This window comes from Lissotriton vulgaris, chromosome 1_1, assembly GCF_964263255.1.
Source record: "Lissotriton vulgaris chromosome 1_1, aLisVul1.2, whole genome shotgun sequence".
Taxonomy (NCBI): domain Eukaryota; kingdom Metazoa; phylum Chordata; class Amphibia; order Caudata; family Salamandridae; genus Lissotriton; species Lissotriton vulgaris.
In genome coordinates, this window is record NC_141685.1 from 1,836,055,258 (window position 1) to 1,836,199,436 (window position 144,179).

Sequence of the window (144,179 nt, forward strand, 5' to 3'; positions counted from 1 at the left end):
CCTATTTTTAAAAAGGGGGACCGTGCAGATCCAGCAAATTATAGTCCGATTAGCCTAATTTCTTGTATCCAAAAAGTAGCGGCCAGGATGATACTCCTTAGGATCCAGAACTGGATAGAGGAATCGGGGGTCATGTCTACCTTACAGGCTGGCTTCCGACCCTCTACTAGTACAGTAGACCAAGTTTTTAGGTTTTCCACACTATACTGGAAATGGGTGATCCTAGGGGGCGGTACACTCTATGCAGCCTTCGTCGACCTGAAGGCAGCGTTAAACCTTGTCCCTCGTGACAGGTTGTGGCAAGCGCTCCATGAACAAGGTATGCCCCCTGAACTGCTCGCAGTTTTGATCAAACTCCATGATAATAACTACGCGCAGGTGAGATGGGGCAACCAGAGTCAGGTGACCGACAGATTCCCAACAGAAAGAGGCGTCCGTCAAGGATGTGTGTTGGCAGCTACACTATTCACTCTATAAATTAATCGGGTCACAGATTATTACAGGGACTCTCATACAGATGCACCCAAACAGAACAGTATCTCGGTCCCCCTGTTAATGTTCTCTGACGATACCCTTTTAATATCCAAAACCCAGGAAGGGCTTCAAAAAGCAATCGGCTGCTTCGAAAAATTCTGTAATGACTATGGCTTATCCTTTAACGTTTCAAAGACTAAATTTATGGTAATGCACAAGCAGAGGAACATCAGGGGCAGAGTCTATATGAACGGGGAACCCCTAGAGCAGACGGACAGCTTCAGCTACCTGGGCCTAACATTAGGTTCCAGGCTTCAGTGGAAGCCACATATGTCTCATCTAATTTCCAAGCATGCACAGTTGGCTGGTGTTCTAAGAGTGTTTAGGACCTCAGCTACCAAACCAACGGCCCCAGTACTCAAAATTTATGACACTAAGGTGAAATCATCCATGTTGTATGGAGCAGAACTATGGGGGGTCTCCGATACAACGGGCTTAAAAAATGCACACAATAAATTTCTCAGCAGCATAACAGGGCTCCCACTTTCAACACCGCTAGTACCTCTACGCATGGATTTGGGGAGCCATGGTATACAGGATACCTGTAGGTTTAGACCAATCGCATACTGGAGGAGATTGTGGGTCACGCCTGAGCTCAATCACTACGCGCTAGCACTTTTGGAGGTGCGAAACATGGATTCTGGAGGAAAAATCCAATGGTTCAGGAAGGTCCGATCCCTACTTAAGGCCCTGGGTATGGATAATCATTGGGAAAACCCCCAGGAGAGCATCTTCCCCTGAAAACAAAAGTTAAAAGAAGCATACTGGGCACTGGTATCCCAAGAGGAGTTTCAGTCACACATTGCTCCATCGTATACCAAGGCTTTCTTGGAGCTAAAACATACTCCCTCGTATGAGAGGTGTTGGGATCTTATTACACTGCCACATGACAGGAAATTGTTCCATCAATTTAGGGTAGGAACCCTTCCCCTTAACTCGGTTACATGTAAATGATCAACAGGTAATAATGATCAAATGTGCCCCCTTTGTTTAATACACCCAGAAAGTATAGCTCATGTCCTCTTTGCATGCCCAGAGTATAATGCTCCTCGCCGTAAATGAATCAGGACGATCTGTATCCAAAAGGGGATTCTGACTGGGACAATAGCATTAAGGATATTTCAAACTGATTGTTCAGACATTATGGCGATGGCGATTGCTAAATTTTTAAAATGGATGTGGACAATCCGTAGTGGTAAACTGAAAGCATTGCAGCCCCTATACATTTACAGCGGTACTTTTGCGGATTATCAATTTTATTAATTTTAAATGTTTTTATTATAACATAGTACTTTTTTTTTTTTAACAGGTCGAGTTGGTATATCAAGAATGTATGCAGCAATTTTAACTTGAACATTCTAAAAATGTATTTCCCTGCCAATATCAATTATAATGTAATGTTAATGAATTGTGCTTTTTAATATGTTAATGTTTGTCTTTTATGACTAAATAGTCGAAATAAAGACTAATTTGAATTGCTACAGACAGGTACAAAAGAGGGTCAGACAGGTGGGAATGAGAGATGATAGGCACATAAGTGATAAAGAGACAGCTGAAAGTCAGGGGGGATGACCAGTAAAAGGGAATGACACTATGAAAGAAGTGGTACAAAGACTAATAAGAAAGAAAGAGCTAGGTTAATCAGAAAGAAACAGGGAGACAGGTGTGGGAGACGTAATAGAGGACCACCTGGTGATAGATCACAGGGTGGTAGAAGGGAGTAGGTCAGACTCGTAGGAAATATCAGTTCAGAGATGACCAGGTAAGATATGTAAAAACAAGGCAGCTCAGAGAGAGTGGGACGAAGGTGAGAGAGGTGACAAACTACAGTGAAAGAGTCTGTTCAGAGAGAAGGAAAGCCAGGGAAGACAGTTAAGAGAGTTATTAAAGAACAGTGACGAGAGGCAACTCAGTGAGAAGGGAAGGCAGTTGAGAAAGTGAAAGCTGAAAGTGGGGAGACAATTTATAGAGTGAAGATAACGTGATAGAGCTAAATGGTAGACAGAGCGGTTAGACATTTTGAAGAGAAACACAAAGACAGGTTAGAAAAAACAGCTGAGAGAGAGGTGGGAAGGAAGAAAGATGAGAGATAGGGAAGCGATATTGCCACTAACAGTTAAGAAAGAGACAGGAGTAAGAGGTGTAGAAGACATATAAAAGAGTGAGCAGACGTGTCTCCAGAGCGCTCCAGAGTGCTCTGCCACAACTGCCAAGTATCCTGCGTCTGGCTGTGAAAAGACTGCCAGCGGCCCACGGGAGACTTCTGGAATCCCCCAGGGGTGTGCTGCAAGCTCGCAGAGCCCGATGGGGAGAACCTTAACTACAGGTTAGGAAGCGGATCTGAACAGCGAAGATTCAGGCTCTGACCCCTCCCCCACCTGACCTGTGCTGTGGGTGTTCCCGACTGGGAGCGACTGTCCGGCGGCATGCGGTCCTCACTGCTAGCAATCTGGAAGTGACCCAGTGTTCCCCCGGTACCTGCGGACGCTTCTCGGCACCTAAGCACCACCGGGGGGACTCCTGTTGTTGGCATAATGGGGGTACACTGGGCAGAGGATGGAGGCTCTCACCCACCCCATGCCCCAAGAGATCACTCCTCATCAGAGTGGCCTGTCCCACCACAGATCAGGGGCGCAGACGTTCCTGCTGAGGTGCCCCCACCCAGGAGTCCAAGCACACAGCCCCTGCTTCTGGGACTGGAGGCGCAAGGACAGCTGAGCCCGGCCTTCTCTCAGCCCTTCTACCCCCTTTTCCCCCCTCTCCAACAACTTCTGCTGCAGTCAAACAAAGTGCTGCTGCAGCCGGGCAAGAGCGAGAAACCAGTGAACTTTTCCCAGGTATGGGGGCGCGGGAGCCACGACCGGCTGATTCTGAATGTCATCGACGTTACTCCAGTGGACCCAAGCCTACACACCTCCTCTCCCTTCCTGACATTGATTTTTGAATTATGTACCCCCCTGACTTCTTTTGGCACTCATTCATACTCACTGGGTCACTCTCATGGACTTCTTTACTTTTGCCCTGCCCGCCATTTTGCTGCTGTTCTCTGCTGCTTTTCTCTGGACCCTGACCCGCCATCTTGTCCATTCCCTTGTCCTTTACCCTTTTCTCTCGTTTCCCCCTTGACGATTCTCTGATTTGCCTTTTCTCCATACCCTTGTATTCCTCCCACCCTCCCTTGGTGCTGTGACTGCGTGCCCCCTCCGACCCCACTTAATGGAACTCTGCTCTCCTGGTTTTTTGGGTCTTGACCTGAGAAAATCTTCTATATGTATATAGTAACGTCTATGGAATTCCAATTGAAGCCCATGTTAGATGTCTTTCACATCTAACATGGCCTTCAATTGGAATTCCATAGAGCATATAATCAAGCCCATTATTGTTGTTTTAGCGGCTGTTTTCTGCCGCTAAAATGGCAATATTTGTATCTCCTGTCTTGATAATATGCCCCTTAGTATCCACTAATCTCTCTCCCTCTCTCTTTTCCCTGTTACCTCTACCTCACCTTTCTCAAATCTCTACCTTTCTCAATACCTTTCCTTTTCCCCAACCCATCTCTCTCCATGTCTAGCTCTCCCTCCCACCCTTTTTGTTCTCTCATCCACCGTCTCCCTTTTCTCTCAACTCTTCTCTCTCCCAGCACTATTTCGCTCAGCCTCTGTCTCCCTTGCATTCTCTCGCACACACTCTCATTCTACTTCTCTTCTATCCTGCATTTTCTTCCCATTTTCTACCTTCTCTTTTTCTTTCTCTTCTTCTTACACCGCCACAGCCTCTTTTTATGTTCTGCTACATCATGCAAGCATGCTTGTAAAGGGAAATATTTATTTTTCACTGATAATATTTACAGTATCTTCAGAGATATTGTGCGTTGTCTACATATGCATACAACTTAGTGCATTGTCTACATGCACATTAACAAATATGTGAATGCCTGCCTGAAAGTGTCCATTGCTGGGTATCATCCCCTTTCCTGTTTTGTACTGTGAAACATGCTTTTGTTTTAACATTGTAAACCCCACATTTAACAAGTGAACAAAAAAATGAAATATGGGTGTATTGGACTGGTATCCTTGGGCCGGGTGGAGACCTTGCACTGAGGCCGCTCCACTGAATGGTCCCCACAGCTGTGATGGTATTTGTTTGCTACTGCTGCTCCTCCTCTGGATGGAACTAATTAGTGGTGCAAATCACTTGTGTGGCTTGGCTATCTCTCCTGCACCTTAAATCCTGTCTGCACTATTCAAAAGCGGAGTGTCTTGCCTCCATATCCCTTGTGACCAGCACGATCATAACTATCCATGCAGATGAGAAAAGCCTCAACCTGTTCTAGCAGTGACAAAGGTGTCTGCAGGTGCCAGACAAAAATATCAGTGGCCTGCATATTAGTATGAGGGCCAAACATTGGACCAGCATGTTTTAACATAAAAAAGGTAGTAATGTCGTTTAAGAAGGAATACAACAATAAAAAAGCTAGGGGTCAGGTATACTAATATTTAATTGAATGCACCATAAATTGCGATTGATAAGAAATAGACATTTGGACATCAGTTAATAAAATGTACTATAGAGTACATGTTTTAAATAGTGATTACTTGTGATTTGCTTTAAACAAAATATCAAATCATAAAAAGCTATTCATTTTCATTTGCAAATTGCAAATCTCCAAAAGGCACACAGAGATGATATCAGAGACAGGAAATACAATTTTACAACCACATTGAAAAGCACAGGGGCTACCAGAAAGCAAGTGTTGGGCATACAATCCTTTGAAATCTTAAAGCATGGAAAGTCGGGGAGGTCAGCAAGAGGAGTCATGAAAGAATAAAAAGTAGAAATTGTTGCATAAGGAAATTGAGAAACTGGTGGAGGAATGCATCTAAGACTGTGAGCAGCTTTTTGGAAAGGATTTATTTTATCTATTCCAGAAGTCACAAATATAAGCTGAATCAGAATACAAGAGTACATTACTGCAGTGTGATTAACATCACGCAGTGTAGCAGAAATTAGAATAAAGTACCATGACCTTTGCTCCAGGACTAAAGGAGGAGCACACAAGTCAAAGGAACAAAGGTACTGGAACTGGAGAAGGGCAAGCCTCAAAGAAACCACCCACATCTTTGGATAAGGCAATTGATAGCACTTTGACATCAGCAGCTACATCAGGAGTGACACGTCTCAACCTCCTCAGCCCCCTCAGGTTAGTTACCTATATATACAAGCAATACATTATGTTGTCTTAAAAATATTGTTTACCTTTAAGACTATTATTGTGTTCAAATACGTTATTGTATTTGGATTAAAAGAAATACAGTTTCAAAGCAACAGCGATACATAAATATCAGAAATTGATGCATGCAAGTAGGAAGTTAAAAAGTTAAAAGAGTTACATGACAAGCAGTACCTGAACTGGGATAAAAATTATCATGTTAATATCATGACACAGAACAGGTATTTCAAATTCATCAAGTATTAATTATAATCCCAAGTAAGATGGGTTAGATGAAAGATCCAATCCAACTAGTGGTTAGACACACGCACTCAGTTGCAAGCTTGTGAGTAAAGTTAAACTTTTTCCGTGGCGCTGATTGGGTGTTCCTACTGAGTATGAGGATGAGGAGATTTGCTTGATGCACTGTCCCCAATTCTGGGGGGCATTTCCAACTCCCACTCAAATAACATTTTAAGTAAAAATCTTCATGAGGTGTACAGTTTCTTTATGAAAATTCTTTTTATTTCAATTGTTTGTTTGATCGTCATTAATTGTTTGCAATCTCACGTAATAACTTCCATTGGAATAATTACAAACTAGTATTCATAAATTTAAATACGCCCAATGCATTTCGGGCTGCACCCTTAATCCGGGTATTAACACATTTAACAAGTGAACAAAAATGAAATATGGGTGTATTGGACTGGTATCCTTGGGCCGGGTGGAGACCTTGTGTCGTAATTTGACAATGACTGGGTTAGCGTTAAGCTTCTGCTACACATTATTTTCCTTATCTTGGCCTTAGTTGTTAAACGCCATTTTGTATGTTACGGCGGCCATTTTAGAGAATGAGTCGCCCCGTGGTCAGCATGCCCTTTAGTCCTTTCTCCGTACCACTGACCCCTTGAGTTTGCCCAGCAACAGGCTATTTTTAGTAACGGTCAAGCCCGCACATGCGCAATTCCGACTGACCAGTTATCACTTAGGAATGTTCCGCCAAACTGACCAGTGGTATTGTAACCCCTCCCATGAGTTGGCTGTGTTCCAAAAATGACCATATATGTACCTAAACTCTGTAACCATGTACCGCCCATCTTTTAATGTCTGTAAAATTGTATAAAAGAAGGACTTACACCGATGTTCGGTGTGATACTTCTTGCATTGCCGAAGGGTGCTGTAGGAATGTACCACCACCCCATGGGGTCTTAATAAACTTGTCTTTTACATTTTCTAGTTTCCGTGCCAACAGTTCTTATGGTGTTGAGGGTATTCTGCGGAGTATGTAGGCATGGAGAACCCAATACCACAAATTGGCGACCACGAAGGGACTCATCAGAGACTCGGATGCCCGAAGGAGAGGTCGTGACGAAGGATTGGAAACTCACCATGGATGCGTACGCTGCCACTGAGTGACCCGAGTCTTGGCACCCACGGTGTTTTCTTCCCTTCCTTCTGATCTGACCTTCCAGGTGGCGCCGGTCCCCGACTGAGATCCTGCTCGTCTGCGTTGCTGTACAGTGCCGGTTTGGCTGATTTGATCAAAGACCTTGGCAGTTGGAACCTGGATACTTGAGTTTTGGGTAAGAATTGTGATTGGTAAGGTAGTCTGCAGACGCTTACCGTGGTTCTATGAATATGAATATGTTTTGAGTTAGCTAACATTTGAGTTTGTGAATTTGAACACATATGTGTAGTGCACTTCACATAGGCAGGCATGTAGAGATGTTTCTCTAACTTTGTTTGTACTTTGAGCGGCACATTTGTGTGAAGTATAGTAAGTGCCATTTTTACAGTATCACGCTTTCGTGGTACTTTTTGAACATGCCTGTTTTAAGCACACTCCGAGGGATGTGCTGTTTTGGGAATGGTACCACATACAGATTAAACGAATCTCAGCCGGCTCCCCCAGAGGGGACCCCTAACCATGAAATGTACATCAAATTCGGCCTTCCCCCTATATTGTACAGTAAATTATGGAATAAATACACTAAGTCTGATCCCGAATTGCAATGGCCACTACATGGGTTGTTTGATTTACAAAAGGTTCAGTTTGTGGAGCAATGTTTGTTTCAACGTAGGTCTAGACAGGATATGTTTGATTGTGTGCGAATGTGGGAGAAAGCAGTGCGTGAACGTATGAAGCGTGAGATTGCCTTGGCGGAAAAAGAGCAGCGCAAGGCTGCTCGAGATAAAGCTTTACAGCTGGAGGAGAAGGAGTTGCAGGAGAAGAAAGAGAGGGAGGCACGGGAACGTAATTTGCAAATGACCGGTCAATTTCCTATTCGACGTCCGCTTTATCCTGTCCTTACTAATGAGGTTGATGATTTTTCGTTATTAGATCGGTCTCCGCCTCCGTATGTTCAGCCTACGGCCCCGGACGAGGACTTCGGAGATGAAGATCGAACTAGTGCGAGTACGAGGTTAACTGCTGAAAGAGCCGCGGAATTACGTGGCCTCGCCAGAAAACTGAATTTGAATAGAATAACTATGTCAGAAATGAATGCTGAAAGGAGTAAGTGGTCGGAACGGGAACAGTTTTGTTTTTTAAATACTTTTGCAGATGAAGGTATTGAGCGATTTCGTAAGAATTCAGAGGATTTAGAACCTAAGGAGGTATCAGTCCATCATGAGATTATGCGTAAAGGTTTATTTGTTCTTTCAGATGCGGATGCCTTTTTCTTACGATTGGTCCAGCTACGGGATGAGGCGTCCAGCTTGCGGGAAAAACTAAAAGGATCAGAGAAGTCCTTGCCGGGGTTGACGGAGTTTACCAGAGAGTGTTCTATCTTTGGAGCAGATAAGAGCTCTAAAGTGCATGTTATGCCTATGCGTGAAGCTGCACCTTTGTATGTTCCTCCCAAAGGGCAGGGTACTAGTGATGATAAAACGTCCGGGGATGCAAAAGGGTATTTTATCTATAATTGGGTATATACGCCTTGGAATAGAGCGGATGTTATGGCATAGAAAAATGCTTTACCTGATCCCTGTAAAAATCCAGCAGCTTTCTATGAAGGAGTGGAGGGGGCTATTTCTTCCTGTGTTATGACGCTTGTTGATATAGATCTTTTCTTTGGATTAATACTTCCCCCTGATATGTGGAGAGCGATTCGTAAGCTCGATGATCAAACAATGTTCGGAGCAACTTGGAAAGATATAAGCCAAGCTGATTTAGACAGGGAGCCTGCATGCAAACCTTGTCAGTTGATTTTAGACCTTCCAACAGCTATTTTGAATAAATTGAAAACGCTTGTTCCCCCTAAAAAGATAGATTGGACTATGCTAGCATCGTGTAAACAAAAACAAGACGAGTCGGTATCTGACTTCTTCACACGTTTTGAAGAAGCGTTTCATGATTACAGTGGACAATTGTTAACAGATGATACGGGTAGGCATCTGTTTGTCGACAAGTATGTGGCTAATCTCCTACCGGAGATTGCAAAGCGGTTGAAAACTAGTGAAAGTTCCTGGACCACGGCGACCCCTGCGTCTTTGTTAACTATGGCTCAGTATTATGAGCGGCAGGAATTAGAGGCTAAAGAAAGTGTTGATAAGAAAGCGAAGGAGTTGAAGATGAAAGTGATGTTGGCACAGGTTCACGGTGCGCAATCTAGAGGGAATGACAGAGGTAGGCGAGGAGGGGGTAATGCGTTGTATGGTCGTACTGATATTGCTGAGGACCAATGTGCATATTGTAAGGAGTTTGGACGTTGGGCCGAAGACTGTCCGGTGCTCCGTGAGCAACGTAGTCAGCGTGGTCGAGGTGGTGAAAGGTCACGGAATAGTTATTCGGGAGCGAGGGGTGGTGAAGGTGATAGTGGTAGGTTTGAGGCGAGGGGTCGTGGTCAGGATGAACGAAATACTTTTGATCGACGAAATCAGTATCAGATATCAGAGGGTGAGAATGTGGAGAGTCAGGATTATGTGCATGCATAGGATTGCGTAGGATGGGGTGTGGAATCGGTTGAAGTGCCAGTAGATCAAAGAGGTCCATATGTATCAGCGGGCGTTTTGGGTTCTACTGATCAGTTTTTAGTTGACACAGGAGCTACTCGTAGTGCTTTGTCTAAAAACTTGGTTCTAAGGGCTCCCCTGTCTGGCGAAATGATAACATGTATAGGGTTCGATGGCACACCCTCTCCAAGCCCATTATCACAACTTCTTGCATTTTGCATTGATACATTTTTTGGCTTTTGTCTATTTTTGTTGTCGCCCCACACTCCAGACAATATTATGGGCATAGATTTGCTCAAATATTTTCGAGCAACGATACGCTGCGCTCCTGAAGGAGTGCGGGTTATTTTGAATGACAATTATCCAGATGCAGACAGACTGTGTACTATGCAAGAAATCGAAGTGTTAGCCTCTCTCCCACACACGTTATGGGCAACATCAGATACGGATGTGGGACAGATGCTTATTCCGCCTATTCGAATTACCGTCAAGGAGGGAGTATCTTTTCCACGTGTACCGCAGTATAAGATATCCAGGGAAGGTGAAATTGCCCTGACGCATATCGTTCAAGATTTGATTCTAGCAGGAGTAGTGGAAGAAGTTCCTTACAATGTCTGTAACAGCCCTATTCTTCCGATCCTTAAGAAAGACACTGATGACAAAGTCTATCGATTTATTATTGACTTGAGAGAAATAAACAAGATTGTCATTCCCCAGTACCCGATGGTGTCTGACATCACCACCCTACTTACTTTGGTCCCCCCCACAGCTACGACTTTCTCTGTTATTGATCTTAAAAATGGTTCTTCTCCATTCCCATTCATCCCGACAGCAGATACCTATTTGGCTTCACGTTAAATAATAGATCGTATAGATTTTGTCGTGTTCCTCAAGGTTACACGGAAAGCCCTAGCATTTATAGCCAGGCTTTAAAAAGACAGCTCGATTCATTTGAATTGCGATCTGGAGTGGCTCTTATTCAATACGTTGATGACCTCTTATTGGCAGCAGACACCTATGCACAATGTGAGGAGAGTACTCTTGCTTTGCTCTCCTTTTTGGCTCAGAATAATCACAAAGTTTCTAGGAAAAAGTTACAATATTGTAGACCAAAGGTGACCTACCTCGGTCATCTTTTGTCTAAGGAGGGACGTGCATTAACATCTGATCGAATTCAAGCGATTTTAGATACACCAGTCCCCCGCACTCAGAGAGATGTACGTGCCTTCATAGGATTAACGTCCTTTTGTAGACAGTGGATAATGGGATTTTCACACATTATAAAACCTTTGTTAGCGTTACTGTCCAAAACTACACCAATGCCCCTTGAATGGACAGATGAATGTCAAAATGCTTTTGAGCAATTTAGACAGGCCCTTTGCTCTGCACCCGTGTTAGGTACACCAGATTATACAAAGATTTTCACGTTGTATGTGCACGAGAAAGATGGGTTCGCATTATCAGTGTTAGTGCAGACACACGGGGATAAGCAGAGTCCATGTGCGTACTTTTCAGCCATTCTTGATCCTGTAGCACAAGGGTTACCTGGGTGTTTCCGAGCAGTTGCAGCAACAGTAGTAGCTATACGGCAGAGTGAAGGAATAGTTTTGTCACACAAACTGTTGGTGCTAGTTCCCCATGCAGTGGACGCTCTGCTAAATCAAACAAAAACCCAGTATCTTACGAGCGCACGTTTAACAGGATATGAGCTTACACTTCTGGCGCCGCATATTACACTAAAAAGATGTGCTACCCTGAACCCTGCCACTTTATTGCCGTATCCGGTTGCTGAGGGCCAGGAGGAAGAACACCATGATTGTGTTTTCCTGACCGAAGAACAAACAAAGGGTCGTGTCGACTTACAGGATACGCCACTTCCAGATGTGGATGGGGAACTGTGGGTTGATGGATCGTGTTTGAGGCTGCCAGATGGCACAACTTCTGCAGCATATGCGATCACAACACTTAAGACAGTGGTAGAAACAGCACGAATACCACAGAAATTGGCCCAAGCAGCGGAGTTAATAGCTTTGACAAGAGCCTGCGAATTGAGTGCTGGCTTATGTGTGAACATCTACACAGACAGCCGGTACGCCTTCGGAGTAGCACATGACTTCAGCCTACTCTGGAGAGAGCGTGGGTTTTTGACTTCGCATGGAGTACACATTATGGACGGAGAGCTAGTGCGTGATCTCCTTAATGCGTTACTTTGTCCAAAGAAAGTGGCGATAATTAAATGCAGTGCACATAAAAAAGTCACTGACAAAGTGGGACAAGGTAATGCTTTTGCAGACAGTATAGCCAGACAAACTGCTATGTCACGAAATGACTGCCCAATGTATGTAGTGAAGTCGTAGGCCGAGCGATGGCATGATGCTAGAGCGGAGATATTAGATATTCAAAAATCAGCGACTGAAGCAGAACTTGCAACTTGGACAGTAGAGGGAGTACTGGATGATGAGGGTTGTTGGAGGAGCAAAGATATGGAACGATGGAAATTGCCTGCAGCTTACTTGCAAGCGATGGTCCAGATGACACATGGGTTGGCACATGTTGGAGCTCTTGCAATTACTCGATTGCTAACGCGAGTTTGGGAGCATCCTGAGATTGCCAATACGGCCAAGAGAGTAGTGCAGACCTGTTTGATATGTTTACAGCACAATCCTGCAAAAGGGACGCATACTCCGAAAGGGGGGTTCGTTCCACCTTCTGCACCGTTTGAGGTATTACAAATGGATTACATCCAGCTTGAGTGTTGCAATAACCTTAAGTATGTCTTAGTGGTGGTGTTTGCCTTTAGCAAATGGGTTGAGGCCTTCCCCATGAAGGATAATACAGCTTTGACAACAGCTAAGGTTTTGCTCAAAGAGTACTTCCCTCGATATGGCGTTTGCAAATTTTTGTGGAGCGACAATGGTCCCCATTTTGTTGGGAAAATTGTGAAGTACGTGTTGAAGGGATTGGGAATCCAGCAGAAGTTTCATGCTGTGTTCTATCCTCAGTCAGCAGGTCTTGTTGAACGGTACAATGCTACTTTGAAACTAAAGTTGGCTAAGATTGTGGCATCCACGTCTTTGAAGTGGCCGGATGCCTTGCCTTTAGCATTACTCTCTATTAGATCAGTGCCCCATTCTCGAACTGGCCTCACACCTTATGAAGTGGTGTTTGGAAGGCGGATGAACATATGGGGAGTTCCTAAGCCTTGATTGTTACATGATGTGCCTTGTATAATGATGAACGCTTATTTGGCACGATTAACAAATGATTTACTTTCTATTCATCAACAGGTTCGAGAAGCGCTCCCTGATAACTCCATTGGAGAGGCTCACAATCTTCATCCTGGTGACTATGTTATGGTCCGCTCGTTTGAGAGAACGAACAACTTGGAACCGAGGTGGCATGGCCCCGAGCAGGTATTGCTCGCAACTCGAACGGCTGTGCGAGTTACCAACAGGAAGCGGTGGGTGCACTCTACTCACTGCCGCCGTGTCTCTCCGGATCTGGTGAATCCTACTGTGCTGTCTGACTACAGAGACATCTTGGACGAGGAAAAGAGCCCAGCTGTAACGTCTGCCGAATCGGAGGGGGGCCTTCCCGGACCACACTGTTTCTGGACGACAAAGATACAATCTGCGACCACGATAAGAAGATATTTTTTTGGTGTGAGACTGGTTGAGTTACCGCTCAGGTGTTTGTGAAACAGAAGCCGGGAATCTCAAGTGGGGGGGATCAGTTCTGCCAAGAGTAGCGACACCCGTCTTGACCCCGGAGAAGATAACAATGGCTACCTCGGAGCTCAGCACTCACATTTTTATTTTTTTAGTTGTACATTTGAGACATTGTGAAATTTTGGACTATGGCGTCTTCTGCGGCGAGAGACAAAAGAATACTGGGTGCTGTATTATTTGTGTTGACAATTGTGGTAATAGCTGTGATAGCCTGGGTAGTAGAACTTGTGATACCTGTGCGAGAACATTTGCTGCCGACTACCCCGGCTCCATCTGAACATTTTCATTTCACCCTACCATATCATGAAGAACGGCACCGACAGACTTACTTGAATAATAGCTTCATTCAAATCTTGCATCACACCCACAATATGACGAACACTTCTAACTGTTGGGTATGTGGGATGTTGCCTGGGCATCAGAAGAAAGGAGGCACACCGCTTATCCCACTCCCGTTTTCTCACAATGGGTCTTGCAATGCCTGGTACACTCTCCTGTTTACTCTGCGATGGCCAACAAAAGGGGGGCTGCTTTTCCATTTAAATAAGATTTGTTTTAATGATCGAGACGGCTATCCACAAGCTGAAGGTACTAAGTTCGAATGGGAAGAGTACCGCCCGGATAATGTATCTGCACCAAGAGTTTACAGTAATCAACGAAATGTTAACATGTCCAATTCTCATGTTATTAATGTCATTGATACAAAGGCCGATCTCTGTATACGTAATAAAGGTACAATCCCAGTTGGCAGAAGCGAATGTAACACAACTCTTACATTTGATACCCCGAAAGGCATCTCATTTGTGGCCTCTCGAAATACGTACTTCATATGTGGTAATAAAGGTTATCATCGTCTCCCTTTAGGATGGTTAGGCACATGTTACATCTCTTTTGTATTTCCCCCTGTATTCATTGCTCCGCCCATGTACCATAATGATTATGTGTTATATCATGATTTTGTATTGAATAGAGTTAAAAGAGCAGTAGTCCTTGACGATATTGATCAGACAGATACTGCACTGCAACAATATGTAGATTTCAATTTGGGTTTGTTTTCTTTTGTGGGAGCTGCTCTGAATAGTCGGAAAATACGACGACTAACTCGTGTTGTTGAAGCTGTTGCCAATGATACTGCTTTTGCCTTGGGGAATATAACTGAGGAGCTTCAGATCTCTAGAATTGTAAGGCTTCAGAACCGAATGGTTCTAGATGTAGTTCTAGCTGATCGGGGGGGGGGGGCATGCCGCATTATCGGAAGTAGTTGCTGTGTTTATGTGCCAGATAATTCACCATCTGTATATGATGCCATATCTAAATTACATAAAATTGCTGCTGAGATACATCCGGACAATAGTCAAGTCAAGTCAATAAACTTTATTCGGTTGTTCGTTTTGACAACCATAAAAGTATTTACATTACAATTAATAAAACACATATTCATTTAAAAGAGAGTGTTCAATTGTAATTAAAAATCACAAGATTACGAGTACTAGACTATATCAGACATTGAAGACCGTTTAAAAATAGAATTCCTTTAACAACAAATATAAATAACAATTCATATATCAGTATTATTATCCTTCCATACTGTTTCTGAATTTAACTGCCAACTTTAAAAAACTACATATAAACAAAGTGTATTCACAGTTTAGCAGCTGTAAAAAATGTTGTGCAGGGCGAAATTGTACAAAAATTTTTCAAACAGGGTTTCAAGTATAGCTTCCTTGGTATGGCATAAAAAGGACAAAAGAACAGAAAGTGTGCCAGGTCCTGCGGAGACTTATCGTCGCAGCCGCAAGCCGGCAACACTTGACCTCGATGAGAGCCCCTAGGAACAGCCAACAAAAAATGAAACAGGTTGAACCTGAACCTTGTCAGCAGGAAACGGTCATAACTCGACATTTGCCATGTCAGGTAGGGTTCCGTAAATAAAGTGCTTTTAATTAATATATGATTACGTACACTTTCTTTTTTTAGTTCACATGATTCCCTTTCCTGTTGTCTAGAGTCAATAAAAGCATTTTTGACCGTAATAAGATCCATTTTAGTGATGGATTCCGGAAATAGAAAAAGTTCAGAGCGGCCTAGATCAGTAAAGCACTTAAATAAGTACTTAAGCCAAGGAACCTCCTTCCTGTTATCCCATGTTAGTGCTTCTCTTAGAATAAGCTTGGTAAGTGGGATATTGTCATTTAGCCAACAATTCATCCAGCATAACAGGGGATTCACTGCAATTTTATCACATACGTACGGAACCCCCAGTTCTTCATGCACAGAAAAATTTGCTGTACCCCTGGGGACCCTTAAAATCTGTTTAAAAAAATTATTTTCTACTATCTGTAGTGCATCCAGGGGAACATATCCCCATATTTCACTGCCATAACATGCTGTGGTAACGCTTTTGGCCTTGTAAAGTTGGAGTAGAGCGGCAACTGGGCTATTTCCCATTTTTCTGGAGAAATCCAATATGGCCGCATTTACCCTAGTGACATCTCCCTTCTTTTTTTGGATCACGGGTCCCCAATTTAGTTGACTATCAAAGAGGACCCCGAGGTAGGAGAATGTGTGAGTTACAGGGATTTCTACTCCAGCTACATTTAAGCGATTTGATTTTTTAAAGCCTTGACCAACCTTCATTATGTAGGATTTGGTGTTGTTAATACTTAAATCTCTTGTCTTCATAAAAGAATAAAAGGAATCTAATAAAATTTGGAGTCCATTGGCCGTTCTAGATAAAAGGACTGCGTCGTCCGCATATAATAGAACCGGCAGTCCTTTTCGACCAATATACGGATAATCTGTGTTGGTGCTTAAAAGGTGCTCTTCCAAGTCATTAATGTATAGGTTAAAAAGGAACGGGGCCAAAATGCACCCTTGTCGGACGCCCCGATACACTCCAAAGTCTTTAGTCACTTTTAGGTCCTGGGTGTATCTGACATTCGCTTTGGTATCTGAGTGCATATCTTCTAAAAAATTTACTAGGTTTTTATCCACGCCCATTTTTTCCATGGCACCCCAGAGCTTCTCCCGACTCACGCAATCGAAAGCCGAGGAAAGGTCCATGAATGCCATGTGAATCATTCCTCTTCTGGCCTTGGTGTACTTCCCAATGATAAGATACAAATTTAGACATTGAGAGATAGTAGAATGTCCAGGCCTGAAGCCATACTGGATTGGAGATATTATATTATTTTCCTCTGACCAACTAATCAATCTATTTAAGATGACTCCTCCAACAACTTTTGCCACGGAGTTTATTAGTGATATTGGTCTGTAGCAGGCCGGGCTGCTACGGTCTCCTTTCTTGAATATAGGCACAATTGTAGATACCCCCCATGATTTTGGGCATCCACATAACACAGCAGCATTAAGTACTGCTGTAAGTACCGGCGCCCATAGTGCTACACATGATTTAAAGAGGTCAGGCGGAAGTCCGTCAGGACCTGGGGCCTTGTTATTTGATAGGCCTTTAATTCCTGTTGTTATTTCATCATTTGAGAAGCATAGTGAAATTTCTCTACTTTTATTTAAGCTATGTTCTGCCTGTGACTCATTGTTTTTAAAAATAGAGCTGAAGTGGTTTATCCATTCTTCCTCTGGGATGTTTGTGCCCACAATTGAAATACTAGGACAATCAAATATTGGTTTATTGATAATCTCCCAGAACTTCGAGCTGTTTTTTAGTGTCTCGGGGTCTAACAGTGACTCCCATACACTTTTTTTAACTGCTCGCTTGCGGGCGGCCAGTGACTTCTTATATTCAACCGAATGGTTCTAGATGTAGTTCTAGCTGATCGGGGGGGGGCATGCCGCATTATCGGAAGTAGTTGCTGTGTTTATGTGCCAGATAATTCACCATCTGTATATGATGCTATATCTAAATTACATAAAATTGCTGCTGAGATACATCCGGACAATAGTACATGGACCTTTTCGGGGTGGTTCTGGTCAATGCTTAGTATATGGGGCTGGAAGTTACTGACAATCTTATGTATAATAATTGGGATATTATTCTTCTTATGCTTATGTATCCAGTGTGGCCCTGCATTATGTTCTATGTGTCTATCAGCTTGCATTCCATCCAGACGAGCTTTTGCCCAAAATGAACAAATAATTTGTAAAAAATTGGCCCAAATTATGTCTATTGATATAGAAGATGAGTATCCTGATTATGTCCAATATGAGGTAGCTTCAGCTAAACGCTAAAAGGGTCGTCTGTCGTAATTTGACAATGACTGGGTTAGCGTTAAGCTTCTGCTACACATTATTTTCCTTATCTTGGCCTTAGTTGTTAAACGCCATTTTGTATGTTATCGCGGCCATTTTAGAGAATGAGTCGCCTCGTGGTCAGCATGCCCTTTAGTCCTTTCTCCGTACCACTGACCCCTTGAGTTTGCCCAGCAACAGGCTATTTTTAGTAACGGTCAAGCCCGCACATGCGCAGTTCCGACTGACCAGTTATCACTTAGGAATGTTCCGCCAAACTGACCAGTGGTATTGTAACCCCTCCCATGAGTTGGCTGTGTTCCAAAAATGACCATATATGTACCTAAACTCTGTAACCATGTACCGCCCATCTTTTAATGTCTGTAAAATTGTATAAAAGAAGGACTTACACCGATGTTCGGTGTCATACTTCTTGCATTGCCGAAGGGTGCTGTAGGAATGTACCACCACCCCATGGGGTCTTAATAAACTTGTCTTTTACATTTTCAAGTTTCCGTGCCAACAGTTCTTATGGTGTAGAGGGTATACTGCGGAGTATGTAGGCCTGGAGAACCCAATACCACACTTGCACTGAGGCCGCTCCACTGAATGGTCCCCACAGCTGTGATGGTATTTGTTTGCTACTGCTGCTCCTCCTCTGGATGGAACTAATTAGTGGTGCAAATCACTTGTGTGGCTTGGCTATCTCTCCTGCACCTTAAATCCTGGCTGCCCTATTCAAAAGTGGAGTGTCTTGCCTCCAATTCTGGGGGGCATTTCCAACTCCCACTCAAATAACATTTTAAGTAAAAATCTTCACGAGGTGTACAGTTTCTTAAAGAAAATTCTTTTTGTTTCAATTGTTTGTTTGTTCTTCATTAATTGTTTGCAATCTTCACGTAATAACTTCCATTGGAATAATTACAAACTAGTATTCATAAATTTAAATAGGCCCAATGCATTTCGGGCTGCGCCCTTCATCCGGGTATTAACACATTTTACAAGTGAACAAAAATTAATCCTACAAAAGTAGAAAAAACTTGAGCTCAGTTTTTTGATTAAGTAACATTAAACCATTTAACTGTAGATGTTGAGAAAGATCCGTACTAAGATCTCAATGATTCCTGCAAGGTGTTCAACTACATGAACAGTGTAGAATAGCATCTATCACAACAGATGAACTCTGATTATCTGCTTGTTTTTACCGTGTTAGAGGGTTACAAAAACATTTAGTCAAAGACCCATTGCTTCCCGCTAAATGTTTTAAGAAAAATAACTTTACAACTGTTGTGATAAAGTATTAAACAAGGTTTAGTCATGCCAGTGCTTTAAGCCTCATGCTGGTAAGCATGTGTGAATGGAAATGAGAACGGAAACGCAAGTGAAGCTTTACCAAAATAAAACAAATTGAAAATACATTGGGTGAGTCACGCAATCATTACTGCATAATAGATGTTCCCATGCTTAGAGGCTCATGCTGGTGACCGTAAAAATTGTAAAGCAAATGCATGAGGAGATTAGCTTGATCATATCTTCAAGATTATTGTTCACATGCTTAAAGACTGGTGAGTACTTTACCCTTCACGAATTGTGGAAGCTGCAATTCCATCATCAAAGGGAATACCACATTACACCCCACTTAAGGTACCACTATCAGATTAAAAGTGACAGCTACGTGCAATAGTAGTAACGTAGTTTACATGTTGAAATGTCCATGTGGATATGCACATGTTTGAAAAAAAGAGAGGAAAATCAAAATATGATTCAACAAACACAAGAGTTATATCCGCAGGAAGAATCAAAAATCAACTGTTGCTACACATATCAACCTTCAACAGTCATAATATAAGCCAACTCAGGTTTTTGATTTTGGAACTGATTGCCGTCATACCATGGAGAGACAATACACAATTCTTGCTACAAAGGGAAACCTTTTGGATTCATTATTTGGACATTGTCAACCCAAAAGTTTTCAAAGAACAAATGGATTTAAGTTGCTTTCTTTAACATTCTAGGAACAGCCTAATGGACATCAACATACCTAACGTAATTATACACTTGTGAATTTTAGTGCAAAGTTTTACTACTCTGTGGATATTTATGTTACTATCAAAATTCGTCACACAACCCACTACATAGTATATGTCATAGGAAGGTTATAACGATAGTACATCACAGTTCGTAAAGTAGAAGTCTTGATAAAATTTAATACAAAAAAAGCAGATGAATTTTGAACAGCATGTAATGCTCTATTGTTGAAATACATATGTATCTCTACTACTTTTTTAACAGTAACAGATAATCAAATTGTCATGTTCCATGGTTCTTAAACCATCAGTCTATTTACTAAATACAGGCTCTTTTAACCATATTTACAACACTGAAAGTGTTTATTCACACAGACTTTTTTCTATTTTTATGCACTGCATCAGTCACGACACTACACGCACGTTTTTATACTTCTAGGTTAAGCGCGCATGCACATCCAGTGCACCGCACAGACGCGAGTATTCTAACTATGGAATTGTGGAAATAGGCTCACGGACTCAAACGTTTCTGAACGGGTACGTTTGACTACGGTCATACGTGCTCCTAATTAGTGTTACCACCATTCAGGTTTATCGTGGAAAGACCTTACATAGACACTGGTGTATTTTTCGTTTCAGTAAGTAATTACTGGCACTTGTATCACAACTACCTCCATGAATCTTTAAGCACATAAAGAATAACCATGTAGATATGATCAAGTGAATCTCCTGACACATTTGCTTTACACATTTCATGGTCACCGGCATGAGCCTCTAAGCATGGAAACATCTATTACGCAGTAATGATAGCATGAATCACCTTACGTATTTTCAATTTCTTTCATTTTGGTAAAGCTTCACTTGCGTTTCCATTCTCGTTTCCGTTCACACATGCTTACCAGCATGAGGCTTAAAGCACTGGCACGACTAAACCTTGTTTAATACTTTATCACAACAGTTGTAAAGTTAATTTTCTTACAACATTCTCTGGGAAAGAATGGGTCTTTGACTACATGTTTTTGTAACCCTCTAACACGGTAACAACAAGCAGATAAACAGAGTTCATTCATCACTTGTAAAAGATGCTATACTACACTATTCGTTGTAGTTGAACATCTTGCATGAATCATTGGAGATCTTAGTACTGATCTTTTCTCAACATCGACAGTTAATTAGTATAATGTTACCATTTTTGTAGGATTAAGGCCCTGATGAAGTGTGCAGCCTGTAATGCATTGGGCATATCTAAGTTTTTGAATACAAGTTTGTAATTATTCCAATGGAAGTCACTACATGAAAATAGCGAATAATTCATGAAGAAGAAACAAATTAGATGACACATCATCATATGGCGCAGTAAAGGCAACTATGACAGAATGTGTATCGCTTGCTAAATAGAATATATCAGCAAGGGGAAAAAAATGAGAATGGAAAGGAAAAGAATAGGAGAGGTGGAGGAAAGGCTATTCGGATGGAGGAGGGTGCAATGGGACATCTACCACACATATAATGGCTAAATCAAGAGAGGGACTCGAAAGGATGTTGAGCTACCAAGCCCTGAGTACACTAATCTATATAATTATCCAAAGAATGAAATACATTGCTAGCGATTGGAGGCAAATGTTGTTTTCTTTCAATAAGTGTATGAGCTCCACGAAAATATGACACCCAATTCTACCAAGTATGTTATGATAAAAGATGAGAAGATTTTCATTCTGTGACTGTAATTTTGACTGCAATGGATGAGAGCAAATCTAATAGCTCCAAATCTGTATTATCAAATGGTAAAGGGGTATCTACAGCCCATGGACCCAGGATAATCATAGGAAGGGAAAGAGTTATAGTTGTATTAAAGTTTATAGACCAATGTTTCTGTATAGGCCCTCAAAAGGAGTCTAATAGTGTGCATTCAAAGAACATATGTTGATGGGTGCCTGATTCTGAATTACAATTCCAACATAGATCACTATCTCATAATTTCAGTTTGTGCAAGGGAGCAGGAGTCCAATGTGGGAGATTAATTTTGAAGAATTTAGATTGAATCAGTGAATGAGCAATTTTGTTACACAGGGATAATTTTCCAATCAAATGACTGTTATCCTGAGAAATATGTTTAAAAATATAGTCTTCAAAATGGTGAGACCATTTAAACCAAGTAAGTGTGGATTGTGAAGACAGTGGAACAGATAAAATTGTATAAATGTTGGAAGCAATTTGACTTGAGCGTAGCCACATAGCAAGAAGTGAGACAATAAACAAATCTGTAGAAAGGGTTACCTTAGGAGGCTTGACATTGAGTTTTTAAAAAGGTATAGAAATCCATGTTACTGAGACTATATTTTTTTGGCTAGGGAAGAGGGTCATGATTAGTATCATAGAGGTCCTTTACTAATCTGATATGCTAAGAGGCCCACTGAGAAGCGGTATTAAGTTCAATGTCTGTAGCGTGTTTAGGATTAAACCATAAAGATGTCAATCTTGATTTAGGAATGGGTTTCTAAAGTTTCCTATCAAGGTTTTTCAAAGGACTAACCATATATGACATAATATGTTGAGAGTGTGCTATTGTAAATTTTGAAGCTGTGAGACCGAAAGGATATATGGTATAGATTCCAGTCCGGAAGGTTACAACCTTCCAATGGAGTGGGTTTTCTAAGGTATTTATAGGAAATTCTAGCTCTCTTATCATTCCATAAATATCTTGACGTGAGTACATCAATCTCATGAAAGAAAGATGATGAAAGTTTTAAAGGGAGCGTAGAATACAGGAAGTTAATAACTGGGGTTATCATCATTTTAAGAGTTTATAACCGACCCCACCAAGAAATATATCTAGGAGACCAAGAAGACAAGAGATCTCTAACTTAATTTAATATGTGGGATTCATTATCGAGAACAGTACCTGTAAATTCCCTACAAAAACAGATCCCCAGAAATGCAATGCATGTGGATTGCCATTTAAAACCTGCATCTCCTAAGTGTGAAGGAAGGCACAAAGGATTGATAAGGAACACTTCTGTCTTCTCTTTACTGAAGGCCACATGCATCATCATAAGGAAATGCAATTCCTAAATAGCGATTTTTAAGGAATTGCTATTTACGAATCGCAATTCTCTATGCATGTAGGAATCGCAAAATAAATGCCATCCCTAAATATTACCTAACAGCGATTGGCAAATCGCAAATTGCTATTAGGTAATGTCACTCGATTCAGAATGGGAATTGCACTTGCAAATTGCTATTACCAAATTGGTAATCGCAAACTGTGAATGCAATTCCAAGGGTGCCAGGGGGCCTAATACCCCCTGATGCACCCCCCAAAAAGGTAAGTGTGCACATGGGATGCACAAACATGCCCAAAGGGCATGTGTTTGTGCCAAATGTCACTTTGAAAAATGCACTTTTGTGCATTTTTCAAACAAATTTGCAAATTACAATCAACTTGAAATTGATGGTAATGAGCGTTTTATAAATGCACAGTTTGAATTAAGGAAAGGTTTGATGCATCGCCTTTAAGAATCAGCCAGTTTGGATGCATCCGATCGGGGCAAGATGGCCGCTGAGGGAGGCAGTGAGTAAGTTGCATCTCCTACTACTCCCCACTGCCGGATTTTGATGGCTCAATGGTGGAGCCTCGCCTGAAGAGAGCTGCCTTTGGACAATTCGTGCCTTGTCGGAGCGATACCACTGTTACATTTCCCTCCGGAGAACAACGCAGTAGTATTATAATACGAGCAGTTTGCACATCAGGAGGAGACTAACCGAAGCTACCAGGCTGATTTTAAGATCCTGGTTCAGGATGCCTCCATGTGTGCAACACGGTAATGATGTTAAGGACGGCAAAGGGGGAAAAGTTACAGAAACAGACGCTACAAGAGGCCTGACAACGAAAAACAAAATTAAAGCGGACCTGAAAGTTTCCTCAACTACCGCTCAGAAGAATACATCTAGCCTTAAGAAGCCAACCATAAAGGGAACTGGCCTGGACAACGCGGCTCCTTTGAAAGAGCCGGGGAACGTTACCAAGTTAAAGGTGAAAGAAAACATGCTGCGCCAGCCTTCTGTGACGGAAAGCTTTGCAAACATACCGGTATCAAGTGGCAGCGGGAACTCTGGAGGCAAACCTGGCGTCCTCAGCGGTTTCACCCCGGGCGCCGGTGTCGGTGCAGGAGCGGGGGCTGGAGCCGGCATCATCAGCGTGGATGCTGGAGCGGGAGCCAGAGCTGGAGCCGGGGTTGCTAGGCAACCTGAAAGACCTGAAGCAGGGAAGCCGCCCGGGACATTGCCTGTTGCTGGTCTGGATGAGAGCGGAGTTAGAGCAGCTACAGGCTTGGAGGAGCAATACGATTCCAGGCATGCAGAGCAGTCAAAAGTGAGTAATGAGCCTGAGATTACAATAGATAGCCGGGCCTTGTGCGTCCAGTTGCCAGATGAAGTGGGGAGTTTTGACATATCGGCTCCAGGGCTGGAGATAGAGTCAGACCCTTATCCTGGTGCTCAAATGGCTAATAATGAAGGAGTGGAAGGTGCAGAAAGTATGGTGCCTAATTCTTTAACCTGGGCAGAAGTCATGGACCTGGACATGGAAAGTGGGGGAATTAAATCAGGAGGTGAATCCTCTGCCTCTAACTCAGTTGATATGGTTGTCACTAACGGAGCTGCTTCTGCAGAGAGATTTTATTCTGTGGATGAAGTCTCACACTCTCAATCACAGTCATTACCTTCAGACGAAATTAGTACAGATGAATCAACTGATATAGATTCTGCCAGCAGTTCTCCTGCTCAGAAAATTGCACAGAAAAAACGCCTTTCTAAAAGAAAGCCCTCCACAGCAAGCAGTACCACAGACCCTACAAAAAAGTTAGCGTGGGACTATTCTACTACTACTTATTCTTTCCTGGAACAAGATAGCCCGGCCACATTGATTGGTGATCAAGGTTCTTCGCAGCCCCCTCAACCCCTGGTTACACTGGATCTATTATTTAATACTTTGAAGCTAATGCAATCTGAGGCTAGAGGGGAAAGTAGGAGGGCAAGGCAGGAATCAAGGAAGTTACAGAACAAACTCAGAAATATAAGTAAAAGGCAGGATGAGATGGTTGAAAGGGTTGCCCATGTGGAGGAAAGAACTGGCAAAGTAGAGGACGACATGAGAGAGTTAAAAATGTACAAAGATGAGCATCAAAAGGTGGCTGAAGACGTCAATTGGAAACTGGAGGACTTTGAGAATAGGCAGCACCGTAACAATATTAGACTGCTAGGAGTGTAAGAAGGTCTTGAAGGGGAGGACCCCAGAATGTTTGTAGTAAAGTTGCTAAAGGGGGCTTTTCCAGAACTAACTACATGGCAGTGGGAACATGAAATACAAAGAGCCCATCGCTTTCCATTTTTTAAAAGGGGCCAGGCTGGAGCTCAGGGCGGGCGCCCGAGGGCTCTGTTAATTTTTGTAGGGAACTTCCTCCTGCGGCAGTTGATATTGGATAAGGCTAAACCTGAGACTAGACGTACATTTAACAATGTCACTTTCTTTGCAAGACCCGATTTCTGCCATGCCACAGTTGAGCGCAGATGGAGGTTGAGGCAGATGATACCGCTTATTCAGGCCTTGGGTTCGGAAGCTTATTTGCTATACCCCGCTAAACTGAAAATAGTAACTAAAGGCCAGTTTAAATTCTTCTTCTCTGAGATTAAGGCAAAGGCTTATATGACGGAAGTTTTGGGTTATAAGGAGAAATAAATAAAATGATTTTTTGGGTATTTGGTACGGTGGTGGGGAGGAGTGGCGACTGCTGCTTCCCTGACGTTCACGCATAGGTCATGATTGACCTATTTGCCTGTAGGGGGGGAGGGGGTGGGAAAGCGCGGGGGGTTAGGGGAGGGGGAGGGGGGAGAAGGGGGGGAGAAAATGGCACACATCATATGCACAGAGGCACATTCTGCGGCAGTTACAGATCCTACACAAATGGTGGAAGAAGGGAGTAAAGGTTGAGAATGAGAGTTAGAATAGGGAGTTGGTACCGATTTTTGATGTTTTTTAATGGCTTGTCGTATTATGTCAATGAATGTTTGTGGTCTTAACGATCCCTTAGAAAAGATTACGAGTGTCAGCATTTTGTAAGTCAATGTACCCAGATTTGATTTGTCTGCAGGAAACTCATGTGGAGGGAGGTAAGGGATATCTGTTAGAACAATTGGGTTTTAAAGTATTAGCATTTACTAAACAAGCCTCAAAAACATGTGGGGTAGCAATTTTGGAGAGAGGGATGGATTGTATCGCGGTTAGGAGTAAAGAAGACACATGGGGAAGATGGGTTATTGTAGAAGTAGACTTCAGAGGAACTAGATTTACATTGGTTTCTGTTTACGGTTCAACGTGTGATGAGCCGGATATATTTCAATTTCTGGATCAAGAACTATCGACCTGGGTGGAGCCTATTGTTTGCTGTGGGGATTTTAACATCAATCGCCCTGCTAATGTTGAGCTGCAATTGGGCAATTCCTATATTGGGCGTAAGAAGAGGGTCCATAGGGCCATAGCAGACATGGCCGTGCATAATGCTTTATTGGATGTTTGGGCTAATCTACACCCGCAGATCGATGGTGATACTTTTTTCTCTGCACCACATAGAATAACGGTTAGGTTGGATTATTTTCTAATCTCCAATGCCCTGCTTTCCAATACACAGATTAAGAAGTTGCCCCGCTTGGTATCAGATCACAACCCACTGTTATTGACAGTTAGTTTAAATGGTATCGCAAGAAAAATATATAAATGGACATTCGAGAGAGCCTTGTTAAAAGATGAGGGCTATTGTAAGCATATGGAAAAATGGAATAGTGAGTTTTGGCTTAACAATAAGGGAAGTGCTAGTAGTGGCTGCATTTGAATAAGGGGTGAGACAATTAGCTTTTCAACATTCAGACAGAAAAGAGAAAGAGAAAGGATAGAACAGCAAATTAACTCGCTCCTGACTGCAGAGGCAGAACTGAGTAGGTTAATCACGAGTGGTCGCCCCTTGGATCAACAACTTTTGGAAATCATGGTGCTAAAGGCTGAAATTGCTGAAAGGATCACTAATAAAACTGCAGCAAACTATCTTGCAAAGAAGGAACTGGCGTATGAGTATAGCGAGAGGGTGGGACATATTCTTGCTGTCAGGACCAGACAAAAAGTTACTGCAGGGGATATCAAATACATGGTAGATGACTCAGGCAATCTGATTTCGGACTCCGCAGGTATAAGAAATGAATTCTGGAAATATTATACAGGACTGTATGATGCAGAAGCTGGGGTGGGTAGGGATAAAATCAGAGATTATTTAGGAAATATCCAATCTAACGAGTTGGAATTGGAGGACCAAGTAAAATTAGACTCTATTTTAACGTTAGAAGAATTGACGTTAGCCTTATCAGAACTCCCGTCTTCCAAGGCTGCAGGACCAGATCTTATTCCGATTGAATTTTATAAAACATTCTTTTCAGTTCTAAGATCGGAGCTATTGGATACCCTCATACAAGCTCAGAGTGAAGCTTCAGTTCCAAACTCATGGGGGGGGCACTGAAATCATAGTTATCCTGAAGAAAGGTAAACCTCCTACAGCCCCTGGGTCTTATAGACCTATTGCTTTAATGAATGCGGATGTGAAGCTGTATTCAAAAATCTTGGCAACAAGGTTGTCCAGCGTTATAGATAAATTAGTTTCCCCAGTCCAACATGGTTTTATCCCGGCGGCCCTGTCGCAGCTCTATTTCTTGATGCTGAGAAGGCTTTCGACAGGGTCGCATGGGAATATTTGTGGGAGGTAATGAAATTGTATGGTTTTGGTGTTAATTATATTAGAGCAATTCAGGTACTATACAAGGCACCAACGGCTAGAATCAAAATTAATCGGGATTTAACTGCGGCAGTACAGATAAAAAGAGGAACAAGGCAAGGCTGTCCCAGTTCCCCTCTTCTTTTATATGGATTTGTATTTACATTACCTTAATTTTAATCCTAGTATTCCCCCCCTTTGCTCAAATGGGATAGAAGTTAATGTGTATGCAGATGACGTTGCTATAATCACCCCAGACCCATCTAATGCAATTGGTGAGATTGAGCTAGAGGCCCTTAAATTTGGCATAATCTCTGGATATAAATTAAACAGTGCAAAAACACAGATTATAAAAAATGCAATGGTTCAATGCAATGATTGACGTGTGGTTTCTGCAGCAGTTTATTTAGGGGTTGAAATCTCGCCTAATCTTGATACAGTGGTAGAACGAAACATCTCCCCTCTAATGAGGAAAGTAAGTCTAGATCTGGCCAGGATAAACAATCTTAGACTCACGCTAGTGGGCCGTACTAACGTCATCAAAATGCTTATACTCCCCAAATTCCTTTATTTTTTTCGAACGATACCTCTTATGTTTGAGTCGATTTGGTTCAATAAGCTGGAGTTGATTCTAAATAAATTTATCTGGTCATATGGGAAGACCAGAAGGGCTTACAAATTTATGACTTTACCAAGGGCTAGCGAAGGATGGGGGGTCCCTGACTTTAGGTTATACTATTGGGCCTCTGTACTTCAATATACCCAGGGTCTGATCGGAGCTAGCGAAGTAGATTTGAATGTTAAAGCTTTTTCAACTATGATATATTCTATTGTGATGGGTTCAGATACTGCAAATGCTTTTTTAAACTGCGCTGATTTTTCCTATTATAAACGCACGCGCTTTAAGACAGTTATTGCTGCTCATAACATCTGGTCAGTGGTAGCAAAAAAATGCGGATTGGGAAGATATAATAGATATACCAGATTATATAGGAATAAGTCTCTACCATCCTTAATTTTTGCCGATGCTACTATGGCAGAATGGGATAGAAACGGAATTAAAAAATAGGAGATCTGTTGGGCTTAGATGAAAAAATAATGCAATTTTCAGATTTGATGGCAAGATTCAACATAGCAAGACAAAGCTTTTATAAGTATTTGCAGATCAGGAGTTTTTTCAATAAGAAAAAAGGAGGCGAAGGTGGATTCGGTAAAAATAATATTATGGAATCCATAGAGCAAGGTGGGGTGTGTACCATTCGCCATTTTTATGCCAATTTAGCGGAATTAAAGAAGGATGATACTGTAAAATTTGGTGATAAATGGGCTGGGAAATTAGGGATACAGAGCCAGTTTTTCTTGGACTCGTTGGAACTAGGATGCTCTGTTTTTCGCTCTGCCTCGCTCCAATCCCAACATTTCAAAACCTTATACCAACTCTACCATGCACCGGATCGCATTGCACAGTGGGGTGGGACTACAGGGATTACTTGTTCTCACTGTAGTGCACCGGCAGCTGATAGAATCCACATCTCTGCGTTATGCCCGCAGTTAAGAATGTTATTGAAGGGTATTGAAGAATTTATGGGGCGCACACTTGGTTTGAATGTGATTTTAACACCAACTGTAATTATGTTAGGGGTTAGGGGATTTGATGGTGACCATTATGAATTTTTATTTGTAGCAATGGCGGTGTATAGATTACTAATTGCTAGAGCTTGGCGGGATCCCTTACCTCCTGCAACACAACAATGGATTGCCTTGTTATTAGGGACTTTCAACCTCGAAAAGGGCATATACGCTAGGAAAGGTAAAAGGGCAAGAAGATTGGGTATGAACATATGGGAACCAGTTTATCGCTGGAAAGAAAGACTAAATGAAAATCTTGGATGATTTAACAATATTTTTTTTCCCTATATATGCTTTGACGGTTGTATGGAAGAAAAAAGATCTGTTTACCGATATATAGCATCTATTGATAGTAGTTTTTTGTTTAATATCTGTATTATTATGATGTATTTTGTGAGATATGTGTGCCAAAAAATTTATTTTACAATAAAAATATTAAAAAAAAAAAAATAAAAAAAAAACTACCATGCATCCATGGCAAAAAAAAAAAAAGAATCAGCCAGTTTGGGACTGGAAAAAGCTTGAAGCATGTGGCCCTAAGAGTATAGTTAGAAACGACAGACAAATCACAAATAATGTGAAAAATAGAAGGGATCACTGATTCAATGTCTTCTGAAAAATAAGGACATCGTCAGCATAAGCAGCCATTTTAAGTTTGTGTGTTCCAAATTGGAATCCTTTAAACTCAGAATTGAGATTAAGCAAGCAGAGAAGTGGATCAATGAGTAAAATAAAGAGAAGGGGTGAAAGTGGGCACCCTTATCTTGTTCCTTGGTGGAGATGAAAAAAGGAGGACATTATGCCATTAATTCTAGCCTTAGGTTGCACGTAAAGAGCCATGACCATATTAATAAAAGAGTTGCCATGGTTGTGACACTATAAAACTGAATGTAAAAAAGGGCAAGAAACCTTATAAAATTGTCATTTTGGCATCAAGGTCAATCGCCACAGATGGTAGTGAGGAAAGTTTTGCAATTTCTAAAATGTGACACAACGTACAAATGTTGTCCCTAGCAAGACTACCCTTAACAAAACCTGTTTGAGAGCCATGAATGAGATTAGGAAAGTGACATTCTAGTTGAGTTGCCAAAATCTCAGCAATTTTTTTTGCTTCCATATTTAATAAGGAGATGGGATGGATGTTTTTTGGGTCGGAATGGTCTATACCTTCTTTTGGTATAACTACTACAGTAGCCTCTGCGGCCGTACCAGAGACTTTGCCAGATAGAACATAATGGTCAAAAATCTTTTTAAGATATTTAATGATTGAAGGAGTGAACATTTTATAGAAGGCAATGCGATACCCGTCCGGGCTTGGAGATTTCCCAAAATGAGTAGCCTTAATTGTCTGAATAATCTCTTCAATTTCAATTGGCTTTCCCAACTTGACTTTATCATCATCCAAAATAGTAGTAATAGGGAGGGAATTAAGGAATTGTTAGCAATTAAACTTAGTCCACTGCCATTGAGGGGTATATCATTTTTCATTAAAATCCCTAAAGTCTTCAAGAATTTCTTGGGTATGAACATTTTTTGAACTGTTTTTATCAGCAATATTGGTAATTTGTGTTGTATTAGTATTATGATATTTGGGGGTAGTAGCTAATAATTTGCCATCTCTAATACGTACCAATAATTGATGAGATTTCTGAGCTTGCACTCCAAGATAAGCTCTTTTTGTAACTATAGAATTCAAGGAATATTTTAATTGTTTAATGTCCTGCAAGAGAGATTTGTCACCAGTCTATATAATTCCTCTTTTTGTTTAATATTATCTCCCAGAGACTAGGAAGATCTTTTAATATTACCATTTCTTTTAGTCATTTTTCAATAATGTGACCTCTTATAGTACACTTAAACACATCCCATAGGATTATAGCAGAATCCATTGATAGTTCATTTTCTTTGAAGAAACCCACAATCTCATCATTAATTTCTTTGACTTCAGCATCATTCTCCAAAACTTCTGTGTTTGGACGACAATTATTGGGTCCTTTTATTTCGTAAGTCTAAGGATGGATAACAAAACTGCAGCTTGATCAGAAACAACTATTGAATGGATCATGACATTTTTTGTATTTTTTTGTAAAGGGAAGCATCAACAAGTAGGTAATCAATATGAGAGAGGCTGGAATGGGGGGGAGGAGAAATAAGTGAAATCGCTACCCGTAGGATTGTGCAGTCACTAAGCATCCAGGAGATGATGTGACAAACACATACTAAGCAATTGTTTATGTGCCAGAGGGCGGCAAGATTTACAGCATAGTGCCTATCCAAAATAGGATTGAGAGGAAGAATAAAATCACCGAAAACAATTGTTTTTGAATTTTGTGGAATTTCAGCACGTTTTTTGTTTATTGCACACCAAATATTTGGGTTACTATATGGCTGAGATACCCGCCACCCCCTCTCAACACAATCCCCAAATGAGGGAAACCGGAAACAGTTCTTGAAGTTTTTGGAAGTGGGAGGGAGTGACCCTCCCGGCCGTATTTATTAAAACAAAAAATTAAAACGGTTAAACATTAATGTACAATTTCATACCACATTGCGATGTTTGGCTAACTTTAACAGATTCTCTAATACAGAGGTTCTCCTAGCCGATCTAACATCCTACAAAACATTTACTTGAAATATTGAAATTGTACATCCTAACGTTTAAGGGCCAACGGCAAGGTCGTAACCGGTGTCAAGATCCCTAACCAGACATACCCCCCCCACTTGGGAGGGGCGACCGCACTGAGGCGTACTCACGTGCAACTACTACAATTTCCCTTGTCTTGACGGGGGCACTTATCAACTCGACGCCATTTAAAGGTCGTTCGAACTCGTGTGAGGTATCTAGAAGGTATCGTAGACCTCCCCCCAACCCCACACAACTTACCGCATCTGCCGTCGCAGATGTCCCTGGCCCCGGGAAATTCCCCAGGAGGGGGCTGTAGCCCCTCCTACACAGGAAGGGGCCTTGACCGCCTTTCCTCTCCTTTCGGCGACCCATCCTTAGAAGGGACCGCCTCCCCGTTGAGGGGCCAAAGGCCACCTCCCCCGAGCACTCCCATCCGTGTTGGGTGACGCCCACTCATAGGGATCTTCCAATTAGTGCTCACCGATCATGACCTTACCGCCTACCGCCTGACTGAAATAAATACGACAAAATGCTACTTAAATGAAACTACATTGGCCACTATGACCGAAACAACCTGTACTAAATGGACCTTAAATCCGAAATTCTTTAATCACACAACCTGAAAATAACACCAATCTTTATTACACACTAAATATTAACATAACACCAACACAACCTGAAAACGAAATAGAATAACTGATCAACTTTATTAAAACAAACTAGCTGTCCTCAGGGGCTGGTGGGTGGGTCAAAATTGGCTCTTCGTTCCGTCTCGAGCTCACGTGCAGCGAGGAGGTGCAGCTTCAGAGCACAGGAACAAGAGGATGTCTTCTGGTCTTGCGTCTCCTTTTATCCATCTTCAGGGCGGGCGTAAACCCGCCCCTGCCTGCCCCGAGGGCGTGGCCGGCGGCATCAGTGTCTAGGCCAGCCCACTCAAGGGCGGGAAAAAGCGCGCCCCGGCTACGCCGCTTCGGGCATACCAGCCGAGACGCGCCTCCCGCCCAAAAAATGGCTTCCCGGGGGGATCGAGGCACTCTGCCATACGTTCGGGGGGACCGAGTGGTCGCCCCTTTCCATATGGCTGAGATACCCGCCACCCCCTCTCAACACAATCCCCAAATGAGGGAAACCGGAAACAGTTCTTGAAGTTTTTGGAAGTGGGAGGGAGTGACCCTCCCGGCCGTATTTATTAAAACAAAAAATTAAAACGGTTAAACATTAATGTACAATTTCATACCACATTGCGATGTTTGGCTAACTTTAACAGATTCTCTAATACAGAGGTTCTCCTAGCCGATCTAACATCCTACAAAACATTTACTTGAAATATTGAAATTGTACATCCTAACGTTTAAGGGCCAACGGCAAGGTCGTAACCGGTGTCAAGATCCCTAACCAGACATACCCCCCCACTTGGGAGGGGCGACCGCACTGAGGCGTACTCACGTGCAACTACTACAATTTCCCTTGTCTTGACGGGGGCACTTATCAACTCGACGCCATTTAAAGGTCGTTCGAACTCGTGTGAGGTATCTAGAAGGTATCGTAGACCTCCCCCCAACCCCACACAACTTACCGCATCTGCCGTCGCAGATGTCCCTGGCCCCGGGAAATTCCCCAGGAGGGGGCTGTACCCCCTCCTACACAGGAAGGGGCCTTGACCGCCTTTCCTCTCCTTTCGGCGACCCATCCTTAGAAGGGACCGCCTCCCCGTTGAGGGGCCAAAGGCCACCTCCCCCGAGCGCTCCCATCCGTGTTGGGTGACGCCCACTCATAGGGATCTTCCAATTAGTGCTCACCGATCATGACCTTACCGCCACAAGGCCGGATAGTTGACCGGCTATCCGGACTCCCCACAAAAACTCCTACCTAAAGGTCATGCTTCAAAGATTTTAACCATGCTAAGAAGTCTCCTAAGAATAACTCATTCCCCACCCAAGACAAATGCACACCATCCCCCGAATACATCCTGTCATCATTAATACAGCCATGGGAAATAGAATGCAATGTCCTGGAACGGAACAACCTACTCACTTTATTGTTAAGCTTTCTAACGGAATGATTCAAAGCAGGTATAGAGATAGCCCCCCGCCACACCTTTCGTGGAATCAGATGGGACCATGCAATCGTACACCCCGGAACTCTCCTTGCCAACCAACTTACAGTGGAAAGCATTGCCTCCAGGAGTAGTCGTCTACCGATGGTGACCAAATCATTGCCCCCAACATGTACTATAACTATAGACGGCGGTGACCTTGTCCGCCCTAACAAATCCTCAAAGAATGCTTGAAACTGGTCAATACAGAGACCGCCCCTTCCGTGGAAGGACATCCTGTACCCGTATTCCCCAGCTACGTGAACCAAGTCACCTGCTTTGAATACGTCTGCGGCACGCCTCACGTATGAGTGGCCCACGACCCACACCTCCTTTTTCACAGCCGGTGATGTCTGACCGCTGGCCCGGTGTAGGGTCGACTGCGTAGTCCGCCCCGCCTCGTAGGCTTGCGTAACTGAAACCAAACAAAACAAGAAGCGTGAGTACAGGGTACATAATTACAGCTTCACAACATGTGCAACCGCACGTATCTTTTATAACAATTGGAGGACCAACGCCCCACTCGTTTCACTTGTTCAACATTAAGACCCCTGGCTGTAGCTTCCGTAGCAGCCCCTATCCGAAAGGAATGGGTCCCAAAATCGCCCGGGTTCAAGCCCGCAGCGGCAATTGACATCGCAAGCACCCGCTGAAACTGAAATTTCGTCAGTGGGGTGGCGTCCGCGTGTCTTAACAAAGTCCCCCCCCATGATGCCACCCTTCGTGCTAGGTAATCCTCTAAACACTTTACCGGACATATGGAGGACCCAGGAATCCTGCGTATGATGACGCAGTCACCCAACCCATCTTGGTCCGTCTTGGACCTTACAAAGGAGACAGTCATTGTTTCTCCCCTGATCTGAACGTGTTCCTGGCACAAACCCCCCGCCACATCCAGTTTGTTCCTCGCAACTAGTTCGCTTACCCGCATTGCCCCGTGAAATGCTAGCGTAAAAGCGGCTCGGAACAGCACCGCCTCAAACTGAGATGAACATGTGGCAGGTAGTGTAGCCAACAACTGGGACAATCTATCCAAACCTATCGGGCGCCTTAAATCCACTCTGCGACCCTCCAGGCGTTGCCACCCACGCAGCGCTTTCTGCACAACGAAAGACGCTGTAGGGTCTTGGATAGCATGTGCTCTGGCAACAAAGGAAATGGCAGCACGATGCCTCTGGGCCGTAGCCACCGATTTCCCAGCCCTACGTAAGGACAACAGGAAATTCACTACCCATTCCTCGTGACCCCAAAGTCGCTCTCTAACAGTCCCCAAAAAGGCTAAATAGGCCCTAAACGCCCCTTCGTATGCCTTCCTCGTCCTTGGTGCTAGACTTTCTCCCACGAGGTGACGAAGTTCGGGGCACCGAGAGACCAGAGAGCTTCGGGAAATGGTGCCGGCTCCGGGTCCGCTGAGGGAAGGAAACCCGAAAAAGCCTGCATTTGAAAACGAGACAGTGCGTCAGCCGCCTGATTCAACACCCCTGGAACGTGTTTTGCTCTGAATAGCACGTTCAACTGCATACACAGTAAAACAATTTCTTTAAGCAGTCTTAAGATCAGTTTACAACGTGCTGCCTGACTATTGATGCACTCGACCACGGTCATATTGTCAGACCAAAATATGACAGAGTGATCCTTGAACCCATCAGGCCATGTTCTCAAGGCCACCAAGATGGGAAACAGTTCGAGGAAAGCAATATTACTCGTCAGGCCATTCTCATGCCACCATGTCGGCCATCTTTGTGCCGACCATTTTGTGCCGAAAATGGCGCCAAAACCTACGCTTCCCGCCGAATCTGTCCACAGCCCCAGCTCTTCAGAAGACACGGCTGGTTTATTCCAGACGATTCTACCATTGAAATCCGCCAAAAATGCTAACCAAATACGCATGTCCTGGCGGATCTCAGCTGATAGTCTCGTGCGATGATGGCCTTCTTTAAGGCCAACCATCGCTTGGGCAATTGAACGGGAAAACGGGCGGGCCATTGGTATTACCCTCAGGGCAAAATTCAACTGTCCCACCACCTGCTGTAATTGTTGCAGCGTAACTTTTGATGCCTTTATACACAGTTGCAGCGCCGCCCTGAACCTCAACACTTTCTCGGCTGGCAAACGGAAACACCCCTCAATGGAGTCCAACTCGATCCCCAGAAACTCGAGGCGAGTCGTAGGACCCACTGTTTTACCCGGCGCCAATGGCACACCAAACTGTTTCATCAATGCACAAAATTCGGCCAAGGCCCGGCCACATTCAAGACCCCCGTCAGCCCCAAGAAACAGGAAATCATCAAGGTAGTGCATTACATCTAGGAAACCCGTTTTCTTTGTGAAGACCCATTGTAGAAAACTACTGAATTTCTCGAAATAAGCACAGGATATAGAACACCCCATTGGCATACACCTATCCATGTAATAACAACCCTGAAACATGAAACCTAGGAGACGCTGGTCGTCTGGGTGTACCGGGAGCAATCGGAATGCTGACTCGATATCTGACTTCGCCATCAGCGCCCCGGGCCCCAGGCGATTCAAAATGGCTACGGCCTCATCAAAGGATGCGTACCGCACCGAACACACTTCTGGGTCAATTGCCTCATTTACGGACAAACCTCGTGGAGCCGATAAATTATGAATTAGTCGGAACTCTCCAGGGTCTTTCTTGGGGACTACCCCTAAGGGGGAACAAACAAAATTCTGGACCGGGGGTACACTAAACGGGCCAGCGACCCGACCTCGAGTCACCTCTTTCCGGATCTTATCCTGTACTACGGTTGTATGCTGCAAGACGGACATTTGATTTTTACACTTATCAACACCCTGAAAGTCCCCTACCGGGATGCGGAAACCATACGAAAAACCGTTTCGCAGCACCCCAGCAGAAGTACGATCCGGGTAGTCACTGAGCCAAGGAATCATTGCCAGGGTATCAATGGGAGTGGGTAAAGGTGCCCCTCGGACTATATTAGACCTGTTTGGCACCTCCTCTCCCCCCGTTATCACCCGTTCTGGCTCTGCACGAGGCCTCAGGATGGGACGACCCACACCCACTACATTCATGTTTGAATTTACACGATCCCTGCGGTCTCGTACATTTACCTCTGTTGTAATTAAAACAGAAACCCTTTCTTCCTGTATTGCCGGTAGGTTTCGAGTGATCGTCGGCACCCGAACCTGACCGAAAAGGCGTCCCCGCATATTGTCGGGAGGATTCGCCCACATTACTTCCTACCAACGGCATTTTCAACATTCCTGACTCTTTCATTTTATCCCAAGTCAAGGCATCATAACAATCCCAGGTTAAACTTTTATTATGCTCCTTTTCCTTTCTGAACATGTTATCGTAACAAAACCAATGATTACCCTGGTGCGATGTCGAGTACCCCATGATTCGTGATTGGTAAATTGGGAACTCGGAAAGCAACTCAGGTCTACGTTCCCCCAAGATTGATGTAAAGATTCCCCAGGCATTGCCCCAATTGCCGATATTCTCATTCACTTTAAAGGCGGCCATTTTTGCGCGCCAAACACTCGGATGCATGAGATCCTTCTGACTCTTTACATGCTCCACCTCATAATGATCAACAAGCAATGAAAAAATGTTCACATACTCCCCCGCCCAAATCTTTTCCTTAATTGCCAAAGGAACATGTTGCCCCAACTTTTCTCTCCGAGAGGGTGTTGACTCATCCCTCGCGATCGGCAATGGCCGCTTACCTGCACCCGACGCTGCCTCTGTGGTCGCAATCGTCCCTGGTGTCTTGTCCCCTGCTGCAGCCGGCACGGGCACCTTGGCTGCTTCTCGTTTCTCACGCAATTGCTTTATCAGCGCTTGCGCTTCGACAGCCGTGGCGCCCTCGTTACCTTTACCCAACCACGCTGCCAATTGTGCTGCCAACTCGGGTGGCATATCATCTTCGGACACGGGGGTGATCGGATTCCCCTCCTCTGGCACGGGAATTGGGGCCTCGAGCGGGGCACTGGGACCGGGGATCTCCTCACCCGCTGCTCCCCTCCTGGGCCTCTTGTTTTTCCCTCCCGGGGCTGCTCCCGCCAAAGGACGTTTTGGACCCCTTTCCTCATTCTTGTCCACCCGCTTCTTTAGCTCGGACATCTCCTTCATGAGAACACGCAGCATCTGGTCGGTATTCATGCGCTTTCCAACCTTCTTCGGCATTCTCCAACAAAGTAACTGAAAAACAAACAAGAACGATTAAAACGCTCAAAATTGGCTCTTCGTTCCGTCTCGAGCTCACGTGCAGCGAGGAGGTGCAGCTTCAGAGCACAGGAACAAGAGGATGTCTTCTGGTCTTGCGTCTCCTTTTATCCATCTTCAGGGCGGGCGTAAACCCGCCCCTGCCTGCCCCGAGGGCGTGGCCGGCGGCATCAGTGTCTAGGCCAGCCCACTCAAGGGCGGGAAAAAGCGCGCCCCGGCTACGCCGCTTCGGGCATACCAGCCGAGACGCGCCTCCCGCCCAAAAAATGGCTTCCCGGGGGGATCGAGGCACTCTGCCATACGTTCGGGGGGACCGAGTGGTCGCCCCTTTCCATATTTGGAGCTTATAGATTCATAATATATAGGTCCTCCAAACAATTAGTCAGTCATTTAAGTAACCAAATGCTGTTGGTATCATGTTGAGCTGCCATTATAGATTAGCCAGATCTTTTTGAAATAAGAGTAATAACCCCCTTTTTCTTCCCAGAAGCTTCAGAGCATGTGACATTTAGCACCTAATCTCTCTTCGGAAGAAGGTCTTCCTTAACATTTATCTAAGTCTCTTGGAGTAGGATCAAATCACCAGACAAACATCTACAGTAATGTAGAATCTTGCCTCTCTTTACTATGTGATTCAAACTCTTAACATTAAGGGAAACTACATTTATGCTGGGCATTAGTATATGTAATTTACAAACAGCAGGTAAGTCTGGGAAAGGAGCTCAATGGCAGTTAAACAATATTTAGATAGCAGAGGAAGTGAATCAGATGTCCCATTATTAAAGTGTGGATAAAGGGGAGGAATAAAAAATAGGGAAAAGTCATGAGGGTTCAAAGGCACTCCAGATATACCCAGAGCAACATCCAAGCCCAGTCCCACCAGGGGATATCTGTAAGAGACATGCTGCATGAGCAATCAATGTGGATGAGCAGCAGCAAAGGCCACCATCATCGGAGTAGACGATCATAAATGTATAACCACAGCAAACATGTAACAAGGGTGTAGCATCAGGCAGTTGCTAATTAAATACATATGACACAAAGAGAATGTCTGCAAAAAGATGACATTCTATAAAGAAGCTAGACAAAACTGTAATAACATATAAATAGCAGCTTATAAATACACCACCACATTTACAAAAACATTCAAGCAAATTCTAATGTTATACCTACAATATAATTATAAAATAGCTATAAGATGTAAAGTGATAAATAACTATGTTTATCAAGTTCTAGAGATGCCTTTCATAATGACATAACATTTAATCAGCACCATAGAAAGAAGCATTTGTGATGAAAACCATTAGAAAAAAAACAGATATTGACAGTGCCACAGGAAGAAGAGCAAACCAAATATATATAGTATTGAGACCATGTGTACATGATAGAGCACTTCATTGGTGACTGATTATGACCATAAAATAATAAATAACAATATAGAGACCAACTTCCATATAAAAAGGGTCAAGGATTAATGATAGAATACTTACCTATAGCAAGAGAGCTTTGAAAAAGAGTTGCAAGATTAACAAGGAAATAACTTTGTTAGCATCGAGATTCAACTGGGTCTATGTAACTTAGTGAGACCATACCAGATAAGTCTACCATTATTATGTAAGACACTATTAAAGAAGTATGTCTCTAATGTAACCTAAACACAACTTATGTATTGCATAATACTGTATAAAATATATAAAACCTGACTTGTTCAGGATATAAAGTACATCAGCGCAGAAATAGCAAGCGAAAATGCAATAGAGGTTTCTGTACAATATACAGAATGAACCATCTAGGATAATTAGAGTAGGTTACATGAGATGTTGAAATAAGATATGATTAATATGGAAGCATAAGGAGCAGATCAGATCAATATGTAAAGTTAGGAGCATGAAGTGGCATGTAGACAATCGGAGTCTATCTAAGATTCTTTCTCATTAGTGCTAGGGTTTGATCTGTGTGCTGATGTTGCAATGGTTTGAAAATCAAGGGTCTTGGAGATTACATATTTCTGGGTTTAAAAGTTGGAACTCTGTGAGTTTGTTCTTTTTTTAAGTCTTTTTTGAAAGAGAGTTTCAAGACTTTCAGGATCCAAGTAAATAAGAAGTCAATCACTGAAGGAGAAGAATTCCCAATCCCCAACCATGTTCCAAAAATATGGAGATTACTTCTACGATTGCGATCTTCCTGTTCTGTTAAATCTCTCCATAAAGATGTAATGGAACATTCTAGATTTTGGATGTGTTTTTCTTGCTTATTTGTATAATCTTCCACATTGCTTATTCTTGCCTCAGCATTAGACACACATGATGAGAGTTCTTTAAAGCCATTATGAATACCTTCCACCTTCACCTGAAGTAGGTCCGTACTGTTTTTGATACTTTGAGCTATTTCATGTACTGTGTGGAGCTTGAGTAATATAGCCTCTAAAGTTGAGGCAGAATCAGGACTACCTTTAACGGACGATTGCGGGATAGGTGAATAATGTATGGAGCGTTTCAGGTTCCCTTTCGAATCTCTGTCTTTAATGTTACCACCCTTACCTTTCGCCATTAGGTATGCTCATAATGACCACGATCAGGTAACCTTAGTATGTTCTGAGAAGAGCAGGCAAGGCAATATATATGAGCCACTGAGATCAGGGTAAATAATATGCCTGCTGTGCGTAGAGAATCTCCTCCTGTACACTACAACTCACCTGCCAAAAGCAACGCAGGAATTATTCATGAAGAGAAAAGTATAAGTGAGGTCAATTTGAGTGAAAAAACACTGGGGTTTTTCTGATTACTAGAAAAGAATAATCACCAAACAGCAGAGAAGGTAATACTTCTGAAGAATATGTGGTAAACCTTGAGCACTGAATTATGTTCCATTATTAACACTGGAACCTTTCAACAAGAATTGCACAACACAATGAGGTTCCTGTCAGTGCATGCCATTTTGTAGCCTCCAACGATGAAAGAAACAAGCACTCCCAGCACTGATAAATATAGGTTCCAAGACCTGTGGTCAATTGATTAAAATTACTGCACATAGTACCTTTACTTAGAAAGAGAAATAAACCCCTATGAGTAACGTAGAATCTATCTTCAACTCTCACTCGCCGTGACATAGCTGCGGTAGTGGATGCCATTTCAGGGCACTGCTGCAGCCCAAATACCTCGCATATAGCAGCCAACCAGCACTGAATTATGTCCCATTATTAAGACTAGAACCTGTCAGCAGGAATTTCACAACACAATGAGGTTCCTGTCAGTGGCCGCCATTTTGAAGCTTCCAATGATCAAAGGAACAAGCACTCCCAGCATTGATAAATATAAGTTCCAAGACCTGTGGTCTATCTTTCAAAATTAGTGCACACTACCTCTTATTCGAATGAGAAATAATCCTCCATGAGGATTTTAGAAGTTGGCTTCAGCTCTCACTCGCTGTGCATTGAAGAACTGCAACAGCGGCTTACAGGGCACTGCTCCGACCGAAATACCTTGTGTGTAGCAGCCACTAGCAAAACGGTTTTGAGCACGAAATAGTCTCCCCAGTGCTCTTTGACCGTTCCGCCGCCTTCCGCTGTCCAAAGGTGATCAAAACGCACCTCAAGAACAAATCAATTTGAGCATCCACACCGGCGATGTTGTGGAGCTCCAGGAAGGACAGCCACCATTGCTGAGTGCCAAGACACGCCCCCTCTTTAACATTATTATTAAGATAGTAACATGATATTTCAGTAATTGATTCCAGGTATGGGTTCATGTAGGGACAGTATATGCACTTTCACCTAACACAAACAGAATGGTACAAATGGCACAGTTTAAAGGAGTGAAAATATATACGTTAGCAAGAAAGAACAATATTAAAATTAATACTTAAAATTTGTGGCGTAACAAGGGGGGGTCTGTTCCGCCTGGGTGGCAAGAGTTTTGGGGATGGCAAATGCAGGACTCACTTTTCCTTCCCCTGCTCTTCCATGGGTGGCAAAGTCAAGAACCGCAATGGCGGCAAAGTGTGTAGATACGCCACTGCCTAAAATTAAGTCAACACCAAAGTCTCCTCGTTTATGGCATTTGCGTTGCCTATATTGCCTGACGATCTCTGAATCATGTACTGCAGGAAATTTCACTATAAGCTCTGGTATTATACAGTCTGCATTGTATAAAATGTGCATATTTAAGGGTGCTGACTTTTCCTCTTTCAATATAAGTAATCTGTGGTACTTGAAGGACAAATTGAAACATGTCCACCATACACACAGTCTATACCCTAGGCAAAATGAACCATATGGAAAAAAAAGTATTGTGTTTTTTGCAAATCATGTGGAGTATTAGGAAATGCAACATGTCTGTTAATATTCATTAGCATAGCATCCAAGAAAAACGGAAAAGTGATATTTGTGAAACGCCTCCTGCTTTGCTTACAACATACTGACAGGCTAAAAGATGAAGGCATCAAAGTACCTGAATATGCGTGAGGCGAGTAAGACACTTCTGCGTGTGTCCTTAGACAAAACTAAGGGGCATATTATCAAGGGGGTTTATCGCCGCTTTTTTGGCTTTAAAAGCCAAGAAAGCGGAGATAAAATTATCTCCCTATTACCTAGCTGTCGCTAACAACAGTTAGCGACAGCTAGTAGGAGATAGCGACCATCTTGGGCCCGCTTTGCATGTCAGAGATATTTATCACTAATGACATGCAAAGTGGGAGTGCCAAGATGTTAGCGACTGGAAACAGTTGCTAACATCGCTATCTCCTATTACCAACTTTTGGAGATATTCGCGCGAATCGCGAACATCTCCAAAAGCTAACACCTGCCCCTGAGCAGTTCTTAGCCATGTTATCCAATGGTAGGTGGATAACATGGCTAAGAGCATTAGCTCAGTAATACATGAATATCGCTGACTTTCCAGCGATATTCATGCATATTGGCCGATTTTTATCGCTTAGGAGATAAACCTTGATAATAGCAAGGTTCCTAAGCGATAAAAATCGCCGCAGCTCGGCGATAAAAATATTGCCGCTAAACCAACATAGCGATAATTATCGCTAGTGCTTGGTAATATGCTTCAAAGTCTAATTCAGCAATGATATCTAAAATAACATTGCTCCTCAGCCAATACTTCTAAAGAAAGTTTTTGTCTTCTCGTCTGCTGTTGTGGAGCAATAACCCTCATGCTCCTTTCCTCATGTTTTATATTTGGTACCTGATAAGCTTGGTGCTAGTTTGCGAATGCAACACCTGTTTTTGAAACTATTCCCAATTTGCGTTACTGACAATGCTTTTCCGTTTAGGAAACTGAAAAACAGATTTGTAAATCTTTGTAAACGTTAGATCTAGTAGCATAAATATTGCGTCAATAAGATTTGGTTCACATTGCAAATGGAACCTAAATCCTCTTTATTACATTACATACTTACCTATACATAGTTGCAAGCCTATTTGTCACCAGAATCCCAAAAGCTTCGTACTTGTTGGCCCTAAGTCTTAATTGGAACTTCAGGTCTGATGCTAATCTTGGCCTTCACTAGTGTTTACATAAATTGTTTTTAGCACCTCGCTGTTTGGTTCAAACTGATATATGTCCCTCGTATAACCCAAGTATATTACTACTTTGATAGCTGCAGAAATAAGGATTTTCGATTGAATGACCTTTGTGATGAATTTTGCAGTTTTAAAGTTCGCAAAATGTTATTTGGAATTTCCAGAGTTGAGGGGAAGCAAAATCCTGCATTTTGCTCCCTTCAGAGACAACCTCATTTTGCATTGGAATTTCACTCTTTCATTTCAAGCAATTCTATTATACCTTATCATGAAAATTAGATTCACGAGGACAGTTTAATATTAATATTATAAATTGATTTTCAGACGACGGTTATCAAAGCAAGACATTGCTTAAAGAATTCCAGTCATAACGAAGTTTGCAATTTATCCAAATTATTAAAGGTTGTTTACCTTCAATCATGTTCACGTTATGCGGTTAATAATCTCATAGCCCAGACTCCAGGATTCAATATTTCCTGTTTAATTCTGCCTAAATATTTAACGTAAATGCAATTGCACTGTCAATAACACACCGGAAATAGCGAGCGAAGGAAAGGGTTATATTACAAAGAACAAAACACTTTTAAGGTGCATCTGCTAGAATGATTACCTAATTATTGTAGTGCACACGGTTGATCGGAAACGATATTAAAATGTAGATGTCGGTCGGTACTGCTCAATATTGCCAATTATAATGTTAAACATTAGTTTAACATAATTTGCATGTTTTAAATTATGAATTTTCTAGCAGCCTTGGCAGAGCAATTAAATGAATTATCATATGTAATCAATAGTTATGAACTTGTCGTGATTAGAGGCTCAAAAGAAAAAAACACTTTACGACATGCGTCTGAGAAGAGTAACAAACGAGAAGTAAAGGGATGATAATTTTAAGATATTTCATTTAGGTAAAAAACACAGCAGCAGTGATAAATTTAAAGTGAAAATGCAGAATACCATATTACATGATGCCTATGTCGTGTTAAAAGAATATTTAAAGGATATGACTTATAAATGATGTTGATTGCGTGTTGCAATTCAGTTAATGTTTATTCGTATTTACAATTCTCCCTAAAGAAAACCTCTGAATAGTTTGCATAGAAGAGATAAGCTGAGGTCTCTGATTGGTCATAAACATAAAAGTATGTATTTTCTTCATCACTGAAGCTAGTAGGCACACGTATATAATGACCCCCGGGGACGCATCCAAAGGCGAGAAAATGACGCCCTATAGTGTAGGGAGAATCCCTGGGGGAGGGCACAAGTGAATGGGGAGCGTACAGGGAAAGTATAAAAGATCCTCAAGTTCCCCACCATTTTTAGGGAAATAATGCTCTATTGGACCAGATGTATGGAACCTGCATCGATTTAGGATTATTAGTGGAGAGAAGCTCTGAATATGAGCTTATCTTGGTACCCCGCATGCACAACAACAGTGCAGGAAGTCGCGCCTTTTCTTACACCTCCACCGAATAATGCAAGGGACTCGCACAGCACATCAGGGTCTCCACATTGCTGCTTGAGTTCCACAAGAAGCTGAAGACCTGGTTATTTAAATTACCTCAAGGGAGACCCCCGACTGCCCACCTGCTAAGCATCTGAATACCCTTAGGGATGATTACCGGTCTATACAAATCCTCATTACATCTCTGGGAAACATGGGAAAGCACGTTGAGGTACTCACTCCGAGAAATGAAGATACTGCATACAAACATATTCCCAGGGTGAGTAAACTGATGACACAAATAAGTCATTTAGTAGAAAGGAAAATAGGGTTATCTACTATGACAGTGATTGCTGCAGACCACGTGCTATATCCCACCAGGCCTGACAAAGGGCAGCAAGGACATCCACATTCCTAGGAGTGACAAGTGGTGGCACACACATGCATCCCATCAATGAATACATTCAGGCAATGGCAGTATGGCCACCTATATATGCAAATGCAAAAAGAACAATTGATGGACAGAATGCAGAACAATGTCATATATTCACCACAGTACAGAGATCTGGGCATAAATCCCTAATTTTTTGTTGCTCACAATGCCATTCCAGTTTAACCCAGCCATATGCAAATCAGTCTTGACCCTGTGTCTCATGGGAACAGTGAACCTGATCTGCTGGCCAGGTCCTCCCTGGACTGGAAACAAGCATCCTAGGACCGGTTTCGTAGTTTCACCCCTCATCAGCCAGTATAGCTTGACTCCAGTGGCATGGAGAGCACGGGACCCACTTTTGGTCATACCCGTGCCACTCGGGGTGACAATTGCAAAAAGAACAATTGATAGACAGAATGCAGGACAATGTAATACATTCACCCCAGTACAGATATCTGGGCCTTAATCCATTGTTTTGTGGCTCACCATGCCATTCCAGTTTGAACCCAGCCATATGCAAATCAGTCTTGACCCTGTACCTTGTGGGATCAGTCCAGCCCGAACTGCCAGGACAGGTCCTCCCTGGACTGAAAACAAGCACAATGGATTTAACCAAGATCTTTTGACTGGGGGAGAATGTTTGCATTGTCAGCATTCCGTCCATTACTTTTCACCCAAAGTGGGAGGGTATGCCCAGACGTGGGTCCCTTGCTCACTGTGCCACTGGATTCATGCTAGCCTAGCTGAAGATGGGTGACATAACCTGAAACCGGTCCCAGGATGCTTGTTTCCGGTCCAAGGAGGACCTGGCCTGGCAGTTCGGTCTGGACTGTTCCCATGGGGAACAGGGTCAAGATCGATTTGCATATGGCTGGGTCTAAACTGGGGTGGCGTAGTGGGCAAAGAATGATGGATTTAACCCAGGTCTTTGACTGGGGGAGAATGTTTGCATTGTCAGCATTCCATCCATCATTTGTTTGCTGTAATACCTTTCACCCTAAGTAGTATGGGTATGCCCAGATGTGGTACCTTGCTCACTGTGCCACTAGATTCCAGCTGCAAAAACACAGTTGATGGACATAATGCAGAACAATGTCATACATTCACCCCAGTACAGAGATCTGGGCCTAAATCCATCGTTTTTTGCACTCCACACCACCCCAGTTCAGACATGGCCATATGCAAATCCGCCTTGACCCTGTGCCTCATGGGAACAGTCCAGCCCGAACTGCCAAGCCATGTCTTTTCTGGACCGGAATCAAGCATCCTTGGACCCGGTTCGGGCTATCAGCCGTCTTCAACCAGAATAGCTTGACTCCAGTGGTGTGGAGAGCATGGGACTCACATCTGAGCATAACCATCCCACTCGGGGTGACAAATGCAAAAACCACAGTTGATTGACAGAATGCAGAACAATGTCATACATTAACCCCAGTACAGAGATCTGGGCCTAAATCCATTGTTTTTTTGCACTCCACACCATCCCAGTTCAGACATGGCCATATGCAAATCAGCCTTGACCCTGTGCCTCATGGGAACAGTCCAGTCCGAACTGCCAAGCCATGTCTTTCCTGGACCGGAATCAAGCATCCTAGGACCAGTTTCTGGCTATCAGCCGTCTTCAGCCAGGATAGCTTGACTCCAGTGGTGTGGAGAGCATGGGACTCACGTCTGAGCATACCCATCCCACTCGGGGTGACAAATGCAAAAATCACAGTTGATGGACAGAATGCAGACCAATGTCATACATTCACCCAAGTACAGAGATCTGGGCCTAAATCCATCGTTTTTTTGCACTCCACACCACCTCAGTTAAGACATGGCCATATGCAAATCAGCATTGACCCTGTGCCAGCCCCAACTGCCAAACCATGTCTTTCCTGGACCGGAATCAAGCATCCTAGGACCAGTTTCTGGCTATCAGCCATCTTCAGCCAGGATAGCTTGACTCCAGTGGTGTGGAGAGCATGGGACTCACGTCTGAGCATACCCATCCCACTCGGGCAGACAAATGCAAAAACCACAGTTGATGGACAGAATGCAGAACAATGTCATACATTCACCCCAGTACAGAGATCTGGGCCTAAATCCATTGTTTTTTTGCACTACACACCACCCCAGTTCAGACATGACCATATGCAAATCAGCCTTGACCCTGTGCCTCATAGGAACAGTTCAGCCCGAACTGCCAAGCCATGGCTTTCCTGGACCGGAATCAAGCATCCTAGTACTGGTTTCTGGCTATCAGCCGTCTTCAGCCAGGATAGCTTGACTCCAGTGGTGTGGAGAGCATGGGACTCACGTCTGAGCATACCCATCCCACTCGGGGTGACAAATGCAAAAACCACAGTTGATGGAAGAATGCAGAACAATGTCATACATTCACCCCAGTACAGAGATCTGGGCCTAAACCATCGTTTTTTTACACTCCACATCACCCCAGTTCAGACATGGCCATATGCAAATCAGCCTTGAGCATGTGCCTCATGGGAACAGTCCAGCCCGGACTGCCAAGCCATGTCTTTCCTTGACCGGAACCAAGCATCCTAGGACCGGTTTCTGGTTATCAGCCATCTTCAGCCAGGATAGCTTGACTCCAGTGGTGTGGAGAGCATGGGACTCACGTCTGAGCATACCCATCCCACTCGGGGTGACAAATGCAAAAACCACAGTTGATGGACAGAATGCAGAACAATATCATACATTCACCCCAGTACAGAGATCTGAGCCTAAATCCATCATTTTTTTTGGATTCAAGCTAGCCTGGCTAAAGAAGGGTGACATACCCTGAAACCATTCCCAGGAAGCTTGTTTCCGGTCCAGGGAGGACCTGGCCTGGCAGTTCGATCTGGACTGTTCCCATGGGGCACAGGGTCAAGACTGATTTGCATATGGCTGGGTCCAAACTGGGGTGGCGTAGTGGGCAAAAGAACAATGGATTTAACCCAGATCTTTTGACTGGGAGAGAATGTTTGCATTGCCAGCATTCCATCCATCATTTGTTTGCTGTAATAATTGTCTATGCAAGCAGAAAGCTTGTCTAAGGCAGTGGCAAAGTTGCTATGGATCAGGTCATCATGACCACGGGAGACCCAGACCTCAAGGTAATGGACACAACTAGGAGTCCAACAAAGTGGGCACTCATGCGGGAGACCTGTATAAGGATCTGTGAGCAGAAATATCCCTGATTTGAACCAATTGATTTGTTATCCAGAATGCTCACCAAGTAGACAGTGTCATGGATAATGGGGGCAAGATTCAAAACTGGGTGCTGAACATAGGAAATAAAGAACTCCACATATAACGAGCAGCTTAAAGATAGACTGCCAAGATATAGCCTGCGGTGTGCTTGGAATTCCCAAGTAAAGCAAGCTAGATGTTCAATATCCAAAGCAAAAATGAAACGGAAAAGGAAGTATCCATGATGGGTCCCCTGCCCACACTAAATGGAATGGAGTATGAGTTATTCACACATATCCTGGCCCCGGGATGAGTGTACAACAGGTTTATGTGGCAACAATTATTTATCTAGTGCTAAGCTACAGAGGATCTCAAGCATAAATATCCATTTTAGGAATCAAATGCTTTCTCAGGACCAAGCAAAACGGAAACTGATGGGAGTTGTGGATCAACCCTAAAGAGAACCGGCATCAAGGTGAGAGTATTGAAGGAGGTGGAACTTTGCAGCACAAAACCAGACTCTTCTGGTAGTACCAAAAATTGCATCACATTTTCGGGCTTGTGAACAGGGATCTTGGCAAAGGTGTTATTGTCAGTAATCAGTAACAACAGTGGCCTATGTGAAGCAAGATTGGATGTGTTCTTATAAGGTTTCAAAAGAACCATGATAACAGCATCCATATTTGACGGAGGGAGGATTCTCCTAGATATAGCCTCATTATACACGTTCAGGAGCCTTGGAGCAAGGGTGGAACTAAAGGATTTCTAGAATTCCACTAAAAGGCCATTTACACTGGGTGCTTTACCAAAAGGGAGACTGGCAGTAGCACTTTTAGTATCTTCAAGCGTATTTATGGAACTTGGGCTCTGTATGGCCCACCATCGAGCTACGCCAATGCAATCTGATCCAAATACTGAGAGATTTCAGAAGAGGCTCTACAAGGTCTGAAAGCATGAAGGCACTCATTGTATGACTAACACTTGGACAATATGGATAAAGGATCAGTAGAGATACCACCATCACTATAATATTAGCATCCACTCCCTTATGCCTGTGCTCTCACCTAGCTATCCAAGCAAGAGTTTTACCCGGTCTGTCTCCGTCACAGAAGTCCTGAACCCGGGTGCCACGGTCCAGATACAGAACCTCTTGTGCCACCACCTCTTCATTGTTTAGTAGTGTCTTGTGCACCTGTGCCTAGAGAGTCCCATCTCTGTTCAAACAATAGTCTGTTACAAGATGCTTAAGCTGGGCCTCCTATCACAAGAGTCAAGCATGAATTGATTGTATTATCTGACAGTCTTGGAGATGCAAACCCCTCGGATATAGGCCTTGAAGTCCTTCTGTAGCATACCGTTATCACTGACAGATTTATTAATCTACTCAAAATATTCAACAATGGAGTCTCCAACTTTGCTACCTAAGACTCTGTCCCATATCTCAGTGCTGTGAAACTGTCACAAATAAAATTGTGGTTTAGGGGAAGGTTGCGAGAGAAACAGTTTCAACGGTGAGTGATCTGTATGGTGTGAGAAGGAATGTCTTCCACACTCACACAAGGCACACACAATATTGATAGCAACCACATATGAACTCAATATGAGATATGGTATCATGTTCCGTAGAATGGAAAGTGTGTGTGGCTGTATCAAGATGAAGTTCTCTTTGTACATCAGCCAGGTTATGCAGCTGCATAATTTGGATATGGGCTACACTGGTGTGAAAAAGTAGTTGGGGGACCCTTGATCATCCATCAAGATCCAAGGAGCGGGTAAGGTTGAAGTCACCCGCCAAATGGTGGGTGGGCCTATCATGAAACCTGGAGCATAACTGTGTGATCTTGTCAAAGAACCCAGGGTCATCAACGCTCAGGCCATATATGTTAACAAATAGCATAGAATACTGTCCAGTATGCCGGCAAGTATAACAAGCCTGACCATCCAGTCAGTGTAACATTACATTAGGGAGAAGATAACTGACTTCTGGATTAAGGTGACCACCCCCCTTAGAGTAAGTGAAATAGGATGAAAAGTAACAATGGGTCATCGAAGAGGAGGCAAATGCTGGGGTGCTGAAAAAAGAGAAATAGGTCTCCTGAAGCATGGCAATATTACTTTCAAAAGGTCTATGTAAACTCACACCTACCTGGCCTTACGAAGTCTATATATACTCTACACATTCCACATCCGAAAATTAAGCATTAGTCAGGGGGGGAAGGCTGAGTTCAAAATAGTTGTTTTGCTTTTTTGATGTGCCTAATGTTAATATCTTTTTAGCAAATTTATGTCAAAAGTATATCTAGATTGTCTTACAGTCTAACATGTCTGACAGGGGCTATCCAACTGCTCACTCCGGGCGGGCTTCAGTGTGCCTCGATGTGCCTCATCTATATTGGCTAAATGGTTCGTGGATATAACAGGGACTTTGTATGCATATTGTATGTATATAGTGCACACTCACCCACAGTGATTTTTTATGGTTTTTTTTTCTCTCAAATCTTTATGAGTACTATAAATCTTAAAACTGTCTCTCTGTACATTTGCAGGTTGAATGATAATCGAAAAAGGCAGAAGGTTGCCCAGAGTTTACGGTTGCTGGGGGCCAACATTGTCTGCCTCAAAGAGACACATATCAAAGGCTCTCAGTTGCATCTTTTAAATACTCTGGGATACAAGGTTATTGGGGGAACATCACAAGGTACTCGAACGAGAGGCGTCGCTATTTTAGTACGCTATAATTGCTTACCTCAGTCTACCCGAGTCAAATCTGATCCCCAAGGAAGATGGGTGTTTGCAGAATGTCATGTAACTCCTGCCTTTTCTTTCACCCTTTGTTCTATATATGGGAGCGTTTTGGATGACCCTAGAGTAATAGGGTATAGAGACAAAATATCGACTCCAAAATATCGACTGGACATAATATCGAGTTTTAAATATAGACTGGACAAAATATCGACTGGACATAATATCGACTACAAAAATATCGTTTTTCAGGTAAGTGAAGTAATATCGACTGTATAAAATATAGATAGCAAAAATATCGATTTTTTAATAATATATAATATTTTATAGTGTATTTTTATGTAATAATATGTGTGAATAGTGTGTATTAATGTTATAAAATATTTTATTACATGAATTTTGTTTTGATAATAATTGCGTAATGTAATTCTGTAGCGGGTTGTGGGTTTATAGGGGAATAGGGTGGGAAGTAATTTAATAATAATTAATTAATTAATATATGTTTGTTAATATTTTTAATTAATAATTAATTGATAATTAATTAATATTAATTAGTTAATTAATTAATATAATTTTGAATATATTTTGTATTAGTAAATAATTGTTAATTAATTAATTGTAATTAGTTAATTACATTAATTAGAGTACATTTTTTATATATATAATTTTGTGTTATTTTAAAGTAATTAATTTTGAAAAAATAATATTTATTAAAATAATTACACCTAATGTTCTAATATATTTACTTTATTGTTATTGTTAATTAATAATTAATTGGTAATTAAATAATATTGATAAATTTTGGGTAAAGGAGCATTTTTAGGGTTCAGGGTCAGTTTTCAGTTCATGGGGAAAGGGGTATTTTTAGGGTTCAGGGTCAGTTTTCAGTTCATGGGTAAAGGGGTATTTTTAGGGTTCAGGGTCAGTTTTCAGTTCATGGGTAAAGGGGTATTTTTAGGGTTCAGGGTCAGTTTTCAGGTCATGGGTAAAGGGGTATTTTTAGGGTTCAGGGTCAGTTTTCAGTTCATGGGTAAAGGGGTATTTTTAGTGTTCAGGGTCAGTTTTCAGGTCATGGGTAAAGGGGTATTTTTAGGGTTCAGGGTCAGTTTTCAGGTCATGGGTAAAGGGGTATTTTTAGGGTTCAGGGTCAGTTTTCAGGTCATGGGTAAAGGGGTATTTTTAGGGTTCAGGGTCAGTTTTCAGGTCATGGGTAAAGGGGTATTTTTAGGGTTCAGGGTCAGTTTTGGGTTTTTGGGTAAAGGGGTATTTTTAGGGTTCAGGGTCAGTTTTGGGTTTTTGGGTAAAGGGGTATTTTTAGGGTTCAGGGTCAACAAATAAGATGTTAAAAAATTATTTTTATTATTTTCATTTATTATTTTATTATTATAATTTAATTTAAGTCGTTTTAAGTATATTTTAGTAATTAAATTGTAATATTAATTTAATTTAACACTGTTTTTAATAAAGTCGATATTTTTTACATCTATATTTTTGTTAACGATATTTTGTACTCGATATTTTTGTACTTACCTGTTTGTAGATACAAACTCGATATTTTGACTGTCGATATTTTGTCCACGATATTTTGGCAAGTCGATATTTTGTCAGTCGATATTATTTCAGTGATCCGAGTAATAGACTGGGTTTCTGTAGAATTGGCACACTGGCCCCTCCCCGTAATCATATGCGGGGATCTTAATATTAATTGACCCTGAAAGTTGGGGTCAAATTCCCATTTCCGACTGGTTACTCGCAAACCCAAAGTGCTTCAAGCTCTTAAAAATATTGTACATATCAATGGGTTTGTGGATGCCTGGTCTCACTTAAACCCAACTCTGCCAGGCTACACATTTTTGTCGGCACCCCACAGATCTTTTGTACACCTAGATTTATTTTTGGTCTTCTCCTCCCTAATCCACAATAGTGAAATTGATCTGCTTCCTCGCATCTTTTCAGATCATAATCCCATAAGACTTAATATTCGGGGTTTGATCTCATCCATCTCATCTTGGAGTTTTGAGAGAGCACTCCTGTTGGATGAGGGTTACCAGAATCATATAAAAACCCTTGGTTACAGACCTTATTTGGTAATAACCTCGGCTCAGCCCCCCTGATGGTAGTTTGGGATACGCTAAAAGCTTGTGTTTGGGATGAAACCTTATCATTTTCTCTGAGGAAAAATAGACAGGAGAAGATACAGCTGATGGAGTAACATAAAAAATTAGCTAAAACAGAGGACAACTTTATTGCTGTAGTTCAGTCCAAGGGGGAGGTAGATCCGACTCAACTGGCAGTGGCTGCTGCCAGGGCCCAGATCCGTACAATTCTGGCAGACAAAGCCGCTTCCAAGTGGGCTGCTACACGAGAAAAAGCATACAAATGTAGCAAAAATATTGGCCACCAGTTGGTAATGAGAACTAGACAACCAGCAACCCGGAAGAAATTTGTTCATCCTTCTGCACATTTTTCCAGGGCTTATACTCTGAGGAAGCTGGGGCATCCCAATTGAATGGGCAATCTGACCGTAATAATTATTTGGACTCAATTGTGTGGTCATTCCTTAGTAGAAAAGAGAAAAAACAACTTGTGGCTCCTCCCTCTTGGGATGAAATCATTAATGCTCTGACCAATCTACCCGATGGGAAACTGAGGGCCGACTCAATCCCAGTTGAATTTTATAAGGTGTTCCTTTGCCAAATTAAATATATTTTTAATGCTGTAGTGATGCAAATTTTCCATGGTGCCACTCCTCCTCAATCTTGGTCCATAGCCAAGATTATTGTTGGCCTTAAAAAAGACAAATCGCCAATAGAATTGGGTTTGTATCGCCCAATCACCCTTATTACCTGGTGATTCAAAGGCATATTCCAAAATATTTGCCACACGACTCTCTGCTAAAATTGAAAGTCTCTTCTTCAGGTGGCAGCACAGGTTCATACACTCCAAAGGCTCGGCAAGCATATCCTGAGGGTCATTACTCTGCCTGATGCTGCACAGGTTTCAGGGGACCCTAGGGCTGTAATACTCCTTGATACTGAAAAAGCATTCAATCGGGTCTCCTGGAATTTTCTCTGGGGCATCATGCAGAGAATGAATTTTGGGTCTTAAGCCATCCAGCCCATAAAGGCATTATACCTTACCGCCATGACTAGGGTATCTATTAACAGAACATTGACGGAGCAAATAAAAATCTCGAGGGGGACCCGACAAGGTTGTCCCTGCTCTCCACTACTTTTTGCAATAAACATTGACCCATTCATTAAAAAACTTGAAGGAAACCAGGCTGTACAGGCAGTGAGTAGATTTGGCCTAGTAACTAAAATCATGGCCTACGCCGATGATTTAGCTCCTGGAACGCCGGATCCAGAGAAAGCCACTCCAGAAATTGAGGCTGAGGGCCACTTATTCATTTTGGCATCAGGATACAAACTGAACAAAGGGAAACCTCAAATTTTAATCAACAAAAATGCCACTTGATGGTAGAGTAGTGTCCAAAGCTAAATACTTAGGCATTGACATCTCAGCTGAGACTGACTTGATAGTTGGTCAGAATATGGATCCTCTCATTTCAGAGACTAAGAAAGCCTTAAGCCGTCTCAACAATTTACACCTTTCCATCGTTGGTCATTGTAACGTGTTTAAAAATTATTTTTTCCAATAATTTTTTATTTGTTTAGAGCCATACCTTTGGAGTTTAATGAGTCAACATTATTAAGACTTGATAGGTTATTCTGTCAGTTTGTGTTGGCATTTTCTCACCCGAGGAGGGCATACAAAATATTGTCTCTACCCAACCTAAAAATATATTATTGGGCTACCGTTTTGCAATCATGTCCTATTCTATTGAAAGACTCTCCCTCAACTCCCCGCACAGCCTTGCCGACACCCTTCAAACTTTTGCTCAGCCTTACGCTTGGGGTTGTTTGTGGCGACAGTTGGAAAATGTATACTGAAGAAGGGTCAAATTTAAGACCCTTTTAGGTGTCTATAAGGTTTTCTCGGCTGTACGTAAGAATCTAGGTATCAGTAGATTCCATTTTTATACTGTCATTAAGAATAATCCCAATCTACCGGATATCTTTGGATCACCGTACTTCCAAACCAGGATAGATAAGGCGGTAAAGAAATTAGGCGTACTTTGCTCACCCGAAGAGGTCTTGTCTTTTGAAGAACTTCAATCTCTCTACAATGTAGACAATAAGGACTCCTTTAAACACCTTGCTATTAAGTCCTCCTTCTTGCGGAAGACAGGAGGGCCTTCAGGCTTTGCCAATTGTGAATTGATTGATACATTTTGCGGAACTACACCTTCACGCATTGGTATCATTTATTATTTTTCCAATAACTTAGCACCTGCCGATCTGATTATAGGTTGTACCAAGTGGCAACAAAAACTGAACATATCTGATAATGTTTTCTGCATGGCGCTTAAATCTATCCAAAAGGACTTGCTGTCTGCTAGTCTTCAGGCGCAGTTTTATGAGACTTGTTTCTTTTTATATTTCACTCCCTCCAAGATAGCGAAATGGGGGACTAGGGAAGGTACACTTTGTCCGAGCTGTGCTGAATTCAGCACAGACTCAATCCACATGTTTGCCACATGTGTTAAACCGGGGCCAGTACTAAATACAATCCAAACTTTTATAGGTCAAGTGCTGCTCCAAAATGTACTTTTAACATCCTCCACCATTTTACTCGGTATGCAGGAGTTGATAGACAGAAAGAACGGGGGGCCCTAATTTTCGTTGCCATGGCTACCTATAGGCTGTGCATTGCTTTTACTGGTTGGACCGTTATCCCCTATTATTTACACACTGGTTGGCTCTGTTTCATTCTATTTTTTCTATTGAAAAAGCAATTTATTCCAAAAAGGGTCATCAAGCAAAAAAAAAGGGTTAGTCATTTGGGAGCCTCTTTCTCGTTGGCTTAACTTGTCAAACTCTGAAGTAAGCGAGGATAGCACTTAAGGATCGCATTTAATCCAAATCAGAAAATGTTTTTCTCCTAAATGTGGATATTTATCCTGCAGGGGTGCTTCTTTTTTTTTAAAAGAAATGTACTGTTGCATTGTTCACCTAATCTCATGCTTGTAGCCACATTCATTACTATCTACTCTGCTGTGGTGCTTTTTTCTTAATGATGTATTCTTTAGGCCTGGGTGGTAAATTCCGTTTTGCTTGTGGAGATTTCGGAATTTGGGTAATTTCCCGTTCCGCGGAGAACGCGAAATTGCCCAAAAACCTTCGTTCTGTGACTTCGCAAAATTTTTGCTTGTTTGCGTTTTCAAATGCATGTTTGCGAGACATTTCCTCCGAGCACGCAAACAGCAATTGCGAACAGTAAAAAATGCATCACGAACAAGCAATTCCGTATGTTCGCGGAATTTCTATGTGTTCGCGGAGATTTTTTACTGTTTCGCAGAGATTTCCATAACGCGATTATGCAAATTCCGCCCACCCAGAGTATTGTTTGTATTGGTCACTTTATCTTATGTTATTAGCCATATTGATACATTTTTTGCTTCATTGCTTGCTATAGTTTTTTATGGTATTTGGATATTTTGGACCATGATATTTGTGTTCTAACATGAAATATTATTGTAGGTTTTTAAAGATCAGGCATTCGTTGTATATGCTCAGCCCTGTGGGGGAGGGGGAGAGGAGGACGCTACACACTGTCATATTATTTTGTATGTTACTTATTCTGTGTTCATTGCAAAGAAAAGAAAAAAAAATAAGCATTGGTAAAGAAAGGAACAGAGGCTTGTTGCAAGGTGAACAGGTCATAGTAAATTTATGAAGTAAAGTGTAATTCTTGTAGTTATAATTATGTGAGTGACTTCAGAAACAAAAAATAAACATCAAAACAAATAGAAACAAGAATAAATCCCTATCCATCTGGCTCAAATGCCAGTGAAGAATACATGCATAGTTAGAAAACAAGAGATTAGAAATAGAAAGAGAAAGGAAAGGAAAGAAAAAGCACCCAATAAAGGATTAACCTTAACCCTAGGCCACAAGTTGAGATCCATGTGGACTGCAGCCTGGAGAGTATGGAAGTACCCTGAGCTAATGAACAGGGCAGGCATGAAAATAACATTTGAGTGTACTCTTGTCAGGTGGACAATTACGTAAACTGGTAATCACCCAGTAATCAGAGTCAGAGTGTCTAGCTGTGCAGGGCATCAGCCAGTCAGCATCGACGATGTGTCTAAAGAGCATGGAAGAAAAAAACTAAGTCGACACAGCTTCAACTGAAGGTCAGCTACATTGAGGGATGTTATGGGAAATGTGAAATGTGAAATCTTGGAGCATCAACAGACAACAGTAGAAAGTGTCACAAAACTATACATGGTTAAAGAACTGTGCAGGCCAAAAACGTGTGCCGAAGAGAGAGAGAGGTTAAGAGTTTACTTCAAAGCAGAATGCATGACTTACAAGTTTGTGGTTAAACGAAAACACATGTTTGACAAGCTTGAGGCAATTTATGGTCTTAGCAAACAGGCATGTATTTTGTGGTTCTAATTAAACAATAAAGTGATTGAAGATGATTGAAGAATAAGAGCCGGAAATTGAATTAGCCAATAACACATATAAACTGATAAGAGATCATAGGAGCACAGTGATAAAGCACACACAGCAATAAATATGCATTTACTACAAAGATGCATGCATTAAAAATTAGAAGAATACTTAGTGCCTGATTTATAAGTCAGTAGATGGAAACACTCCATAGTAATATGACGGATATCCCGTCCACCGTGTTATGATCACATTCTATTCTATGGGGATCGAATACAGTGGACAGGATCTCCATCACTTTTGTGACAGAGTATTCCCTCCTCTGACTTCTAAATCAGTCCCTTAGTTTGTACATATGGTTAGACCTACAATAAAGGATGTGTAGGGAATTAGGTTAAAGTTTAGTGTCATAGGGTGGCATGATGTTTTCCATAACTCATCTATAGCTATGTAGTGATTCATTGTTTGACATTTTGTAATAAAGATTTGTCTGACTTTGTTTAAAAGTAGCTGCCTGTGGAACAGCAGATTGAGGATGGTTGTTTACTTGTGTGGACTTGCCAATCTCCCTGTCGCAACAATAAAGTACTGTCTTTACATTGCCAAGAGGAGTGTGTCTTTTTCTTTATTCTGAGGTTACCCTGCAACAGTTGGCGAGCCCACCCTGGAGTCCTTTTTGCCCTCTCTTGACTGCTGCCACCGGAATACCACCTGCCCCCGCTGCATATATCATTTCGCACCTTTGATGAGGTGAGCAGACACTGTGCTGGCTAATGTTCTGCCTATTCAGGGGGGATGGCTAGGCTCTATTTTTTATTTATTTTTTATTTTACAGACTTTTACATAGCGCAAACTTGACCTGAATCGGGTATCAGAGCGCTTTACATAGCACCAGTTACATTACATGAGGACACATTCATTATTTTGTTAGGCACGGTGAGATTAAGTGATTTGCCTAGAATCACAGGATGTTCAGCATCATTGCTGAGACTCAAACCCTGTTCCCCAGATTCGAACTTTACCGCCCTAGCCATTAGACCAACTCCTCTCCCTCTCTATGGATTGCCTTCTTTTAATGGTTAGGACAATGTGGACTATGTTCCATGTTTTTGTATTTATTGTATGGCTTATCTCTTTTGGGAATGGTAAATACAGATTGTGATATAGGAAACATAACGATGTAAGAAATATAACAGTATTGCATGCAAGATTCTGTACATGTGTCGCACAACATCAGGAAAGGTGCTGCATAACCGGTTAACTTGTTATTCCTGATATAAGGTTGGAAGTGAAGTAGTCAATGTGGGTAATTCGAAGTTGGGTGGTGCCATTGTGTGTTCCAATGTTTGACATATAGAGGGACAGCTGAAAGCTTCATGTTGCTAAACTTTACCTCCAAGTAAGATCTGAACACGCAAATTAGTCTCCTGGACCTAATGTCCAGAAGTCCTTCCATGGTCTGAGAGACGCTTAGTTTGAAAGGTTATCCTCTCTAAATGTGGAGGGAAGTGACCAGTTGTTGCTGGTTACATTTACCATTCGAGTTAGAAAAATGGTGATTAGCATTTAGAAGAAGTTGAAGTGGTTATATTTTTTAATTATGCTAATGGTGAATGCGTGTCTGCATTTAAATTGAAAAGTGGCCACAGGGTGGTGTTGATTTGTGATGTTGTTGCATAATGTTGCATAATATTTATGTAACGAATATTGTTTAATATACGATCGAAAAGATACAATTGCTGAATTTTCTTGTTTATGAGGACTGGTATAACATTTTAAAGGAAGAGTAATATTCGAGCAGAGAGGCAATTAAAATTGTAGAAGTGTTAGAAATATGAGTGATCATGGAGACTCACTTAGAGCATATGCAAAAGACCTTTCCAGGAGAAAATCAAACAAATATTGTCAAGAATGGTTCAGAGTAACCCTGGGCATAAAACTCAGCTCTTTCTGCGGAGTTTGTGGATTTTTGGCAACTCTATGTTCTGCTGCTGAAAACTCCACACTCCGGAGATGAGGTTTTTTTTGTGTTTGTGCGTTGAAAATGCGTTTTTGCTTGTGCGGAGTGACTTACCGGGATGCCTGCATTTGCCGATGTGATTTCTCATGTGTTCGAAAGTGTACGATTGCAAACACGTATTTCGGGAGCGCCTCCGGACTTCTGGCGGAAGTTCTGTGAAGATCACAATCCCGAACATGCAGAATTTGCAATCTGGAGAAAAATCTCTCTCAAGCAGTATCAAAACCTGCTCAAAATGATGATTTGGATTAAAACAAAACTCCTCAGATTGCTATTTGGCTGTACTTTTTTGTGCAAGGAGTCTTTTTTTTAACTTTTTTTGTTGGAAGAGGAAGGCAGTGCCCTACAGTCTTCAACTTCATGTTCCAGCCAGACAGGCTCCTCCAAGTGCTTTGTCCATCTCCTGTTCACTTTTCATTTGGATTTGGAGCTGGAAGGATCCCTCTTTGTGTCAGCTGCATCATATATCATTTGATTTGAGGACTTTTGAATTTGAGATTTCACAGGTAAGTTTGAAAATTGATGTTTTTTGTTTGATTGGGGCATTGCACCTATATTTTTTTTTACTTTACATAGTACTCTTAAACATTTATTGTGGTTAGTGGCCTATAGTTTCACTAGTTGTTTGCTTTTAAGTCATTTTTCTTCTTTTATAAATGAAACATGTTGCACAGTTCATAAATGTTCTCCTACTTTTGAAATCAATTTGCAATATTTATTTAATTCACTAGCATGCCAGTAGTGCGCCAAAAGGCCGTTCAGGCAGTAGGCCCAGAGCTACTCATTGGTGCCTGAAACAACTGTTTCTGTGGTGTCTGTTGAATTTAAACATAATTTAGGTCATGGAAGGCATTGGATTGAAATGCAAAAAATGTTTGGGGGGTATTTCACTTTTTTCATGTTTGTTAAATAAATGCCTTTGTTGGATGTGTGGGGTTGTTGTTTAATTTTCAAACCTTTTTTAGCCTTGTAGATTTTTGTTTTTGGCATTGTTGTATTAAAGCTGTGTTCTTTAGCATGCCTCCTTTGTCTGGCCAGTGTGGGAGTGTGTTTGTAATAGTGGGCCAACATTTGCCGGGCTGAGCCTCCCCGTGTGGCCAAGGGCCATTTTGTAAAGTCTATGTCAATATAGGCCTGCTTAAAATTCATTGTTTTCCAGGCTTCCTACTTGTTGTTGTCAGTGCCCACGTGGCTGGTGGCCATTTTGTGGTGGCCATAGTGCTTTTGCCATAAACCTGCATATCTTCTTTCCTTTGTTCCTCTTGGCTTATTGCTTCTTGTTGTGGCCTGCCTGGCCCTCTGGCTGGAGGCCATTTTGTGAAGGCAGCTAGTGTGCTTTTGCCATAGGCCTGCATTTCCTGTCTTCCCTTTCTTGTTGTTGTGACCTGCCTGGCCATGTGGCTGGTGGTCAATTTGTGAAGGCAACCAGGGTGCTTTTGCCATAGGCCTGCATTGTCTGTCTTCCTTTTCTTGTTGTTGTGGCCTGGCCATGTGGCTGGCGGCCATTTTGTTAAGACCGCCATTGTATTTTGCCATATGCCTGCAGGTCTGTCTTTCCTTTGTTCCTCTTGACCTTTTGCTTCTATCCATTGTCAGCAGCAGCTCTCTGAATGCTGAATCTCAAGTAATGCACAATGCCAAACCAGGTCTGTTACATTTGTATTTTTGTTGTTTATCTTCCTCTTTCCTATCCTTGCTCAGTGTACTGTCCACTAGCATACCAACTATGAACAAACTTGCTTTTGACAAAGTCTCACAAATTTCTACACTGTAGTGCTATGCTTTTTTAATACCTATGGAAATAAATTAAAAATATTAATAACACTAACAAGTGTGACCACACACTAAGTTACATGTTATATTTCTTTGTTTGTACTAGTAGTAATTGAACCACAACAATAAATGCCACGTTTTACTGATGTTCTACTTGCTTCTTTGCTTTTAGGTGCTCAAAAGAGGAGGATGAGAAAAAAGAGGGGGTTTGCTTACAAGGGATTTTGTTTGTAAAAATGCTTTTCTGAGATAATTTCTCAACGTTATTAATAAAGGTTACACCCTGATTAGGGGTGAACAACAGAATCAATCGAAAACAATAAATGTATACATTTGAAAGAAAATAGCAAATCTTGAAATAACAATTTGAAAGGTAAAACACGGGGCGAAAATGTACTTCAAAAAAACATATAATATATGATCATAATTTTGGTCAGGGAAAATGATAATCAAAAGCAACTAAACATAGTTTGAAAGGTGAGGTTAGTTGACCTATACAACAACTATTTTGACATCTTTTCTGATATTCATAACAATCAATGTGTGAGGAAAATGAGGCCACTGTCGACGTTTCGGTCTGTGATGGCGATGAGACCGTCAGACCATCTTCAGGACGAAATAGTTGCCGAAATTACCCTGTATAGTACAATGCAAATAGCAATATTATAACATTGTATGTTTCCGTTCCATTGTAATATAGGAAAAAAAGGCGCACCCGTGTGAAACAGAAAAGGTTTGTAGTGAACCTGATAGAATCTACACCAAAAAGAATAATAATTCTCAAATTTAATTTAGTCACTTACAAAAAGTTTTTCCTAATACTGTGGCTTGAATCCGACTGGTATATACTTTCTGAATTCGAACGAAACTATAAAATTTTAAATTGAAAATCATTTATTCAATATATCAATGTTGTATCCTTAGTTAACGTGTCTATTTGTTTAGAAAAAAGGAGTGACCATTGTAGCCAAATTAAACCAACTAATCGTTGTTGAAAGAATACCTCAGTATGTTTATATATATAGTAAGATACTGATGGCACTATATTGTCCACAGTGAAGAAAAATCTGTTTGTTTATTTGGTGGACACCAGATATTACTATACATTTCGCTGTTCCTATTGAGTAGTGAATTATCTCTTGTTTATTTGATGGATGTATCGATCTGTTGCCTGTGTCAAAAATGATAGCATAAGCTAGCGGTTAAAAAGGTGTCCAGCGCTCACCTCAAAGAACTGAAACTGACATTGATGTTTCACCAAATTGCATCACGTCAATGAGCCAGGTCGTTGAAACTGTAATCATGTAAGGCTCTGTGGATATTAATTAAAAAACGATGTGATTTAAAATAGAAATCGGGAGCATAATTCTAGGAGCACCCCATTTGATGTATCTAGAGGACATAAACATGTCCGAAATCGGTGCAGCGTAGCGAGCTGAATTAGCTCTATATAAACATGGATGAAAGGCTCACCTGTCGTCAAGATAAGTTGTACTGCTGAAGACAATTACAACTCTCCGTAGAGTCAAGTTGTGAAAGTTCTGCTTTATATTAGATTCCTGTACTTTTGCCTGCAATCCTGTGAATGTAATTAAAACAGCCAGTTTGACTTAGTGTCCATACTCATGTGGTGTGGAAACATACATCCTATTGCCCAAAGCGGACTTAAATATCGACTAAGGACTCGAATAGTAAGTATAACGGGAGCTGAACTCACCTAATTTTCTTCGGTATGGTGGTAGCATTTTCCCACAATGTGGTAGATGCGTAACCCTTCGTGCCAAATTGCAACAGAGTTTATTTCACACAAGATCTCGCTTTGTTTTAATGGAGAAGTTTGCAATGAAGATGGATGATCTACTAAGGTTACATCAAGTGTTCTGCACTTGCATTAGTTATATACTTATCACGGAGGTATGTTTAACGTATCCGATCGCCATCTTATAGATGCATCGTTTAGATTTAAACGGCTACTAAACTGGTGTCTGTTATCTTAAAGGTGTATCTTTTAGATTGGATATATTATTAAACTGTTTTATATGTCATTTTGATGTCTCAATAAAGATTTCAAAAAAATGAAGAAGTATAGCATGAAGAAAGTTAAAGCAAGGACAGATTACCACATCCATTACATATGACAACGTGGATGATGTCATCAGTGATGTCATTTTAGATGTAATCAGTGATGTCATCAGTGATGTCAATGACCATGCCATGAATGACGTAATATGTGGAATCATCACTAGTGGATTGCGGGCACGAGAGTTACAGTTAGTACAACTAACTATAACAGAGGAATTTCAATGGTTTTGTATGAGTGAAATGTCCAGTTAACTATAACAATCCTAAAACCTATGGTTTTTTCAGTGAATTTATAAGGTTTTTTTAAATGCTAATTCCTAACTATAACCTGAATGAAACCTATTTTTTTCAGTGAATATATATTATATATTCACTGAAAAAACCATAGGTTAGAGGCCATATAGAGTTAGCTGGATATTTCATTGATAAAAAACCAATGAAATTCCATATATAGTTAGTTGCACTAACTATATATTTCGCACATTCGCAATCCAATGCTGATGATGTCACATATTACATCATTCATGACATGGTCAGTGACATCACTGATGACATCACTGATACCATCTCAAATGACATCACTGATGACATCACTGATGACATCTAATTTTACATCAATGATCACACTACTGATGATATACTTCATGTGATAATACAATGCACCTCCTTACACTCTAATATAACCTCTGTTACACCTAGTGTTAAATACAGAGTATCATTTTTGAAACTATTGACACACGAATACCAGTTACTACATACGCACTCACTGATTCCTACGTCTACACACACATTCACTCATTCAGCCATACAATCACTCGTACATACAGTCACTCATTATTACAACACTATCATATGCACTCATACACCTATGCAGACACTCACACACTGAGAGTGATAGTGATCCCTAGAGTGATGGGGAACACACAGTGTTGTTTAAATGCCCCTCACACACCAACAGGCGCCTTGGTGTCATGCTTCATCATCGGGGCCTTCGTACCCCTCTACGGGATGCGGCGTGCTACGACTCGCGGATACGCAGGAGCACTTGAAGTGAACTATGTGTAGGGGTGTGTGTTTGTTACAAAAGTGTGAGTGAGGTGAGGTGAAAAAAAGTGAATAGTTAAAAAATACCTGGCACGTGGGAGAAAAAATACTTTATTAAATCCCCGGCTGGTATTATTAAAACAAAAGTGCAGGGCGTGGTTTGAATAGATACGTATTAGGATATCCAGACCACTGTATCAAGATGTCAACATGTTTCGGAGGTCACAGCCCCCTTCTTCAGGACAAGGGTTAATGCACTTACCCTCCCCTTACTCACATGTAAAATGTAAAAGTGTCAATAAAAATTACCACAATGTGTAATGTTCCTAACAATGTTTTATGTTAGTGAATGTCATTGCGCCCAATTGGCGTAAGAACTTAAAGTTCCCAACTACAGGACTTCATGAGCCTAAGCGTATATTGGGGAATCCTTCCTTTCTAATCAGAAAACGGTTACTGCAATAGCTAATTGCCTGCCTTCCCTCAACGCGGCTTTTCATCGGAGCCGCTTTGAGGGAAGGCAGGCGATTAGGCAGGGCGCAACGACATTCACTAACATAAAACATTGTTAGGAACATTACACATTGTGGTAATTTTTATTGACACTTTTACATTTTACATGTGAGTAAGGGGAGGGTAAGTGCATTAACCCTTGTCCTGAAGAAGGGGGCTGTGACCTCCGAAACATGTTGACATCTTGATACAGTGGTCTGGATACCCTAATACGTATCTATTCAAACCACGCCCTGCACTTTTGTTTTAATAATACCAGCCGGGGATTTAATAAAGTATTTTTTCTCCCACGTGCCAGGTATTTTTTAACTATTCACTTTTTTTCACCTCACCTCACTCACACTTTTGTAACAAACACACACCCCTACACATAGTTCACTTCAAGTGCTCCTGCGTATCCGCGAGTCGTAGCACGCCGCATCCCGTAGAGGGGTGCGAAGGCCCCGATGATGAAGCATGACACCAAGGGGCCTGTTGGTGTGTGAGGGGCATTTAAACAACACTGTGTGTTCCCCATCACTCTAGGGATCACTATCACTCTGAGTGGATTCCACTTTGTTTATTCATATGACCTGGGAGACTGAATCCACTGACTCTCTCTCTCCCCCCTCCTGTTAAAATTTGACACTCACACACTGCCACTCATCCATGGAGTTACTCACACACCTAGTCAGTCCTGTAAAGAATCAATCACACTTTAATTTCTTCATCTATACAGTTAAACACAGAACAGCTTACATTTTCACAGATATACTAACACATACTTACTCACTTATACAATCAAATCCTTCATCCATACTCTTATACATCCACTCATTCTTCAATATGTAAAACATATTTAAACTTTACAAAAACACACAGACACTGGATGATGTCATCAGTGATGTCATCAGTGGTGTCATTTGAGATGTCATCAGTGATGTCATCAGTGATGTCACTGACCATGTCATGAATGATGTAATATGTGACATCATCAGCATTCGATTGCGAATGCGCGAAATATATAGTTAGTGCAACTAACTATATATGGAATTCATTGGTTTTATATCAATGAAATATCCAGCAAACTATATATGGTCTCTAACCTATGGTTTGTTCAGTGAATTTTTAAGGTTTTGTAAATGCAAATTCCTAACTATATATGGTCTATAACCTATGGTTTTTTTACGTGAATTTCATTGGTTTTTTAAAAGCTAATATCTATAGCTGTAACCATTACATGTGTATGGCTTCTTATATAGCGCACTTATCACCACTAGAGGTCTCAAGGGGCTTGCTTTGGGAACCCGTCCTGGTTTTTCCCTGTGAGATAGCTCCTACTGGGCACCCCCAAGGTGAAAGCCAGGCATCCCGCTGCGGGGGCCGTAGTGGAGATTGAGCAAGCGATTGCCCAGAGATGCAGAGTGTGAACCCCTGATTTGATTAGGCACCGAAGCGAGACTTATCGAGTCCTTGGACATTTAAGCTCAAGACCCTGCTTCGTCGGGTATTGAACCCGGATCCCGGGACTGACCTCTGCTTCAGGGTCTGCCTCCTCTAACCAGTGAGCCACACTTCTCCACATAAATCTGTGGCAAACAACTAGCACAAGTGTGTATTTCTTTTCACCCTGTCAATCACCATGACATCTATGACCTAGAAAAAAGCAAGTCAACAAGCATCCATAGTAGACAGCTTCTGAATAGGGGGATCATTAGCTACCTATTCCAGTAGGAATATACTTTATTACAGTGAATACTAACCAAACTTACAACCAGATTTAGGTGAAATAAAATAAGCATATGGGTATTGGAATTTAAAAGTTTACCAGAAGTTGTACTGCAATGTAAAAGTTCTGGGTTACTACATGGTTTTCCCAAATTAATTTCTAATAATAAATACAGTAAATAATTCTATTTTTATAGCTGCATACCTATATCAGAATGTGTATAGGAGCAGAATATAGAGAATGAATTACCCGAATCCATTGTTCTGTATTATTCCCCAAACCCAGCTTCTTGTATAAAGAATGATTTACCCCTTTCCTTGCCTTACTTTTTGCCAAAATGTGGCATCTCTAGCACATGAAGCAGAAAAGATCCCTTCACCAAAGTAAAACAGCAAGGCCACCTAGCAACAGACACAAATGGAACAAGGAATAATAGACAGGGGTACAGACAGTCAGGTGGACGTTAGTACGGTACCTGAAGAACTGGGCGTTCTTACTGTGGTGAGAACTGCAATATCTTTAAGGAAAGAAATAGCATGTTAAGAAGTTACATGTTATAAGCCACATACATTCCAAATACAATAGTCAATTCACATCCACTCTCAGTTTATGAGGATAGTTATCTACACAGCAAGATCAGATGCGGGCAGGCGCAAGCTAAGTGCATATACACCTAAGAGAAAACCGAAGGAGAATGCACTGCAGATTCTATTTGCGTGTTGAAAATACAAGGTTTAAGTAAAATGTTGCACATAATGGTATAAACTCAAACTGTTTTCCTCCAAATTTCCATGAGCAATCCTCCAGATTACATTAAAGTCAGAATTGTTCTGTAGATTAAAAATATGTACAAAAGTCTTCTCACACTACTTTCCTGACAATAGGCGGAGAAACAAAAACAACTAAAGTCGCCAACTGCACTTGATTGTGTCCTAATATTTGTGCAGAAAATTCACACAAATGGATATCATGTTCAGTTCTTCTGCACCAACAGTCATCTAAGCACTTTTGCCAGACGTTTCTCACAATAGTCTGCTGCTTATTACTAGCTATCAGATTGTATCAGTGTACAGTGCCTGGGAGCAATCTCTCATAAGATGCTAGCCAGGGTTCCAATTCTTTGGCAAGATGGGATGTGGGTGAAAAAGGGCTGCAGGGAAACCATAATAAAAGACAATTCCTTTCGTAAGCTGCAGATAAGAATAAACTTAATTGAAGCATATATTTCACGTATGCCTTTCCACAGGTGCTGTGAAAAGATGTAAGAAATTATTTTGTTGGCTAGGCACCCATGTGTACTGGCAGCTCAAGTCAACTAGGTCTTATTGCTACTTGTATTGAAACACATCTATGACCTAGAAAAAAGCAAGTCAACAAGCATCCATAGTAAGACATGGTAGGACACTGATAGCTTCTGGATAGGGGGATCATTAGCTACCTATTCCAGTAGAAATATACCTTATTACAGTGAATACTAACCAAACTTACAACCAGATTTAGGTCAAATAAAATAAGCATATGGGTATTGGAATTTAAAAGTTTACCAGAAGATAAAAACCCCATTATAAACTTTGTTAGCGGTATAGCGAACCACTTCACAGGAAATCAAGGGACCTCAGATTTTGATTGTTTCTCTCTGCATTCTCCCTTATACGTTTTCCCTTTCTTTGGAGTAGGTATGCATTGCAAGAGGGAAGGGGGGGGGGGAAGGGGGTGGATACGGGATTTTATGAATGTGATTGTGTTGGGTACCTTTTCAACAGAAGAAGATAAATCAGTGGCGTGTGCTTAAGTGAAAGGCTGGAGTGGCAATGGTACAAAAAATAAAACCAAAGCATTTCATTAATAAGTGGGCACTCTTACCCACAATTTAAGAGGTACAAGAATGTTTTTGTCTATGAAACTTCTTTATATCTACATGCACTGGCAAAGAGTTAACATTTTAATTTTATAGTTTTTATTAAAGAAATAAACAAAGGAGTGCATACTAGCTTATCAAGCCCACCACTAGAAAGAAGTCTCACTATTCAGCAATATAAACTTCTGACTGCCACAACTCTTACTGGGCCACAAATGTTCCCACACCAAGGATTGCCTGTGGATATTATCTCTTCCGCAGAACAAACAGTGGTAGGTCCAAACGCCTCAAAAGTAGGTAGGTGAGGATATGCGGCACAAAGTCATGACAGCTAATTAACTGCAATCCTGCCCCAAACTGGAAAGAGAAGGTAGCTACTACTGAGATGGCACCCTGCACTAGTCTCCAATTCTATAATTTACCAACGTCCAAATAAGTTTATCACAAGAACCAGATATACTTGCACATTATACTCACCAGGGCTCTGCTAGATTGAACGAAATAGAGGGTGTCCTGTGCACTAAACCTTATACACCTTCCCCCGTACTGCCCTGTGGTTAACTTTAGTTAACAGCTTATCGGAGCCCTCCCCAGCCTGCGTTACTCACCGGCTGCTCTGCGGGCGGGCTCCTCGCTTCCCCGGGCGGCGGCTGGACTGAGGCGGGGGCGGGCACCGACAATGTGCCCCGCGCCCCCTCTGCCACTGCTCCAGCCTCCCTCTTGGTCTCCGGGGCTCCCTCGGCACAGGGGAGCCCCGCACCTGTCCGTCCCGCCTCCTCTTCGTCCTGGTGCCGGCGGCTTCCTTCTCTCCTCTGGGCTCCCTCAGCACACGGGAGCCCCAGCCGCAGTCAACGCTTCTCTTCCAGGTGGCAGGGCTCCCTTCCATAATGGGAGCCCTGCAGAGTCAGCCGCCATCTTCCTTCTTTCCCCTCGCGGAGGGGGCGGGCATTTCCGGCCGGCCGCGCTGGGATTGGCCGGCCGGCCCCAGCACTTCCGGGTCGCCACGGGCAGCGCGGCGGCCCGATTTCAGGCAGGCAAGCGGGGACAAAAACGAGGTGGTCACTCGTAATTCATTAAAATAAGCGGGCTGGCCAGTGCGCGCACGGGTGCGCGCCGATAGATATATAAGTGAATTTGAAAGCAAATTTCACAGCAAATACTGGATGGATTTACACCAATTAAAGAAAAGCGTAATCTGCGAACCGGTCTCTTCAACTTTGCCAAATTTCAAATAATTCTGTTCAGCCGTTCGGGCTGTAGTCGTGTCTAAAGGTCCTATGGAAATTTGCATGGAGAAAACACGTTTTGGGACCCCCTTTTATCTCAGCCCCCACTTGACGAACCCCCCTCAAACTCTCAGGGAAGGAGCGGAGCGTAACGGGCCATCTTCTTTGAGAAATTCACGTAGATTCATTAACTGGCGCCAAAGTTATTCCCAATAGAATGTTGTGGATTTCCTATGGAAACTAGGTCCTAACTATATATACCTACTGGCGACCGCCAGTAGGTTATATATATCTATGTAACCAAAAACACCCATAAGCTTCAGGCCGCACAGCACTGCAGGTGAGTAACAACTCTATTTAAACCAAGCAGGCAGCTTAACATCCCTTTGAAGTCCATGACCTGACGCGTTTCGATGCCGCTGTTTGCATCTCCTCAGAGGCCGTGTCAGCTGAGGTTATTAGTGGCTACCACATCTCCCCTGCGTGTTTCCGTAATAGGGGGCTTTCAGTGCTCCTCCTTTGGTGGAAGATCATTTTTAAATGCATGCTGGGATTTGAGGTCTCATTTTGCTAATTAATGCCCTCTAGTGGGTTACCTCCGCTGCAGCTAATTATGGACACTTTTTCTGAGCCTCAGTGAATTTGCAAGGTTTTTTAAATGCTAATTCCTAACTATAACATGGCTGGAACCTATGGTTTTTTCAGTGAATTTCAAAGGTTTTTTAAATGGTAATTCCTAACTATAACGTGGCTGAAACCTATGTTTTTTTGTGAATTTCAATGGTTTTGTAAATGATAATTTTTAAATGTATTGTTATATTTTTTATACTGATTTACTACATTATTTTAAATTATTTATTTTTAGATATTTTACTTTTTAAATTACATTACATATTTTTAATATAAATAATAAAAAAAATCACACCTCTCTGCAACGCAGCGCCCTGGCGTGTTTGCAGAGGTGGAACTCATTCCCCTTGCATACTGGGGGTCCCTGGGGGCCAACTAACCCACCTGGAACCTTCAGTATGCACCAGGGGGCTGCATTGCAGAGAGGTGTAATGAGGCCACACCCTTTTTTACACCTCTCTGCAACGCAGCCCCCCAGCGTGTTTGCAGAGGGGAACTAATTCCCCTTGCATACTGGGAGTCCCTGGGGGCCAACTAGCCCACCTGGAACCTCCAGTGTGCGCCCAGGGGATGCATTGAAAAGAGGTGTAATGAGGCTATGCCCCTTTTTACATCTCTCTGCAACGTAGCCCCCGGGTGCGTTTTCAGAGGGGGAACTAATTCCCATTGCATACTGGGGTCCCTGGGGGCCAACTAGCCCACCGGAGCCTCCAGTATGTGCCCGAGGGCTGTGTTGCTTTGCCCCGGGGGTGGTGGTCCCTGAGGCAGTGTGGGTGGTATTGGGGACCCCCCACACTTCTTTATCACTATGCCCCCGCGATTTAGTCCCCCTCGGGGTAATTTGAAAAAAAACAGACCAGGTTTAAAAAAAAAAAGTAAAATTGGGCCTTGGGGTCCTTGTGGGACCACCTGGGCAGGCCTAGGGGTCAGAGTGTGTCTACCCTGCCCCTTTTTTGGTATTCTACATGTTTGCTTTTCTGCTTTCTTGTGCCTTGGTCTACCGAGCACAAGATGGATGCCAACACTTACTGGTTTGAAGTGTTGACAGCCAATGCTGTGTGAGTAGCATTCTTCTTAATCTATAAATCAGTTTGAGAGGCGAGTTGATAACTTGTAAGGGAATGTATGTGGTGCATTTTATTTTTAGTAAGAGTAATGTGTTTATCCTTCTAAATTTTGTAGAATCATAATCTGAGTTTGTCTGTATTTGGATAACTATTGTGATTAAATTATTTGGTATGTTAATGTGTTTAGTGAGTCACCTTTGTGCAATAAAGTGCCGTACTAGAAAATGTAGAATGTGTGCAGTCACTTTTTTAGTTGTAGCGTAGTTATTAGTGTTGCTTGCTTAGAATTAGACTTGTGTTCTAAATCTACAATTTTGCAGTCAGTATACATACACTGCTGTATAAACTCCTGGGCAGTTTTACAAGCCCCTTGCGCCTCTTTGTTGTTCTATTGTGTCACTTTTTGGATGTAATGTTGGCAAAAATAATGCAGCAGATTGAAATTGTATTTGAAAAATTAGTCAGAGTTGTCCACTGAAATGTGGTAGTTATGTACATGGAATATGTGGAGTCAGTTAAACCTTTTATTGTAGTAAATGTGTTTTGGTAAAATGTATGGTCTAGAATCACAATGAGCGTCTGTGTACATTAAGCAATTATACTTGCCCATTTTTCCATAATCTCCCTCCTCTCTCCTTACAGCATACCTCTCTCTACTTATACTGTCCCCTCTCTTCTGATATTCCCTCTTATTCCTTATTCTCACTTTTCTCTTCTCATAGTGCTCTTTCTCCTTATAGTCCCCCCTGTCCTCATTGTCTCCTCTGTCTCCTAATACTCCCCCTTCTTTTTATACTCCCTCCTCTGTCCTCTTGCTCCTCCCTCTCTAATCATACCTGCCTCTTTATAATTCTCCAGTCAGTATACATACACTTCTGCATAGACTCTTGGGCAGATTTACAAGCCACTTGTGCCTCTTTGATGTTCTATTATGTCACTTTTTGTATGTAATGTTGGCAAAACCAATGCAGCATATTGGAAATGTATTTGCAAAAGGAGTCAGGGCTGTCCACTGAAAGTTAGTAGTTATATATATGGAGTGTGTGCAATCACTTTACGGTTGGAGAGTAGTAAATGTGTTTTGGTGAAATGCATGGTCTTATATTTATGGTCTAGAATCACACTGAGCGTCTGTGTACATTAAGGCCTAGATGTAGGTAGAAAAGATTTACCGAATTTAAATTACCGAATTTTACCGATTCGGTAATTTAAATTCGGTAAATCTATGGGTCCGATATGTAGGTATTCCAGATGTGCTGGAATACCGAATCGGATGAATTCGGTATTTACCGATTCGGTAAATACCGAATCGGTAATGCCCATTCATTCCTATGGGCTTTGAAGCCCATAGGAATGAATGGGCATTACCGATTCGGTATTTACCGAATCGGTAAATACCGAATTCACAAGGGTGCATGCACACATGTGCATGCACACCTGAAATCGGTATTTTACCACACAATAGGATTGTGTGGTAAAATACCGATTTTGTAGGTCCTTTGGGACTCAGAAGAGTCCCACCTACATGTGAAATTTACCGAATCGGTAAAAATACCGACCCGGTACTTTACAGATTCGGTAACTTTACCGATTCGGTAAAGTTACCGAATCTGTAAAATACTGCCCCTACATGCCAATTCATGTATAGCGGTCGGTAACGGCCCAAAATACCGATTTTCGGCCGTTACCGACCGACCTACATCTAGCCCTAAGTTATTATACTTGCCCCTTTTCCTTAATCTCCTATCTCTCCTCACAGTATACCTCTCTCTGCTTATAGTGTCTCATTTCTTCTGATATTCTCCCTCTTTCCTTATTCTCACTTCTCTCTCCTCATAGTGCTCCTTGTCCTCATAGTGCCCCATGTCCTCATATTCCCCCTCTGTCCTCATTGTCTCCTCTGTCTCTTAATACTACCCCTTCTTTTAATACTCGCTCTTCTGTCCTCTTACTCCTCCTTCTCTCATCATACCTCCCTTTTAACAATTCCACAGTTGGTATATACACACTGCTGCATACACTCTTGGGCAGATTTACAAGCCCCTTGTGCCACTTTGTTGTTGTATTGTGTCACTTTTTGGATGTAATGTTGGCAAAAATAATGCAGCAGATTGGAAATGTATTTGTAAAATGAGTCATGGTTGTCCACTGAAATGTAGTATTTATATACATGGAATGTGTGCAATCACTTTACCGTTGTAGAGTAGTAAATGTGTTTTGGAAAAATGCATGATCTCATATTTTTTGTCTAGTATCACACTGAGCGTCTGTGTACATTAAGGAATTATACTCGCCTCTTTTTCCATATTTTCCCCCACTGTACTCACAGTCTCCCTCTCTCTCCTTATACTGTCCCCTCTTTCCTTATTCTCACTTCACTCTCCTCATATTGCTCTTTGTCTTCATACTCCCCCTTGTCCTTATATTCCCCTCTCTGTCCTGTTAGTCCTCCATTTCTACTTATATATCCCACTGTCCTCATAGTCCCTCTTTCTGTGCTCAAACTCGCCTCTTTTTCCATATTTTTCCCTCTCTCTCTACATACTCCCTCTCTCTCTCCTCATACTCTTTCTTCTCTCCTCATACTCCCCTATTTTCCTGTTACTCCACCCTCTCTCCTCATTTGTCCTCTTTTCCTCATACTCCGTCCTCTCAATATACTCCCTCCTATTTTCTGATATTTCTCCCTCTTTCATCATAGACATCCCTGTCTACTTAAACACATCTGTGTGTTTTTTTATATTCCTCTCTATTTCTTCATTCTCACTCTTCTCTCATCATATTTCTTCAGTGTTTCCTCATACTGCTTGTGTGTCCTCATATGCTAAAGCACTTATAAATTCAGTAAGGCACTCTCGTTACAGAAGTGTAATCTTTTAGTCAGTACTCAAGTATTGATGCAGTGAAGTAGAGCTTAGTAAATGTACTGCTTAATTTTTTTTATATTGTTATATATATTTTTTATAACAGATTCTATTTATCAACAGTAAAAGAAATTCATCATGCCTTCAAAAAGTGAAAAGAGGAAACAACAGAATAAAGATTATTATTTAAAGAGAGGTCATCCACAAGATTTACCTGAACAACAATGTGTGAACAAAAAGAAAACAATGTTCTGGTAAGAGAATGAAGATTTTTTTGAAGAACCTATCAAGTAGTAGGAGTTGTGTGCACAATATCAAAAATACAAATTGTGTATCTGCAACTTAAAAGAAAAGCAAGAGAAAAGAAAACAACCATGAGAATTCAATCTTGTAAATAAACAGTGTGTAGTAAAAGGAGGAAGAATCAATTTCAGGAAATTTGAAAAAGAATTTTATAATAGAGTTTTGTCGAATTTGATCAAGGAAGTGGAAAAATGTAAAAAAAAAACAGCATTTTATAAGAAGAAGAAATGTATAGAAAATGTAGTTGAGAAAGCTTTCGAATTGAAAAAAAATTGTTTATTTTAGTAATTAATAGAATTCGATCACTAGATAAGCCAATCCATTTAATGAAGGCCAAAAGTAAGTGGAGAAGAGTAATTAACAGAAGTCATTTTTCAGAGGTTTTTCGGGTGAATAGAAACATAGTTCTGAGCCTTTTTTTAAATGAAGAGAGTTATTTTCAGAGTAATGATTTGTTGCATGCAGTTCACACTAGTGGCCTTGCTTATGAGGTTAGAAATGGTTGTCCTATTCAGAAAGAGAAAATTGTTCCTAGAAATGCAGAAGAGGTGTTAGCTGATGCAGTTTTAGGGAGACGTTCTAAAGCTCCAGTGTACACTTAGAATTGTAGTAGTATTTGCAGTGTGTACGGCAGGAATCCATTTAATTTTTACGCAATTTCTTACGTAACTATACTAAGAAAAGTGTTAAACAAAAGATTAAGATGTTGCAAGGACTAGACCCTTGCAGAGTGAGTGAAAATACTCGTTTGCAAGGTCATTCTCTGACTTGCCTTTCTAAAAAAGTACGTCGAAGTGTTTTTCACCATTTCAGGATGTTGAAAGATTAAGATGTTGCAAGGAATAGACCCTTGCAGAGTGAGTGAAAATACTCGTTTGCAAGGTCATTCTCTGGCTTGCCTTTCTAAAAAAGTATGTTGAAGTGTTTTTCACCATCATCATCAAATAAGCTTTATTCGGCGTTTGGCCATAAAAGCAACACAATAAAATACATACAAGTAAAAAATAACTCAACATAACATTGCCTAGTTAAAAGAAAAATGAGTTAAGACCCAACTAAAAATAGTTTTGCATGTAAGCAGTTCTAAATAAAAACCCCAAAATACACAGAATCCCCCTTTTTCACCCGCTGTTATTGTGATTCGGTGCTCGAGGACCAGGGTAAAAGTCATGGAGGTCCCAAATACGAATGGAGCCATCTCCAAGTTTTGGCTGGATAGATCGCAAGTAGGGGGCAGTGTTCCTGTCCTTAAACCTAACCAGAATCAAGTCCCCCGGAACATTTTTTGGCAGATGACCAAGCCACCCCACCCTTCTGACGCTCTGTATTCCACCGTCTAGCAAGGAAGGTAATGGTCTATTGTTTTGGAGCCAAAAAATGGCTTTGTTCAGTAGGTCCCGATGCAGTTCACGTTTTCCTGGTCTGAGAGCAGGGACCCCAGAGAGAATGGTGACATATGGGGCTGCTACGGGGGGTAAATCGATGCAATGTCTTCTATGTAGTGCGATCACGGGAGCTCTTTGTGGGGCATGATCGTGAATACGGGTGATATTGTGATCACTTTGGATAGGTGGTGTAACAGGGGAGTCACATGTTTGCAATATCCTGGGTGCATTGTCCGTAGGCCTTTTGTGGGTATTAGTGGGGGAAGAGCGTATGGGAGTTACAGTGTTTCTAGTCGGTGGGTATGACTGTGCTACCGTTTTTTCAATCCTGCACAGTCTATCTCCCAAATCATTTATTTTAGCAACCAGTGGAGAGAGAGCAGTATCAAGCAGTCGCTCGATTTGGGCCAGAAGAGTCGATTGTAGGGGGGATCGAGACTCAGCCTTATCCACTGGTGATGAGGCTGTACTGGGTCCGGGTACAGAGGGGCTGCATTTATTAGATGGAGGGAGGGTTGTAACGGGGGAAGCCTGGGGGGAGCAGATAGCTTGAGCGGTGTCTCGAGACACTATGGGGGGGGATAGAGCGTCCGGGATATAGTGTGTGCCACAGAGGGCATTCAGCTCTTCCCAGATGGACATTGAAGTTGGGTGACTGAATCCAGTTATCCTGGTGACAGCTATAAGCAGTTCAAGGCAATAGGGAAGGAAGAAAAGGAGCTTGACTGTACCTTCTCCAGAGCTGGAGCCAAGAGTGGTGGCCCGTCCCGTCCTCCTAGTGCCTCTGAGGGCCACAGAGGGCCCGCCCTTTGCCCGGGCTTAGCCCCGGGCGCTCCCGCGCGCGCCTCGCGTGGCGAGAGGCGTTTCTCGCTTTACAGGCGCCTCCGGGCGCGATGGTGGCGTCAGGGACGCGACTCGGCCGCCGGGGCACCTGGGGATTGTGGTTCTGTGTCCCCGGTGGCAGTTGCAGTGACGCTGTGCTATTCAGCCGTTCCCCTCACGGCGCTTCTCCCTGCCAGAATGACAGCCGTTTCCCTCACGGCAGGTAGGTGTTCTGGATTTCGGCCCCCCTCCGAGCGCTCGGCGCTCCTCGCTTTACAGGCGCCTCCGGGCGCGATGGTGGCGTCAGGGACGCGACTCGGCCGCCGGGGCACCTGGGGATTGTGGTTCTGTGTCCCCGGTGGCAGTGGCAGTGACGCTGTGCTATTCAGCCGTTCCCCTCACGGCGCTTCTCCCTGCCAGAATGACAGCCGTTTCCCTCACGGCAGGTAGGTGTTCTGGATTTCGGCCCCCATTTCAGGATGTTAGCAGTACATCATACTGAAGTGAGGAAATTAGTCAGAAGATTGTATTAAGCAAAAAGTCCAGCGCCAATGTTAAAAAAGTTGAACAGTGCTCTTTTGCGTGGATCTGTATCAGATGTAATGAACGTTTGTGCTGAAATTCTGGTTAGTTGCTTTGGTCCTGAGGAAAGCAGTGCAGAAATTGATACATTAATAGAAGGAAATGTGGAAGAGAATGTACAACATTCTAGTACAGAACATTTTGAGAAATTACAAAGTTTAAGGGGATTTCAGGTGAAAGGCCAAATTATTCTTGTATTTGCTGTCAAAGTACTCATTATAAAAATCAGACCAGGACTGTTGATCTGTATTTAAAAAGTAAAAAGGAAAATAATAATTAGTAGATGGAATTTGCAACTTATTTGTTGGTAGAGAGTTGTTTTGATTTGAGTTCTGATCAGCGTATTTGTAAATATTGTTATAACAAATTAGATGAGAACAAAATGCCTGCTAGAGCAGTGCATAATAATCTTGAGTTGGTAAATATACCTTCTGAACTGATGGATTTAAATACCTATGAGTCTATTCTTATTCAATGTGTGCATCCATTTAAGGCTATTGTTCGTATGGAGCCTAAGACAGAAAAATTGCCTCCTTCATATTTACAGACAGGATTAATGGGAAGAGTTGTATATTTTCCTCTAGATTTAAAGAAAAACATTGAAACAATTGGTGTAGATGTAGAAGATGAACCGTTAGTTATTTTTGTGGTGATGGCGATCCTACTAAGAGTAAGAAAATCTGGCAAGAATTAGTGGATGTTCGGAAAAGTGAAAAAGGCAACGTTGTATCTGGTAAAAAAATAATCAACATTATAAAAATGTGTATGTGAGGGAAGAAGAAATAACTGTAGAAGAAGATAGTGACTCGCCATTTGGACAATTTGAAAAAGTGGATGTGTCCAGAACTGAAGAAATTTACGAACATTACAGTGTTGAACCTTTTCATTCTAATGAAGCGATGGGGAATACTATTGAGTTATTCCAAATAAAAGAAGCAAAGGGAAGTCCCATTAGTGTATGGGAAAAAAGCTTGGAAGCTCGTTGCTTCCCTCAGTTGTTTCCCACAGGAAAAGGAGGACAATATGATAAACGACCTGTGCAGATTCCTGCTTCTGAATACAGGACATCAAGATTGTATGCAGAAGATTCAAGATTTTGACAATGTATTGCGTATTTGTTTGAGAGTGATTTGTCTGGACTTTCTTATGCAGTAAACCATATATTGAAAACAGGTATACATCTGCAAAATGTTTCGGCTAAGGAATTTATGGATAAAGTACAGCAGAAAGTTAATGTTTTGGAATCTCAGCTAATTAATCTCATGGTATGTCAGCATGATACTAATGAGTACTGGTACCGTTATCATGAAGAACTAAAATGTATGCTAAGGAACTTAGGAACTCCTACATGGTTCCTTACTCAGAGCTGTGCTGAATATGCTTGGGATGATTTACTTCAATTTCTTTGAGAGGCAAATCCAAATATACTAAATATTGAATACAAGACACCTAGAGAATTGTGCTCTTTGGATCCAGTTAATGTATGCTGGTATTTCAATCATAGATTTGAAGCTAAGATATCTTTTATCACCAATAAAAAAAATCCTCCTCTTGGAGAGGTTCTGGATTTCTTTTGGAGAAAGGAGTATCAAGCGAGAGGTGCTCCTCACATACATATGCTAATATGGATCAAAGATGCTCCCACATTTGGAACAGATTCAGATGATACTGTGTTGTCTTTTACTGAAGACTATGCTACATGTGATATACCCAAAAGTACACAAGATAAAGACTTAAGACACCAAATCTTACGATTCCATAGCCATCGCTGTGGGAGATACTGTCGTCGAAAGTTCAAATCTAAGGAGAAATTCTACACCAAATATCGTTTTGGATTTCCACATCATGTAATATCAAAAGGAAGAGTTAACAGTTTTATGTCATCTTTGCGACATACTATCACAATAAAGTCTCCAAAAAATACCTACAACTTAAGAAGAAATGAAGAGTCAAAATACATAATGACTACAACCCAGTCATTTTGTCCATTTGGAATGCTAACATGGATATTCAATACGTTGCGGACAATTCTATTGCTGTTGCTCGATATGTAACATCTACATAACAAAATCAGAAAAGAGAGAATTGAAGGAAATGTGGGAAGAGATTTCCCACGAGAAGAGTCTAAGTAGGAAATTATATAGTAACAGTTTGAAGATGTTATCTCATCGAGAAATTGGAGCATATGAATGCTCGGATCGCTTATCATCTGCAAGTCTATACTCCAAATCTAGAAGAATAATTTGGGTGAATCTAGGTCTTGCTGCAACACAAAATCGAGTACTTAAATCTGTACAAGAAATTGAATATTTAGCTGCAAAAAGAGCCAGAAAGCACAGATATTGTGAAAACGAATATGTTGGATATGTTGGATACATATTATCCAAGTAGAAGTCATCTTCTTGAGAACATTTAAGTGCTGCAAAACTATATTTTTAAACTGAATATTACAGAAAACATCAATAATGGTGTATATGCTGTGATTGCTGTGATTCGTCCTGTGAAACAAAGAAAAGGACATTTGATTAATCACCGTAAACTAAGTTGCAAAAACTCCTGACAAAAGGGAATTGTACTACTTATCTCTTTTGCAACTTTTCAAGCAGTGGCATTCAGAATTGGAATTACTTGGAGATTTTAAGAGCTATGAAGATTTCCTTAACGCAAGTAAAGATACTATAGAATGTCCTGTTTTTGTTAATTATGTGAAAATGTTGAACAACGAATTTGAGCAAAAAGCTACAATTGTAGCTGAGATTGCTAGAGACAGTTTTCAAGACAGTCAAACTTCTGCTCCGTTGAGTCAGGATCTATTAGGATAACCAATTGTTCAAAATGAAGCAGCAACTGCTATGGAAGAGGTGGAAACAGCAATGTGTTAAGCTCAAGAAGATGTAACAAAATTAGGAAACTTGGAAACTTAGAAGAACAACTAAATATTGAGCAGAAACAAATATATGAGCAACTGAGAGAACAGATTAACCATGGATTTCTTCATGAAAAGAAAGAGTGCTCTTGCTCATCATTTTAACCTATCCGAATGTACGTGAGTGGACAAGATGGAACAGGAAAAGGTTTTTCAATTAAAGTAATTACAACTTATCTACAGAAAACAACGGAGTCGCATTTGTCTTGTGTTGTCACTGCTCAGACTGGGTTGGCGGCACACAATATTAAAGGAATTACTTTACATTGTTTATTAATGCTACCAGTAGAGCATGAAAACAAATTGGAATACCACAAGCTATCTGGAGAAGCTTGTTGTGAAGTTTCAAGAGTGTTGAAGAAAATGAAACTTCTCATTACTGATGAGGTAAGCATGGTATCAACCTCAATGCTTGCTTTGTGCATTTAAAAATGCAGCAAATTCTTAAAACAGAGTATGAAGTATTATTTGGAGGAAAGCACGTTATAGATTTTGGAGATCTACTACAACTTAATCCTGTAAAAGGACAACCAGTGTTTAAAACTTTAAAGTCTTTGGGGAGCATTGGAAATGTTAACATTTGGTAATTTTTTGAATATAAGGAACTTATTACAAATATGCGACAGGCAAATGATGCAGATTATGGAAGTATTCTTCAAGATATAAGATTTGGAAAAGTGACAGAACATGGCAAACAAGCTTTACAGAGACGATTACTTTCCAATTTGTTTCCAATGAAAATATTGTTCCTGAGAAAATATATATGACAATTGCAGAAAACAAATCTGTAATCTTCTTAATGCCAACACTGTGTGAATGTTATAAATTCAATGAAGACATTTTAAAGTTGGAAAATGAAGAAATTATTCAATTGGAAGCTATTGATAAAATAGAACATGAAGGAATCACTATTATTTTGACCGAAAAGTTGAAGAGGAAATTGTTTTTTTGTGGAGAAATCTATAAGTAAAACTGCTGGTTTCGAAAATAATTTATATGCATGTGTAAACTGTAGAGTAATTTTATGACGTAATTTGAATGTGGAAAAAGGTTTAGTACATGGAGCAATGGGTAAAATTGTTGATTTTGTTAATTATGTAAATAGAGATGGTATTGAATTTTTGAAAATCAAATTTGATGAAATTGAAGAAGTACCACAATTTAGTCGTTGTTCAGCTCGGTTTTTGCTTGTAAAAGATTTGTATATTTCTTTGGCGTACGCGGTGACCATTCATAAATCTCAAGGTTTAAGTGTAGATAGTTCTTTAGTGAATATTGGAAGTACAGTGTTTAAAGAAAGTATGGCATATGTTGTTTGTCTCGAGTGAGAACTTTATCTGAATTGTACTTGATTGATTTTGATGAGACAAAAATTAGTGCAGATGCGAATTGTGTGAAAGTGTATAATAGGTTAAGAAGAGAATATGCACCCAATTTAGGTCAATATACAGTATTTGAAAAGCGTGTGGTAGGTAGAAAAAGAACATTTGAGAATATCTGTAGTGAAGCTGTAGGGAAAGAAAAAAAACAAGATTAAGTTGTGATTGCAAGCAAAAAGAAAAAGGACAGTGTTGAAGACAATGTTGGTTATCAGTTTGAAAATAGTTCTGGTGTCAACTGCTATGCTAATGTAGTTGTTAATGTTGGTTTGTTTCTTGAAAGTTTAGAACAGCAAATTGTTGAAAATCGGGAAGAAAGGTTCTGTTCCTTGTTGTATTCTGTTTATGAGAAATTTAGTAGTGATAAAAGTAAAATACAAAGTGTTTCTGATATTCAAAATGTTTTGGACATATGTTCTGGTTGTACTTAATTTATGCAGAATATTCAGCAAGATTGTCAGGAATTTCTAATGTATATGCTTGTTGTATTAGAAGATGAAGGTATAGATATTGAAAACCTTTTTTGGCCTTTCTTATAAATGACAACATGAGTGTGAAATTTGTTTGTTTACATGTAGCACTAACATAGTGAAATATTTATATATTTGAGTTTACCAGACAGTGAATCAGTGTCTTTTAACAATCTATTTAGAGGAGCACGTCAAAACATGGAGTGTAGCCAATGTAAATCAGAAATGTCATCAACATTATTTTTTTATTTTTATTTTTTATTTTTTTTAAATGTATTTATTTTAAATGTATCCTCATTCTGCGAATTTATGTATAAGGAGTTGTCGGGAGCCCTTCTCTGTAACATCTGTGCCTGCACTGCCCCTTATAGGCCATCCTGGGTGGGGAGTTTCCCTTTGATGGTTGTTTCAGTTGGGGTCCCCCTTGATCCTCTACCATAATCAATAATTTTGTTTATTCGTAAGGAGGGGAGCTAGCCATCCTGGCTGCTCAGCAGGGATGTTTCCCGTCTGAATTATTGTCATTGCGTAATCATTGGACTTTATATATTTTGGAGTCACGTGAAAATTAGGTATTTGTTAAATGGTGATCTTCCCATATTTCCCAGAAACTATATTTTTTACTAGGTTTTCCTTTTCAATCGAGTTTATTTATTCTTAAAATCGAGTTCACCCACTCCTCGTGTGTTGGGGGTGTCAGTCTTACCCAGTTTATGCATATCTCTCTACTTGCCAATAAAATCAACACAAACAACAGATTTTCCTGTTTTTTTGTTAACTTACCCATATCATTTGTATTATCAATCCCAAAGATGATAAGATTTATACTTACATCAGTTGTTTTCTCAATACCATGCTTATCATCTTACCAACTTGCTGCCAAAAGGAGTCGAGGTGGGGGCATTGCTGGAACATGTGTATGTCGTTTGGCTTCTCTATTCCACATTTAGGGCAGGTCTTTATTCTGGCTCCCTTGAGCTTTGATAATCTGTTTGGGGTCCAATAGGCCCTGTGAATAGTGAATAAGTGGTTTATTTTTAGAGCGGACGGTTTTACAATGGACCAGCATTTCTCCACGGATCTTCACCATATTTTTTTTAATCCGGCACTGGCAGTTCTTACCTCCAGATTGTTTCTGGGATCAGGAAGTCTTCTTCCCCGGCTGTTATTAGGGCCCAGTACCATCGAGATATCTCTTTTTTTATGGGTGAATCTTTCATCATCTCTTTATCTAGTTCCTTGTTTCCCTTTTTCTTTTCTGTAAGTGATTTTGCCCAGCTAGTGAGTTGGTAGTATTTGAATTTGGATAGCGAAGCATTAGTGATTGTGGTCAGTTGATCCCAGGTGTTTATGGTGTTCTCTATCATCAATTGGCCCCACTCTTTAATACCAGAAGCTTTCAACAGGGTGGCCGACTGGGGTGCCCAGGGATTCCCATATGGGGGCCAGGGTACTATAATATGGTATGTTCAACGTGCTTCTTATTTGGTACAAATAATTTTACTGGGGTGTTAAGAATCTTTAGTTTTATCTTTTTGAAGAATTTTGGGTGTCCAAATTTAGAAAGTGATCTGTTCTTCCTGTTATTGTTTGTAGAAATTCAGGGTAATATTGACAGCTCTGCAAGAGTGGCCTCATGTTTTTGAAATGAAATGCTCTGTAGTATTCGAAGAGGTCAGGACTCGCTATCCCCCCTTGTTCTTTTTTTCTCCTTAATTTACTCCAAGCGATTCTTATTCCTTTGGATGACCAGATAAAACTTGTTATTTCCCCCTGGATTTTCTTTAGAGTATCCCTCTTGAATTCCAAAGGTATAGTGTTGAACAGGTAGGTAAATTTAGGTAAGACTGACATTTTTATTATATTGGATCTTCCCAAGAAGCTTAGTGGCAGACCACCCCATACTTTAAGTAGTTTTCTAGTTTCTCCAGCGACTCTGCTAAGGTTTATCTGCGGCACTTTTTCCAGGTCTTTAACCAGGTTAATCCCCAAGTATTTTATTTTATCTCTGGAATATGGGTTGTTGAATTGCGTGTTCCAGCTCATAACCTCAACCTTTTTGGTCCATCCATGGTGTTTAAAGGGAGTTATTAAGCGATGGTTTCTGAGGTTGCTTGCTAGGAGCTCAATGTAAAGGTTAAAAAGTAGCGGCGATAACAGGCATCCTTGTCGTGTTCCTCTTCTGATTGCAATATTTTCGGTGAGGTTCCAGGTAATTAAGATCTTAGCTCTAGTGTTTTTGTATATTTCCTCCACCATATAGAGAAAGCTCTCCCCCGATTATATTTGCTGATGGCCTTGTTCAAGAATGTCCAGTTGACTATGTCAAATGCTTTGGCAGCATCTAAGTTGATTATTGTTAATGGGTTTTTTTCACAGATGGCTATGTCTATTGCGCCAAAGAGTTTGTGTGTTATTTCTTGTATTTGTGTGCCTTTCACAAAGCCCTTTTGGTCTGGGTTGATCAGATTTGTCATTACTGTTGCTAGCCTTTTTGCCATGATCTGCATAAAAATTTTGTAGTCGCAATTCAACAGTGATATAGGTCTGTATGATTCACAGATCGTTGGATTTTTCCCTGGTTTTAAAATGATACTAATAGTTGCATCGCTCCAGGAGTCAGGGATTCTATCGTGACCTCTGTAGATTGTGTTTAGGAACTCCATTATTAGAGGAGCCAAGGTGTCCCTTAGATTTATGTAAAGCTCATTTGGTAAGGAATCCGGGCCGGCTGCTTTCACTCTTTCCAGCCCTCTTATAATGTCTCCTACTTCTTTAATTGTGATTTCTGCATTCAGTTCTTCTTTTTCTTTTTCCGATAAAGATGGAAGAGGCTGGTGATCTAGATAATTTTCCAGCTGTTCCTCAGAAGGATTCATTTCTTTATTATAAAGATTGGAGAAGAAATTTATGAACTCCTGCATTATTATTGTGTCCTCAGAGCTTAGTTCTATTTGATTATACTGTTGAATGCGGGATACTTTGTTTCTGATTTGGTCACTCCTTATTTTCCATGCCAGCATTTTGATGCATCCTTCTCCATATTCATGGTTCGATAGTTTGTTTGCTTCCCATTTTCTCCACACTTTACTCTCAAGAATGCCTGTGAGTGTTTCTTTTTGTTTTTGCCTTCCGTTTCTAGTTTTTCTTTAGTGGTTGTTGTGTGCTCTGCTGCTATTTGTATATCAAGTTGTTTTATATTGTTCTCCAAGTCTCTTATTTCTTGCTTCATAACTTTTGATCTATATGCTCCCATGCTTAACAACTTTCCCCTGATTACTGCCTTGTAGGTATCCCAGGTGGTTTGTTTCGTGGTCCCAACTTTGTTATTCGCAAAGAATTTGTCTGACTCTATCCTAAGTTCTTCTATTGACTGTGGGTCTAATAGTATAGTGCGATCAACAGTCCATCTGGTTTGTGAATTGTTATTTGTCATTTGCATTGTAAGTTGGACTGCTGAATGATCGGACAGGTGAACTGGCAGATGCTCTATTTTCCTGACATTTCCAAGTAGACTCCTATTTATTAAGAAGTAGTCAATTCTTGGTTTGTGTCCTAATTTTTTATTGGGAAAGGTAAAGGCCTGTCTTTTGTCGCCTTTCTCTTTCCACATATCCATCAGATGCAAATCTTTTGTGTAGTGTCCTAACCACTCCCTCATTTTTGGCAGGTTTGCTTGTCTTCCTGGAGGGGATCTACCCAATTTAGGATCTAGGATTATGTTATAGTCACCCCCTAAAATTATCGGGGAAGTTGCTGATAGGAGCTGTGTGTAGAGTTTTTGAAGGGGGGTTGGGTCGTCTGTATTTGGACCGTAATAACCTGCTACGGTAAATACATTATCAAAAATTCTTACTCTATTGCCCATCTTCCTTTATTGTCTACTTCCAGGTGTTCTATCTTGACTTTGAGCGATTTTTTTAAAATTATTGCTGTGCCCTTAATGTTGCATTCTTGGTTAGTGCATACACAGGCATCGACCCAGCTAAGATTTTTCAATATTGCATCCCATTCTGATTTTAAAAGATTTGTCTCCTGCAGTATGATGATCTCACTATCTATTGACTTTAGATATTCAAGGATCCTCCTCCTTCTATTGATGGTTCTAAGGTCATTGACGTTCCAAGAGAGTATACTAAGTTCTTTGGGGTTTGTCTTCATCTTGTTGTGTTATTTTTGGGAAGTGCATGGCTTTGTTCATGTTTACAGGCCCCGTAGACTCCTATTGTTTTCATTGGTGAGGACATTTTTTCTGTTTTTTTCCCTAGTTTGCTCCCCACCCGTGTTCTCTTTTTATTTTGTATTTGTGCTTTTTGTGAAGTTCATCGTTACCCACCCAGAGGAAGCCTCCCTTCTTCTTTTTGGGTGGTATTCTTTGCCCTCTTTGAGCTCTATACTTCGCCTAATTCGAATGCTTCACTTTTCTTATTTCATGTTGCGGTCTGCAATTGATCCTTAATTTGCTCCAGAAAATTTTCGAGCTATTTGGAGTCCCTGATGTTGTACATTTTGTTCCTCCACATGATTCTCAGAGCTGCAGGGAACTTCATCTGCACTGTAGTTCCGAGAGATTTTAGTTCTTGCATGTTCTGCTCCAATTCCCACTGCCTGTCCTGGGTAGCTTGAGAAATATCTGAGCGGATTCTGAAAGACCATTCGCCCTTACAGAAAGTGCCTTTCCTTAAGGCCTCACTTAAGATTCTTTCTTTCAGGGTGTATATTTTAAAATTAATAAAAATGTTCCTTGGTGTTTTCCGCTCTTTATTTTTGCCAAAGGGGTTGCGGTGTGCTCTCTGTATGTCGTCTTCCAGATCAGCCTCTTTGGCCCAGGGGAAGTATTCTTCAAGGAGTGACACTATGAATATTTTGGTGTCCGACCCTTCCAGATTCTCTGGAACGTTTAAGATTCTCAAATTGTTTCTTCTTGTCTGGTTTTTTAATGATTTGAGTTTCTCTTTCATGGTTTTATCGCTGTCTCATAATGCTCTGATTTCTTTTTGGTTAGCTTTGACTTTTCTGCTTAGAGCCTCTACTTCTGCTTCCACCACTGTCACTCTTTCTCCTACCACATTTAATTTACGGTCAAACGTCTCGCATACTTCCTGGATCTTGCTTTGATTGGCCTCCGATACTGCAAATTTCTCTCTCATTTCTCCCAGCATCTGTTCCATAAACTTCTCCGTTTGACTTAGGGCAGGATGCTCTTCCACCATGTTGCTAACTGGTTGTGCTGCTGTAGATTCAGGAGATTTTGCCATAGTGGAGCCTCCGGGTATCTCCGCCTGTGGATGTATAGCCGTCTCTTCTCTGTGTTCATATCCAAGATATTATCACCTGCTGTTATGGTGTTATGTTCCGCACCGGGGAGGGAGTTTGTGTTTATGGTGGAGTCCACGCCAAATGCTACAAATTTGCTTTTTTCTTGTAGTGCAGAATGGTTACACTGCGTTCCCTGAGCTTGGACTTGCTGTGGTACTTTGAAGAAGGACCTTAGGGAGGGGGTCACTCAGATTTTTTGTTCTGTTTGTCCTTTCCCCAGATCTTTCCCCTTTGTTGATTTACTTTTTATTTTAAGGGGTTGGAATTCTAAATTAGGATTCCCTTTGGTTTTCCTTTTTGTGCTTCTGGGGGCCACACTCTGCTTTGTAGGAGGGAGTGAGCTGTGTTTAAGGAACTGTCTGTTCCTAAGGCAGTAGCTTGATCTTATGCTATTTCCCTGTTCGGGATCCGCTTCTTCTTCTAGATCAGGACCAAATCGGGGGATTTGGGTTTCCCCCCCCCCCCTCAACTCCCAAAGTGTGTGCGGAGTTGTAGCCTTTACCACCTTTCCCTCTGTTGTTTTCTTGCTCCCTCTGTAACCAACTAGTAAATCAAGTAAAGCAACTCCTTCTCCTCCCCCCCACCAGGTACCTTGTTCATAGGCGAGTGTGTTGTCCTCCAGTCGGTCCTTCTGAATTCCACCATTCTCTGGTGCCACCAAGGATCCTCAGCTTCACCGGGGGAAAAGAGGGGGTGTTTTCCTCCGTATTAGCCTGTATTTATTTATTTATTTATTTTATTTATTTATTTATTTCTGATTTTGTATAGCGCCTGGTTACACTGTCAGTGTGTCCCCGCGCTGTCAGAAGAGTCAGTTGCTCCGACAGTCATAGCAGGACGGGCTAATCTTTAGGAAAGAGGAATGTTTTCAGTTTCCTGCGAAAGATGAGCTCCGATGTTTCCACTCTTAAGCTCAGGGGGAGAGAATTCCATCTGTGTGCCACCAGAGTACGAAAGGATCTGCCTCCCATTCTGGCTTTTTTGTGTCTGGGGACAGCAAGAAGGCCTGCTCCTAATGAGCGGAGTTGCCGGGTGGGCGTATAGGGGCATAACAGGTTCTGAAGGAAGGCCGGACCCTTACCATGTACGATCCTGTGGCCAATACACAGGGCCTTAAAGTCGATCCTTTCGTTAATCGGGAGCCAGTGTAATGTTTGTAGGGATTTTTTAGAGGAAGCTCTTCTAGGCAGCCGGAGGACCAGGCGAGCTGCAGCATTCTGGATTGTCTGCAGTCGCCGCCGACTAGAGACGTTGGCACCTAGATACAGGGCATTTCCGTAGTCCAATCTTGACGTGACAAGAGCATGGACCAGGGTCTTCCTTGAGGATTCTGGGAGCAGGTCGATGGTTTTGCGGAGTTTCCGTAGAATCGAAAAGCAAGCACCAGCTACTCGTCTGGTGTGGTAGTCGTAGTCAAGCTTTGAGTCCACCCATACTCCAAGATTTTTCACCTGATCACTGGGGGTAGGGAGGGGCCCCAAGGTATGCGGCCACCAGGCAGATGACCAGACTGAGGGGGGTTTTCCCACAATCAACACCTCAGTCTTATCACCGTTAAGACGGAGGCAGTTCTTCGCCATCCATTCAGCCATCTCCTGGAGACATGCTGAGAAGTTTGCAGCGGCTAGTTCAGAGGGTTGGGTCAGAGCGACCACCAGCTGGGTGTCGTCTGCGTATGTTACTACTTCCACCCCATAGCGTTCCGCAGTAATGGCCACGGGGGTGACATATAAGTTAAAAAGTGTTGGACTGAGGCTTGATCCCTGCGGCACTCCTTGACCGAGGTCAAAGGTGTCGGATCGTGCTCCTCCTTGCTGCACCGAGAAGCTGCGGTTGGTAAGAAAAGATTCCAGCCATAGCCAGGCCATGCCTGTCACTCCTCCTTTCTTCAGACACTGTAGCAACGTATGATGTGCCACAGTGTCGAAGGCTGCGCTGAGGTCCAGGAGCACCAGTGCTGCCACATGCCCAGCGTCCACGTGCTTCCTCAGTGCCTCAGTCGAAAAAAGGAGGGCTGATTCTGTGGAATGGCGGGCTCGGAAGCCCGATTGGTTAGTATGCAGGAGGCCTCTGGACTCTATGTGTGCTGTGAGTTGTTGATTGACTAGTTTTTCTGCTAGTTTAGAAAAGAAGGGCAGAAGCGAAATGGGGCGGAGGTTACTAAGCTGGGACGCACTGATGTGGGGTTTTTTCTTAAGAGGTAGCACGACTGCCTTTTTCCACCCGTGGGGGACCTTGCCAGTGTTAAAAGAAGTAGACAATATATGGCCAACATAGGGTGCTAGAAGACTCATGGCGCTGGCCAAGAATTTGGCCGGGGCAGGATCGTGAGGGGAGCCTGATTTGATTCCTTTAGCCATGGCTATCAGGAGGTCCTTCGTCGGAACCTGGAATACTGTGAGGCAGTCTTCGATCTTTGCCTCCCAAATCGCTTCTTCCTGAGGAGGAAGACGGTTGGAGCCAGTTCTGGCATCATCAGGGAAACTGGTGTAAATGTCGCGTACTTTTTTGTAAAAAAATTCCGCGATGGCATTACAAGATTGTGCTGAGGTGTCAGCCTGCTCTGAAGAGGGGGGAGGTGTAGTGATCTCTTTATAGATCCTAAAGAGTTCCTTGGATGAGCAATTAGCGTTTTCTATTTGATCTGCGTAGAAGGTCGCTTTGGTTTTCCTGATTAGGAGATGGTAATCTTTTAAGCTAGCTTTGTACACATCTCTTGCCTCTCGTGAATAGTTCTTTCTCCAGGCGCGTTCGAGCCTCTTGCAAGCTGCCTTGGTTTCTCTAAGAGCTGTGCTGAACCAAGGTGCAGTTTTGGTTTGTCGCTCCGGACCCTTAATGGCCCAAGGGGCAGTGATATCCAGGGCTTTAGTGATGTTTCCGTCCAGGGCTGTGCAAGCCCTGTCAACCTCTACTCCTAGGTCTATGGGAGAACCGTTTAGAAGGAAGTGATGTTCAAAAGAGTCCATGGAAAAACGTGACCATTTCCTCTGTTGTTTATTGTCGCTATTGTGGATTTTTTTATGTCGAGTCTGGATTAGGAAGTGAAAGGGGACAAGGAAGTGGTCGGTCCACAGCAAGGGAATGGGAAGGTCCTGCTTCAGATCCTCCATATTGTTGAAAATGGGGTCAAGTAGGTGCCCCTGCCGATGGGTGGGGAGGAGGGAGGTTGTTCCTAGTTGTAAGGTTTGCAGCTCTTGGCACAGTTCTTGAGCCGCTGAATTATTGAGGTCTTCGAAGTGGAGGTTAAGATCCCCAAGTACTAGGAATCTCCTGTATCTCATAGCCAATGGGGTAACGTTCTGGATGAGACTTTCCGCAAAGTTTCTGCTACCTCCCGGGGGTCTGTAGATTAGTAGACCTTTAATTACCGTATTTTTGTCTATATCGATGGAGAATGATCCAGTTTCGCTATCTGATATATCTGCAGGTTCGAGGAAGCATGTCATATTCACTCTATGGATAATGGCGATGCCACCACCCCTACCCTTAGGTCTATCCTGCCTGCAAATTGCATATCCCGGGGGAAGGGCCTCCCTGACTTCAGGGTCTGAGTCTTCGTCCAGCCAGGTTTCCGTGAGGCACAGTATGTCCCATTTGTTGTCTGTAATAAGGTCGTATACCTCTAGTTTGTGTTTTTTGAGGGAGCGACAGTTGAGCAGTGCACCAGTGATTTTCCTACTATGCTCTGGTTGGGCGTTGTCATTGGGCGTACTTGTTTTAGGATGCTTATTAAAAATGAAACCACAGTGTTCGCAGGGATACGTCGGTCTACTTATGCTGAGATCAATGCTGTGCTCACATACCTTTAAGTATTTGTTACGAAGGCTGAGGAGCTCCTCTTTGTCGTAACGGATATCTGGAAGGTGCGGACCAGGGGGTCTGGCCCCGTGCCCCGGTCTGCCGCGGACGGGCGCAGACGGGCTTGCCTTAGGCGCGCCTTCGGCGCGCAAACGGCGCTCCCGCTGCGCTCGTCCGCTGCGCTTCCGTTGGCAGCACATGATATGGGCAGGGGAGGGCGTGGCCTACAAAGTGGGCGTGGCCTGTGCGTCGCCGAAGGCGAGCTGGGGGGGTCGTTGCAGCTGTCTCATGGGACGCTGTTCGTGCTGGGTTTTAGGTGAGTGAAGCAACAGGCTTCTAGTACAGTGTATACAGATAAAATCAATCAATTTCCACAAGTTTTAAAAATTAGCGTGTCTCCCGGCGTCTGCCTGCGGAGCTCTGATGCTTCAGGAAGCGGCGCTCGGCGCTCGCGCTTTTAAATGATGTCCCAGAGGGGGCGTGGCCTACAAAGTGGGCGTGGCCTGTGCGTCGCCGAAGGCGAGCTGGGGGGGTCGTTGCAGCTGTCTCATGGGACGCTGTTCGTGCTGGGTTTTAGGTGAGTGAAGCAACAGGCTTCTAGTACAGTGTATACAGATAAAATCAATCAATTTCCACAAGTTTTAAAAATTAGCGTGTCTCCCGGCGTCTGCCTGCGGAGCTCTGATGCTTCAGGAAGCGGCGCTCGGCGCGCGCGCTTTTAAATGATGTCCCAGAGGGGGCGTGGCCTACAAAGTGGGCGTGGCCTGTGCGTCGCCGAAGGCGAGCTGGGGGGGTCGTTGCAGCTGTCTCATGGGACGCTGTTCGTGCTGGGTTTTAGGTGAGTGAAGCAACAGGCTTCTAGTACAGTGTATACAGATAAAATCAATCAATTTCCACAAGTTTTAAAAATTAGCGTGTCTCCCGGCGTCTGCCTGCGGAGCTCTGATGCTTCAGGAAGCGGCGCTCGGCGCGCGCGCTTTTAAATGATGTCCCAGAGGGGGCGTGGCCTACAAAGTGGGCGTGGCCTGTGCGTCGCCAAAGGCGAGCTGGGGGGGTCGTTGCAGCTGTCTCATGGGACGCTGTTCGTGCTGGGTTTTAGGTGAGTGAAGCAACAGGCTTCTAGTACAGTGTATACAGATAAAATCAATCAATTTCCACAAGTTTTAAAAATTAGCGTGTCTCCCGGCGTCTGCCTGCGGAGCTCTGATGCTTCAGGATGCGGCGCTCGGCGCGCGCGCTTTTAAATGATGTCCCAGAGGGGGCATGGCCTACAAAGTGGGCGTGGCCTGTGCGTCGCCGAAGGCGAGCTGGGGGGGTCGTTGCAGCTGTCTCGTGGGACGCTGTTCGTGCTGGGTTTTAGGTGAGTGAAGCAACAGGCTTCTAGTACAGTGTATACGGATAAAATCAATCAATTTCCACAAGTTTTAAAAATTAGCGTGTCTCCCGGCGTCTGCCTGCGGAGCTCTGATGCTTCAGGAAGCGGCGCTCGGCGCGCGCGCTTTTAAATGATGTCCCAGAGGGGGCGTGGCCTACAAAGTGGGCGTGGCCTGTGCATCGCCGAAGGCGAGCTGGGGGGGTCGTTGCAGCTGTCTCGTGGGACGCTGTTCGTGCTGGGTTTTAGGTGAGTGAAGCAACAGGCTTCTAGTACAGTGTATACAGATAAAATCAATCAATTTCCACAAGTTTTAAAAATTAGCGTGTCTCCCGGCGTCTGCCTGCGGAGCTCTGATGCTTCAGGAAGCGGCGCTCGGCGCGCGCGCTTTTAAATGATGTCCCAGAGGGGGCGTGGCCTACAAAGTGGGCGTGGCCTGTGCGTCGCCGAAGGCGAGCTGGGGGGGTCGTTGCAGCTGTCTCGTGGGACGCTGTTCGTGCTGGGTTTTAGGTGAGTGAAGCAACAGGCTTCTAGTACAGTGTATACAGATAAAATCAATCAATTTCCACAAGTTTTAAAAATTAGCGTGTCTCCCGGCGTCTGCCTGCGGAGCTCTGATGCTCTGGTATCGTTGTAGTCACGCCCCAGAATTTTCCTGCTTTTCCTGTTATTCCACTGGCAGCCTCGGCTGGATTCTTGACTGCCGAGGCGGTTGCGCTTCCCCTTCTCACCCGGAACTGGAAAGGCGGGCTGTCCGTGTCCGTTCTTCATGTTTCGGCGGACTCAGCAGTGCTAGTGCTTGTGTTGGTACCAGTGGTCCCGCTACCACTCTTGCCACGGAACAGGAAAGGGATTCTCTCGGCGGCCCTCCGGCAGCCTCTGCTCGCCTCTGACGAGGCCGCCCAAAGCCCGGAGTATGTCCTCAGCGCGCGGTGCAGAGCGGCATTCACCGCGTCTCCGCCCGAGTCACCTCCCGCTGGACATCGAGGTAAGGTGTTTAGCATTCCGTTTCCCTGATAAGTATTTTATTTTCTTTATGCTACGGAGTCCATATTATGTTCCTCCTTTTTCCAAATTGCGGTTTTACGGTTTGTGTGTTGGGTAGGTGAGAGTATTCCGTGGTTTTAATCCGCAGCGTGCATGGGGCGCCCGACCAGACCTCTTAGCCAGCCGCCATCTTCCTCTATAGTCAACATTATTTATAGGAAAGTATGTCATTTTATTGCTGCAACGTTGTAGAGCTGATGGAAGAAAATTGGAAACTTTAATCAAAAATGTTGTCGCGACTCAACTATCAATATCAGGAAGAACTTTTGTAGCTGTAGCAATTATTTTTCATGATGGACCTTCTACAACATCTGGACATTACACTGTTTATGTAAAATGTCTGAAAGGTTGGATACATTGTAATGATAGTCAATTAGTTTTTAAACAATGTTTTCCTAGAAAGTTACCAAATTCTTACCTAATATTTTTCAAGCCAAAATTTTAGGAACAAAATTTGGCCTTTCAGAATTACTGCTGTTAAGGTAGGTTGGTCTGGTGTTGTAGAGTAGTTTGTAATTGAGGGTGAGGAGCTTGAAGGAGATCCTCGTGTGAACGTGAAGCCAATATGGAAGACGGTTTCGAAATTAGCAACTATCTCATAGAAGAGCTAAACATACATTTCACAGGCAGCGAGAAAGAAGAGGAAGACATTAGTGCTGCAGATATCAGCTGGGATTTCCTAGATGAAAGCTTGGATGCTGATTTTGTGGAAGCATTAGATGATATCGAGTTTGATCATATAACTTCCGAAATTGATAACAAGGAAAATGAAATACCTGATGAAATTATTTTAGAAGGTCTATTAAATTATGAGATGTTACAAGAATAAATGTATTATTATATAATTATAATGGTTTGAGTATATGTATTAAAATATTCACTGTAATAAAAGTATTGCACTTATAAATTCTCTTATACATTTTTTAAATTCTTTGCCAGTCTGTATCCTCTACACTTCCTTCAAACACTCTGTTACTGTTGTTTTAGTATTATAGTGAGCCATTCAGCAGAATGTCCTTATTCATGCACTGTGCTAAAAATGAAGCTCTTTTAAATTCAGTCAGACACTCTCCTTGCAGAACTGTAATTATCCAGTCAGTACCCAAGTAATTATGGAGCAAAGTAGGCCTTAGGCCATGGACTGCTTTAAACCCCTGTAGACTATGCGTGCAGTCTTCTATGCACCGGCAAACTTGTCTTTTATACCTTCAATTCCCCAGTCTGTATCCTTACACTTGCAGCAAATACTCTGTCATTGCTCATTCAGTATTGCACTGAGCCATTCAGTAGATTGTCTTTATCTATGCACTATTCTAAAAATTAAGCTCTTATGAATTCAGTTAGGCACTCTCCTTGCAGAAGTGTAATCATCCAGTCAGTACCCAAGTAATTATGTAGCAAAGTAGGACTTAGGCCATGGAGTACCTTAAACTCCTATAGACTATGCATGCACTGTTCTGTACACCAGCAAACTTGTCTTTTATACCTTCAATTCCCCAGTCTGTATCCTTACACTTCCACCATACACTCTCACACTACTGTTTCAGTATTGTAGTGAACCATACAGCAGTATGTGCTTATCTATACACTGTTCTAAAAGTGAAGATGCTATACATTCAGCCACACACTCTCCTTGCAGAATTGTAATCATTCAGCCAGTACCCAAAAACTCATGGTGCAAAGTGGGTCTTAGGGCATGGGATGCTTCAAACCCTTATAGACTATGCATGCACTGTTCTATGCACCTGCAAATTTGTATTGTATATGTTAAATTCCCCAGTCTCTATCCTTACAGTTCCACCAAACATTTTGTCACCCCTGTTATAGTTTTGTAGTGACTCATTGATCAGTGTGTATTAATCCATTCACTACATTAAAACACTAATCGGCAGATGAACAGTAAGTGGTACATCCTTAGGGATATGCCAGTTATTGTGCACTGTGACATCACCACAATGGATGGACCGTATTTACAATGTGGTGCACTATGGGGCAAAAAGGGCACAGATATGTGATGTATCTGTGCTGTGAAGGCGGCGCATTGCTTGACTTGTGTTGCAAGCGCAATGCAGCTCCGGCAATGCTCTTGGGGCCCTATGCTTACAATGCTGTGTCAATGTTTACAACTGCTTAAAGCAGAAGCAGGGTTTTGACCAGGCATAATCCCAAAAGTGACTGAATGAAATCTTATAGATTTCACTCAGTCACTTTTAGGAGGCAATTCCTGCGCCATATCCCCCCCTCCTGCGCAGGAAAGCTTCCTTCTGGCGCAGGGCTTTACGATGTGATGCACCTTCCAGATGCGTCACATTGTAAATACCACACACCATGGCACATCTTTCGCACCACCGCTGCATCACAAAAGTGACGTAATGGCTGTGTAAAAGAGGCACAAGAGGGATGTAAATCTGCCCCAAACACATACAAATTCACCCAGGTAGTTTCACCAGCAGTGCAAAGGGAAGCATAGACTTGTAACATATTTATGTGCATATGTTACATTCAAGTGCTTCAGAAGTACTACAGTATACTATAAGTAAACACCTTATAGATTTATGCTGTAGCACTTCCATATAGTTCTGCACTTTCACATTCACCATACACTACTAATGTATTCTTTCAGTCAATTATGCCCTACACATACATACATCTAAACTTTCACACACTAGCATACAAGTTTAGCTCTTTTTTAACCAGAGTAGGTAGTTCTGTAGTTTTGTATTTTTTTTAAAAGGAAAAAAATGAACTGCAAACAAAAAATTCTTTAACAGGAACAAATAAACAAAACAACATTTACAGTGAGAGCATTGGTGCTGCTGTTTCCTCCTGCAAATTAAATCAATTGACTGCTCGACGTAGCATAATGCTGCTTTACAAAATTTGAAAAAATAATTAAATCGGCGAAATCAGGACGGATGTCCTGATGTGGACTTGCAGATCCTGTTGATGTGCTTGCTTGAGCTGGGGGAATCTCCTACCTGACTCTGGTGCATGCAGCACAGGCAGAATTTACAGGGTGTAGGTTTTTGGCATGGCTCACCATGCTTGCAGTCCCGAAGGAATAATGCTTGTTCGGATTCCCTCTTGAGATCACAACAGAGTAGATTTTGCAGGTTACTTTTACAGCATTTACCTTTTTTCTCTCTTTGGAAATTATTTTTTTTCCAAATTAGTGCCTCCTTTTTTTTTGGGTGGATCTTCTGTCACAGCGTCTTCCTCAGAAGAGTGTACTGAAGTGGATTCTTGCTGGGCAGCCATAATAAAGCAATGAAGACACAGCTCCTCCACAAAAAGGTGTTCCTTCAATGAAAGTCAAAGAAGAATGATTAAAATGTGTGGGGTCTTTCAACAGTTGGAATAGGAAGTGTTATGAACCAATCAAATCTGTTCTTTTAAAGTCACATGGCTTTGCGTATGCTTCCAGTGCTCTTACGACGCGAGTACGTACGACGTACCACCACAATTTGCTTTTAAAAGAAATATACGCCTATTAAAATTAAAAAAAAACTGTTTTTATTATTATCCCAGATAATGTCTTCCCTTAATATTTACATTAAATATGTTATATATATCTTTTTAAACAATTAGAAACTTTTGCGCAGTACACGTACGGGGGGCCGTAGAAACGTAAATGACGTCATGCGATGCGGCACGTAACTTCAAAGCGCATTCGTAATGTATTGTTGGGTACGCGCAGAGTACAATTTGCCAATTATTAAAAAAAAAAATTGGGGATTTTGTATTGTTATTATTTTACATCAAGAATATGAAACATAACTTACAAAATAAAATAACTAACAATAATTATAATAATGTAGGAAATTAGTATAAAAAAATATTATAATTAATACATTTAAAAATTGGCATTTACAAAACCTATGAAATTCACTGAAAAAAACCATAGGTTTTAGACACGTTATAGTTAGGTATTAGCATTTAAAAAACCTTGCAGAATCACTGAAAAAACATAGATTTCACACATGTTATAGTTAGGAATTAGCATTTAAAAAGCCTTAGAAATTCACTGCAAAAACCATAGGTTTCACACATGGTATGTTTAGCTGGACATTTCACTCATACAAAACCAATGCAATTCCCCATTATTGTTAGTTCAGCTAACTATAACTCGCGCGCCCACAATGCCCTGCTGATGACGTCACATATTACATCACTCATGACATGGTCAGTGACATCACTCATGACATCAATGATGACATCTCAAATGACATCACAGATGACATCACTGATGACATCATCCTTGTGAAAGAGTGGCAGATAGGCATGAGCGGATTTTGCGGATTGGCAATCCGCGAATTTGCGGATTTGCAAACTCGCAATCCGCAAAATCCGCGAATTCCCGCGAATTTGCGGATTTTTTTTTTTGTTGTGTTCGCCCGTGTTTCTGCCAGTTCGCGAGGGTTTTTACAATTTCGCAATTTGCGAACTTACCTGTCGGGTCGCAAGTTTTGCGAACTTGTTGTTTCTACGTGTCCAACCTGTTTGGGACACTTTTCTTCATCACTGCCACTCTCTGTCACCACTGCCACTCTCTGACTACTCATGCCACCCTCTGGCCCACCCATGCCACCCTCTGTTTCATCACCACACCCTCTGGTTGTCCAGTGTACATTATTTTCGGCAAAGCAAAGCACACCTTCCCTGCCTCAAGTGACCTGAATTAATTTGGGGCTGATTAATGTGTCACAGAATATTTTTTTAGCTGGCACCTGCTTCCTTAGTGCGCCCTGATTAGTGATCTTTTGCACTTGCTAAGTGCTTTCATTGTTGCAAAATTAGTTACAACACCTGCCCTGCCCCAACTGACAATAATGAATTAGGGGCTGATTAATGGATTTTAACTTCCAGCCTGGCTCCTGCTTGTCTCCCTTAGCTGTAATTCAGGACCTTTGTGGCATATGTGTAACTATTCTGAGGTTCAGAGCAGGGTCACATAATAGTTGCAACTGGCAACTGAACTCTGGAGGGGCCCCTCAGGAAGCACTACAGGAAATGGCTACTAATGATGTGCCTGAACTTTTGAACCTGGTAAGTAGTTACTTTCAGTTTTGCTTAGATCGTATTTCTGCAATTTCGCACTTATTCGCGGGGCGCGAACTCACGCGAACAGTGCGAGCAGTGCGAGCAAAATCCGCTGCTCGCGGATTTGCGGATTTTGCAGGAAATTCGCAAATCTCGCGGATTGCGGATTTCCCGAAAATCCGCAAAATCCGCGAGCGGAACGGATTTTCCGCCCATGCCTAGTGGCAGACCTCTTCTCACCGTAATATAACCTTTGATAAACACACTGAAAAATAGAATTAAAAATGTTCAAAACAATGGATATACCAATACCAGTTACAACAACATATTCAGTAGTTACAAAATCTACATACACATCCACTCATTCACCAACAGTTCAATCTAGTCACACATACATTCACTCACTCAGCATATGTACTCATACACCTATACATCCTGTTACACAACAATACTCATCCATTGAGTTACTCACACACATACTCACACATGCAAATAAACTATCAAATATAATTTTACTTGCATATACAGCTATATACACAGCACTGCACTTACTTTTACAGAAACATACACATACTTACTCTCTTAAACAATCACTTATAGAAACACATACTTATTTATACAGGAACTCTTCCAATCTCTCACACTCTCACATATACTCACTTATATACATCAATACTCACATATACTAGTTTAAAACATATGTAGTTACTTATAAAGACACTATTGAGACAGTTATTCACTCACTAACACACCCATACACACATTCATCCACTCATATAGTCCTGCACACATGCTGTCTTCAAAACACATACAAACAGTGAGTCACTCATTCATGCATCTTTGCGTTAAGTAATATTCCGCACCGAACCATACAGACACTCATACTGATACTCAAAAAAACAACTAATAACCTATATACACATTCATGTAGCTACTCACCAACCCATGCAGCCACCTATACACAAAGTGAGACACTGATACATATATTTAAATATTTAAAAATTGCTCACTAATACATGTATTCACTAAGTTACACTTAATAAGTCAGTTATACAATCAATTTTACCAAAACAAACATCCTTTTCGACACTTATCTACCCATTTATTCTTCCATTGACCTTTAGATATACATATATAAAAAATATTAAATTTTCTGAAAGACACACATTCAATGGAAGATGTCATCAGTGATGTCATTTGAGATGTCATCAGTGATGTCATGAGTGATGTAACTGACCATGTCACGCGTGATGTAATATGTGACGTCATCAGCAGTGCATTGCGGGCGCGCAAGTTATAGTTAGCTGAACTAACTATAACGAGGGGAATTTCAATGGTTATGTATGAGTGGAATGTACAGCTACTATAACATGTGTGAAACCTATGGTTTTTTCAGTGAATTTCTAAGGTTTTTTTAAATGCTAATTCCTAAGTATAACATGTGTAAAACCTATGTTTTTTTCTGTGATTTTATATATATATATATATATGTGTATATATATATATATATATATGTGTATATATATATATATATATATATATATATATATATATATAAATATATATATATATATATATATATAAAAAGCAGTCCTGTCCGCTATCAATGCAGAACTGAGCAGGTGCGGATCTCTTCCCCAAACCAAATCACAATCTTCAATAACAAGCCATCAATACATTAAATCGTGTGAGCAGTGGTGTGGGTTTATTCAACAATCATCGAACAAGTGTTCTCCATGACTCGTTTCGCTCTGCGGACGGAGCTTGATCACATGATATATATATATATATATATATATATATATATATATATATATATATATATATATATATATATATATATATATATATATATATATATATATATATATATATATATATATATATATATTTGGTCATGGGATTTGAACACTGATTGGAGGATTTTATCTAACTAGGACAAGTGGACATTAGCCAAGTTGTTTGCATGCCGCCTTCCCTGTGAGTACCCGAACTGTAAGGCAAAGTATTAGACCCCGTGAACAGTGTTTGATATTTAATATCTATTGGAATTATGAGGTTGAACATTCCCTCGAGGACAATTATACAACTATGCAATTCCAAAAGGAGTCCCGGGATGTATATGAAAGGCGACACTTAGGCAGTCTAAACAATTGTTTGAGTGCTTTCTCCCAAAAACTTTTTTATAATTATGGGTGTGCATGTTTTCATTGACATTTTTCCTCCCGGCAGCAAAGGACTTGAAACTACACTCCAGTCTGTTTTTTTTAATTGCCATCTTTTCAGAATTAGTGCATTTAGAAAAGGACGCTCAAGGTCAATGGTCGGGCATAATATGTAATTACTCGTTTAAAAGTTTTCCGTCAAACACTGCTAAAAAATCATAATTTTATTTTCAGATGTGTAATAGTTTACATCTCCTTCTGTGTTTCATGTTGGAAAAGTGATTTATATTGCTGCAAACAGGGAGTACGCTTTATTTGCCTATTACATTTTTTTCCAACTTAAATGAAGCACCCATATGGCGCAAGTCAGATTGAAAAAGGCAGTTACTTCTGCAGAAACCTGTCTCCGATATGTCCTCCTGCCTGGGGAGATCTTATCCATTAAACAAGCTATTTTATCATGACTTCAAGTGCCTTCTCTTTTCTCATATTGAGCAGAGGGATATATTTTGATATAGATAGCCCCCGTTAGCAACATATAGATAAGATTGCCCACCCATGCTCAGTATTCGCTATTCAATGTTTTCCCCAGAGGAGCATAATCCATCATAATTCGTTGCCTACACTAAAGGTTATGCTTGTCCACTTCATAAGTCGAATCAACTGCAGTTTGTAACTTGTACTTAACTATCCCTTTCACCATTATGTTTTATTTTACTTTAGCAGCATGGTTTCTTGTTTGACAGTCTTCTTCTTGTGTACTATACTTCAACTACTCATTCGCTAGTCTCTCTCAGGTGCCTGACTGTCTCATTTTCTTTTTTTGCAAATGCTACTGTCACTACTGCTGCCACAACCCACCATGGCGCCTTGAGAAATCAAATCATCACCTTGCAGTCATTGCTTCGCCTCAACATCAATCACAGGTAAGAGAAGAATTTTGGGGGAGGCAATAATGTATATACTTTGGAAATGTATTAATTCACGCATTCATATCCTTCGGAGTACATAGGGGTTTTAATTTCAGACTGCATAGACTAGCAGGAGAGACTGACTGTAGTAGGACTATTGAGGGTACCACAACTATCTGTTGGTGTGTGTTACACTATTGGCATATTTAAAAAATTGTCTGCAGCCCTGCAGCAAAAGAGGAAACAAGGTAATGTAAAAGAGTAACCCCCAGAAAAGATTCACATTGTATGTATTGTAAAACTATAAACAATGTATTACCCTAACAAATAAATTAGAAGACAGCCACAACACCTGACCACCCCTCTCCTTAACCCCAACTAATGCCCAGTAAATGTGAATGATTGTCCACTAAAAGCCTACATTTCATAAAAAAGAACATCACTAAAATGTTTCCCAACTCCCAACATCCCATCCACCAAAACAAAACTAAAAAAGGGGCCAGGGTCAAGAAGAATGAGGTCTGGTGGCAGGCGTGCTGGCTAGTGTGCTCAAGGACCTCCTCCAGACTGTCACAACCAAGTGTTTTTACTCTGGACTGACCACCATATGACTTACAAGTTAGATTGTGAATTAAATATTGTTCATATGTGAAAACCATTCAACTACTCATACGCTCAACATGCAACCCAGGTAGGAATTTTTCCCATCAGTTGCCGTTCTGTACCACCACTATCACATCATTTGGGTCCTCCTTACCCAGGAGTTAGTAAAAGAGAGCAGTCACACTATGTAGATTGTGAAGACTGTGTGAGTGAGGAGACTGATGTTATTTGTTTTGCTGGGTGGTATCGGTATGGTGTTGAAAGTTACAACTGAAAGAAAGCAGTGCAGTGAAAAAGAGTGGTAGTGAGTAAAATTAGGTGGAACTGAGTAGAATAAGTGCTTTATTAGTTTCTCTCAGACCCCCAAGTCTAAAAACAGGTGAACAGTGAAAAGTAGATTTAACAAAATATCTACTAGCAAGTGGTCGACATGTTTCTGCATATAAGCGGAAGTTATCCTATGCATTCGTCAGGACCTAGATGTTGCTACTGCTTGCATGATTTAGTGATAAGGAGCTAAAGAAATAAAAGGGAAAAATTTCACCTGGATGTCAGGTGTTGATTCTCCACCACAATCTAGGAAAGTCATATGGATAAGGAAAAAGAGAAGAGAAAAACAACATTTGTCAAAGAATGCACTCCCAAGTTGCGCTATTCTTGTGGTCATGTATATACAGTTTGGTCGACATGATAACACTCACCCAGTATTTGTGGGGATGGCGCCTCACCTCACCTGGCTGCAGCTCAGGTAAATAAGGAGCACCGCTCTGTTAGCAAAATACAATTATAGAAACACTCAACCGATTCAGTAAAAACAAGGCAAGAAATGCTGATATTTAAACAGTTTAGTAGGAAAATCTATTTGTCAAGAGTCCTTACTAGTGGTATAGGAAAAAAGGCTTAACGGGCGTAGATTACTACAATAATTCTACCCGTTACGAGTATTTGTGTAACCGGTATATCCCCTGCTACGTATATACAAGAGACCCGGTAGGGGCGTTTTCTAGTGGCACGCCCTGGGCGTTTAGGGTTAGAAAACCACGGGATCGTATCGAGGCATTATCGTTTATGTTGCCGGCATCGCTGCCAGTAAAGACCTCTCACACACTCACCTCTCCGTCGGTGTCTCCCAACGTCCCTCTGGGCTATTCTGGGGAGGCACCGAACGAGAGAAAAGGGCGGGTATATCAGTGAAGCTTGACAAGCAGGTGTGGTGTGTTCTGGGAATCGTAGTTTCCCTTCAAAAAAGCAGAAGAAAGTCAATGATTCTAGATTTCAATTATTTATGTTTTTGTTGTAAAAGAAAGGATTTCTCTTTCAGTAAGGTATCACGGGTGGTATGCGGATATATTTCTACCCGTTTGTTTACAGACAGAGTCGGCCCCTTATAGTGACATCCAAGGTTTCTTTGTTTTGAAGAGCAGATCAATGTCTGTTTCCACCGCCTCTTCAAAAGTTTGGACTCTGGTAGGTAATCCAATAGTCGTGGGATTGAAGGTCGATGGTCTTTTTAGACCGGTATTGACGACAGATTCTGTACTTTCTCCAGGGTTCTGTTTCGCAAAGAAATAGTGGAGTCTAACCTTCCTGCATAGTTTGGAGATTTCAACTTGAGTGTTGAATTGATCACCCTTGTGGGTTGCCACAAAACCCAACCCACGGTTAAGAAGGTTTTCTTCTTCATTAGACAGTGAGTAGGAGCTCAGATTGATCACGAGACTGGTTGGTGAACACAAGAGTACTGTCCGATGCCGCAAACAAGCGACACGCTTAACAGCTCACTTTTTGGAAAAGGGAAACGGTCCTAGTGACTTCACATGGACCATACTGGAACAACCTACCATACCGGACCACTGTCCTGATATAGGCAAGTTTCTGTTTAGAATCGAACAGAAATGGGTCTATAAACTAAACAGTGACAAGGAGGGTCTCAATGAACCGATACCTTGGATGTCACTATAAGGGGCCGACTCTGTCTGTAAACAAACGGGTAGAAATATATCCCCATACCACCCGTGATACCTTACTGAAAGAGAAATCCTTTCTTTTACAACAAAAACATAAATAATTGAAATCTAGAATCATTGACTTTCTTCTGCTTTTTTTAAGGGAAACTACGATTCCCAGAACACACCACACCTGCTTGTCAAGCTTCACTGATATACCCGCCCTTTTCTCTCGTTCGGTGCCTCCCCAGAATAGCCCAGAGGGACGTTGGGAGACACCGACGGAGAGGTGAGTGTGTGAGAGGTCTTTACTGGCAGCGATGCCGGCAACATAAACGATAATGCCTCGATACAATCCCGTGGTTTTCTAACCCTAAACGCCCAGGGCGTGCCACTAGAAAACGCCCCTACCGGGTCTCTTGTGTATACGTAGCAGGGGATATACCGGTTACATAAATACTCGTAATGGGTAGAATTATTGTTTGTAGTAATTTACACCCGTTAAGCCTTTTTTCCTATACCACTAGTAAGGACTCTTGACAAATAGATTTACCTACAAAACTGTTTAAATATCAGCATTTGTTGCCTTGTTTTTACTGAATCGGTTGAGTGTTTCTATAATTGTATTTTGCTAACAGAGCGGTGCTCCTTATTTACCTGAGCTGCAGCCAGGTGAGGTGAGGCGCCATCCCCACAAATACTGGGTGAGTGTTATCATGTCGACTAAACTGTATATACATGACCACAAGAATAGCGCAACTTGGGAGTGCATTCTTTGACAAAAGTTGTTTTTCTCTTCTCTTTTTCCTTATCCATATGACTTTCCTAGATTCTGGTGGAGAATCAACACCTGACATCCAGGTGAAATGTTTCCCTTTTATTTCTTTAGCTCCTTATCACTAAATCATGCAAGCAGTAGCAACATCTAGGTCCTGACGAATGCATAGGATAACTTCCGCTTATATGCAGAAACATGTCGACCACTTGCTAGTAGATATTTTGTTAAATCTACTTTTCACTGTTCACCTGTTTTTAGACTTGGGGGTCTGAGAGAAACTAATAAAGCACTTATTCTACTCAGTTCCACCTAATTTTACTCACTACCACTCTTTTTCACTGCACTGATTTCTTTCAGTTGTAACTTTCAACACCATACCGATACCACCCAGCGAAACAAATAACATCAGTCTCCTCACTCACACAGTCTTCACACTCTACATAGTGTGACTGCTCTCTTGTACTAACTCCTGGGTAAGGAGGACCCAAATGATGTGATAGTGGTGGTATAGAACGGCAACTGATGGGAAAAATTCCTACCTGGGTTGCATGTTGAGCGTTTGAGTAGTTGAATGGTTTTCACATATGAACAATATTTAATTCTCAATCTAACTTGTAAGTCATATGGTGGTCAGTCTAGAGTAAAAACACTTGGTTGTGACTCCTGGATACCTTTTGTTGTAGTAAGTCTGATGTCAGGGGCATGTGTCCAGTTCAGAGTCTTAAAACTAGCCATTAGACCCTCATTTATATAGTGTGTTTTGTGCCTCCTCGAGACTGGCCTTAAGGCGCGCCATCAGGAGGAGTATGCAGCACGGAAAGTTCATCCAGGAACAACACAGATGGGCAGCAGTGGTTGAGGTGAGTTGCGGTGGGCGGCAGCCAGACCATGATGCCGTATCACAAGAGGCAGGGGGGCAAGGCAGGGGCCCGGGGCATCAAAGGAAGCTGCAGCTACTGCCTCCTCCTCCTCCGCCAGGAAAACCAGATAGCAATATTCAGACCGGATGGCCTCTAGCTTCCATTGCGGTATCCTTGCTGCTAATTCCTGCCTGTTGGGTTGGGAAGGAGTAGCTATATCAGGGAAAAAAGACAATTGTAATAATTTCTCTTAGTAAAACACTAACACAAAATTATACACATAAAATTATAGCGGCACAGTAGCACTAGCAGTCATCACATTTGTGGTATCCTCACTTCCTCAGCCGCTAAGATTTGGATGTGATGATGATTAGACTTTCAGGCATTAGGCACTAGGGAGTAGACAAGTATTCTTCTTCTCTCTCTGTTTTAGCACAATTAATGTTGTAGGCATGCGCTTGTGCCTTAGACAGACATGCTCGTGTCGCAGACTCACATTACTTTACTACTGTCTGCAGGTGGGGCAGCTGTACTACACAATTATCTATATTTCCATTATGGCCATACTCATTTAAATCAATGGCAAATGCTCAATTTCACTTTCACCCTGACAACTACAACAAGGCCAATGAAATATGCTTAATATAAATGATGGTGATATATGGCACAATGTTACGTCAAGTGATGATGACATGACATATTACTATTGTTTGATTGTAAGTAGTTAATCATGCAACGGATAGGCCACCCTCTCTGCCAGCCATATATTACATGTCATCTGACTCTTTGCCTTCGTCATAAAACTTTCCCTGCTGAGTTAAAGATAGAATATGCCATTTGTTACTCAACATCCGCTAATGCTAATGTTAAGTAAAGGGTGTCTTCTTCAACTGTTCACAACAACATAGTTGCAGCAGCCGTTCAATGTACTAAGTGTACACTCTTTCAGCGAATGTATTAATCATTCTCAATAAGTAAGGAATATGACATACTATCGCCCACCACTGCTGCTGGCTCACCCCCTGTAGCTGGAGCATCTGCTCTCTCCAGAGGTGTGTGGCCCTTGCCACTTAGCCCAGCACTGGTGGTCGGTACGCCTGTAAAAAACATTTCAAATTTTTTAAATGCCATATATGCCTCCTCTCTATATTTTTGTCATTATCAATGTTAAAAATACATAATAATAATATATACACCACACACATCACTATCTACAATTCCCATACTAAAGTAGAGAGGATCTTACGTCCTATCAAAAATAACAAAATATCCGGTTGGGTATTTTGTTGGTGCCAATTTTAGAAAAACCTCTCAAGAAGAGGCCAACCCAAAGGACTGGACTCAGTGGCTTAAGCTGTTGGTGCATCTCATGTTTTTGAAAATAAGAAAGAGTGACCAACTGGGCGGACATGAGATCCTTCTTGGTTGGAAAATAATGGTGCTGTCCTCCTCCTCATACTTCCTTCTGGCCATGGTGCATGGTAATCAGTTGTTCAGTATTCATCATCAACTGCTGCTAATAAAAACGTCATAGGCCTGGATTAGAAAAAGTAAAATACACCACTTTGGGGTGTCGAACGTGAGTGACCACCATTAACTGATTGAGCATGAGACAGTAAAAGAAAGCCTTCTCATCTCAACAAACCTGTGTAGGATACCTTACTTGAGCATGCAATCTGCACAGCAGATTAGTGCTACTAGTAGTAGTAGTAGTAAGGAGTCCTTACTAGTACTGGTAGTGGGACCAATGTGTTATCTGAGTTTTACAGTACGAACACTAGGCAAACAACAAAACATATAAGCGGAGAGGGAAAGCAGAAGAAAGTAAGCTACAGACAGACTAATAGAGAGTCAGAGGTAGTTTGATTTGATATAAGAAAAAACAGGAACTAGCAAAATAAATAATAATGTTAGTAGGTAATGGTGCAAAAACAAAAAATTAGAAACAGATAGATCGAAGAGGATTTGGGAAAGATTTGAATGAGGAAATGGAAATATTAGCACAGTAAAGGTTAAGGAAATATATATTAGTATAGTACCTGGAAGATTTACTGGGGCCAGCAGAGCCGTCTGAGGCCGCTTCATGCCCCTGGGAGGCCCCACTGGCTCCCGCACACCCGCCTCAGCAGACCCAGTCCTCTTGTTATTTCCCCTGGATACTGATCATGTACAGCATAATTAAAGAGACAACAAATGATTGGTGTTAAATAAATAAATATTAAATTAAGACTCTAAACAGATTTTTAGACAGGAAACAGCAATTCCAATAACAATGACCTATCCTAAATCAGATCGACAAATAGTACACTAGTATTGCAGTCGCAGACCATCCTATCTTTATTATTCTACAGTTCCATTCCGATTCCTGAATCCTAAACCTACCTAGCCAGCCTATTCCAAAGACTTTAGAATGAATTGCAAAAAAATTACATTTGCTTTTAAGTTCTGATCTCTTTCGTAATCAACTCTAAGTAACCCCGCTGACGGGCCAATTCATAGTCTTCTTAAATGCATAGACGGACTCATGCATACTGCATACACAAAACTGGTTGGTTGCTATTCACTCACTATACAAACAAAAGGTTCTACTAGGACTGAAATCACGTAAGAGGATGTGTCATGCAGGCCGCCAAATTAGCAAATTATACTAAGTAACTAACTAACTACTACCACTATCTTAGTGACAGGACAGCCTGATAGGACAAAAGAAAGGACTTGAGTCTTTTGTATCTGCATTACATAACTTACATTTGCTAACCTCTCTTATATAACCAGCCCAAGCGAGTGCAAAGTTGCAAACAAGTACGATTAGTAGTGCCGAGCAACTGTCTGGAAGAATAAAAATCACATAATATAAGATTTTTAAACATGTTACCTGCATGTAAGCTGCAGCAGCATTCTTGCCATTTGAGATATTTTTTTTCCGCAATAACACCGAAATGAAGAACACAATAGTGATATAATTGGCTACTAACCAAACCCCGGGACCTCAACAATTAGCAGTTCCATTAGGTCCTGCTCCCGGTCCAGGATGCTGGACAACAGGTGCATCAGTTGGTTGTGGGTGCGCCGGACCCCAGAGGAGGGAAACACTGCCTGACACACCCTCGCCCACTGACGATGACGTTCCCGGAGCCCGTACCCGGACGCAGGTCTGCTGCCTGCTGCCATGGTTAAGAGGAGGTGGTGCTGGACAAAAAAAACAAGTGTGACAACCTCTACCTCGGAAAACAAGGCCAGGGCCTGTATCCTTCCGGGCAACTCCTTCCGCAAGCTGCGGCTCTCACTCCTCCTCTTGCCCTGCTCACTAGTCTTCTTCACCATGGTTCTGGGGCGGTGGAAAAAAATGTAGTAAGTAAAAAAAAAAAAAAAAGCAAGTAATAGAAACACAGTCAAAAATGCACTAAAAAACACAAAAAGTAGAAAAAACCCAAAATATACACTTAGGAATAGAGATGGATAGATAATAAATTAAAAGATCAGAAAAAAGATTTTAGAAACAAGGGATTGAAAACATATAGGAAAGATAGAAAAACGGGCCCAGAACCATAGCAAACATGAAAAACAAGATGGGCGCTCCCATGGGCTAACCCATGGTGTAGTTCGTTCGATAGTTTCCGCCAAGCACGCAATACACTTTCCTGAACATCAAAAATGCATCGCAATGGGGCAGAACAAGCAACTCCGCTCATTTGCAGAACTTCGCATAGCTCACTGAGTTGTTTTACAACTTTGCGGAATTCCATCCAACACAGCTATATGAACTTCACCCAGGCTTAGTTTAGAACCACACTGAAGCATACTTAACTCTAGCTAAAGAAAGGGACATTTGACTATAAAATATTAGAGCACATTATCACGCATATTAGAAGTAAATATGCCAGAGCCAAACAGAAGAAGCGAAAAGCCACCTTAGCCTTATGGCGAATCTTTTGTGAGTAGTCTATGGACTTCTTATATGTTGATATCCCTTGTACACCACCTGCTCCTGCACCACCATATGATCCTATGAGCACTTCTCCCAAGGTTTCTGGCATTTATCCACTTACGCATATACAGGAAGTAGCAGTGGGATTTGAAATCGCTGAAGTTTAGATCACAACACAATCCCCAAATGTAATTCCTAATGTTGCTGCACAGATGTCCATACCAAGGCACATGAACACTCTCACACAGCAAGTACGAGTGGGTGACTCCCAGTTTTCAGGATCATTAGAATCGCAGTTCACACTGCTTTTAGATTCAGCCTCTCTCCAAGAGGATTGAGAAGAAGAGCATGATTAATGAGATAGTACTGACCTGTCACATACTTCATCAGCAAAATACAATTTACTGCAGAGAAGTCACACATAAAGAACGATAGTTAGGAAGCAAATGTCTACCGCACAGCAAGGAGATGCAAGTGACTCAAGATGGGCCAAATGCGATGAGGTGCGCGCAACTAAATTTATTTTATTTATTTTTATGTTTACTTACCTGTATGTGGCTGTATTCCGTAATTTACTACCCCCCACCCTGCCTCTCCCCCGCCTCACCTCACCGACCGGCAGCACTTCCACCACCGACCACCCTGGAGAGAAGAATGTGTTGTCTAAAACTAGGAAAACCAGAGCAACAGAGCTAGAGCAGTTGTGGTTCCAGGGAACACATGGCGAGCCACACACCAAGATGGGATCATGTGAGGCAATGTGATGATTGAAACTATATGATAGACCAATGCAATAGATGAGTGTACAATCAGGTCTAAAAAGCTCAGATTTCAACCCTAGAGAGATAGTCACTTAGGGAAAAAAATGGTACAGTGTTGTAACCTGTGTGTATAATTTGGCTGAATGGACTGAAAGGTTAGCTCCACAGATGAGTCCATGGCCATGAGGAAGGTACTTTGATTCCTGTGATATTGTGAGTGCTGAGGATTGCGTTCTTTATGGTGAGTAAGATCTAGAGTGGGGTTATCCCTATATGCGGAAATGTTTACGTGTGTGGCAAAAATATGCCAGACAACACAATCCTCAACATCCTGAAAATTCCATTTATCTAATGTCCATGAAACGCAAGGGTCCTGGTGCACCTCATTATGTTCCTTGGCTACAAATGGATGAAGAATGTCTGCAGGCCTCACCTTGACAGTAGGAGACACAAAGAGTTTGCTTAGCTCTCTCTTAGGAGATGAAACAGACTCTTCTTTTAGAAATCTGGACTGAGACTAGATGTGACAGAGCCCTCTTTAACTTGGTTAGGACAGTCATTTGGGATCATTTGAGAAAAATGTATCCTGATAGGCCAGACATTGGATCCCTCATAGCTCCTTGTTATGAAGAACCAATTCTATTTCTTAGTACAATGAGGGAAAAAATGGACCCAAGAAGTTGGTCAGGGTTGGGAAGTAACAGGAAGAAATGATGTGCTATTTTACAATGTAGTAAATAAACAGTTAACCTCTGATGTGTAGGGTAATCTTGATAACATAATGGCAGGGAAAGCCAAGCCCTGGACAGAGCTACAGGCACCTAAAATCCATTTTTAAAAGAAAAAGTGCAGTAGAAAGAAAGAAACAAACAGGGGGTGACAGAGAAAGCAGCAGAAAAGTTCGTTCAGCAAAATGTGGCATAGAAAGGAGCAGTGAAAGCAGCTGTAGTAGCACCATCCACTCAGATGGCTGCAATGTCTGTAGAATTGGCCCCAGGGAACAGCCAACAACAGTATCCAGAATAACCTAACTGCATTGCTGTGGCTGGAATTCCCCCGTGGAGCTGAGGAATTTGACGCATGCATGGTTTGGACGCCCCCGGCCGTCCCCGGCACATGCCCACTGTGGCGTCAGACGGCCGGGGCCATCCGACGCACGGAAGAGGTTAAGGGCCTATGGAAGTAGAAGAGGAGGGCAAGGAGGAACAAGGTAAGAAAGATCTCTAGAGGATAGATCAAGTGTGTCTTTATTTTCAGAGATATGGACATTTTATTAAAGACTGCTGAACAAAGAGAGAACATGCCTAGTTCTGATCATCACCTAGCACCCATCATATAATGACAGGGAGGCCCATGAACGTGTGAATCCCTGCCACTAAAGCTCAGCAGAAATCCTAAATGATGGTTTATGTTTATGAATTATTCAAGGCTGCAAAGTTTATTTTCAAACAGATAACCAAAGGGAATGAGAAATGTGCCACTGCTGTGGTCCACTTCCCAGTTATGCACATAGGACACTACTTTGTGACCATAGTGACCACCACTGCCCTCAAGGTAGATGGCAAGCAACCCTGGGTCGACATTTCAGATATCCATCTGACTCCAGCCTCACAGCAAACATCAACAAAGTTAATGGTTCAAGAGGAGGAGATTGTCATCATAAAAATACCCCTCACCTACTTTACCTTTGGATAATTTTTGGGAAAACCAGCATAAAAGGTATTTTTTTTTTGTCTCTAAATGCTATATTTTCTATTCTTCCCTCCTACAGTAATGTGTCTTTTATTTCTAACATTATACACCAGCAAGAGAACTCTCTATTAATGTTAATATGTCCCATAATGTTCATACCATGACAATATGTGGTATCAACATATGTCACGCATAGGGTCAGAAAATACCAATAAATCAGGTTTCATCTGCTTTTTAATTCCTCATGCCACAAGATCAGATAGGCTATATCCAACTAAATAAGTACCCCCAAGAACAGCTTTATGTGTTTTGCATATCTACTTGTGTAGGATTAAGGCCCAAATGCAACAAACACAGATTACAGTAGCACATTTTTAGTCAATGCCACAAAATAGAGTTTTATATATCCTTACAGATAGACAGGATATTAAGGATGAGATAACACAAACAAAGAAGACAGGTCATCCTACTACTGTAGAATGAGTTTAGATGGTCATAGATTTAGGAGTTTTAGGAGTAACACAGCCACACACCGAGTGGAGTATCTACTTAGTAAATCCTTTACCCCCAGAGTGTATTCAGAGGCCTGGATTCAGAGTCAATGGATCCGTTTTTGCCCATAATTAATGGCATTCTGTTATCAAAATTTCCTACATGGTCATGTACTTATAGAATGGTACTGATGTTAGTCAGTATGCAGTAAAGAAGTGGGCTTGTGTCCGAAGCAGAAATGTTTTATGTTACACTTCGATAGATAGTACAATTAGCTCTCAGACAGTCATAAGATTAACTTATGTTTCCTTATGTTTCAGATGAACCAGCACTGTTAATGTAGGACACAAGATTGGTTGTAGAACCCAATTGATAACTCTGACATGCAGTGGTGCACCTCCCGCCTTATGGACTACTATTGGCAATGTGGAGAACTACTGTATGCCCACTCTTACCAAAATGGGGGGTTTAATTGTCACTTGCATGCCCCTGGTTTGGTTATTTCTGGAATTAATATTTGAGTCCACATGAACACCCCATGAGCTATCCGTGGCTTTGATAAATCAACATCGAAGGAAAGGAATTGCAGAGTGTTCTGACACCAATAGTTGGAATTACATTCACTAGCAGTATTGGTTGTTTAATAATGTACAGCTGTTCTTTGGGAGCATTTTGTTGTTTGTTCAGGCTATGGCAACAGCCCAATGCCTGCAGATAAAAAACAATATTAATGCTATAAAGATAGAGCTGCATTCTATGACAATGATGATAATGCAGCACAGTTATGAATTTGACCTCATGATAGACACATTATGAGGAAGAGTATGGGCCAAGATAGGAACTGCTTGCTGTACCTTTATCCTAGCAAACAATGCGGACAATGGATTTTTTTTCAGAGGCTATACAGAATTTACACAATTTACAAAAGATGATGGTAGATAAATGTGGTGCCCAGATATTTGGTTCAGTGGGTTGCTGCTATCCTGGATGATGGGATGTTGGGAGCCTTGTTGCCAACTATTGTGTCTCTACTATCATTTTATTGTGTTATACGATTAGTCCTATCAATTAGTCCTAGCATGCTGTAGAAGGATAGGTAAAAAGGCAGGAGGGATGTTTCCAGTTAGGACACCAACACAAGTAGTGAATTCTCAAGGTAACCTAAAACATCCAGTGCCAAGGATGGTCCAAGGTATAGATCTATTAGTTGAAATATCAACAAGAGGGGGACAAGTTATGGGAAATGTGAAATGTGAAATCATGGCACAAAAGCAGACAACAGTAGAAAGCATCACACAGACATATGTGGTGAAAGAACAGTGCAGGCTATAAACGTATACTGATGAGAGAGAGAGGTGAAGAGTTCACTTGGAAGTAGAATGCATTACCTATAAGGTTGAAGTTAAAGGAAAACATGTGTTTGACAAGCTTGAGGGAAGTTTTGGACTTAGCACACAGATATGCATCCTGTTGTCCTAGTTAACCAAGAAGGCGATTGAAGATGATTAAAGAATAGGAGTAGGAGATCAAATTAGCCAAGAACACACACAATCCGATAAGAGGTCTTAGAAGCACAATGAGAAAGAGCACACACCAATAAATATGCATTCACTAAAAATACACACACATTCAAAAGTAGAGGAATGCTTTGTTGTGAATTAGATTAAAGATTATGGTCATCAGGTCACAGGGGGAATGATGTATTTTCCATAAATAATTTTTAATGTAGTGGTTCACTGTTTGACGTTTTGTAGTAAAGTATTGTCTGACTTTGTGTAAAAAAGCAGCCTGTAAAGCAGCAGATTGAGAACAGATGTTTAATTGTGTGGATATGCCACTCCCCTGTAGAGACAGTAAAGAGATGTTTTTACAATGCCATGAGGAGTCTGTCTTGTTCCTTATCCCTATGGTACCCTGCAACAGGGAGTCCATGGACTAACAAATGGTGGTTGTGATAGAAAACAGATGTGACAACTCTAACAAAACATAGTTAGTCATTATCATTTAGGATAAAGGCTCCACCCCATTCTCCGTCATGAAACTCTGGAGGGTTGTAGGGTTCAGAAGATCTGGCATCAGCGGTGAAGATATTGTGCTTAACTGCGATTCACAATTAAGGAATCGCAAATTCCGAAATTTAAGAAATTCTAAAAAATTTTAGGATTTCTTGATGCATAGGATTTTGCAATTCCTAAATAGCGATTCCTTAATTTTCGCTATTTATGAAATGCAAAATCCTAGATTGATGCATGTGCCCCATAGAGTAGAGCAACAATAGTCAAGCCAACAGGCACTTGGAAATCCTTTGGAGTGAAGATGGAGTCCAGCTCTCCTTTAGCTGATTCCAAGAGTAGCAGGCTGCAGGGCAACAAAAAAGAAAAATTGGCTTTTCAAGTCTGTAGGACAAACATAAGTAAACTTAAGTCCTTTAAGCAGGACAAAAGTCCTTCTGGCAGAGGTTCTGTTCAAGATCCAGAAGTGTCTGATTTGATGGGGTCAGTGACCAAGTAACTTTATCCAAAAGTACCTATGATGTGGTTAGTGACTTCAAAATAGCTCTCTGAAGTGCCCAGGTTCTTTTTTAAGCCCAGTCCTGTCTGGCAAGCTATCTATGGGGCTAATCATACCTTTGTGTAGGGAAAGGACACTACCTAGTCAAGTAAAGTGTTAGCCCCCCTTCAATCCTGCCCAGTCAAGCCGTCAGTATGCAGATTTATGTGGATGGGTACTCAGACACATTTGTCCTTAATGTGTTCTGGCACTCTAGAGGGAATGCACAACGTGTAACTGTCACCCACAAAAGCTGTATATTAGAGACAGGCTGTCTGGTGCACAGAGCACTAAGTGCAGAGAAATGGCCACATTTTGAAAGTGGCATTTCAATAATAGTAATGTTAAATCTAACTTCATGAGTAAGCAGGATATATCAATGCCATTCTAAATATATGAAAGTTTAAAAAGTTACTGTCTTCTGATTATTAATTACAGCTTAATAGAATATTAAGGAATTCCTAATGAAAAATTATTAGACAGGTACGCCTCACAGTAGTGAAAAATGAAATTGTTTGTTTGTCAAAACAAATATATGTAGGCTTTCCTGTTTTCAGTTTCTATTTTTGGTAAATTCAGTGTTTTCAAGTGATTTCAGTACCTTAAAAAAATAGTGGTTATCAGTGATTACACATTTTTGCGCCATTAAAAACAACAGAAACAGTGTTTTTGCGGTGTTTATGGAACGTTTCGCTTTTATTATTGCTTGCTTTCTGCAATGGTGTATACACAGCGCATGTACAGAGTATATGAGGTTCAAATACATTTTTGCAAATCAAACTTATTGTAGAACACCATCAATACTTCTTCAGTGAGTCTTTTGTCATGTGCACTCACTTTTTCATTTTTTTTCCATGAAAAAGCCCTCTCAACATTGGCACTTGATGGGCAATGCCAAAACAGCCAGTACACAATTTGCTAACTGTGGCCACTGACATAGCTTTCCATACCAATAGTGGTGCACTTGAAGATTGCGATTCTCTGGGCAGGTTTGGGAACATTTGTGTTGAACTGGGCGCTTATGCCCTCAGAGTTATTAAAGCGGTCAAAAATTAAGCAACACTTTTGAAACTACGGAGAAAATTGTCCTTTACTGAAGAAATCTAGAACTTGTACAGAGTATCACAGTGAGGTTTCATTGACATGAAATGCCATGGTTGGTGAAGGGACACTTCTCTGCATCATTGCAAGCCATTTCTCATACATTGCTAAATGAAAGTTAGTGAATTGCGTGTTACCAAGTGGCAAGCACTCTAACATGGAACATGTTGCAGTGCCAAAGTCACTAATGGTGTCACCCACCCTACTCTGAAAGAGATGTTTCACATCCACACCAATTATGCTGAACACTTGGCAGACAAGGGTGTTTTCAGACTCTAATTGCTTTATGATGTCCACTACAGCAGTTATGTTTTCCTGTAAAATTTTTAGAATGCAGTAGAGTGTTCTTTCTTTCACCTCACTATCAATATGCGACCATATATCATTTCATTTCTTGCCCTTGGCATCATCAATTCGGTAAACTGTTGCCACATGGATATCATAGCATTCACAGCCCATTGGACTGAGAACCATCAGCTAATTGACTCTTCCTTTGATGCCACACAAAGCACAAAATGAGAAATATTTGCATTTTAGTTCCTGCGCATAACAACACAATGCACCAGAATGGACTATAAAGTCAATAGCATTCTTCATTAACTCTGATGATTGATCCAACAAGTGGCAAGGATCTCTTACAGGGAAGAACTTCAGCTCAAGTATCAATTTTGATAGGTCATCACACACATTTTTCATATACGTAGCTGAATCACTGCAAATATAGCTAATATCATTCCAATATTTGTTGAACTTGGCAATAGCCTTTTTGCAACAACATTCCATGTGACTTTGCATTCCATGTTTTCCAAAAGTCTGGTGTCTTGTTTTCACTAAGTATGGCTGAATTTTGCGGATTTGCGGTCCCCGAATTTGCGCAAAATCGCAAACAAATCTGCAAATTCGTGGATTTTCTCTCGAAATCATGGACTTTTTTGTGATTCGCACTGGAGTACTTTCTACTGGCTAATCCAGTAAGTGCTACCTAGTTGGGTAAATGCATAGGGCGTTTCCTACACGGCAGTTGCGTAAAGGGCCAGAAGATTTGTCTCCACTGACCATGTGTGCCTGTAACTTTGCCACCACGCCAAAAGGCACAGAGGTCCCTTTAGTGAGCTGCCTATCATAGTTGGGAAAGGGCGGGAATACGTTTGATACCACTAGTGTGTGGTGCGTGGCCAAACGAGCAGGGCTTCTATGCGTGTCAACATGCCTCTTGTGTATAAAGGATCAGAGAGTGAGCAGGGCAGCAGGTGAGGAGAAAGCAGCCTCCTGGTCACAGGAACTACACAGGGGTTGCGCTCAAGAAACTCAGGGATTCAAAGACCTCCCTCGAGTATTACAGCTAATTTTCGACCGCAGAGACGGGGATAAAGCACACTTGCCCAGCGTCGACCGTGCTCACCAATGTTTTGGACAGATTAAAACGTTACTGAATTTGAGCTTCAACTCGAGCACCTGCTATATCTGTAAGGGCTTCCTGTTGAGGTTTAATTTTTGTGACAGGAGCCTCGTGCCAGAATGAATCCTGCCCTGCATAGTTATACACGAAGATGCCACCGTTTTGTGCAATACCTCTACTCAACTGGAGTACTTTCTACTGGCTAATCCAGTAAGTGCTACCTTGTTGGGTAAATGTAAAGTGCTTTTCCTACACTGCAGCTGCGTAAAGGGCCAGAATATTTGTCTCCACTGACAATCTGTGACTGTAACTTTGCTACCGCGCCAAAAGGTGCCGAGGTCCCTTGAGTGAGCTGTCCATCATAGTTGGGAAAGGGCAGGAATACGTTTGATACCGCTAGTGTGTGGTACGGGGCTTTTATGCGTGTCAACATGCCTTGTGTGTCTAAAGGGTCAGAGAGCGAGCAGGGCAGCAGGTGAGGATAAAGCAGCCTCCTGGTCGCAGGAACTACACAGGGGTTGCGCTCGAGAATCTCAGGGATTCAAAGACCTCCCTCGAGTATTACAGCTAATTTTCGACGGCAGATATGTGGTTAAAGCACACTTGCCCAGCCTCGACCGTGCTCACTAATGTTTTGGGTAGATTAAAACGTTACTGAATTTGAGCTTCAACTCCGGCACCTGCTTTATTTATATCTGTAAGTGCTTCCTGTTGAGGTTTAATTTTTGGCCCACAGGAAGCACTTACAGTGTTAAGGCAGGTGCCCGAGTTGAAGCTAACTTTGTAACCATTTTAGAATGGTGCTGGCAAGCTGCCAGAGTTGCTTACTTGCAAGTTGCAACTCTGGCAGCTTGCCGGCGCCATTCTAAAATGGTTACAAAGTTTGCTTTCTTCAACTCGAGCCCCTGCCTTAACTGAAATTCGCCCTCGAGCGGATTTGCGGATTTTTCGGCAATTTGGCGAGATTCGTGGATCCCGAAAATGCCGAAAATCCCCAAATTCCCGAGCGGAACAGATTTTCCGCCCATAGTTAGTTTTCACCACTGTCCCAGATGCTTGGTGATACCACTCTTTTCACATATACTTGTCACTATACCTTGCATTGAATGTCTAAAGCCTGAGCTGTTGGCAATTTACCTACTATCAATACTGACTCTGTAGCAACTGGGGGCAGATGTATCAAGGGTTTTTACCCATTCTCTGTAAGTAAATGTGATGACACACAATGGCGAAGATTCTTATGAAACCAGCCATTTTATCTATCAGTGAAAGAATCAAACACAGCCAAAATGTCAAATATGATTTTGATATTTCCTGTTTCTCTACAGTTTATAAAATCATTAAATACAACCTAAAACATGCTTCTAAACCCTGCATCTTTAGACCAAAGACCACAAACCTGAAAAAAGCAAAAGGAAGATGAAAATATATTTTATTTACCTAAACAACAAATTCAAGCAAAATATTGTTAGCCCAGTCATTCGTGCTGCTAGCTTGTATAACAAATTTACATTGTATTGGCACCCTTCAGGAAAAAAATGACTCTTTTACTCTTGTTTTCTTTTCTTTGAATATCATTAAGTTTGTGGTTCTGCGGGTGTTTTCTCAGTGTTTATATGTTTACACTGGTGAGGGCTATTTTCCTTTTGATGGGGTTTTATCAGTTAATGTAGGTTTAAACCTAAAACTGGACAGCCTAAATATATGCAAAATATAAAAGTACATGTCCTACCTCTTACTTACATACACCCTCCCCTTAGGGCTATGTAGGTCTTACCTTAGGAGGGAAGTATACGTAATAAAATGGGAACTTAAGGCTTGGCAAACAGTTTTAAATAGATCACACAGAAGAGTCAGATGAGACTTAAAGACCAGCAATGGGTTACATCCCCTAATCAGTATATATGAGCCATAAAGGGAAACCCCTGGGTCTACACGAATGCTAATGAAGCTAACAACCTACCCGTAACAGAGTATCCCTTTTAAAGGACAATTTTCCTCACTCACCATAGGTGGCATGCTTTATCATTAGGAACCTCCTTGCACCATGAAGAAAAGTCACGATGCAGGCTACAATTCCCCCTCAGAGATGGAGGAGCTCTGGAGGTTTTTTACTGAAGGGAAAATAAGTGCCACATGGATGAGCCAGGGGTGAAGAGGGCAGCAGAGTGAAATCACAAAAAAACAATGATAGATAGAACTAGCCACAGAGTCCTCAGCTACATTTATTAGATTACTGCTAGGCCAGTATTAAAAGCAGAGCAACACAGGGAAAGATTAAGCCAGCTTTCTCATGTCAAGGAAGAAAAGATGTTAACATGTTTCAGCTTATAACACTCAACAGAGGTGGTGTATCCTTCTTCAGAATATATATTCAGTGCATCTGCCCAATAAGTGCTTAAAAATATAAATGAATAAAATAAACTACAGTATATAGAGAACCATCCAGTGATCTCATGGGATTCCAGGTAATGGGGGATCCACTGGCCGTAACCTAGCGTAGTGCAGCGGTCATTTTTTGCTTGTTTGCGGTCCTCAACGTCATGTTCGTGACCGCGAGCAAACAAAATGACATCCCGGCGAGATTCTCAATGCGGGGAGGTCAAGTTTCTCATTGCGAGTGGTTGCGCATGCTCGCGACCGCTCGCAATGAGAGACTACCAGTTCGCGTTGAGAAAGCTGCTCCTCGAGTAAAAATCTTCTCGAGCAGCAGAAAACTACAGCTCGCACTGTGCAAGATGCGGTTTTCAATGATTGCACAGTGCTGGATGCTTGTCCTCACTGTGAAATCATTGAAAACGCATCTTGCACAGTGCGAACATGCTACTACGCAGCTCGCGTAGTGCTACGTGAAGTTTGCGTAGTGTGAAGTGAACTTCGCGTAGCTTCGCGTAGCGCGACTTCAAAAACTACACCCACCCTTACATAGGATGTCATGGGATACTACTGTCAGTTCTACTGTGGCCAGTAGATTGGTGCCTAGGGGATACCCAATGCTCACCAGGGATGGTAGGACCCTCAGATGGCAGAGAGAAGGCCTGTGGTGCATTGTCTTGGGAGTAGTGTGTAGGGAAACCAGCAGCTCTTACCAGTATGTAAGGGCTGTGAGGGGGTGACGGTTTTTCTGGGGTAGATACATGCTGTGACTGGTTAGCTGACTGCTAAGAATGTTCAATCCTTGGGGGTAGAGTGGAAGACACTACGCTGGCCAAAGCAGGTGTGAGCTTAGAGTTTGTTGACCAGTGGGCCAACAATGGCAGGTAGGGAATCAGACTCATCATCCTCTGCAAACAGCACCAGATCTTCTTCACGCTTCTCTACTTCCTCCTCATCCTCCACCTCTACTTTCTTCTCACCTTGTGCATTACTGCCAGCTGGCAAGGCTACCTGAAAGCAGAGTGGGGTCTCCCCTTGGATTACCCATCGCCTGCCACTGGTAGATGGTCCTTCTTCCTGATGTGACTCATCCTCCCCAGCACCTGAAAGACAAAAGTTGTAACAGGATAAGTATTTGCCTTACTAAATCATGTGGTGCAGCAGTAGAGTTGAGTCAAATGATCGTAGCATCAACTGATGTTCCACATGTAACCTGGTTTGTGTACACCTGTACATGACAACTTACACCATATCATTGCAGTGTTCAATGCAGATACGCAATGAAAAAGCAACTCACCAGCTCCAACCACATCTCTGTGTGGCATTGACATCCCTCATGATGTCAGCTGCTGAACCTGGGTCCTCGAGTGTGTAGGATACGATGTCAGCAGCTTGAGAAGGAAGTGACACCATACTTTTAATGTTCTACATGGATTTTATGTGAAAATGCACACTTGAACACACATCACTGAATATGTTGGGAACATTTGACACACCAGCTTCAGATGTTATGCAAAAGTGACTGAATCAGTCAATGTCCTTCTACAGGCATTTGGTTATTGTGCATGATTTAGCAACAATATATGGCATGCTTACATGACAGACTGATGGCACTGGGATTGACTGCTGCTGCCAGGATGCCTCCCACACCCCTTGATGGTGTCAACTGGATTACTGAGTTAGTTCTTTCAGCAGTTGTAATGTGTGGTACGAATGTATGATGTTACATCGCATACATTCACAACGTGGTAGTTTACATTGGGTTGGTTACAACGCAAGTTGTTACAACGACTTGCACCAGAGGTGCTGGACTTCGGAATAGTATGATTTACTATTCTAACTCCAATATGTGGAGCAGTAGGGATGGTGTTGGAATAGTAAATCATTTTATTCCTTAGTGTAGAGTGCCATCCAGCGTAAGTCGTTGTAACAACTTGCGTTGTAAAGCTATCGCTGTGTAACAACCGCATTGTAAAGGTCATTCTACATGAGGTACATGTCCATAATTAAGTGCAGAGGATGATGGTAATGATTTCACATATAAATGTCATAATTATAGAGCTATGATATGTAATTTATTGGTGGATTGTCCCTCACCCGCCACTGGTGGATGGCCCTTCTTTCTGAAGTGACTCATCATCCTCAGCACCTGGAAGACAGAAGTTGCAACAGGATCAGTATTTGCCGTACTAAATCATGTGGTAGAACACTAGGGATGAGTCAAGTAATCATAGCATCAGTGGAGCAGGATTTTACATGCATCCCCCTGATCAGCACAGCACTGGGAAGGTGTTAACTCAACACAGTACTGACATCACCCAGATGTCACATCTACAGGCAAAAGTGTCATTGTAGGTTACTGATAGTTAAATGAATGGAGTAACTATGGTGACCTGCACCACCTACCTTTGAATATACCTTCATTTTAAGAGGCATCACGCTTCATAAGTATGATGTGCTCTCTTCAATAATCTAAAGGAGTGTTCCTCAATATGCTGACCTTTAACTATCAACCAACATTTGTCTAACAGTACCACCCTACCCTCTCCCCATTGTGGACTGGCAGGTGAGACATTTGTGATGTGCACTCATTGAGGGGCATGTGTACCCATTATACTTGAACAACATCATAGTCTATTTTACCTGTTACTAGGTAAGGTTTTGTGCAGCTCGCATCCTGAAGTTATGTATCTCAAGGTTAGCTTATATGTGATAATGGTGGAAGAGGAAGCAAAGAAAAAACAATATTTGGCTAAGATCACACAATTTGATCAAGTGGACAAGCTGGGATGATCCCTCACCTTCACTGGTTTTACGGTGTGCAGTTCAGCCACCAGATGTACATGCTTCATTTCCTCTACACCCACCTTACCTGCCCTAACCCCTTCCACAACTGCAACCCTGGTGGCATCGGCAGAAAAACTCATCCACATCAATGACCATACATTTTGGGCCCTTAGGGTTTCAGAGAGATTATCCATGTCATTGACTTTCAACCCAGTTGTGGCTAAGACAAAATAACTACTAGGTAAACAGGGGCTTATTTACAAGCGCCTTTTGCCGCTGGTGCATCACTTTTAACATGGTAAAACATGATATACCTGTTGCGCAAGGGGCTTGTAAATAAGCCCCATAGTTTACCATGGGGATCGCATCGCAAAAACTTTGCGATAAGATTGCTACCCATTTTAATGAAAAAATCTTCAAAATTGTTGAAGGTCTTGGGTCAAGCAATATTAGAGGTCAGGATGATTTGTCCCACTCGCTAGGGAAGAATTTCAGGCAGAAACTTCCCTGGAGAACTTTCAACCGCTCATGGAGGACCTCTTTAACAGCATTGCCCAAAGTGTTTTCTCTGGCTCGCTGCTAGACACTCTTCCACACAGGATTTGGAAGGAATTCAGGCAAGAAATCTTCCCTTGGCTGCAGCAGATTTGCTGTCAGTCCCTGAAAGAAGGAGTGGTTCCAGAGGCATGGAATCAAGCAGCGGTGACCCCCTGCTTAAGAAATCTTCTCTGGACCCTACAGTTCCAGCAAATTTGAGACCCATCTCCCTCCTGCCATATCCTTCTAAAATTCTGGTAAAAGCAGTTAGCAAAACTTTATCCTGTTATCTTGAGGTTAACCATCTGCTGGATAGGGACCAGTTTGGCTTTCGCCCAGGCCACTGTACTGAAATTGCTCTGGCAACGGTAATGGATATTCTAGGAATGCGTGCGGACAATGGAAATTCTTCTCTGTTAGTGCTATTAGACATGTCAGCCGCATTTGACACGGTGAGCCATATGGTACTGGTGGAAAGACGGGAAATTATAGGAGTGAAAGGGCGGGTTTTGAAGTGGCTGAAATCTTACCTTTCAGGGAGACAGCAGGTCGTGACTATGACACCGTTCAACTCCAGTAAGTTCCCCCGAGGACGAATACTTGGCACCGGTCTAAACAGTGCGCAACGTTGGCGTCTTGGTAGATGATAACTTCCAGATGGAGTCACAGACTAATAAAACAGCCAGTGTCTGTTTCTCCTTGCTGTGCGTACTCCGGCAGATTTTCCTGTTACTGCCTAGTGATACCAGACCTCTCATAGTAAGGAGCTTAATTCTGAGTAGAATGGACTACTGCAACTCCCTGTATCTGGGAGCACCACAATACATCTTGCAGGGGTTGCAGAGAATCCAGTCTACAGCAGCAAAATTGGTGCTAAATAGACAGCGCAGGTCCCCTACCGCAGAGGCCTTGAGGGATTTTCACTGGTTGCCGGTTAAGGAAAGAGTCTGCTTTAAATCTCTTTGTATTGTGTTTAGAGCAGTACATTTATTGGGCCCAGTACCAATGCAGGAGAAATTTATATGGTATAAGCCCAAGAGACAGCTCCGCTCCTCCAGCGCAAATCTGGTAGTGACTACCAGATTTAAGACGTCTAGGACGGGAGGCAAAGCTTTTGGTGTTGTGGCCGCACGCCTGTGGAATGAGCTTCCCTAAAACATCAGACAGGCCGAGTCCCTGATATGCTTTACGAAAAGTCTGAAAACCTGGCTGCTCCCAAAGGCTGAACATTTTGTTTCCCATTTGCTCCCTTCTCCCCTGAGGCAGAAGCCGGGGGTTCTTTGCTCTCCTCTGTGTTTACCTTTTAAAGTCAATGATAGCTGATAGCTCGTTATTGAATTAGGAATAACGCTTTTAAAATCTGTATATATTTTAGCCTGTATATTTTAATTACCTTCCTCACCTCGGCGCAAGACTTGCGTCGCTCCGAGGCTGCTCTTTGACCTGCCGTGTCACAGCGCTGCTGTTGCTAGGCGCTGGAAACTAGCTTGCTCGATCCTCCTTGGCCGCCATCTTGAGCAGGGTAAGGCTGCCGGTCGAGTTGTTCCTCCCTCCGACCCTCCTCCCACTTTCCTCGAACATTGATAAAATAAGTAGGTCATCCCGTCCGCTCAGCGGGCGCGCCAACGGTGTGCCGAAGGCGCGCCTAAGGCAAGCCCGTCTGCGCCCGTCCGCGGCCAGCCGGGGCACGGGGCCAGGACTCCTGCCCCTTTCATCTCCACTGCCAGTAATGAATGTACACCTATCTGTTATACGACTAATGAGCTACTGGCCCTACGTCCCAAGGTCGAAGATAGTTGTCGCCACACCATGTCAGTAGATCTATCTTCACCTCACTGCGACACCTGCCACTTTACCACCCGTGGATGGAGTAACGACGAACTGATGCCATCTAATATGAAACTAATACTGTTAAACTGTAGATCTATGAAAAAGCACAAATTGGAGATACATGACTTGATATTAGATAGGGATCTCGATGTGCTCTTTTTAACTGAGACATGGTTGGATGATGCCTCAACACCGGAAACCCTGGAAGCTGTTCCTGTAAACTACTGCTTGCTTAGAATTGATAGAGAAAAGCAGAAAGGGGGGGACTGGCAATGATCTACAAAAGCAACCTACAATGCAGCTTAGAGGAGGCCACACTTCCCAATTGTGAAGGTAGTTTTTTTTTACTATCAAAGCTAATCCTAAATTTATTAATAATGGACTCCTTCTGTACCGGCCTCCAGGCAAGTCCTCTCAGTTCAGCAATCAACTTGCAGAGCTGATAACTCAGCCTGCTCTACGCTATAAGAAATTTCTTATTTTGGGAGATCTCAACCTCCATTTTGAGGATTCTAACTGTAAAGAGGCACTGGTAGTAGTAGATGTACTTAAATCCTTGACGCTTAAACTTCAATCCACCTCTCCGTCCCATTACCAAGGACATCTCCTAGACCCTGTTTTTGCAAATTGGGAGGGTATCACAGTCGCCACTCCGAATCAAATAACATGGTCAGATTATTTCATTATCCCTATTGCGGTAGTAGTTGCCCAACAGAAAGGCAGAATGACCAAGCCATGCCTCAAAAACGCAGAGATTGGAGGAAGTTCACGCAGGATGATTTTAAATCCGCACTACTCAAAGACCCTCCTCCGCCTAGTGACACTCTGCTGAAGGCATGGGATGACTATGAAACATGGATGTCCAGTACTCTAGATATAGTAGCACCATGGACTTTCAAGCCACCTGCCAGAAAATTTAAAACTGCTCCCTGGTTCTCTAAAGAACTTAAAGTGGCCAAAGCCAAATGTAAAAATTTAGAACGTGGCTGGAGGAAAAATTATACTCAGGAAGACAAGCTGAATTATAAAGAAGAACTAAAAGTATATCATAAACTCATAAGAACAGCTAAAGGAGCTCATTTTAAGGAACGCATTGAACTTGCAAAAAACCCGACTAAAGAACTTTTCTCTATTGACAAAGAACTCACCGTTCCTATTCGACTAGAGGCCCAAGACACCTGCTCCAATGAGCTATGTGAGGATATCGCAGACTTTTTTGTGAAGAAAGTAGATATAATTCATGCCACTTTTGTAGATAATATGACAACTAAACATCCAATAGCGAGGAATGATCCTGCCACGAAACCACATTTGACCTGTTTCAAAGTTCCTGAGAGGCAAGATCTGCTCACCATTATAAACGGCATCCAGTCCGGCTCTCCTAATGATGTGATTTCACCTAATCGCTGTAAGGGAGCTTTAGAAGGTATGATTGATCAGATTCAACACCTGATCACCTTATCGTTTCAAGAGTGCTATGTGCCAGATGCTTGGAAAACGGCACAAGTAATTCCCCTGAAGAAAAAAGCCACCATGCATATCTCCCAGCTACAAAATCTACGCCCTATCTCCCTTCTCCCTTTTTGTGGGAAAGTGGTAGAGAAGGTAGTAAATATACAACTTATGAAATTTGTTGAGGAGAACTCTCTCCTCCATTCAACACAGTCAGGGTTCAGAGCGGGCCACTCAACAAAATCGGCGGTACTCTTCTCCACAGAATGTTTGAGACAACTAGCAGATGAGGGGCAGATGGCAGCGTTGGTTTTATTAGATCTAAGTGCAGCCTTTGACACCGTGCTGCACTCAACGCTGCTGTGTCACCTCTCAGACATGGGAGTCGAGGGACCCGCACTGGAATGGATAAAATCATTTTTAGAAAACAGGAGCTTTCAGGTGCACTGCCCCCCTTACAAATCCTCCCTTCGAAAGCTCAGACATGGGGTTCCTCAGGGCTCCAGTCTGAGCCCCACGTTGTTCAATCTCTATATGGAGCCCTTAGCTCATATTGTGGAAACTTTTGGAGAGGATATCGTCACATACGCTGACGATACCCAACTAATCATCAGACTCACTGACAACCAGGCAGAGGATGCCACAAATTTTTCCAACTGCTTGCTTTCTGTGGCAGGGTGGATGAACAACAACTGCCTGTGCCTTAATGGCGACAAAACAGAACTGCTAGTGGTTGGTAAAACCCCCTCTGCCTGGTTGCAGGCCTGGTGGCCAACAGAACTAGGGGCAATGCCCCATCCGGTGGAGTCTGTCAGAAATCTAGGAATTATGGTGGACGCGGAGCTTTCCTTTAAGCATCAGATTAGTAAAATCATGGGAAATTGCTTTGGAATACGTAAAACACTCCGAAAAGTCCTTGACCTACTCCCCATTAGTGCCAGGAAAACACTCATCCATGCCCTAGTCACGCCTCATTTAGACTATGGCAATGCCCTTCTCCTAGGCCTAAGCAAAAAAGGTATCCACCAGCTGCAATGCGTCCAAAATGCTGCTGCGCATCTGGTGCTTAACCTTCCACACAGAGCATCAGGGAAAATGGCACTATCTGAACTTCACTGGCTCCCTATCGAGGAGCGAATTAAGTTTAAGGCTCTCTGCTTTTCCCATCGCATTGCCCAGGGAAAAGGCCCAAGGTACTTGCGAAACCTTCTCACTATTCATTGTCCCACCTGAAATCTAAGATCTGCCGGAGCGATGTTGTTCCAACTTCCTCGCATTCGCAAGACCAGGATGGGAGGTGGTTCCTTTAGGTTTCTAACAAGCTTCCTCTTGATTTACGCATGGAGCCCTCGGAAACATGATTCAGACAAAAACTGAAAACTCATCTTTTCCCACGTAAATAACAGGTTCTCACCGTCTGAGATCCAGGCGAGCCAGACATTGACCTTTCGGGGAGCAGTAGCATCTCTCAGCGTGGGGACACACTGTTTAAGTGTAACCATGAGCTTTAGAAGCGGTTTTAATATTATTATTATTATTTATTATTGATGAACTGATCGGATCTATGACAGAATATCGACTACAAAAATATCGACCTACAAGAATATCGAGTCAACAATATCGAGGGCAAAAATATCGACATCCTATCTACAACATGGTAAGTACAAAAATATCGAAAAAATAATATCGTTGTAAAAAATATCGATGTTAAAAATATCGACTTTTGTTTTAATATATATAAATGTAAAAGTAAGTATATAACACTAATAAATAAAATATTCATATTTAAAAGTATCTAATAATGTTTAAAATTAATAAATAAAAATATATACAGTAAAGATATAATATATACGTACTGAACAATAAGTATTAATAATTAATTTACTAAAAATACCCCATTACCCAAGAACTGAAAACTGACCCTGAACCCTAAAAATACCCCTTTACCCAAGAACTGAAAACTCACCCTGAACCCTAAAAATACCCCTTTACCCAAAAACTGAAAACTGACCCTGAACCCTAAAAATACCCCTTTACCCATGAACTGAAAACTGACCCTGAACCCTAAAAATACCCCTTTCCCCATGAACTGAAAACTGACCCTGAACCCTAAAAATACCCCTTTACCCATGAACTGAAAACTGACCCTGAACCCTAAAAATACCCCTTTCCCCATGAACTGAAAACTGACCCTGAACCCTAAAAAATACCCCTTTACCCATGAACTGAAAACTGACCCTGAACCCTAAAAATACCCCTTTCCCCATGAACTGAAAACTGACCCTGAACCCTAAAAAATACCCCTTTACCCATGAACTGAAAACTGACCCTGAACCCTAAAAATACCCCTTTACCCAAAAACTGAAAACTGACCCTGAACCCTAAAAATACCCCCTTACCCAAGAACTGAAAACTGACCCTGAACACTAAAAATACCCCTTTACCCAAAAACAGAAAACTGACCCTGAACCCTAAAAATACCCCTTTACCCAAAAACCCAAAAATGACCCTGAACCCTAAAAATACTCCTTAACCCAAAGGTAAATAATATTATTTAATTAGCAATTAATAATTAATTAACAATAACAATAAAATAAATATATTAGCACATAAGCTGTAATTAATATAATTTAATAATTAATATCATTTTCCCCAATTAATTAATTAACAGTAACTAAAAATTATATATATAAATAAATTACTCTAATAATGTAATTAACTAACTAATATTATTTAATTACCAATTAATTACTAATTTTAAATATGTACCAAATTATATTAATTAATTAACTAATTAATATTAATTATTTGCCAATTAATTAGTTATAAATATTTAAAAACATATATTAATTAATTAATTATTATTAAATTACTCCCCACCCTATTCCCCTATAAACCCACATCCCGCTACAGAAAATATATATCAATTAATCAATTAATTATTTCCCAATTATCAATATTAATTAGCAAATAATTATAATTAATTAATTAATCCTACTAATTATTAATCAACTTACCATAATTAAATTACTTCCCACCCTATTCCCCTATAAACCCACAACCCGCTCCGGTACTAAAACATCAAATTTCCTTATAAATTTCTATATTATTATAGAAAATGTATACACATATAATAGTAATTATTTTAAATACTTAAATTAAACATATAACACATACATAATAAAAAACTATAAAATAATACAAATATCGATATTAGTGTCATCGAAATTATTAACATCGATATATATGCTATCGATATTACTAACTTCGATATTACTTACATCAATATTAAGTATTTCGATATTACTTACCTTGGGTCGATATTCTGTCCTACGATATTCTTGCCTTCGATATTATGCTCCTTTGATATTACAGACTCGATATTATGGTAAGTCGATATTTCCAACTCGATATTTTGACTGTCTACCGAACTGATCGACGTTTGTGGGGGTCTATTTTAAGTCTCAGCACCAGAATACCCGAAGGGTGACAGTTTGTGCTATATAAAATTTTTATACAATACAATACTCACTTACCATACATTTTGAGTCTTCCTTTCATTAGCCAACATGTTATGAAGTGGCATAGAGGAATGAGCCATATGTAAGCCTACTGAGATGATATTAGACAGACACCACATACTGCAGATAATCAATCCACTTTGTTGGAGCAATGAGCATCAGGTAAATCATTATTATATATACTTACCAGGGTCCTGCATCTGGCAAAGTGAGTGGTGCCTGACCAGAAACCATGTGCATACGTGTAGCAGAGATTGTTGTGGAAAGAGTTTTTATCAGCAAAGTCACAGACCTACAATGATATGTGTGTTTTTAGTTTACATTCTGGACAACGCATGTGATATGTCTGAACACAACGTAGGAGTTTGGACCCTCTCCTGGACATATTTATGTACCATTTTGTGGTGGCGGTATGACTTGATTTGCCCCTTGATGCTGCCTTCCTGCAGTTGCAGGGACTTCTGCTACAGTGGATGACTGTACCCTGGCTGTATGTGACAATAAACGAGAAGAGTCATCAGACATAACCAAGAACTGTTGAATATGTGCAACCTGATAAGCGAATGAGGTAAATTATCTATTTCCTTTTAACACTGTTAGATGAATACACCAGCAGTGTTGGCCCACTGTTTGGGACTGAGGAATTGGAAGTTGCCATGTCTATAAAAGGAGTCATTGAGTAGTGCAATGGACGAAATGAGACACATCTGGGTCTGTCTCACCATGCAATTTTCACATTTCATGTAGTGCTATTGTTATAATCATCACATTTTACCTGGCATAATATTGAGGTAAACTGTCACAGGCAGCCCATGCAGCAGCTAAGGGTGAATGAAGAAAAAGACATCCCTCTTGAGTGGGGTGAGACATAGGCGGGGTCCAGTTTGGCCACCAGGAAGAGCTGTGGCCATCTCTATCCTGCTGCACTTTTCCATCACCAGCTCCTTTGCACTGCGCCACTTCTTCTTTATGTCTCTAACAGTACAGACATCCTCCCCAAAGCAGTGATTTGAGTTGTGAAATGCTGCAATAGGGCTGCCTTCTGTGTGGCACTGCCCCTGCAAGCAGCTCGAGCACGCCTGGCATTGCTCTTATGATTCGTCTGCAAAACTAGAATATTGGGTGGCTGTTAAGCAATATCATAATCTCATTCGGAGAGCACGGGCGGAGTTTGTAGCCAGTAAGATTCTGGCCAGTAAAAACCCTGCAAAGACCATCTTCTCCCTGCCTAACAGCATGAAGAGTGCAGGTGCTTCTAGAGTCTCTCCCATTGCTTCCAATCGCCAGTGTGATGAACTAGCGCAGCACTTCATGAATAAAATTGAGCAGATCTATCGGGGTCTTTGTAAGGTGACCCCCCCCTACAGAGAGAGTGGTGCCTGGAAGGGGGATATTATGGAGGGAAACTGTTTATCATCATTTCCACCTTTTACGCCCCCGGAATTTGAGGCCTTGTGCCCAAAAATCTAATCAGGTTTCCCGGCTGACCCTATGTCACCTGCCCACTTTCGCCTGTGCCACTCATTGATCTCCGTTGTGAGTTTAGAATTGGCCAATTTGTCTCTGAGGTCAGCTTCTGTACCTAGGGCGTGGAAGCATGCCAAAGTCATCCCGTTGATAAAAAATCCTCTATGGAGCCGGAAGAACCCGGTAATTATCGACCTATTTCCCAACTGCCTTTTTTGGCTAAGCTGGTGGAAGCGCATGTGAATTCCATTCTATCTAAATTCATTGAGCAGTACGACATTTTTGATCCCTCAAAGCATGGCTTTCCACCACAGCATAGTACTGAGTCTGGGCTACTGGCAGTGTCGGAATCCATTCGGAGTAGGTTGGATGTGGGAGACTCGGCGGCCTTGGTCCTCTTGAACCTAAGCGCTGCTTTTGATACGGTGTCCCATGAAATTCCTCTTGCATGCCTTCTGGAAGTCGGAATTAGGGATGGGGCCTTGGATTGGATTTGGTCTTTCTTAGAGGAATGGTCCTTCCATGTCTAAGTACCACCTTTCCATTCCCAGGAGTTTGCCCTGCACCAGGGGGAACCACAGGGCTCCATCTTGAGCCCACTTTTGTTCAATCTTTATGTGAGACCTCTAGCGGAGGTGGCAAAAGGCAGAGGGTTGTCCCTGGTGTCGTATGCAGACGGCACCCAATTGGCAATTGCCTTTTCAAAAAATTGCTGTGCCAATTTGGACAAGTTCAAGGAGGATCTCCTGGCCATCTCCAACTGCTTGGCGACAAACTGTTTACAGTTAAATGCTAGTAAATCTGAGATCCTGCTATTCGGCAAGCATCGGGATCCATGGTGTAAGCAGTACTGGCCGGTCTGCCTCAAACCTGCCCCTCTACCTAAGGAGTCTGTGAAGAACTTGGGCATGTGGTTTGACAATGGACTGACGTTCGAGAAACAAACAAAAGCCATTGCTGCCTTCTGCTTCGGGCTCTTGCGAGGCTTGAGACCCCTGCTTGTGTTTTTTCCCTCCCAAAGTTCGCCGGACTATTGTTCAGGCGTCCATTCTTTCCAGGTTAGACTACGGCAATTCTTTATACCTGGGCGCTAATAAAGCCAGCATTAAGTGCCTGCAGAGGGTGCAGAATGCAGCGGCGCATCTTTTGGTGGCACTACCCAGATCATGCTCGGTGGCGCATGTGCTCCCCAAAGTTCACTGGCTGCCCGTCGAAAAGCGCATTCAGTTTAAGATGCTGTGCATTTCACACAAGATCCTTACGCAAGTGGCCCCATCAGGGCTATCTCGTTTGTTGATGCCCTATGTGCATGGGGGTTTGCTGAGATCTGCCAGCCTTGTGCTTGTTTGCGCACCTCGAGTCTGGAGAGTGAGGGCCGGGGGACGCTCCTTTCGCTTTTTGGCGGCAAAACTCTGGAACTCGCTCCTGGCTCACATTAGAGTTTTTCCAAACCTTCTGGTGTTTTGTAAGGCCATAAAGACCTTGATTTTCCCGATGTCTGATGTTTGATCACTATGCTCTTGTCTCTGGTTTCTGGTTGCACTGGGACGTGAGGCAACCATGTGCATTACAAGTCCTTAAAAAAGTAGCCTATTAGTCTTTTGTAGTGACTCACTATGAACATGATTATCATGGTGGTCTCCTCCTCACTAGAATTCTTATTCCTCCTCAGTGGTAGCATGGTGTAGGCAAGGCACATAATAGGCAGGCAAATAGTCTGTGTGGCCAACCCAGTGCCTTTAATGTGTGCTGGTTTTATATGGTTTGTAGTGTCTGGATTGAAGGTTGTGTTGATAACTTGCAGATGTATGTAATTACACTAACTATGGGCTGCGTGCTGAATGTCCACTCCTTGGGTGCAAGACTGAGATTGACTGTTGGGCTAAGAAGTTTCCCCTGGAGCCTGTTGGGGGGATGGTAGGCACTGACACAGGTGTCTCAAGTGAAATCACATTTCTTTTGCCCCGACTGCAGAGATTCTGCCCGACTGCAGAGACTTCACACCAACTGCGGAGATACCAGCACTGGTGCGTAAAATCACCCTTGGCTTCCAGACATAAAGATACTACTCGTAAATGTCCTTTGTGAATGCCGAAAATCATAAACTTAGACTTCTAATCTAAGTTTACCTTTGTGAATACCAAAAGTTGTAAACTTTGGGGCAGATTTATGACCTCTGGCGCATCTCTGCTAATCAGCAGAAATGTGCCAGAAGAGTTGCGATGCATCTGCCCACCCGTGCGCCACCACTGATGCGCTGCACTTACAATGCAGCGAACTTGGCGCTCGGATGGGCAGATGCATGACGCATCGCTGACGGAAATGCAGCGTATTGCTGGAGTTGTGTCGCAAGCGTGACGCAGCTCCAGCAAGACTCGGGGGTGCCCTATCTCTAACATGCTGCGTCAATCCTTACGCCTGCTTCCAGCAGGTGCAGGGTTTTGACGCAGCATGGACCTAAAAGTGACTGAGTGAAATCTTGAAGATTTCTCTCAGCCACTTTTAGGAGGCGTTCCTGCACTGGAAGGCCCCCCCAGAGCAGGAACGGCCTTCTTGTGGCACAGGGCTTTAAAACGTGATGCATTTCCCAGATGCGTCACATTGTAAGAACCCCTCACCATGGTCCTGGATTTGCGCCTCCGCTGCATCACAAAAGTGACGCAACGGCGGCGTAAAAGAGGCACAAGGAGCTTGTAAACCTGCCCGCTAGACTTTTGGTCTAAGTTTATCTTTGTGAATTGGGTCCTACATGTTTTTTGGTAAAATGTTCTACTTTCAGTATAACTTAGTCTTTCTCCATTCTGAGTTGATTGGAAACTTTGCTTTATATTTGAAACTTTTCCCACATGTTGCTGTGTCCTATTTACTGTTTTAACAAACTACCCAGTCCTCTTCCCAGCAGGTCAGTGCATTCTCCACATGATCTGCCTTTTTGCTCTCACTTCAAAGCAGGTAGTACTGTTTTCCTTTTTTTTCTCCTGTATAATTTTCAGCATTATAAATCCTCCTCTTGAAACACAAGTAAATATCTGAAAATCAATGTAGAATACATCAGAGTACACAGAACCCATTCCTTAGGAATCATTCCAGATGTATTGAAACAGATATAGAATGTGTATGGGGCAGGATCTGACCAGGACTTGGGAATTAAACTGAGGGATCATTTTGCCCAAGTCTCTGCAGTCATGCTATGCAACATAAATGGGGACCAAGCAGAAGTGGCCATACACAGCTGCCTAAGGGAAACAGCACCTATCAATAGGGTGTGAGAATTACCGAACATTATTGAAAAAACCTATGCTGAATTAAGTAGGGATAATTTGGGAACCAATGCCGGAAGGCCACAAATGATGGGTAGTCCAGACGAAGACAACACATAGCAAGCACCTGCTTCTTCTGAAAAGAAATGGGAAAAAAAATTAAATAAAAAACAATTCAGAAAATAATCCACGTTTAAGGGGTGACACTCCTCAATAGGAGTCCTCTGAAAAGAGGTACAACACTAGGAATCATAATATTAGGAAACCTGACAGGTATCAGGACACTGATACATGTTCCTTTAGTTTCTTTCAGAGTTCATCAAAAAACTCAGAGAGGGACAGGCAATCAGAAAAAAAGCAAGAAGATCGACCAAAGACAAAAAGATGACTACATTGAAATTCAGATTATATTTTCAAGCAGAAAGAGCACCTAAAGCAAAGCCTCAATTTAAAAAGAAGAAAGTAGTTGGCTTACAAATTAGACATGCCCAGGTTACTGAGGACTCAGCTTCCATAAGGGGGATGGGCTCTGACAATACTAGACAGCGAGGCAGAAGTCACAATAGCTTGCCGGAACCAGAAGGATTTTCTTGTGACAGCAGTATTGAATGAACAGTTAGTGTCCCACATAAACTGTATGACATTACACTTCAAAAAGAGGGAGAGATATCAAGAAAAATTAAAGGTCGATTTTTGGAGAATTTGACATTTCGATATGACATACTGTTGGCAGAAAAAGATTGGCCGCCTGAGTTTGTGATGAATTGCCCAAAAGGGGAAAGCACCATTTAACTTGCTTTCTCCAACCTCATTCAGAATCTTTAAAACACTCATGGGCACAGGAGTGGGCTCTAGCGCTAGCTCCGGCATCATACTGCAACCACGTAGTGCGGGACGTGGAGACTGTTCACCATGAAATCCCATTAAAATCTACTCCAAATCCACAGAGACAGTACCCTATTACAAATGATGCAAAAAAGCAGGTCAAAGAAATTCTAGACCAACTTGAATATCAAGCAGGCTTCCGCACCTGGTGGAGTGCAGTGTGAACTGCCATTCAAGCCACTCGGGTAAAAATTCTACCCGAGCGTCAGCCCGGAAACTTACCATTCACGAGCGGGGGAAAAACTGGACTGCACTTTGCGAAGTGGAGTTTTCTGCACTCCTAGAGCTCCGCAGAACGCGAGTGCAGAAAACTCCACAAAGTCCACAAACAGCGCGGAGTTCACCGCCCCAGCCTAATATCAAGGTGTACCTCCCCGATAAATAATATAAAATTCTGTAAACTCAGTTTATCAGGATATACTTATTATTATATCTGATTTTGTAGAGCGCTCAGCTACCCGTGGGTTTCCCGGCGCTAGAAGAACAGAAGTCAAGAGGGCAAACGGAAGTGAAGGAACAGGTTACAGAGAGAACAGCCAGGTTTTCACTCCTTTGCGGAACTTTAGATAAGATGTTTCAGACCGCAAAGGGATGGGAAGCAAATTCCAGAGCGTGGGTGCCAGATAGGAGAACGAGCGCCCACCAACTCTTGCACGCTTGAAACGGGGGACAGAGAATCTGCATTGAGTGGAGGATCTAAGGGTGCGGGACGGACAATATTGCTGGACTAGGGTGGATAAATAGTGAGGGGATTTACCGGCTTTGATACGGTGCATAAAGCAAAGTGCTTTGAATTTGGACCTAGATTTTATGCGCAGCCAGTGAAGGCTACGCAGAGAGGAAGAGACAGAAGTTGTTCTAGGCAAATTACAAAGTAGACGGGCAGCCATGTTCTGAACTACTTGGAGCTTCCGGGTGACCTCCTTGCAGGCACCCAGAAGAAGTACATTACCGTAGTCCAGCCGCGATGTTACTAGGGCCTGGACCACTGACTTCTAGGTATCTGGGGGCAGCATCCATGTGATCTTCCTCAGCCACCTGATGATGGTAGTACATGTGGCCGAGACTTGACCACATGTTGTCTCATGGATAGCTGATTATCAAAGAGGACCCCGAGATTGCGTGCTGTAGTAGCTGGGGCCGGTAATAGACCCATTTGCTGAGGCCAATGTTGCGGGCCCCAGAGAGCGGAATCAGGCCCAAACAAGATAAGCTCTGTTTTATCGCCGTTCAGCTTTAGTTTGTTCGTCAGCATCCAGTTGGCGATGTCAGTGAGTCCAGAACAGAGAGAAGAGGAAGGGGAGTGTTGATTGGAAGAAAGAGAGAAAATAATTTGAGTGTCATCGGCATAAGAAAAAATAGAAAGTGAGACAGTCCCAATCACATACAAATCACATTTATGCACAAATGCTGAAATGCAAATTGCAGCACCAGAAAAGAGCACTCGCACAGGGGAAAAGCATAATTGTTGTAACCCTGATACCAACTTTAGAAGCTGTTACCAAAGAGAGCATTCCAAATGCAAAAGCACTGCCTCCACAATGGATGAAATGGGCTAATTCTCTGACTGCAACAGATGTAGATTACAGATTGATTCTACATTAAAATCGCAAGCGTTCCAGCAGTATGAACAAGAATACCATCTCCTGAATGAAACCTTGCCACTAAAGTAATATGAATACATCATTTATTTCGATGGATCTGCTCAGCCTGCATTAGAAAGTAAACAACATTATAGCGCTGCATGTGCTATAGTGAAGGGTCGTATGTGGGACCACACTGATAGTGTGCGATTAGTTTTACTGTGTGCAGTCATAGAACGAATATCTTCATTACTGGGGCCAGAATTGGTTTAGAGATTCTAAGGGTTGCTCAATTAAAAATAATTTTTGTTATGGGAACAAGTTGCAAAGCTGAAGGCAGGCCTGCCACGGGCTCAGGTTATTCACATCTTGAGTCATCAATGTGTTGGCGTGCACGTTGAAGGTAATTCACTGGCTGATGAAGCCACCAAGGCGACAGTGTGAACTGTTGGCATTGCTGCAATCACTCGTTCTAGCATGGTGATAGGAAGAGAACTACTGATAGCTGTCACGGTGTGCAGAGAGAATATCGAGTAAAAAAAATCGAGTTGCACAAATATTGAGTAATAAATATTGTGGTTCAGAAAAGTAGACAACAAGAATATCATGGTCAAGAATATCGACTTTAGGTAGTAATATCGACTTAAAAAATATTGAATTGTTTAATAACATTAGCAAAAATATAGGGGCATATTATGATGGAGGGCGGTGGCGATCCGACCCGCCTGACTGAATTTTACCCCCGCCATATTACCACAGCAGGGTACCACAGCAGATGGAAAGTCTGTCTGCCGCTTTTCCACAGGTCGGCAATCCGCACAATTGCTGGGCGGGCAGAAAAGGCCCACAATATGGTGGCGCCATCCATAATATGATGCTGGTGATGGGTATGCATTTCCATGGCCGAGACTCCGCCATGAAGAGGCATACGATAAATTGCTTTTGGGGCCTGTTGTGGGCCCCTGGAGGCTTGGGGGGGGTGGGTGGCTGCACTTGGAGGTACCTATGGTACCCCCCTTTAACGCCATGAACGAGGTGGCAGGCACCGCGCGTTGCCTGTCATGTGGTGCATGGCAATGCCCAACATGCCAATTCATCATTGCGGCGGGTGCTGCTTACAGCATCGCCCAACGCAATGGTGAAGATGCTGGATGTGACCGCCAGGGTGGCAGTGGCACCTGTTTTCCATTACGGTGGCATGCGCACAAAGTCCGCCCGCCATCTTAATGGGGCCCATAGTTGTTATAAATATCTTTTTTTAATTTATGTTGTCTATTGTTTATGTATGTTTTTTGTATATGAATTGTTTGTATTTTTAATATATGTGTTACATTTTTAGTAGTTATTAATTTATTTTATTTGAATTTGCATTGTTAGTTGCTTAGCGGGTTGTAGGTTCATAGGGGAATAGGGTGGGAAGTAATTTAAGTATATTAAATTAATTGATTATTTTGTATTTATTAATATTTGTTTAATTGAGATTTCATAGTTTAAATTGTGTAAATTAATTTATTATTAATTATTTATTAATTGGTTGTTAATAAATTTTAATTATTTCATTGGTAATTAATTCTGGTAATTGTGTAATTAATTTTAGGTGTGTGATGTGTTGTTTATGGGTGCAAAGGGGTGGGTAGTAATGCATTTTTAATTGATGAATTAATAATTGGTTAATTTATTTTAACTAATTTATTTAAAATTTTAGGTGTGTGTTTTGGGGTTTATAAGGGAAAATGGTGTTAAGTAGTTTATTTTTTATTATGCATTTCTTTTTACTTAAATACGTTGTATTATGGTAATAGTGTAACTAATTTAAGTATGTGTTGTGGTGTTTATAGGGGCAAAGGGTAAGAAGTCGTTTGTGCTTACTTAATAATATATAGTTGTTAATTAGGGTTAATTATTCTATATTAATTTGGGGTAATTGTTTATTTTTGTGTGTGTTGTTTTTACTTTTTAACTGGTAAAAGGTGGGTATTAAATACATTTGAATCACCTTATTATTAGTTGTTAATAGTAATAGTTTTTTATTTAAAAAAACTTTTTAATTGTGCATTATTAATCTATAGTTTAATTTAGGTGTGTGTTGTGGATATTATAGTGTTAAAGCTTGTGTAGTCAATTCATGTTTATTAGTTGTTTTATTAATAATATTTTATAACTCATTATTAATTATGTTAATTATGGATGCACATTCAATTTAAAATGTTGAAGTGTTTTGTTTTTGGAGTGATGTTATAGGGTAGGAAATAAAATAAATACATTTATGTTTTAATTCATGTATTTGTTTGTAATCCAAATCTTGTTAAAAATAATGTATTATTTTATTTTATAATATTTGTAGCTTTCTGTTATATGTAATTAATATTGTAATATGTTTACTTCTTATAATTTTTATTTATTTTATTTTTTATTTTTTAAATATTGTTTATTCATTTTTATGTTTTTTTAAATTTGTAATATATATATTTGTATAACTGTGTGAGTGTGAATAGTAATTGTTGTCTTTACGCTATGCAACACTTTCCCTAATGTTGCATATACTGGAGTGGGAATAGTCATTTTTACCTCTCTGCTATCCAGCACTTTTCCTACTGTTGCAGTCACTAGAGTTGGAATAGTAATTTTTATCACCCTGCTATCCATCACTTTCCCTACTATTGAACTCACTGGAGTGGGAATAGTACGTTTTTACCCGTTCGCTATCCAGCCCTTTCCCTACTGTTGTACTCAGTGGAGTGGGAATAGTAAATTGTACCCCTCCGCTATCCAACACTTATACTACAGTTGCACTCAGTTAAGCAGGAATAGTAATGTTCAACCCCCCCCCCCACCACTATCCAACACTTTCCATACTGTTGCACTTTTTGGAGTTTGAATAGACATTTTTACCCTCTCCACTATTCAACGCTTTTGTTACTGTTGCACTTTGTGGAATAGGAATAGTAATATTTGCCAACTTACTATCTAACACTTTCCCTACTGTTGCTCTCACTAGAGTGGTAATAAGTATTTTTACCCCTTTGCTATCTAACACTTTTCCTACTGGACCGCCCTCAAGCACGCCACCCGCAAACACCATCAGCTGATCCGCGCCACCAAGAAGACGGCACTCAAAGAACGACTGGACAACAACGCCCACGACAGCAAGGAACTCTTCAGCATCGTCAAAGAGTTCTCCAACCCCAGCGCCGGAACCAACGACATCACTCCCCCGCAAGACCTCTGCGACGCACTCGCCTTGTTCTTCCACTGCAAGATCGCCGACATACACAACAGCTTCAACTCACAGACCACGCACCCTACCACCGAACCAACGCCCGCCACCACCACCCTCTGCAACTGGACCCCGATCAGCACCGAAGACACCACCCGCACGATGAACTCGATCCACTCTGGATCACCAACCGACCCGTGCCCACACCACGTCTTCAACAAAGCCGTCGCCACCATCGCACGCCATCTCCGAGACACCATCAACTCCTCCTTCCACACCTCCACCTTCCCGGAGAGCTGGAAGCATGCCGGGCTGACCGCCCTCCTGAAGAAACCAACGGCGGACCCCACCGACCTCAAGAACTACTGTCCCATCTCGCTCCTTCCTTTTCCGGCCAAAGTCATTGAGAAGACCGTCAACAAACAGCTTTCCGCCTTCCTCGAGACGAACGAATCCCTCGACCACTCGCAGTCCGGATTTCGGGCCAACCACAGCACCGAGACCGCCCTGATCGCAGCCACTGACGACATCAGAACCCTGATTGACAACGGGGAAACAGCGGCCCTCATCCTCCTGGACCTCTCCGCAGCGTTCGACACGGTCTGCCACCGAAACCTAGTGAACTGCCTCAGCAACATCAGAATCCGAGAGAAAGCGCTGGAATAGATCATCTCGTTCCTCACAGGAAGAACCCAGAGAGTCCGCCTCCCTCCGTTCAGATCCGAGGCCACTGAAGCCATCGGCGGCGTACCACAAGGATCTTCTCTCAGCCCGACCCTCTTCAACGTCTACATGAGCCCCCTCGCAGCCACCGCATGCCAACACAACCTCAACATCATCTCCTACACCGACGACACCCAGCTGATCCTCTCCCTCACCAACGATCCTACCACCGCCAGAGCCAACCTACACAAAGGGATGAAAGACGTCGCCGACTAGATGAGGAACAGCCGCCTTAAACTGAACTCAGACAAGAAGGAAGTCCTCATCCTGGGATCATCACCCTCCACCTGGGACGACTCCTGGTGGCCCCCGGCCCTGGGCACCGCTCCCAAACCAACGGACCACGCACGCAACCTGGGCTTCATCCTGGACTCCTCCCTGTCAATGACCAGACAAGTCAACGCCGTTTCTTCCTCGTGCTTCAACACCCTGCGCATGCTCCGCAAGATCTTCAGATGGATCCCCACTGAAACCAGGAAGACCATCACCCAGGCAGTCGTCACCAGTCGACTGGACTACGGGAACGCCCTCTACGCCGGAACCACAGCCAAACTCCAGAGAAGACTCCAACACATCCAGAACGCCTCCGCACAACTCATCCTGGACTTCCCCCGACACAGCCATATCACCGGACACCTGAGAGAACTGCACTGGCTCCCCGTCAGCAAGAGAATCACGTTCAGACTCCTCACCCACACACACAAGGCTCTCCACGACCTTGGCCCCAAGTACCTCAACGACCGCATGACCTTCTAAACGCCCACGCGCCAGCTACGATCAACCAGCCACGCACTTGCCACCGTACCACGCATCTGCAGAGCCACCGCCGGAGGAAGATCCTTCTCCTACCTGGCAGCCAAGACTTGGAACTCCCTCCCCATTCACCTTCGGCGAACCCAAGACCATCTCTCCTTCAGGAAGCAACTCAAGACCTGGCTGTTCGAGCAGTAACATACCCCTCTCCCCCAGCGCCTTGAGACCCTCCTGGGTGAGTAGCGCGCTATATAAATGCTGTGATTGATTGATTGATTGATTGATTGACTGTTGAACTGATTATATTGTGAAATGTCAGTTTAAATATTTGTTCAATAGTTAATTTTTTATTTTTATTTTAGATTTTTATTTTTTATATTTTAAATGATTAATATTTATTTTATGTTTTACATTATTTTAAACTTTTAGCATGAATTAAAAATAATAGTTTATTAATTGTTTTAAAGTACATATATATGTATAAATTAGTTAGTGTTTTTACTTTTTTATTATGTTTATTTGTTATATTTTATTAAAATGTATACTAAATGTATTCTATGTTGCTAAAATTATATTTAATATATTTAGTATCTATTATTTTATTTTATATTCATATAAAAGTCGATCATTTATACATTTATATTTTTTACATCTATAATTTTTTGTCAATATTTTTGTATTTACCTGTTGCACTTTTTGAGTGGGAATAGTTATTCTTACCCCTCCGCTATCTAATACTTTCCCTACTGTTGTTCTCACTGGAGTGGGAATAGGTATTTTTACCCCTCCCCTGACCAACACTGTCCGTACTGTGATAATCACTGGAGTGGTAATAGTAATTTTACCTCTCCGCTCTCCAACACTTTCCCTACATTTGCACTTTGTGGAATGGGAATATTAATATTTGCCCCTCCGCTATCTAACACGTTCCCTACTGTTGCTCTCACTGGAATGGAAATAGTTACTTTTTACCCCTTTGCTATCCAACACTTTCCCTACTGTTGCACTGGTTGCATTGTGAAATATCAGTTTAAATATTTTTCAATAGTAGACTTGTTAAATTTAATATAGATTTCTACTTTTTCACTTTTTTATATATTTTATTTTTTTATATTATTTTAAACTGTTTGCATAAATTTAAAATAATATTTTATTAATTGCATACATTATTATGTTTGTGTGTTAATTTTTTGTTAAGTTTCTTTGTTATATTTTAATAAAATGTATATTATATTTTTTTTATTTTGATAAAATTATATTCAATATATTTATTATATATATTATTTTATTTTATATTTATATAACAGTCGATATTTTATACATTTTTATACCAATATTTTTTCTCGATATTTTTGTACTTACCTGTTGAAGTATATGAGGCAATATTTTTTTGTCTTTATTCTGAACTCAATTTTTTTGACATCAATATGTTTTATATCGATATTGAATCAGTGAACTATCTGTCAACGCCTCGAAGAATGGCTCTGCT